General features: G+C 45.9%; 2 protein-coding genes across 14 annotated transcripts; both read left to right on the forward strand.

Moving 5' to 3' along the window:
• Positions 1–500: 500 nt before the first annotated feature.
• On the forward strand, positions 501–93391 carry CEP170B (centrosomal protein 170B). 12 transcript variants are annotated; one of them, XR_014561952.1, is made up of 22 exons: positions 512–988; positions 6770–6906; positions 16295–16384; positions 21319–21397; positions 31061–31119; positions 33825–33963; positions 49597–49713; positions 50722–51198; positions 52723–53489; positions 54371–54550; positions 56195–56330; positions 60758–62530; positions 68559–68805; positions 73749–73908; positions 76550–76573; positions 79008–79046; positions 81780–81926; positions 83277–83365; positions 84624–84717; positions 86063–86114; positions 87313–90406; positions 90451–93391. XR_014561952.1 is itself a non-coding variant. In XM_083730918.1 (21 exons), the coding sequence occupies exons 2-21, from the start codon at positions 6802–6804 to the stop codon at positions 87549–87551; spliced, it is 5013 nt and encodes a 1670-aa protein (XP_083587044.1). In that variant the 5' UTR covers positions 512–988; positions 6770–6801; the 3' UTR covers positions 87552–93391. The 12 variants fall into 12 exon arrangements, 10 of the variants coding, with proteins under 10 accessions (XP_083587045.1, XP_083587044.1, XP_083587053.1 ...); XM_083730918.1 differs by having other exon boundaries at positions 87313–93391; XM_083730927.1 differs by having other exon boundaries at positions 68664–68805; positions 87313–93391.
• Positions 93392–94747: 1356 nt separating this feature from the next.
• Positions 94748–110425, forward strand: PLD4 (phospholipase D family member 4). 2 transcript variants are annotated; one of them, XM_083735150.1, is made up of 11 exons: positions 94748–95109; positions 95593–95682; positions 98262–98449; positions 101052–101235; positions 101917–102037; positions 103521–103648; positions 105776–105976; positions 106158–106297; positions 106848–107013; positions 107579–107675; positions 108758–110425. In XM_083735150.1, the coding sequence occupies exons 1-11, from the start codon at positions 95062–95064 to the stop codon at positions 108982–108984; spliced, it is 1590 nt and encodes a 529-aa protein (XP_083591276.1). In that variant the 5' UTR covers positions 94748–95061; the 3' UTR covers positions 108985–110425. The 2 variants fall into 2 exon arrangements, with proteins under 2 accessions (XP_083591276.1, XP_083591277.1); XM_083735151.1 differs by having other exon boundaries at positions 94748–95047.
• Positions 110426–111419: the final 994 nt, after the last annotated feature.

Here is a 111419-nt window from a genome sequence, read left to right on the forward strand (position 1 = left end):
CGATAGAATGCCAACTTGACCCAATGATCGTGGGTACCCAGCCCCTTCATGGGGAATTTTGTGGGTACCCAGAGCACTGGCACCTATGATAGAAGATAGATAGATAGATAGATAGATAGATAGATAGATAGATAGATAGATAAATAGATAGAAGCCAACGACTAGGGGCTGAGGTCACCCCACCCAATAAAATATTTGGGGGGCTGGGCTCCCTCAAAGTTAATGGCCAGGCCTATTGCCATTCAAATAGTGTGGGAGTGCGGTGACATGTGGTTGATTATGCGCGGGAGGGGGGACAGAATAATATTTTATTCAAGTTGGCGCTCCTGGAAAGCAAGAAATGGCACCTCTCCGCCCCCCCCCCCCAGCTTCCCGTCTCGCCGCTTAGGGCTCAAAGCAAAAGCAAGGCGGCCGCGTGCTCCTCCTCGCCGAGCCCGCCCCCGGGGTGCTCGGCTCCGCTCCGCCCGCCCTGCCGTCGCAACCAAACTCCTCACCAGCCAAGGGAGGGAGAGGGAGAGACGGGGAAGCCGCCGCCGCCGCCACCCGCGCCAAGCCGCCGAGGGCGCACGGGCGCGCACGACGCTTGTGCCACGGAGAAGCCTCGACGGCGTCACCTGATCTAACCTGGCGGCTTGGCTGTCGGAGGAGGCAGCCCGAGAGGGAAGGGCAGGGCTGGGCTGGGAGTACCGGGAGGGGTGGAGGGAAGGGAGAGAGAGGAGGAGGAGGAGGGCGAGGGAAGCGAAGAGCCGCCTCCTGACGTCTGGAACCTGCTGTGCAAGTGAGCGCAGGCGGCGGCGGCGGCGCTCCTTGTGTCCTCCTCCCCGGGGCGAGAGAAAGGACGATCCCTCGGTGCGCGGCCATGGCAGAAGCCCAGCAGCGCCGGATCCGGAGAGGCTAGGGGAGGCTGACGGTGCGCCCTGGAGCTTGGATCGGGCGCCCGCACCTGGCGCAGCGCTGGAGGGCGGAGAGCCGGGGGCCGCCACGCCGGGTAAGGCTGCGCCGAGTCAGGGGTGGCGGTGGTGGTCGGGGCAGGCGGAGCCCACCCTCGGGGAAGGCGGGCAGGCCGGCGCGCAGGTCCGCCCCGCAGACAGGAAACAGCTGATCGCGTCTGCTGGGCTTTGGCCTGCGGCCTCCGGAGGCGCAGGGAGCACCTGGCCGCGTTGCGATGCGCCGTGCCAGCCCGGCCGGGTCAAGGGCCTGCCTGTCTGCGGGGTTGGAGAGCCGGGCATGCGGGGACTGCACAGGAGGAGGAGGAGGGAAAGGCGCGCTTCCCTCTGCTGCAGGATCGGGGCTGGGGAGAGAAGGTGGGGATGGAGAGCAGACCTCTTGGAAGGTGGTTATTATTATTATTATTATTATTATTTTGAGGGGGGTGTATAGAATTGGTGGAGCTTGGCCAGGCCCTCCCTCCCTATCTTTCTCAGACACAAAAGGAGGTGGGCTTGCTGCTGCTACTGCTGCTGCTAAGGCCAGATTTTGAATGGGAGCGGGTGCATCTATGGGGACAGAGGAGGGGGAGCATCTCAGATGGGGGAGGTGTCATTGAGAGATGGCCGCTGGTGCCGCAAGTACAGAGCCCAGCCCAGGTAAGAGAAGGGGAGGCCAAGCGAGGAGCTTGTGGGTGGATTGTGACCAAGTCCTCTCCCAAATGGGGTCCCCGGAGCCTTGGGGTGGGGTGGGGATGTCAGTGCATCCAGCGTGGCAGGTAGGAGGTTCCCTTTATCTCTCAACAGCGAGAGAGGTATATAAAAGAGCAGAAGGCCACATTGGGTAGGGACTGGCGGCGAGGGATCAATAGAGCTGGAGGTTTCCTCTTCCTCCTCCCGGATTCTGCTGCTCCCTGCTAGTTTCCTACCAAAATAAGACCCCCCCTTCCCAGGGATTCACACCGCTCGCCAGCTTGGATTCCTGCTGCAGCCCCAGACTTCTTCCTAAACAAAGAGACGAAGGGTCCCTCCAGTCGACTTATCTATCCCCAACCCCCTGGAGGTTTGAATGTTCCCCCAACCCCTCGAAATAGAGACAGATTTATCCGGCTGGCTGGCTGGCTGGCGGCTTTATTGTTGCACCTTCGGATTCTCTCCCCCCCCCCCCCGCCCCCCAATCCTTTCCTTGGGTGTGGATAGCTGCCGGCAGTCGCTTTGTAATGGTGGCGAGATCTGGGAGAAATCGCCTGGCTCAGCCAGTTGAACTGGCATCTGATGGCACCAGGCAACCAAATGCTAACCATCTTTTGGAGCTGGTTTTTCTCCCTCTTGCTTGTTATGTGTGCTGGCTTCTCTCATTCTCCTTGTAATGCTTCCCCCCCCCCACCCCAATCATGTGCTTCATTTAACCCCTTTCCTCTTCTTACCCCTTCCTCTTCCTCCTCTTCTTTTTTTAAAGCCTGCAACAAAAAGAAAACGAAAAAAAAAATCAGGTGGCTTATGGTGGGCCTGGCTTGTGTGTTTTCCTTTAAATCTTCCCCTCCTGCTGGCAAAATGTCCATAATAAGCATTAGTTGTGGCAGAATCTGCTGCTAAGGGTTAGGGCGAGCTGATTAAAGCTACAGCCGCCGAGCAAAAGAAAAATGAAAAACGTTGGGGGGGGGGGGAAGAGAGAATAGAGTTGCAGGCTTCAGTCGCTGCTCTGACTTGTGTCTGCTTTTGTGGGCCAATGGGGGCTCTTGCCCAGAGTGTTTATTCCCTTCCTCCTAGCAACAGATGCCAACATGCCCCTGCAGCTCCTAGCATGCACTGGAAGAGGGAGTGGGAAAATGCAACAGCCTCGAAAGGAGGAAAGTGTGAGGCCTGGGTTTCAGCAGTTTCCCAGGAAAGGGCTATATAGCTCAGGGGCAGTGCACCTGAAAGGGCATGCAGGAGGACCCAGGACCCACCCCTGGCATCTTCAGGTGAGGCTAGGAGAGACCCTGCCAGTCAATTTAGGCAGTGAGTTAGATGGACCAGTGGCATAAGGCAGCTTCTTAGCTTCATACTTAGCTTTCGCATAGTGCTTTGTGAATGTTCAAAGCACTTACAGTTGCATGAAAAATCCAGCATTGCAGGGGGTTGGGCTAGGTGTCCCTTCCAACTCTACATTTCTGTGAAAATGTAGTGCTAAGGCTAACCTTGCATCAGTGCAAGCATTTGTCCTTGTGCAACAGGATGGCCCCCTTCTCTCTCTCTCTCCTTTGTGCACCATAAATTTGCTCTGGTGTTTCCCTGTGATTTTGCAACAGTCTGGGGTGTGAAAGTCCTGTTCTGCAGGTGCAATAATTTAGTTCACTTCAGCCCTTGATAGGTAAAAAGGTAAAGGTAAAGGTACCCCTGCCCGTACGGGCCAGTCTTGACAGACTCTGGGGTTGTGCGCCCATCTCACTTAAGAGGCCAGGGGCCAGCGCTGTCCGGAGACACTTCCGGGTCACGTGGCCAGCGTGACATCGCTGCTCTGGCGAGCCAGAGCCGCACACGGAAACGCCGTTTACCTTCCCGCTGGTAAGCGGTCCCTATTTATCTACTTGCACCTGGGGGTGCTTTCGAACTGCTAGGTTGGCAGGCGCTGGGACCGAGCAGCGGGAGCGCACCCCGCCGCAGGGATTCGAACCGCCGACCTTTCGATCGGCAAGTCCTAGGCGCTGAGGCTTTAACCCACAGCGCCACCTGCGTCCCCCCCTTGATAGGTAGTGTCTTGTAAATCCACCTAACAGGAGGGGACGTTAGCAGATAGATCTCCTTAAGACAGCAATAGCTGGATAGCCTATGAACAAGAGTACTTATTCAAAAGTGTACTTATTTCAGTCATCAGACATTGCATGGTATGCGGATGGAGGCATGGGAGGGGAGCTGCTTTGAATTAAGTGAGGCGCAAAGGGAGCAAATTTACAAGTGAAATCTTCCATGCTGGAGAACCTTCCTTCCTCTATCAGCTCAGTGGTGAGGCAGCCTTTTCCCTTGATATGTTAAATTTCCTGCCCCAACTCTTACAGGGGGGATTTATAAAAACTAGGAAGTTGGAACATAATAGCCTTGACACTTATTTCCCCGCCCCCCACTTTCACAGCAGCCTAACACACAGAAACATCTATTTATTACCTTTTGAAATAAGCATCACCCGTCAATTGCTTTGGACGTCTTGCACATAAAATATATGTTTGCTTTTCCCTGACCCATAAGATTGGACCAGATGTCTGTCTTTCATCTCTGTTTTTATGACGCTTTAGAAATTGATTTTGTATGTTTGGCGTTTTGTGTGTACTTAGAGGTTTTGAATATTCCGCAGTTTGTAAGTGCTTTGAAATAAACAAATGGGGTTTATTTTAAGCCTTGAACTCTGCACCCCAAGTGCAGTACATAGGGTCTCTCTTCCCCCAGTCATAGAATCTGAAGGGACCACGGGGATCATCTAGTCCAACCCTCTGCAATGCAGGAATCTTTTGCCCAACATGGAGATTAAGAGGAGTCTCATGCTCTACCAGCTGAGCCATCATTTATAAGCTGGAACATTGGAAGCTGATTTATAGTGAGTCAGAACACTGGTCCACACTGGTCCCACACTGTCACCAGCTCTCTGGGGTTTCCTACCTGGAGATGCCAGGGTTTGAACCTTCAACCTTCCGGATGCAAAGCAGATGCTCAACCACTGAGCCACGGCCTTTCCCCAGGCCATAGGTTAGGCTAAGAGCTAGTGACAACTCCAGGTCACCTAATGAGCTCCATGACTGAGTGGGGGTTTGAGCCCAGCTCCCTCCAGTCAGTCCAACAGTCTTCACCAAGAATGAGATGGGTTGGCCCTCCAGAGATCAGACTACAGCTCCCATAACCCCTACCTGTTGGCTGTGCTGGCTGGGGCTGGTAGGACTTGCAGCCCAACAACAGCACCTGGAGATTACAGGTGCTCCATCCTTGCTCTAACCACAGGTGTAGAGATAAGGAGTGGGAAGAGTGCTGAATTCCTGTGTGTCAGTCTGCTGTTAAAGGTGTAGGATCAGGTTATAGGTCAAAACTTGAAACGCCTCTCTGTACTTTGGTCTTCCCTAGAGCATCAGGTGGGCCTTCCAGGTGAGGCACAGGTGGTAACCAGGAAGGAAGGCACTCAACTCTAATCTATCCCAGACATAGACTGGCTTGTTCCGTATGACCTGCTCTGCCTGTTTCCGTGTGTGGATGTTGTGCGTGGAATTCTGTGAGCATTCTGTGTTTTCCTGCCTCTCTCCTTTTGTGTGGAGCTTCTTGAATGCTTTGCACATGTAAATCCTCCTAGCACTGAAAGTTTGGCGTGACCAAGAGAAAAGCTGCTTTAAAAAAAGTCTATAAGGCAGAGGTTTTCAACCTTTTTGAGTCCATGGCTCCCTTGACTAACTATATTTTTTCTGTGGTACCCCTGCAGGGCTCAGGAGCCCAGTTATGTCGTTCCTTGCCTGTGGAGTCAGCAGCCCCTCGCCCCTTTTTGAACACCCTCACTTGGGGAGTGTTCCCTCGGCCTCCTCTCTTCTCCTTGGGAGTCCTCTGGGCAGCCAGAACTGCTGCCCCTGGTCTCTGACCTGCTCCCCCTGCCCCAAAGAGAGGTGCCTCCTCAAATTCCCCACAGGGGCCTGGGAAGGTACCATTCGCCTGCAGAGCTTGTAGCCAGGGCTGATGCAACAAACAGCTGTGCAAGCCTTTGGGAGGCAGAGACATGAGAGGGCATCAGAGGAGGGAGGGAAGGAAAGAGGACAGAGGCCAGCGTTGCCCGTGGCACCCCTGACCATCATTCAAGGCACACTGGTTGAAAACTACTGCTATAAGGTATTCGAGACCCAAGCTCAAGTGCTTTAAGCATGATTCCAGGCTTGGGCTCATACCGAATCTCCTGGGCTTTTGAGATTGTCATCAGAAGCCCTTTTTCATGTGTCACCTCTGAGGATGGTGATGAAAGAAGGCGCCATTTCTGCCCACCCCTGATACTCTCCTTGGAGAGGCCCTCCTGGTGCCAACCTTGCCATGTTTCAACGCCAGGCAAAGTCTGTTTTTGTTTTCCTCAGCAATTGGACATCACCAGTGAGTGGATCTTTTTGTTCTGTGTTTTTCCAGGAGTTTTTGTTGTGGGAAGTGGTTTATAAATTCAGCAAACCTTTGCTTGTCTTCCTGGTTGGCTTTGGGTCGATATTTTCTCCATTTCCCTTTTATAATAACTCTGTGAACTACCAGCTGGGAGGCTCCCTGGCTCAGTGGTAGAACATTTGCTTTGCCCACAGAAAGTCCCAGGTTCCTTCTCGAGCATTTCCAGGTTGGGAAACTCCCTGGTCTGAAACCCTGGAGAGCTGGTTTTGGTCAGCAAAGAATGGGGCTGGGGAACATCTGGACCTCCAAACGACAGCTCTGCACACCTGCACCTGGGGGACCAGAAGTGGGCAAAGGGTGCATTAGGATCTGTACTGTTGGTGCATCTCTGGGTGATTTTGAAGTAGATCCGCAGGGATTTCTGACTCCCAGTTATTTAACAATGGCAATATCAAAATATCTAACCAGGAGCGGGTTTTTGTGACTGTGAGCTCGGTTCAGTTTTGGTACCCAGAACAAATTCCTGGGCTCAGGATGCTTTAATCCTAAATGCATGCTGTTAGCTCCGACTCCAGTTGATAGATATTTGCGTATTAGTAAAAAGCAAAGTAGATCTTGAAATCTGCCCTCATATGCTGTGGTAAAGGAATTAGTGGTCATGCTTGTTGTGCTCCTAACAGTTGACATGGTTTGTTTGCCTTTGTTGGTCCACATTTTTTTTTCTGGAACTTTTTTTTCTCTCTCTCATCTAGGATGGTGAAAAGTTGAAGTGCCAAACACCAAAATGAGTGTGACGTCATGGTTTCTGGTGAGCAGTGCAGGCATTCGCCACCGGCTCCCTCGGGAGATGATCTTTGTTGGCAGAGAAGACTGTGAGCTGATGCTCCAGGTAAGTGATTATGCCTCCGTTCTCATAATTAGCACAACTTGGGTTTCATCTCTGAAAAAGAGCAAGGACACACCCACACTCACACCCACCCCTTGTACATTTAGAACACTTGTAGTACACAATTTTTAACAGTTGTGGAGATCTCAGGAACTTAGTTTGCTAAGAGTCCTGACTTTACTGTTGAAGTAGTGTGAGTGCTTCAAATACGGATTTTTCTTGAGACATACATACATACATACATACATACATATATGTAATGGTTGTTAGGGGTTACTTGTGCGTAACCTTACTTCAGTTCAGTTAGCTTGCTTGCCCCAACCATGCCCAGGGTTGGAGCTCGCCCTCCGTGACCTGTTACAGATAGGTAGCCGTGTTGGTCTGCCATAGTCAAAACAAAAAAAAATTCCTTCCAGTAGCACCTTAAAGACCAACTAAGTCAGTTCTTGGTATGAGCTTTCGTGTGCATGCACACTTCATGCACACGAAAGCTCATACCAAGAACTGACTTAGTTGGTCTTTAAGGTGCTACTGGAAAGAATTTTTTTTTTTTTTTCCTCCGTGACCTGTTAGTCACTTGCAGAATCCGAGAGTGGGTGTCTCTTGAACCTCTTCCAGCATAAAAGCTGTTTGACCCCGAGTCTCCTCCTATGTTCTCTGCGCGGAACGCGTCTGCGCAAGTAAGGGGAAGGCAGGGGCGTCCCAGCACTCTCTCCACTAGTTTCGGGGGAAGGGTCTTGGAGCCCTGTCACCAATTCTTCCATCTCCCTCTCTTCTCTATGGGTGTTACGTTGAAATCCTTCCCCCCTGCTCGTCCCCTCTCTGGCATCGCTGGGTGGCCCTGCCTCCGTCTCTCGTTCTGATGGCAGTTCCCTGACAATATAGATATGTGTGTGTGTGTGTGTGTGTGTGAGAGAGAGAGAGAGAGAGAGAGAGAGAGAGAGAGAGAGCTGGAGATTTATAAATTTTCTTACAAAATAAATGATTAAACATTATCCCCGTATTTCAGTAAGGGGTAAATAGTAAGACTGATGGACTAGGAATATGCCTGAGGCACCTTAGTAAAACTCATGAGTTAGATTAGCGAAAGGTAGATTAGGATTTATGGGTAGATCTCTGGGCAACCAGAAGTAGATCGGTTCTTCTTATGAATATTTCAGTTCTGTATTTGTTTAAATCACTGGTTCTTTATCCTTTTTCATACCCTGCCCCTGGGCTCTGTTGGAGGAAGGCTGATTCATAAATACAATAATTAATAAATTAGGATAAATAATGCTGAGCACCAGGAAGAACCAACTAGATCAGGCCGATGGCATATCATCCAATTCTCATGTGGCCAACCAGGTGCTATATAAAGGTAAAGGGACCCCTGACCATTAGGTCCAGTCGTGACCGACTCTGGGGTTGCAGTGCTCATCTCGCTCTATAGGCCGAGGGAGCCGGCGTACAGCTTCCGGGTCATGTGGCCAGCATGACTAAGCTGCTTCTGGCAAACCAGAGCAAGGAAACGCTGTTTACCTTCCAGCCGAAGCGGTACCTATTTATCTACTTGCACTTTGACGTGCTTTCGAACTGCTAGGTTGGCAGGAGCAGGGACTGAGCAACGGGAACACACCCCATCGCGGGGATTTGAACCGCCGACCTTCTGATCGGCAAGTCCTAGGCTCTGTGGTTTAACCCAAAGCGCACCTGCGTCCCTAGGTGCCTATATAAGAAGCTCAAAATAAAGGAAGCTGCGGGGAAGGCAGAGAGTGTAACCAGACGGATTTTTGTGCAGCAGGACTGGGGCTGGGCGATAGCTGGTTTTCAGCATCTCGATATATCACCAGCTAAACACAGCTGTATACTGACCCTTGGGGTGCCTTCTAATTATTTTCCCAGTGATCAAAACTGCTAGCAAGAAAACCTTGGGGGAAACCTTGTGTGAATCAGCAGTGAAACAGTACAGAAATCGTGATTTCTGGCGTGATGTGGTGGTTTGAGTGTTGCACTTGGAATGGGGGCAGCCAAGTTCAAATCCCCTCTCAGATGCTCAGCTTATTATGTGATGTTGGGCTGCTTGCTGTCATTCAGCCCAATGTACCCCATAGGTTTGTTAGGATAAATTCTCTCTGTGTGTTGAAGAAGGGCCTTTGATGAGCTCCTTTGGAAGACGGGACAGTATAAGAATGAATGGATTAACACCATTCAGTCGATTCAGCACTTCTTCATTCATCTTTATAGCTGTTCCATTCATCCAAGCAAGCATCCCAACCTGCATATGTAGCTATATAAAAAAAGTATTTGCAAGTGGGTGCTCAGCATCGTTCCTCCGCACACATTCTGTACTTAACCTTTGTTTGCTTTGATTTCACCCATGAATTTAGATAGGTCGCTGGGGGCAATATGGAGCTGGGCGAAGGTGGTAGTCTTGAAGCTTGGGTATTTAAATAAATTTTGCTGTTGGGGGAAAAAAGCTTAATCTTTCAGGAAACCTTCTGTGCCTACTTTACGGCTTGGAAATACTTAAAATATTTGTGAGGATTAAGAAGCATGTATTGCTGAATTTCAGGTTGTGATTAGAATATTTAGAGGAAAACTGAGCATGCATTTACTCTTTTCCTGGGGGAGGGGAGTTAAGTTAGGTGCTTAGCGCCTGTTGCAGGCTGAATTCTGCCACTCTTTGTGTGCCCGAAATGCAGTGGGGTGTCTGCTTTGAGTGTTGTATTTAGATCTGGAAATGCTCCCAGACTTGCAGAGATCGCACATGTCCACTCAGTGTTCCGGGCTTGTGTGCTTGCACCAAAAGATCAAGTCGTGGGTGCCAGAAGTTCTGTGGAGGGGATAGGCAGGTCTCCCTCAAATTGTCTGTAGGTGCAGTAGGCGGCAACCCTAAACAGGCTTACTAGGGAGTAAGCCTCATTGAAACAAATGGAACTGCACAGGACTGGAGCTGCATGTCTTGCATTTATTAGGGATCCAGTTAACAAGAGTATAATGACGGCCAAAATGTGTGTGTGTAAAGTTTGTATGCTACAAGAGGAATTGAAGGTTAGATGCATGTTAGAAGCCGCTTAACAAATGGGTTGTTTTATGTCCTGCGTCTGTTTTTGTGTTTTCATTTTGCAAATTTGTTTTAATGGCTATTTGGATTTTGAAATTGGCGAGGTGCCTTGGAGATTTTGCTGTTGTTCCAAAGGCAGGATAGGAATATTTTGATGTATTCGAGTAAGGACTTTATACTGTGTCCTCATACTTTGTCCATCTAGGTTAGTTTGTCTGCACTGACTGGCAGCGGCTCTCCAGAGTTCCAGGCAAGGAATATTTCCCAGCCCTACCTGGCGAAACTGAACCTGGCACCTTTTGCATAGAATGCTAAGCAGAAGCTCTTCCCCCGGAGATTAAAGATTAAAAGATTCCAAAGATTAAAATTACCCAAATGCACTAGGATGCTTTGATGCCACCTGTGCTGCAGCTGACAGGTGTGGAGCATTCCAAGATCATTGGTTAGGGCAGGGTTTCCCAAACTTGGGTCTTCAGCTGTTTTTGGACTACAACTCCCATCATCCTTAGTTAACAGGACCAGTGATCAGGTATGATAGGAATTGTAGTATGAAAACAGCTGGAGACCCAAGGTTGGGAAACCCTGGGTTAGGGTGTCAGACTGGAAGGTAAAGGTAAAGGGACCCTTGACCATTAGGTCCAGTCGTGACCAACTTTGGGGTTGCGGCACTCATCTCACTTTACTGGCCGAGGGAGCCAGCGTACAGCTTCCGGGTCATGTGGCCAGCATGACTAAGCCGCTTCTGGCGAACCAGAGCAGCGCACGGAAACGCCATTTACATTCCTGCCAGAGCGGTACCTATTTATCTACTTGCACTTTGACGTGCTTTTGAACTGCTAGGTTGGCAGGAGCAGGGACCGAGCAACGGAAGCTCACCCCGTCGCGGGGATTCGAACCGCCGACCTTCTGATCGGCAAGTCCTAGGCTCTGTAGTTTAACCCAAAGCACCACCCGTGTCCCTCGGCCATGGTGCGCGTTGAGTGACCTTGGGGCAGTCACTGCCTCTCAGCCTAACCAACCTCTCAGGGTTGTTGTGGAGGATTAAATGAGGAGGTGGAAGGCAAACCGTGTGAACCACCTTGAACTCCTTGGAGTAAAAGGTGGGATAGAAATGACATGGCATGAAATGAATAAATTAATAAAATTGCCCCCAAAGCCCTTATCCTATCCGTGAGCCATGATTGACGGCACGAAGGGGGGGAAAGGAGTGATATAAGTTGGACTTTTTGCAGTGGGCAACCTGTTGACTGATAGAGAAATATGTCTGCATATATGTATATTTTTTTGAGCATGAGGGAACTGTGTGCCCCCCCACTTTTCATCCAGAAAAATGACCTGTGCCATTGTACGTAAAAAAAATTATTTATTTCAAATTATTACCTGTCATTCTCGCTCTAAAGTTTCAAGGCAGGTTGCAGCAATTTGAGAAGCTACATCCACCTCCTTGCTTTGCTTCCTTGTTTATGTTTGGAATAGCGCATACCATGCAATTAATTGCCCAATGAAATATAGATAACTTACCCTTTAAGCAGTAGATTTGGAGGGGATGCAATTCATCAAATGCCACATCCATTTCTCAATGACTGCAGCGCCTTCTTGAGAAGCGCCAGCTGGCTTGAAATGATAGCTTTGTATTTGCTTTTATATATTTTGTCAAGTGTTAGTGCTCTGACAGCACAGTCCTAACCAGGCCTACTCAGAAGTAAGTCCCCAGTTGAAGGACCGTGGAGCATGTGAAAGACATCTCCCTGTGACCTTTGAGAACCAGGACTCAATACTGAGGGATCCTGGCCTGGAGGACAAATAGTATTTCCTGGTCTAAGGCAGCTCCTTCCGTTTCTATGAATTGCACAAGAAACCAAGGCTACGAGTCAGTGTAAAATCATATTCATTCATGTCAGCACGTTCCCCTCAGCTTCTCCTTCAGGAAACATCGTAGGGTTTTGACACCCACTGTCCATAATGCACACTTTCTGCCTTCAAGGTGTAGTTTTTTCAGCTGATAGTAGCTTTCTTTTGATGGTGAAGATAACTCACGACAATTACAGAAGGGTGTAAAATGTGTGTAGAGAAAGAGGACAGAGGGGCGTTCCTCTCCCTCTCTCGTAATTCTACAGCTCTCAGCCGTCCGGTGAAACTGAATGGCGGGAGGTTCAGAACAACAAACTCCTGTGTTGCAAACTTGACGCAACAAGCAATACAATTAACACGAAGACCAGTATACTAGATACAATGCGTACATTTGTAAATTCTCTAATATATTTGAAATAAATGAACACACGTCTGTCAATCTTTGAAAGTCCATAGAAGTATAAGTAGTCTATGGTTGAAACAAAATAATAGATGCTATCCTGTGGGCTAAACGGTAAAACTTTTTTTAGGCGTTCATGGTGCTGAAGTAGTAAGTGAATAACAACGTAGGACAGTGATCCCGGATAATCTGACTGTTTCGCTGGAACCTTCTTCAGCACAAGCATTAGAAAAATGCACATGGAGCAGTAGTCATGAGGATATTTACAAGTGTACACATTGTGTTTTTGTTGTACTAAATCATGTATATCATGCAATAAGAATTGCAGTGCTATCTAGTATACTGGTCTTCGTGTCGCTCGTATTGTTTGTTGTGGCGGGAGGTTCAGGACAGGTGAGGAACGGCTTCTTCACACAGCGCATAGTTAAACTGTGGAGTTTGCTACCACCATAGGCACCAACTTATAGGTCACCCCTTGCCTGCAGAGCTGGCAGCCCCTCACCCCTTTTCGAACACCCTCCCTTGGGAGTCATCTGAGCTGCACCCCCCTTCCCCCAAAGAGAGGTGCCTTCTCACACTGCCCCACAGGGGCCTGGGAAGCACCCCCCAGCCAGCCCCACAGGACCATTCACCTGGGGAGCTTGTAGCCAGGGCTGCTGCAACAAACAGCTGTGCAAGCCTTTGGGTGGCAGAGATGTGAGAGGGCATCAGAGGAGGGAGGGAAGGAAAGAGGGACAGAGGCCAGCGTTGCCCGCGGTGCCCCTGACCATCATTCAAGGCAGTCCAGGGTGGCACGGCACACTGGTTGAAAACCACTGTCAAAGCGGTTGACAACACATTAAAACATCAAATAGAACAGTCCAGAATAAAACAAATTCAAACTTCAAGGAAAATAATTCAGATCCTCCTCTTGGTGACTTTTGTTTTCCCCAGTTGCCAGCCTGGCATCCAGAGATCTCCACTTGGTCGCAGTTGGACCTGTGCCTGTCACAAAACGTGCCTGGCACCTAGCTAATTTCTAATGCTGGCCAAATCGGGGCCTGGAGGGACACAGTTGGCACCTACACCTGTGCTTCCCTGCCCCATGCCACTGTAGCAGCATGCTGGATGAGACAGATAGCTAGGCTACAGGGCAGACAGTGCCCCATAATGGTCCTGTATCCATGAAGGAGCGTCTCCACCCCCATCGTTCTGCCCGGAACTGAGATCCAGCTCCGAGGGCCTTCTGGCGGTTCCCCCGCTGCGAGAAGTGAGGTTACGGGGAACCAGGCAGAGGGCCTTTTCGGTAGTGGCACCTTCCCTGTGGAACGCCCTCCCAGCAGATGTCAGGGCAATAAACGACTATTTTACTTTTAAAAGACACCTGAAGGTGGCCCTGTTTAGGGAAGTTTTTAATGTCTGGCGCTGTATTGTTTTTGATATTTGGTTGGAAGCCGCCCAGAGTGGCTGGGGAGACCCAGTCAGATGGGCGGGGTATAAATAATAAGCTATTATTATTATTACTATTGAAAGGAGCTCTCCATCACTTAACGACTTCTGTCGGAGGCATTGTGGCTCCAAATACCAGTTTCTGGGAATTGCAAGTGGAGAGAGTGCGGTTGTGTCTACCTTGCAGGCTTTTCACAGGCACCTCCTTGGCTGTTGTGAGAACAGGATCCTGGCAGACCAGATGGGCCATTGGCCTGATCCAGCAGGCACTTCTTATGTTCCTGTATTCAGGGCTCTTGCATTCCTAACAAACCTTCCTTGCATCCTTTTTTCCCCATCCTGCCAGTTTGCAGGGTGGTGGCCTTGGTCCTGCTTCTGGGTCGCGGCAGGGAAATAGAAACACTTGCTCAGCACCTGCGAAGCTTTAATTGCACATTCAAGGAGTGCCCTATTAGAAGAAAACATGCACGGCGGCTTTGACTAACTTCCTGTTTCTGTCCATTTATTTAGAGAGGGTCGGCAGGGTGCAGATTGTGTCAATGTTTACCCTGCGCAAATTAGAAGCTGCAAGTTCTCATGTTAGGAATTTATACAAAGTCCTTTGTGTGCATCGAGGGGGCTGCTATGTGCTGTGAAGTGTGAAGTCCCACTAAAACACACAATTAAGTAACATGGCTCTGCTTTTTGACATTTGTTTTGTTTTGGTGTAGCCTTGTTCTTAGACAGATGCAGATGAGGTGTTAAAACTGTGGACTAGGGATGTTGTCAACGGGAGCAGAAATTACCTGTTCTCTCTTGTTTGCCCTTTGTCCAGAATGGATCCAGCGAATATGATTGGCATTTGCTGCTGTTGTTTTCCAGTCTGAAAATGATATGCAATTGATGATGTACCCCCCTCCGCCCCCTCATTTGTATTGCATCTCCTATGCATTAAAATGAATGGCTTTTGCATTGGAATGAACTGTCTGGAATAATGTAATGATTACATAATCAATTACAGTTCAGGTTTATTTCTTTTAAACTTTATTTACCAAAATTTATATACCACTTGATTGTAAGAAAAACCTGTAAGTGGTTTATAAATATATAAAACAAAACGTTAAAATTATTGATAAACAGTTAAAAACAGGTATTTGGTGATAACATTCCAAAAATGATTAAAATCTATAGTAGGGAAAAAGAAAGAAAACACATACAACTTCTACTTGTTCAGATAGGCTTGCTTAAACGAAAATGTTTGAAGTAGGCATTGAAAAGAGCACAGGGAAGGTTCCTGCCTAGTATCAATTGGCAGGGAGTTCCAAGGTTTTAAGTGCTGCCACATTAAAAGATTGATGTCTTACAAGTGTGGAATAATATTATGCAGCACTTGTAACAGTGCCAGTTCTGCAGATCGAAGCAGTCTAGTGGGCATATATTGGGTAAAGAAATCCAGCCACTAAACTGGCCCCAAACTGTAAACAGCTTTATATCCTGATACACTTTGAACTTGCCTTGGTAGCAAATGGACTACCGGTGCAGATTTCTGCCAGGGTCTCCCTCCTATCAGCAGCATGTAGGGGGAGCCTTAATTGCACTAACTCCAGCCTCTGGGTTGAGCCCAACACAAAGCATATTGCAATAATCTAGCCTTGAAGTCACCAGTCCCTGAACAACTGTTTACTATCTCATCTGCTTTTCTTGGGTTCCCTGGCTGCTGTTGGACTACAACTCCCATCATCTTTAGCTAGCAGGACCAGCGGTCAGGGATGATGGGAGTTGTAGTCCCAACAACAGCCGGGGGAACCCAAGTTTGAGAAACACTGGTAAGACCTATGCCGTCACACTGGAACAGGTGCCAGGGCTAGGCACACATCCAAGCAGGTCATGTTGTATGTTGCCTTGGATGCCCTTGGAACAAAGGGCACTGCTCCTAAATTATGATAAATATAGGTCAGTTTACTGACTCAGTAGGTACATTTCCCTCTTATGTTGAAGAAGTCTCTCCTGCCACATTGCTGCAGCTGTTAGACCAATCTCTTGTCTTGCAGAACTGATATGTATAACTCTGCCTTCTTGGAGGAAATGTGGAGGGATGGGAACGTGCAGTCATATGTGGTGGGATTGTCTGTTAGTTAATGAATTCCAGAAACAGATTGGTATAGAAATACTGGGAATTGTGGGTAGGAAGGTGGAAATATCTAAATTCATGGTTCTTATTAGCCTGAATAGCACCGAGTTAGAAACAAAAGAGGAATGTAAATGGGTAATTGCAGCCAGACAGGTTATAGCGAGTAATTGGAAAACTACAGAAGAGCTAGGGGTGAACCAATGGAGGAAAAAATGGAAAAACATTATAATCTTAAAATATCTAACTGTGAAGATACATAAAATGAAAGGGTTTAAGGTCAGTGAGAAGGAGGAGGATTGGTTTGAGAAGATACTGAATTATTTGGGTAGGTTTGAACAATTTGGGGCAATTAAAATGTTAAAAGTTAAATAAACCTTGTGGAGGGAGGAGTGTTAAAGGTATATAGAATTGTACATATGGTTGATTTGAATATGTTGTTATTGATTATGTATACCCAATGTATCAGACACCTGGGGTGTTTCACTGTTTGTGTTTTGGTTGTTGGTAAAAAATTAAAAAATTAAAAATTAAAACAAAACTCTGCCTTCCTTCCCCCCAGTCTCGCAGTGTGGATAAGCAACATGCCGTCATCAACTACGACAAGGAGAAAGATGAGCACTGGGTGAAGGATTTGGGAAGCTTAAATGGGGTAAGTAAGGAAGTCGGCTGCTGGATGGGACGGCTTCATTCCTGCTGGTGTTTGGCTGTGCGTTTCCATTTTGCTTTGCTAGGAGCGCTCCAAAGATCTATGTGCTGAAGGCGATTGAAGCATCTCAACGCGAAGTCAGTAGGGTTGATGCTAATCATGGAAGGATATTGTTGTTGTTTAGTCGTTTAGTCGTGTCTGACTCTTCGTGACCCCATGGACCAGAGCACGCCAGGCGCTCCTGTCCTCCACTGCCTCCCGCAGCTTGGTCAAACTCATGCTGGTAGCTTTGAGAACACTGTCCAACCATCTCGTCCTCTTCTCCTTGTGCCCTCAATCTTTCCCAACATCAGGGACTTTTCCAGGGAGTCTTGTCTTCTCATGAGGTGGCCAAAGTATGTTGGTGGAACCCCTGGGTATAATGGATAGGCCAGCCCCAGCTGTACCTCCATAGATGCTTCAGAGTGTTTGGCTAGATCTGCCAGACGTTCAGTTTTTCTCCTCCTCTTCCTCCTCCTGTTATGGAAGGTCCGCAAAGGCCTGAAAGACATTTTGACTGGTAGCAATGCTGGCAAGGGTTGTTCTGCTTTCTCGTGGATTGAAACAAGACTTCCGAGTTGCGTCTTCTGCTGTAGAACAGAACTTGCTGGATCAGGTCCAAGGACCATTTGCATGCAGGCTTCTTATAGGCATCTGGTTGACCACAGTGAAAACAGGATACTGCCCTTCAACTGATCCAGCAGAGCTCTTCTTCTTATCTTCCCAATTGACGTATTTCAGATATTTCTGTTGTCCAAATTAAATTCTATCTATCCGTATTACGACTCGCCTTGTATTAAGATATTTGGCCTTACCAGCAGCTTCATTTGTAATTTTAGTAGAAAGTTTTGGGTTGCATTCAATGTGCTGCTAAGGTGAATGTTCTGCTGGCAAAAGGATTTCTCCATGTGCGATGCGATGCCCTCCCTCTGTTCCCCTTGTATGCAGCCTAAATATGTCCTAGGTTTACTCACAATCCTCTGGAGCAAATACCATTGCACAAGCCCTAATAGTAGCAAAATAGGTTTGTTGAATACTGCTTATTCCTTTCTATGTGCATAGTTTTCTATAGAGTATCTGTGCCTGCTGGTAAGCAATAAAACAGGCATAGGCAAACTCCGGCCCTCCAGATGTTTGGGACTACAATTCCCATCATCCCTAGCTAACAGGACCAGTGGTCGGGGATGATGGGAACTGTAGTCCCAAACATCTGGAGGGCCGGAGTTTGCCTGCAAAAAAATAAACAGCTGCATTTAAACATTAAACTTTGGGGCTGTTAGAAAGGGAGTAATTCCATCAGAAAACATTTGGAAGTTTTTATCGCTAAAGAAATAAGACCTGACCTCTGAAATAAAAGAAGACAACTTTTCAGAGAAACCATGGATAAATCAGAGGTATTGTTGGTGGTAAAGTATATAAACTTTTGAAAGCTAAATAAACACATTTTTTAAAAAAAGCTTTTCGGAGAAATGAGCTTTGAAAAGTTTTCAATGGCATGAAATGAAAGAACTGAGGGCTGAGCTTCTTGCTGAGAAGGAATGTGACTTTACAGATCCTGTAAGGAAGAGGAATTCTCAGTCAATGTGACTGTCTACTGGAAATACAAGTATTTCATATAGAGAGATACATGCAGAACCACTGACTCATGCATGACTATCTCCCAGACTGACAATTTCCCAGCTACTCTGCCCCTGTATTCTACTGCATGTACAGATCTGGACATCAACACCATCTCCCATAATCGGTTGGGGTCCAACAACATCTGGAAGGCTAGAAGTTCCCCATCCCTGGGGTAGACCTTGTTGCTGGGGCCAGATGAATATGGCAGCTCTTAAACTTGGGTCTCCAGCTTTTTTTTTTTTTTGGACTACAACTCCCATCATCCCTAGCTGGCAGGACCTGCAGTCAGGAATGATGGGAGTTGTAGTCCAATAACAGCTGGAGCCCCAAGTTTGGGAAACCCTGGCCTAACACTTCTAAAGCAGAAATCCACTTCTGAAGCATTGTTTCAAATTGAGATTGGGAGCACAACTGTGGTTATAGCAAAACCACGCTGCACCATGGTTAGCTTCAAGAATGAAAGGGGATGGGGTAGAAAGTAGAAAAAGAGGAAGGAAGCAGGACAGAGTGTTTGAGCCCATGAGATCTCCTTGCTGTAGGTAAGGGACCCACCCAACAGAGTTACTGATGTCTGCAAGAGGCCTTAGCTTGCATAAAAGATGTACCTTGCACAAGGCGCATAGTGAAATGATTTTAAATGATTTCAGACATGTCCTGGTGCACAGAGCTCTCTCTTTTGGCTCCCCAAACCCCCTTCTTAACCTTGTGTGAGCCCCACTGTTTTACATCTGTGCTGTTGGCTTTTTCAGCGTGACAGCACATGTTTGCAACGTATTTGCATTTTAAGGGTGGAGAGAAGGCATTTGTTTCTTTGCACGTGCACACCCTTGAACGAGCAGAGCGGCTTTGTAGTTTAAGCTCAGGGCAGGCACTGGGATGCTGTCTTTGCAGCAGACCTCCAGTAGTGCCTTGGGTGAAAAACCTCAGGGGTCAAATGTGGCTCCCTAGGCTTCTCTTTCTGGCCCTTGGGATGGGAGACAAAAGCAGAGGAACTCAGACTTGTCTCTGTGCCCTCTTTGCACCCCCAACTAATCCAGCAGCCACAAGCTGCCGCTGCGTGAAAATGGCAAGGGAAAGAAAATCTGAATTCCGCAAGCTTTTACAAGCTATGCAAAGCAGAGGAGGAAGATCTTATCCAGCCCAAGGAACTGCCCAGCTTCCTCTGTGCTTGTCCTTCAAAAGTGCAGGCCATGACTTTCTCTCTACAAGACATTTGCACAACGGAGCTTAGATACCCCTGGGAATTTGGCACCCTCGGCGGTTGCCAGGCTTGCTCCTATTAGTTGGCCTTGGCTAGCGGCAGATCCATTTGGCTGGCCTAATTGGAAAGGGCTGTGTCGAGGATACAAAACAGAGCTGCATGTCTGGTCCCCAGAATTCGGTCTGTGTGGTTTCATTCTGGTCCACACAGCGGGCAGGGACCACGGTTAGACCAGTGCCGATGGTTGAATTTGCACAGTGAGATGGCTTGAGGGCACCTCATTGGATGGGGCTACAGTTGCAAGGGGACCCTCCTCTTTCAATGGCAGGGAAGTCATTGCCCATCCTGACATCCTTGGCTCCTAGATCTCAAGATGCTTGCAGTGCTGCCTGCATTGTTGTACTCTTGTCATTTTAGGAACATAGCAACCTAGCTCAGTGTTGTCCACACTGACTGGCAGCTGCTCTCCAGGCAGGTGACACTCCAGTCGCTACCTGGAGATGGCTGGGATCATAGCTGTCAACTTTTCCCTTTTCTTGCAAGGAATCCTATTTGGAATAAGGGAATTTCCCTTAAAAAAGGGAAACGTTGACAGCTGTGGCTGGGATCGAACCTGAAACCATCTGTATGCAGTGCAGATAGAATCATAGAATTGTAGGATCATCTAGTCCAACCCCCTGAAATCCAGGAATCTTTCACCCAACGTGAGGCTCGAACTCATGACCTGAGATTAAGAGTCTCATGCTCTACCGACTGAGCTATGCTCATAGCTGTCAATTTACAGATTTGAAAATAAGGGACCAGCAGCCTTGAAAATAAGGGATTTTCAGAGCACAGGTAGGTTCAGCTTCTGAGCCCCTCCGAGCCAAAGGCAGAAAGCCCAGCCGGCAGCCAAACGAAGCCTCAAGCAGTGGTTCCCACAGCGCTTTAAGTTCAGAGCAAACACATTTACTAGACGGCGGCTGCTCTCTAGCATCGCCTGCTTATCAAATTTCAGAGTCTCTTCCTTGCTGTGATGCCAAGGAAGGCGAAACCACTTTGAGATTCCATGGGCTGCCTGCAGATGTGTAGAATTCGTACTCTGCTTGGGTGAATAGTCCGAAGGCCTCTCTGCACATGGGTTGTTCAATAAATACGGCAGAAACCAATTGCATCTCTCTGAATCTTTCTCAAGGCGGATAAAGTGTGTGTGTGTGTGTGTGTGTGTGTGTGTGTGTGTCAGTCATTGCAGCAATTGCAGTAAAGGGTGTCTGTCGCATTGCCTGGGCAGGGTTAGTCAGTGTGGTGTTCGGTTAGCTTGGTGTTGTTCAGTTCCAGCCAGCACAACCAGTAGTCAGGGATGATGGGATTTGTAGTCCATAACATCTGAAGGATGCCTCGTTGGCTGCCAGTTAATTTCCAGGCCCAATCCAAAAGGCTGCTGTTGACCTATAAAGTCTTAAATGGCTCAGGACGGCAATACCCAAAGGACCACCTCTCCGCAATTGAACCGACCCAAACCCTGGAGGAGGGCAACATGAGAAAGGGCCTTTTCCTGCAGTGGCCCCCCCCCCCCCCGTTTGTGGAATGATCTCTCCAAAGAGGCTTGCCTGGCACCTTCCTTGCATATATTTAGATGCTAGGTGAAAACATTTGTCTGCCCCCACGCATTCAACTCATTAGCATTCTATGGATTTTTAAATACCGTATTGGCCCGGATATAAGCCACACCTGAATATAAGACTCTCCCTTAAAATTCTGCAGGCACTCACACCCGTTTTGTTTTACCGTAGGTCTGTTTCAGCAGCAATATCGTAAAAGCCATTTTTTGTAAGGTCATGAATTTAAGCCGCACTTTTAACTTTTCATTGTTGGAATTTGGGGGGGGGGGGGAGTGAGACTTATATTCAGGCCCACAAATGGTATGTTTGTGGGAGGGAGGTTATTGTTATTGGTTTTGTTTTATGTATTTTGTATTCTCATTTTGTATTTTTCTGTTGTGAACCGCCCTGTGATGAAGGGTGGCATACAAATTTTAACAACAACAACAACAACAACAACAGTCTTTTAAGTGACTTTTTGCCCTTCTTCTCCACAGACTTTTGTGAATGATGTGCGGATTCCAGACCAGAAGTACATCACGCTAAGACTGAACGATGTGATCCGTTTCGGCTATGATATCCTTTTTGGGCGTGCTCTATGGGCAGAATTTTGTGGGGCCCTTAGCAACATTCTTCCTTCCCACCATGAGCCAATCCTGACTTCATGGAGCACCGTCCACTCCTGAAAGTCCGCCATAATAATAATAATACCATTATTGTCAATGTACAACCTGTGTACAATGAAATTAATGCACTCCTTAATGAAATTTATGGTTATTGCACTCTCTTGCAGCCTCATTTTGGAGAGGCAGTGTGGTATAGTGGTTAAAATGTTGGACTAGGACTGAGAAGACCCAGGTTGGGACTTCCATTCATCTGTGAAACTCAAGGGGTGACCCTGAGGCCTATTGCTAGCACTCAGCCTAACCTACCGTACTTTTCTGTGTATAAGACGCCCCCCATGTATAAGACGCCCCCTATTTTTGGGGACCCAAATGTAGGAAAATGGGGGGAGATGGCACAGAGTTGTTGAACTTTTTTGGGGGAGGATTGCCCAGATTGCTCTTTTTTTTGCGGAGGATTGCTCAGGGGGGATTGCCAAAAATTGCCCGCCCCGACGCGTCGCAACATCCGCCTCTCGTCTGTTCCCTCACCGACAGAAGCTGCCAATCACCTGCTCAATTACCGCAGTGTCAGCCAATCAACACCCCCCATTGACACAGCAACAAATAACACGCCCAATAGCCACTGACAACCGTGGCAGCAACCAATCAAACGTGCACCCTATGCAAAATCCATGTATAAGACCACCCAAACTTCTTAGCATAATTTTTAAAGAAAAAAACCTAGTCTTATACACGGAAAAGTCTGGTACTTCACAGGGTTGCTGTGAGCAACTTGCTCGTTTATTTATTTGCGGCATTTATAACTTGCATATTTATTTGCAGAATTTGTAACTCGGTTCATTTATTAATTTGCAGCATTTGTAGCCAGTAAGTAGTAGTAGTAGCTTGCAAACTTCTGTCCTAAGACGGTCCCTGCCCTCAGCCTCACGATCTAAAACATTGGTTCTCAACCTGTGGGTACCCAGATGATGTTGGACTACAACTCCCATCATCCCTACCTTGCAAGGTCGGAGCTCAGGGATGATGGGAGTTGTAGTCCAACAACATCTAGGGACCCACAGGTTGAGAACTGCTGATCTAAAAGGACACAACACACAAGGAAAAGGAAATGGGAGGGAGGAGGGGATACTAAGGCAGTTTGAATCCTCATGGTGGGGTGTGTGTGTGTGTGTGTGTGTGTGTGTGTGTGTGTGTGTGACTTGAGGGAGTTATCCTGCCCCCTCACCAATGTCTGTGGCGGTTTGTATTTGGACAGTGAGTTAATGTAGGTCACTCTGAGGATATGAAATGCAGGATATGAAAGCAAAGTTCTTTCCCTGAGACTCTCGTGGAAGAGCATGCTTTAGATTTCACCCTCCGTCTCTTGGAGTTTTTTGGACATTTGGCACATGAAAAAATGTTTGCATCCTGGCCTTGAGCAAAGCCAAACAGTGGATTTTGTTGGCTTCAGTGGGGAATTCCCTCTGGATCCCCCTAAATTGGCAACAACAGCACTCTCGCTTTCCATCCCTGCCTCCCAAACCGGGATCAGTTGAAAAAACTTTCACTTGGCATCAGCTCCAGAGGGAAAGAATGCAATTGCTTAACTCTTTTGGAAACATCTGTGAGATGGAGCTGCAGAAGCTTTTGAGGCTGGGCTTTAACCTCTTCATCAGAGTATCGTCTCCCAGTTGTCTGGTATCTTCTGGTATCTTCAGCCAGTTACCAGTGTTGTGATCGCTTTCTGTGTGCGCTCTAAGCCAGGATTTTTAATAAAAATTGACAGGTGGATAGACCATTTCCTCTGTGATAGAACCATAGTTGTCAACTTTCAGATTTGAAAATAAGGGATCAGCAGCCTCACCTGTCCTGAGGACAGTATGCGGGATATCTAACAATCCAGGATAGCAGTGGGAAGCAGTGGGAAACGGCACTGGAATAAGGGAATTTCCCGCAAAAAAAAGGGAAGGTTGACAGCTATGTATAGAACCCATGATTTGCCTGAAGAAGGTTCCAGGTTAAATCCTGCACACCTGAGGTTAGCAGGTGCCAGGAGAGATTTCTTGCCTGATATCCAGGCAGCTGCTGTCAGCTGGACTAGACCAGCCTTGTAAATAAGCCCCCAGAGGTTACTAGCCTGCAGCAATTACCGTATTTTTCGCTCTATTGGACACAGTTTTTCCCCTCCAAAAATTGAGGGGAAATGTGTGTGCCTCCTATGGAGCGAATGCAGGCTTGTGCCATAGCCGCGCGCAACCCCTAAGGCAGGGAGAGGCTGCACGGGGCTATGGCTTCTTTAGCCCTGCACGGTGTCTCCCGGCAAGGAGAGGCTGCATGGGGCTAAAGGGGAAGCCAAAACAGCGAGCGGGATCCATCCCGCTCGATGCCTTGCCTTCTTCCATAGCTGCGCGCAACCCCTCCGGCAGGGAGAGGTTGTGTGCAGCCTGTACGTTGCTCTTTGGGGCTAGGGGGGAAAAATATTTTTTTCCTTGATTTCCCCCCCTAAAAACTGGGTGCGCCCTATGGTCCGGTGCACCCTATGGTGCGAAAAATACGGTACTACTAGTGTGCTAGGCCCCGTGTTAGAAATTAGCCTGGTGTGCTTTGCGACCATCTATGGATGCCAGGTTGGCAACTGGGGAAAGCAAAACGTTACTTGGAAGAGTAGGATCTGAAATATTTTCCTTGAAGCTTGAATTGGTTTAATTCTGGATCGTTTGATGTTTAAAGGTATTGTAACCCGCTTTGAAGGGACACAGGTGGCGCTGTGGGTTAAAGCCTCAGCGCCTAGGACTTGCCGATCGAAAGGTCGGCGGTTCGAATCCCTGCGGCGGGGTGCGCTCCCGCTGCTCGGTCCCAGCGCCTGCCAACCTAGCAGTTTGAAAGCACCTCCGGGTGCAAGTAGATAAATAGGGACCGCTTACCAGCGGGAAGGTAAACGGCGTTTCCGTGTGCGGCTCTGGCTCGCCAGAGCAGCGATGTCACGCTGGCCACGTGACCCGGAAGTGTCTCCGGACAGCGCTGGCCCTTGGCCTCTTGAGTGAGATGGGCGCACAACCCCAGAGTCTGTCAAGACTGGCCCGTACGGGCAGGGGTACCTTTACCTTTACCTTTACCAGCGGGAAGGTAAACGGCGTTTCCGTGTGCGGCTCTGGCTCGCCAGAGCAGCGATGTCACGCTGGCCACGTGACCCGGAAGTGTCTCTGGACAGCGCTGGCCCCTGGCCTCTTGAGTGAGATGGGCGCACAACCCCAGAGTCTGGCAAGACTGGCCCGTACGGGCAGGGGTACCTTTACCTTTACTTTAACCCGCTTTGAGATTTGTTCTTTAAAATATAAAGCGGTATAGACATGAAAGTAATAATAACAATAACAATTCCCATTGTGAAAAAAGCACCTGGATATTCCATGGTGGCAACCGCAATTCAGGTTAAAGTGCCATTTGGCGATTAGATTCTATATCTGAGTTTTTAACTCTAGCTGGGACTGGAGCAAGTTGGTAGGAGAGGGATGGAGAGAGCTAGTAAGGGCATGGCTGAGAGGACCTTTCGCCTCTGGCACATGCTAGGTTTCCGTGCTTGGCACAGTTCACTCACTTTTCTTCTTCCAGCTCTTCATTGCCTGCTTGCGATAGTCTTCTTCTTCTTCTTCTTCTTCTTCTTCTTCTTCTTCTTCTTTAGTGATCACTCGTAGCTGAGTAAGATTGTCTTCCATGAACATGGTCTTAACAGTGAGTCCATAAGTGACTGTGGAGGCCAGTTCTGGATCCACACGTCCTTCCACAGCAGGGACATAGGTTTCCGGGTGGGAGTTGATCACAGTGTGCATTTGCCAAGCGTGACTTCTCAGCACGTTTCTCCCTTTCGTCCTGAGTTTGAGCGTCTTCAAAGTCCATTTGGTAAAGGCTGTTCTCCAACTGGAGCACTCGCAGGCCAGTGTTTCCCAGTTGTCGGTGTTTATACTACTTTTTTTTTTATAGATTTGCCTTTCAAGAGTCTTTGAACCTCTTTTGTTGACCATTAGCATTACGCTTACCATTTTAAAGTTGGGAATAGAGTACAATGGTACCTCGGTTTACAAACTTAATCCATTCCGGAAGTCCGTTCTTAAACCAAAGCTATTGTTAAACTAAGACGTGCTTTCCCTAATGTGGCCTCCCGCTGCCAGTGCCCTTCCACCGTTTGGATTCTGTTCTTAGAGCAAGGTAAAGTTTGCAAACTGGGACACTACGTCCGGTTTTGTGGAGTTCGTAAACCGAATAGTTCGTAAACAGGGCTGTTTTTAAACCGAGGTACCACTGTAGTTGCTTTGGAAGACGATAATCAGGCATCCACACAACATGACCAGTCCAACGATAAAGCAAATAGCCTGACCTAGTTTAAGGTCACGTCTGCTTCATGCATTTAGAGCGCTCATATACCACTTCAAGCATCTGTGGTTACCCCGAACAGAACCCTGGGAGCTGTAGTTTGCTAAGGATGCTGAGAGTTGCTAGAGAACCCTATTCCCTGTGCAGTACGACAATTCCCAGAATCCTTCAACAATCCATCCTCCTTCTGGTGGAATTGTAACTGTGGGGTGGGTGGGCAGAAAAATAAGGGATTGGGCCAGGAAGATGATTTGGTATACGGGAGTTCATGACACCTGAGATTCTTTTGGTTCATGCCCTTTTCCTTTTTTGATTTGTTTGCCATGTTGTGGGTTCGAGGGACGTATGACCACAGGGGAAAAATCATCTGGCCCGTATTGATATAACTAAATGAAATACAAATATATGAATTTATATTATTATAAATTTAATAAAATAGTAAAATAATAATAATATTATGCTGGTACTGAGAGTAAATGGGATGTAAAAGGCGAAGGATTTATACGATCTGAAGAGAAACCAGAGTGTGTGCTAAACTTTGCTTATCCTGTGATCTGTACGATGAATGGTGGTGTTGGAGAACAGCACTCTGGTGTGACATGTGCCTCCAGCCTATTCCCACCCACCCCTATCGACCTCCTTTCATTAAACAGCCTTGATGCTAAAATCAGGTCAATGGGCAAAAAATTCCTGATTAGCAAGGCATTGATTTTTAAGCAGGTTCCTGAATTATCCCATGATCCATACCCACTTCTGGCATTTAAATTTTTTCTTAAATTTGTCTACATTTCAACACTGTGTTTTCTAACGAGTGCAAAAAGGGGCATTTTCTCGCTTTAACGTGCTTTGTGGACAAGCAAGGTTCTCTCTCCCAAATAGTGTGGCGGGGCTGGCATTTCAGTGCATCTTGGCAGCAGACACGGGTCTCTCTGCAGGCCTTGGCATTTGTTCGGATCCTTGTGGTGTGTTTGTGTCGGAGGGAGAGAGACGGAGAAAGGGCAGCGGTGGTTGCAGGGCTAGGGAGAACTGTTTGCTGAAATGGAATGTTTTGCAGATGAAATTGCATGCCGAATTCCTGCGACCTGGTGCAATTTACTCCATCCCCTCCCTACCGTCTGACGGGCATTTTCCAAAAAAGCATTCTGTCTGTCCCCTTCTCGTTCAGCTCTTTATAGCTCGCATTGCCTGAGTCAGCAGTGTTCTCATGCAGAGGGCGACGCATCTGCCGCCGCGACAAAAACTGGCCGGTTTCCCCAACTGTGCCCTTGTCCTTGCTCTGTTCCCCTCTCTCTAAAAGCAACATGCACAATCCTTTCTTGCGGTTCCAAACATTCCCAAACAACCTCCCACCCTCCTCTGTCGGTGAAGTGCAAGCCAGCTGTAATGTGAGCTGTGTCAACGTTGCCCGTTTAAAACGGTGTGTTGTGCTTTCGAAGGGGCAGTCTTTTGTGCTGCGTCTATACTTATTGCTCCGGAGGCAGAGCCTGGTGTCTGGGTGTGGCAGACGCATTTTTGCACAATGCTGCTTTATTTGTGTGCCTGCCTTGCCTCCCCATTTCTCTCCATCCCAGGTGTTCTACCGTATACCTGCACACAAAGCTCCCAGGATACAGTCCTATGTACCATTTTAAGCTGGAGCCTGTCTGGGCAATGGGCACCAAATTCATGGTGGAGCTCTGAACTTTCATTTTGGCCTGCTCTTGATTGTGACAAACAGGGAAGCCTTTCCTTTCTTCCTATAAATAAATAAATAAATAAATAAATAAATAAATACAGATGCTTATAGCATCTGCGCTTTCAGTTCATAGAGCCCTTTCTAAGATCAGTTACATTCAATGGGACTACAGTGGTACCTCAGTTCTCAAATGCCTTGGTTCTCAAACGCCCAAAACCCGGAAGTAAGTGTTCTGGTTTCTGAACATTTTTCGGAAGCCAAACGTCCAATGCGGCTGTCGGCTATTGTTTCTGGGGCGCCTGCACCAATCAGAGGCTGCGCTTTGGTTTTCGAACATTTTGGAAGTCAAACAGACTTCTAGAACGGATTAAGTTTGGTGCTTTTGTTTTTGCTATTTATTTTACATTTTTGAGGCTTTTCCGGTTAATTTGTTTTTGTTACTGTGTGGAACCCAGTTCAGCTACTGATTGATTGATTGATTGTGTGACTGCGGAAATGGATAAAAAAAGCCCCCCCAGCCAAACAATGACTATCATCAGTGCAGGTAAGAATTTTTTTAAATTTTTATTTTTATCATCTACAATACTGTCTTATTTATTTTATAGTACAGTACATTGATTATTGCTTTTATTTCATGGTTCAATGTTCTCATTAGATAGTAAAATCCATGTTAAATTGCTGTTTTAAGGGTTGTTTATAAAAGTCTGGAATGGATTAATCCGTTTTGCATTACTTTCTATGGGAAGATGCCGCTTGGTTTTGGCACGCTTTGGTTTTGGAACGGACTTCCGGAACAGATTAAGTTTGAGAACCAAGGTACCACTGTAAAGTTACAGACAGTATGAGGCTGGAGGAGGAGAGAGAAAGGGGGCAGATAGCAAACTCTGGTATTTTTACATGGTGTGTGCATGAGGTTTTGGTGTCAGCGTCACGTGGGTAGGTTCTTTATCTATTATTAGTTTTTGTTGGCGATGAGAGAGATTGAGGGGCCCAGGACATGGTTGGAAAGCCTTTTTGTCACCTGAGCAAACCTGGACCACCCACAGCTGAGTTTCTCAAATATCCCCCTCTCCCCCTCTCTGCTCTTAAGGGTGTTGCCTTTCACCTGCATGGAGTGGAACAGGCCCAGCCAAAGATTCCTCTGGCAGCGAATCTGCCCTTCCCATGTGATTTTGGAAGCTGGACAGCTCAGCGCCCGTGTGCCACAGTGTCTGTGGTGGTCATGGTGGTCAAGGGGGCAGAAGGGAATGTGCACTTTTTAGCTGCCTCTGCTGAGCAGTGGTCAAAGAGGGATGTATGGCCTGTGCAGCAGCGTTCGAAACTCCCATTGTTCTAGGCCAGGCATCCCCAAACTCATCCCTCCAGCTGTTTTGGGACTACAACTCCCATCATCCCTAGCTAACAGGACCAGTGGTCAGGGATGATGGGAGTTGTAGTTCCAAAACAGCTGGTGGGCTGAGTTTTGGGGATGCCTGTTCTAGACACATTTTGCGATAGGGAGTTTCATTAGTGTGAGCATTTTCTGAGCTCTGGGCGCAGTACTGCGCCTAAGATTTCAAGATAAAAATTGTAGAGTGGAAGGAAAGGAGGACCTTTTTCTGCCTCCCCACTTCCAGTGACTCTCAGAAGACTGGAGAAGAGACCCTCTCAAGAATATTATGGGTGTGGGCAGGGGAAGGACTAGACCATGTGAAAAACGAATGTAATATTTTAGCTGCTGTTCATTCATTTCCAGCTTTGTATTCTTGTTATTTAAAAGGCACGCCTAGACATTCTGTTGTGGCGCCCATAACCTGGGTTTAAGGTGCCGTTTAGCTCCTAACTTTCATATTTTGGTTTCTAACACTGCTGTGCAGGGATGGCCACATTTATGTCTGTGAAGAGGCCTGTGCGATAGTGTTGGTTTTTCGAACTGTGTGCAGTAGTGATGACCATTGACTTGGACTACGTGTGCCTTTGGTCTGATCCAGCAGGGATTTTCCTAGGTGGTTCTCCTCCTCCTCCTCCTCCTCCTCCTCCTCCTTTTAAAAATCTTTTAGTGTGAGCAACCCTTCATAGGAGAACTCATTTGAAATGAATGGAATGCACTCTGTTTGTTGCAAGGGCATGCCCTGGATTGGTGCAGCCATTCAGGGACTCTCAAGTGTCCTCCTTGCCAATTGAAGTATAGCTTAATTTAATTGCAGCTGGATGGATAGGTGTAAGAGAACTTGGCAGGAAGGGTGGGGGTGGGGGAGAAGAGGCAGGCAGGGAGAAAGGAATGATGTCATCGCATAAACTTTCTCCTCTTGTGATTCTGAATCACCTGTTTTTCCTCTCTTGACCACCTGAGGTTTTTGTTTTTTTACTTCCTTGTAGAAATGATGTAAGTTTTGGCTGCAAGGTGATCCTAGCTGGTGTGCTGTGTATTTTTTCTTTTGAAGATGCAGTGACTTCCTTGTCTTTATTGATTTGTAGAATTATATACTGTTTTCTCTCTCTCTCTCTCTTTATGCAAATCATGATCGGCAGATATAATCGGGGGGGGGGGTGTCTAGTGTCGAGAGCCAGTGTGGTGTAGTGGTTAAGAGCGGTAGACTCGTAATCTGGGGAACCGGGTTCGCTTCCCCGCTCCTCCACATGCAGCTGCTGGGTGACCTTGGGCTAGTCACACTTCTCTGAAGTCTCTCAGCCTCACTCACCTCACATAGTGTTTGCTGTGGGGGAGGGAGGAAGGGAAAGGAGATTGTTAGCCGCTTCGGGTAGTAATAAAGCGGTAATAAAGACTCCTTCGGGTAGTAATAAAGCGGGATATCAAATCCAAACTCTTCTTCTTCTATATCCTTTCATGTACATATACAACAATAACAAATGACACTTTCTAAAAACTAAGCAGAAACAGAATAAACCTGTATTATAAGTAAAACTGGGCAGTGTACGATTGAAAGTTGAGAATTGGAGAGCTTGAAATATTGCGTAAGCTTCTTAAAGAGGCATCTAAAGCTGGTGTCTGTCTCTGCCTCTCAAACAACCAGGGGGGCAGCATTCTAAAGATGGGAGCTACAACCCATAAGTCCTGCTTCCTCATCAATAAGTGATAATCTGCTGGTCATGGGATGACTATCAGGATCTCCTCGGAAGATCTTAAAGCTCTGTTGGGCCTGTGCTGAGATGGCCAGGGATCTGCTGGATCCCAAGCTGTTGCATCACCTCATCGGGCCTGATCTGGGGCTGATCTGCCTGCTCTGCAACTTCCACCCCAGCTGTCATGAACAGCAGGCCTGCAGATGTTTTGATAGCTCCCCGCTGGCGGGAGTGGGAAAATTTGGATTGCACCTCAATTATAACAGCAATGTTCAGTTTTGACATATGCACTGCATCGCAAACCAGTCTTGTCACAGATGGTGAATCTGCATCCCTTACACACTTTCCCTTTCCAGCCGCTGTACGATGAATGTTTATTTATGGCTGCTTTGAAATCATCTGACATGACCGTGTTGGGAGAGGAGTTGCCGTTGGCTTCTAATAATGTTACAGTTGGCTTCTAATAATGTTACAGTAGATGAGTCCTGGAAAAAAAACCTCTGCCTCTTTCCTTAACGTGTTCTCTACATGCCAACATGTATGTGCTTGAACACATCCAACACAAGGTCCCAGAAGAAGCACTAAAGGTGAGCATTTGCATTCCTTTTTGTGTTTGTTTGTTGGGGGGGGGGGCGGGCAGGATGAGAATAAGGGGGGCTATTTATGACACGCTTCTTGTGCTAGTGAACTATTCCTACAGCTCAGGGAGATTGCATGAGTGGCTCGACACCATTTTCTTTCTGCTGCTTAGCTTGCAAAATCCCCCCAAACGGGCGTCGGGGAAATGGGATTTCCCAGATTCATAGGAGGCGTGGGATCTGATGCCTCTGATAGCTCTCAGAGGGGCTGTGTGGCTCAGTGGTGGGATGCATGCTCTGCATGTTTCCATGGATAAGCTGATATTGGGAAGGTCATTTCTGTGCCTGTAGAGAGTGTCAGGGAATTCTACTCAATATTGATCCAGAGCAGATTCCAACGTATAGTTAGCAGAGTAAAACACGTTGCAGGATTCCCCAAAAATAGACCAGAGGCAATTAATATTTCATCCAGCAGAGCTTTACTGCTACTGAAGGCAAATGAGCATAATGGTCTCAAATCCAATACAATCAGGATTGGCACTGTCCACAAGAAATCCAGTTGCAGCAGACTTGAACTTAAATTTACAATAACTTATGATAAGACTAAACCTTAACACTAAGCATACTATGTACAGAACACCACACCAGAAGGAAGAGAGATAGAATCAATTAGAATAGGAAAGATCTCTACACATCAAATCAATACTTTCGGCGCTAAGAAATGCAAACGGACTCTCGCCCTGCATCTGGATAGATAATATTGGCTTAAGCTTAGGTGTGGGGAACATTTGGCCTTCCAGATGTTCATATAGGGTTGGGAGGGGCCCCTAAGGGTCATCCGGTCCGACCCCTTCAATTCAGGAATCTCAGTTAGATCATACAGGACTGATGGTGATCGAACCTCTGCTTAGAAACCCCCAGTGGAGGAGAGTGAGTGTGGTGTGCACAATTCATTCTGAGCTTCTCATTCAGCCTTGTTGGAACAGGTGTTGTGCAAAAGTACAGATGCACCTTTGCACCACCACTCCCATTTATTTCAGAGCTTTCCCATGAGAAACACCCAGTGCATTATTCTGAAACAATCTTAGATCAGAGTTAATCCCCACCTGGCAGTTCCGTGTTTTGCCAAGACTGGTACTTCGCTGATTATTATATATCTCCACCTGTTCCATAGGATAGGCTGCCTTCTTCCCCTTGGCAAGGTTTTGGCCCATAGTCATGAGCATTAGCAATTTCACTTACTTATTCTTTTAAAGCCAGCCAATGACAAGGTTCTTGTGAAAGTCCATGGCTCAGGCAAAGTTGTCGGGCAGGATTTGGGCCATGTTTTGGCTGCCCGAGCCTGAGAAAATAATACGCACATCGTAAGAAATAAACACAACAGTGCAGATTGGAGATCTTGTGTGAATTCTGTGGCAGGGCACAAAAGATCTACAAAAGATCGGGGGGGGGTGTATTTGGGAATACTGGCTTGTTTCAGCAATGGGTTATAAGAAATGTCTCCAGCCTTCTTAGAAATCCTGGAAGCTGCCATGGACACACAAACACAGCCCATTTCACAGAAAGAAAAACTAGTGATGATCGCCTTTCCGAACAACAACAGGCAGAACACCTACAACCCCCACAAAAACATAAAACACGCACACACACAAGTAGGCAGGCTCCCCAAGCAGGCAGACCACCTCAAAAGTCCAACCCCATCAGTTTTTAAAAATATTAAAAATAAGGGGTCTGAGGGTGCCATGGTGTCTATATGCACTCCCCGGGACTTTGAAGAAGCCCCTTTTCTCCTCCTCAAGCTTCTTGCCTTTTTGCGCACCCCTGCAAAATACTACCAAAATGTTTTGCGTTTCCCTGTTCCTATTTAATCCTCACACTGTAACAATGACAAATTATTAATTTCAATTACAAGGTTCCTGCATTGCAGGGGGTTGGACTAGATGACTTTGATGTTCCTTTCCAATTCTACAATTCTATGATTCTGGGTGTGTTTCCCCCCCATGGGCCAGGCAGTCCCATCCAAGCACTGACTAGGCCCAGAGATGCTTTGCTTTGCATTCAGACCCATGCCCTGAGCCTTCACATCAACCTGTTTGCAGGTGTTCATGTCAACCGTTCCTCTGTGTCCACACGCACTCCCAAGTCGCACCTCTCGCCATCCCTGACTTGTTTTTGCCTGGCTGGAATGTGTCACTGAACAGTGCCGGATTTACGTATAAGCTAAACAAGCTATAGCTTAGGGCCTCACTCTCTTGGGCCACCCCCCCCCAAAAAAAAAAAAAATTAAAGGGGGAAAAAACCCCTAAATGTACATTTCCAGAATATAAGATAAAAAAACAAATAAAATAAAATCTACATACAGCAACAGTGTTTTGTGTTGTGTAGGCTCCTATGATGCAAGTAATGGGCCCCGCCTGCTAGCCTGCTCCCTGAAATATCACATATAAAGGGCCCCATTACCTTCAGTAGCTTAGGGCCTCATCAAATCTAAATCCGGCCCTGCCCTTGAACTCCGACAATACTTTTTGTTTGCCTGGATAGTGGCTAGAGAGTATGTGAATAAGCTTAACACTTACTTTGCTCTATGCAAAAATTGTCTCGCGGCCCCCGAAGGCTTGCTCAGACAGGGAGTGTTGCCCTTGGGCTGGGAGAGGTTTTTCCCCCACCCCACCCTTGCGCTATAGACATTTGTGTGTCTCTCTTTTGCCCTTCAGCATGAGAAATACACCAGCCAGCTGCAGATGAGCTTCAAAAGTGCAGTCATGAAAAGGGTAGAGCAGCCTTTGGAGCACGGCGGAGAGATCGAGTCGCCCCAAGCGAAGCTGGAGAAAGGCGAGAAGAAAGCAATTACAGGTACCTGTATGGGAAAACCAGTTGGCCGGGCACCGAAACGAAACTCCCTGCCTCTCTCTCTCTGTTGCAAGTCTTGATTTTGCCAGTGATTAGGAGTTAGCCGTTCAGCAGGAGTGTGGGATTGCCATCGTGGATCTGGCGCAGTGTAATCTTGTCTCTCCTTAAAAGGTAAAGGGACCCCTGACTGTTAGGTCCAGTCACAGACAACTTTGGGGTTGCAGTGCTCATCTCACTTTATTGGCCGAGGGAGCCGGCGTTTGTCCGCAGTCAGCTTCCGGGTCACGTGGCCAGCATGGCTAAGCCGCTTCTGGCAAACCAGAGCAGCGCACGGAAATGCCGTTTACCTTCCCGCTGGAGCGGTACCTATTTATCTACTTGCACTTTGACGTTCTTTCGAACTGCTAGGTTGGCAGGAGCTGGGACAGAGCAACGGGAGCTCACCCTGTTGCGGGGATTCGAACCACCAACCTTCTGATCGGCAAGCCGTAGGCTCTGTGGTTTAGACCACAGCGCCACCCGTGTCCCATATTGCCTCCCCTTACGCATGCCAAAATGAGATCTATGTGAGATTTGAACTTGCTCCCACAGGAGGCAGCGATGGGCTTGGGTGGCATTAAAAGAGAACTTTGGCAGATTTGTGGAGGAAAAAGTTATGAGTGGCTACCAGCCAGAATGGCTTTGTTCTGCCTCCATGGATGGAGGTAGCAAAACGTAAACTGTAGGGTTTTAAAAAATTGTTTTAGTTCATTATTATGGTATGTATGTTTGTGTTTTTATATTGTAAACCTCCCTGTGATCTGTGGATGAAGGGCAGTATAATAATAATAATAATAATAATAATAATAATAATAATAATGCTAGTGAATAGCAGTTCCTGGAAGCCGGAGAGGTGATTGCTCTTGTGATAAAATCCTGCTTTCAGCTTTCCCACAGACATCCAATTCCCACAGACATCTCTTCATGTTACTATTCTTAAGAGGGTCCTTCTTTGATTACTTTTTATCTGGTTATACAGGCATGATGTTTAAGGCAGCTTTTTAGCTGTTCTGCGTTGTCTCGCCATTTTGCTTCTTACGTCGACGCTTTTGTCAAACCGACCTATATATATTGCAGTATAAAGAAATAATAAAAGGAATAAATAATAAAGTTGCATTCTTTGCTGGTCACACTGAGAGTCGACCCATAAATGGACTTAGGTTAGTCATATCTGTTCCTTTTCAGTGTGACTAGCACTGACTACAACCCTAAATCTCTGATAAATGGGGGCAACCAGAACTGCATCAAATACAAGGCAGGTTTTTCCTTCCCTTCCCCCTGTTTTCCTCAGGTTTCTCTATTTCAGGGTTAAGCAAAAATCTCACTTTCAAATAAACGTGAGTCCTCTTGATTCCAGGCGTTTCCTCCTCTGGGGATTAGCCCGTAAGCCAAATATTTCACCCAGCTTCATGCGCTGCCGTGGGAAGAAAGGCTTCTCTCTGGCATCGCTCGAGAGGCCGCCATCTTGAATGGCAGGTGCCCTCTAGTTTTTGCTGGACTCCAGCTCCTATTAGTCTTGCTCAGTATGGCCAGTGGTAAAGGGTGGTGGAAATTCCAGTCTAGCACCATGTTTCCTGGCCATCTGCCTGGCCTTAGGTCTGATCCAGCAGCTAGACCCTTCTCACGTTCTTATTGGAGGGCCGCAGTTTGGGGCGAGGCTGGTGTGGAGAACAGAATAAATGTCTGGAAAGGGTCTGAGGAGAACTAGGCTGAGGAGTATAGCTTGGTGTAGTTGTGCTTTAATTGAATTAATTATATTTTAAGAATGCGCACACCTCAGTAAAACTTAAGCGATATTCCAAAAGGTATGGGACAGGGGTGGTGAAAGCTGAAGAGACCGACCGACCCCTTCCTCTCCCCTCAACCATGTATTATTAGCGTTGTCTTGAAGGCCAGTTGTTGCCCTGGCAACCCCTTGTGCGTTAGAAGGAAGGAAGGCAGCCAGGAAGTTTTGATGCTTTATTCTGCTTTATATTTGCTGGAAGCCGCCCCAGAGTGTTTGGGGCAACCCAGTCAGATGGGCAGGGTGCAAATAATGCAATTATTGTTATGATTAGGACTGACAGGAGTCTCCTTTCAGTTCGCCTGTAAAGCCCATCTCAGTTGCAAAGGGAAGGGAAAGGGATCCTTTGCTGGACTTATGGAGCCTGGTCTCAGTGACGGCAGTTTCTCGTGACCTTAATCTTCCATGCGGGCGTATTTGTCCTTGCAAAAATCCTCTCTAAGCTGGGATCAGGTATTAGAGCCATCCTTTCCCTGTCGGTTCTTTATTTGAGCTGAGAGAGAGAGAGAGTTCGCAGGCAGGCGTCTACTTCTTTTTCTTTCATGTGTTGTGTTCAAAAGGCACACCCTCCTCCCTTTCGGGGCTTGTCTCCATTTACCTTTCCTCCGTTCTTTCCAGGCACAGTCTGTGATTTGAAGCTTCAGGTCCGAGAGCCCTTTTTTGCCTTGAGCTTTCCCTGCCAACCCCCCCCCCCAAGCTCTTTTTAAAGCTCGATTGGAGCAAACTGTCAGTCCAGGGAAAACCCAGATTGATGTTTGCTCGGATTCAGCTTAAAAGAGCTGGTTTCTGTGGGGAAAGTTCGGGGCAAAAACAAATATAAACACAAATGCTTGGACATTGAGCTTTAAATGGTGGAAAGAGAGGGGCAAAATATAAGGGTGAGCAAGCCCTGTGTGGCTGGTGGCTGTCAGTTTTACCTGTGACGTCTCCAGCAGACATGACAAGCTCCGTTTTGCATTGCTCGGAGCGAGCCAGGAGTTTACGTTCAGCAGGAGCCGTTTCACGTGATGAGCTGCAACAGCAGACAAAGGTGAAAGGAAGCGACTGTCTTCTCAGCCCTGAAAGAAACTTCCCGGTGCAACAGCTGTCATGCGAGCCAGATCCTTGCCGTGCTGTTGTAAAGCACAACCGCCCTCCCGTGTCAATCCCCAGAGTAATTAATTCGCATCCCTTGCCCGTCTTATCTTGTCGGCTGCTGGAGATTACACAAGTTCGCCTACATCTGGGGCAGCCAGTGTGCCATCATCCAGATTCTGGACTGCAGCTGCCATCATCCCTAACCATTGGCCGTGCTAGCTGGGGGTGATGGAAGTCTCAGCCCAGGACCATGTGGAAAGCTGCCATGTTGACTATGCACCATATGGACCAGCTCCTTGCAAACTAACATTTGCAGTAGGTTGAAAATTGGTGGGAAGTTTGGGCATGCTCAGAGTTCTGTTAGAACCCAGCTTTACAGGTCTGCAGGCCATCCTGCTGCTTTTGAGCCTGTTAGCCGTGCCCGCCCATTGCCTGCACATTTGCAAAGCTAAATAGGGTCTGGTATGGTTTCAGATTGGATGGGGGGCTGCGTGTTGATTTTCCTGCATTGCAGGGGGTTGGACGAGATGACCCTGGGAGTCCCTTCCAGCCCTACAATTCTATGGTTCTATGTTTAGCATTACTAAGAAGAGGATCCAAGTGTGTACAGTTGCATTGCTGCAGCACCTGTGGGTGCCTGGGGTGTGGCCAGTTGGGTGCTAGGTGTTTGAAGCCATGGCCAATAGATGTGGTCTTGGCTTCCCTGCCATGCATTTGGTATATGGGCAGATGTCTGTCCATACCACCTGTCTGGGCAAGTAGTAGTAGTAGTAGTAGTAGTAGTAGTAATAATAATAATAATAATAATAATAATAATAATAATAATATATTTATACCCTGCCCATCTGACCGGGCCTCCCCAGCCACTCTGGGCGGCTTCCAACAAAATATTAAAATACAGTAATGCATCACACATTAAAAGCTTCCCTAAACAAGGCTGCCTTCAGATGTCTTCTAAAAGTCTGGTAGTTATTTTTCTCTTTGACATCTGATGGGAGGGCGTTCCACAGGGCGGGCGCCACTACCGAGAAGGCCCTCTGCCTGGTTCCCTGTAACTTGGCTTCTCACAGTGAGGGAACCGCCAGAAGACCCTCAGTGTCTGGGTAGAACGATGGGGGTGGAGACGCTCCTACAGATATACCGAGGCCGTAGCTGTATCAAAATCCAGATCTGGAAGTCTGTGTTCTAAAAGTCATGTGAAGTACCTTGGGGAATGGCAGTTCGTTAAGGGTGCAGAGCAGGGGTAACCAATGTGGGGCTTCCAGATGTTGTTGATGTTGTTAGACTACAACTCCCATCATCCAGTGCTGGCTGAGGCTGATGGGAGTTGTAGTCCAACTATACCTGATGCTGATTGCCCCTGCTGGAGAGCACTATTGCACCAATTTAACACTCATGGCTCGCGCCAATTTAACACTCATTATCAAAGAATCACTGGAGCTCTGCAAAGAGTGCAGAGAGTTGTCAAGAGATGCCTATTCACTTCACAGAGCTACAATTCCCAGAGTTCCTTGATTGTTAAACCACTCTGGGAATTGTAGCTCTGTGTGGGGAATAGGAGTTGGCTGTCAGCTCTCAGCGCCTTTAACAAACTGCAGGTCCCTGGATTCTTAGGGGAAGCTGTGGCTGTTTAAAGTGGTGTCATGCTGCTTTTAAGTGTATTGTGCGGATGTTGTCCCACCAGAGTAAGGACTTCAATGGGAGCCCTGCAGTGCAGGTGGAACATGGTAGACTGACCGGGCAATGGGAAAAGGTGAGGCCCCTGTTATTTCTGCCATGCCTCGCCATTACAGAGGCTTCATAATATCTGCCAATTACAACACCTGATGTTGCACAGCTCCATTCACTTCTGAGGCGGAACAGGGCTCCAGGGCTTGAGCACTTACTTGTGCCAGATCACTCACAAATTTAGATACCAGACTCAGGCATAGTCTATGTTCTGGAATCCTTTGGTCTAAAATCGCTTGCTTTCCACAAGCAGGGAATCTCTTTTTGAGGAAAGGCGAGAGGAAGGAAGGAAGGAAGGAAGGAAGGAAGGAAGGAAGGATAATCATTTACAGATTTAGTAGTCTGGGAAAATACGAAAAAGGTCTTCAGTGCCAGAAAAGCTCGCAGAATAGTCCCAAGGTGAGCCTCCCCTAGAGAGAGCATTCCATAATTGTGGGGCCACCACTGAGAAGGCACCTGCCTCATTTCTGATGCTCACCTGGAGAAAGGCCTCCTGCAAAGGGGTTTCTTCAGGTGTCATGGTCCTGAATTGTACAGGGCTTTATGTGGCGGATGCACTTGATCATGTTCAGGGCCCTAAGGTATTTGTATGAAGCGTACAAGTTTAAACAATAAATAGTTGATCAGTTTTGCTGGGTTGATTATTCAACTGATTAGTTTTAATGGGGTTTTGAATAAATGTTCAGTTAATTGCCACTGCTATGAATTCCATTGTGTTATTGTGAGACTCTTAATCTCAGGGTTGTGGGTTTGAATCTCATGTTGGGCAAAAGATTCCTGCATTGCAGGGGGTTGGTCTAAATGATCCTTGTGGTCCCTCTCAACTCTGATTCTATGCTTCTATCTTATCCCTTCTTAATTATTCTGAAGGAGTACGACGATCCCACAAGGGCTGTGTTGCACTCTTCTCAACGCATTGATCCGTTAATGAAAGTCTCGTGCAACAGGTGTATAGTTTTGCGTTACACCACCAATCCTGCTCTTGTAGACCCTTTTAGTCGGCCCCCTCCCTAAGTTTGAGGATTGGAAGTGGGTTTAAATCATTAATGGAATAAAGAACATAATACCTTTAGCAGAAAAGTGGGCTTACTCAGTCATGGTGGAAAAGAAGCTTTGGAAGGAAAACTGCTGGGTTAAGCCTATAGGTATTTAGTAATTTGCTTCTAGTAAATTGAAGCAAGCTCTGAGGTGAGCAAATTTCATTTGCTTGTTTTCCTTCTGTTAGAAGTTGAGAGTCCAGGAGAACCGAGCTAGGAATCCAAACAAGTAAAGCCTCTTTCATTCCCTCTCGTTGCCTGCAATACGTTTTTGTAAAATGTTGAAAAAGCAACACAGTGAAAGTTTGTATGAGATGATGATGATTATTTTGCTACCTTTTCTCAATACATCGCAGAAGCCAGCTTCAGCAAGCGTCATTCCACGGCCCTGAGAACTTTTATTGAGACCCAAGTCTGTTTCAGTTGCCTATCGTCAGTTGCCTGTGCTTTGCAATATTTTGTTTTCATTTCATAAAAACAGATTGGAAAAGAGAGCTCTGTCCTCTTGCAATTTAGGAATTAGCTGATCCCCCTGATTAGATTAGGAAGGAGTATAGCACATGATTTGCCCCTGGGCTCATCCTGCAGCTCTGAAGTCATCTTCCTTCTCGCCTTAGCCCCAGGTAGGCTTTACCATTTGTTTTCCTTCATGCATGGAAGCTGGCTGCAAATTTGCGTCTTTTGGAAGTGATTTGTGGAACAGCACAGGACTTTGGCAGTCGGTGTTGTGGATACTTTGCAGGTATGAAGTGATTTAGTTCTCTTGGTCAGCCCAAAATACTGTTTTAAACCCCGGTGCGACCCTACGTATATCTACTGTGAAATAGCCTCACTCTGTTCCATGGGGCTAAATTTGCTTAGCATTAACAATGATCTCCCCCTACTTTTTTTTGAGAAATGAATGTGGTTTTCAAAGAGATGTGCTCTTATTGTGTTATCTATATCATCTATCTATCTATCTATCTATCTATCTATCTATCTATCTATCATCTATCTATCTATCTATCTATCTATCTATCTATCTATCATCTATCTATCTATCTATCTATCATCTATCTATATCTATCATCTATATCTATCTATCTATCTATCATCTATCTATCTATCATCTATCTATCTATATCTATATCTATCTATCTATCTATCATCTATCTATCTATCTATCTATCTATCTATCTATCTATCTATCATCTATCTATCTCTATCTATCTATTATCTATCTATATCTATCTATCTATCTATCTATCTATCTATCATCTATCATCTATCTATATCTATCTATCTATCATCTATCTATCTATCTATCTATCTATCTATCTATCTATCTATCTATCTATCATCTATCATCTATCTATCTCTATATCTATATCTATCTATCTATCTATCTATCTATCTATCTATCATCTATCTATCTATCTATCTATCTATCTATCATCTATCTATCTATCTATCTATCTATCTATATCTATCTATCTATCTATCTATCATCTATCTCTATATCTATCTCTATCTATCTATCTATCTATCTATCTATATCTATCTATCTATCTATCTATCTATCTATCTATCTATCTAATCTATCTATCTATCTATCTATCTATCTATCTATCATCTATCTATCTATCTATCTATCTATCTATCTATATCTCTATCATCTATCATCTATCTATCTATCTATCATCTATCTATCTATCTATCTATCTATCTATCATCATCATCTATCTCTATATCTATCTCTATCTATCTATCTATCATCTATCTATCTATCTATATCTATCTATCTATCTATCTATCTATCTATCTATCTATCTATCTCTATCTATCTCTATCTATCTATCTATCTATCTATCATCTATCTATCATCTATCTATCTATCTATCTATCTATCTATCTATCTATCTATCTATCTCTATCTCTATCTATCTATCATCTATCTATCTCTATCATCTATCTATCTATCTATCTATCTATCTATCTATCTATCTATCTATCTATCTATCTATCATCTATCTATCTATCTATCATCTATATCTATCTATCTATCTATCTATCTATCTATCTATCATCTATCATCTATCATCTATATCTATCTATCATCTCCTGTTCTTCCTTCTGCTAAGAAGGCTTTGGTATTGTTTAAAAAACCCTGCAATACCTGTTTTGCCTGGGCGCAAAGGATGTGTGGCTGGTACATTGTGGCCGGTAGGACAGATCTCTGATTTAATCCCTGAAACAGATAGGTAGCCGTGTTGGTCTGCCATAGTCAAAACAAAAAAAATTCCTTCCAGTAGCACCTTAAAGACCAACTAAGTCAGTTCTTGGTATGAGCTTTCGTGTATCTGAAGAAGTGTGCATGCACACGAAAGCTCATACCAAGAACTAACTTAGTTGGTCTTTAAGGTGCTACTGGAAGGATTTTTTTTTGTTTTAATCCCTGAAGTTCAAGATGCAGTTCCTCTCCTACCAGTGAGAGTGATGTGTGCCTGAAAATATGTGAATGAGCATATCTCTGTGTGTGACCAGGCCCTCGGAGGGGGTGACTGGACGCCTCCTGAGCTGTAAAAGATTAACTGCCCCTCTAATTCTTGAGGGACAGGTGGGGAGGGGGAAGGCTTGAGCATCTCCTTTTCCCCCTCACCATGTTCTGAACCCTGCAGCAGCTGCCATGATGGAAACTGCCAGGCAACCGAGCTTCCTCACCACAGCTTCTGCTCACTCCAGGGGAAGTCTAGAAAGCCATAGAAATAGGCCAGAAAGTGATCCCTTCTCCATGCAGAGCTTCGTCACTCTAGGCATAGCAATAGGAAAATGGGGGCAGTGGTTGGCCGGAAATACATAGCTGCCGAAAAGCCCTGCTCTTTAAGCTGGATAGCTCAGTTGGTTAGAGCGTGGTGCTGGTCATGCCAAGATTGCAGGTTTGATCCCCGTAAGGGACAGCTGCATATTCCTGCATTTCAAGGGGGTTGGACTAGATCAGGCATTGGCAAACTCGGCCCTCCAGATGTTTTGGGACTACAGCTCCCATCATCCCTAGCTAATAGGACCAGTGGTCAGGGATGATGGGAATTGTAGTCCCAAAACATCTGGAGGTCCGAGTTTGCCTAAGCCTGGACTAGACGAACACAAGGTCCTCTTCCAGCTCTACAATTCTATGATACTTCTTCTTCTTTGTTGATCACTCATAGCCGAATAAGATTGTCTTCCATGAACATGGTTTCCACTGTAAGTCCGTAAGTGACTGTGGAGGCCAATTCTGAATCCACATATCCTTCCATGGTGGGGACATAGGTGTTGATCATGGTGAGGGTTTGCCAAGTGTGCCTTCCTCTTAGCGTGTTTCTCCCTTTTGTCCTGAGTTCGAGTGTCTTCAAAGTCCATCCAGTAGCACCCTAAAGACCAACTAAGTTAGTTCTTGGTATGAGCTTTCGTGTGCATGCACACTTCTTCAGATACACGAAAGCTCATACCAAGAACTAACTTAGTTGGTCTTTAAGGTGCTACTGGAAGGAATTTTGTTTTGTTTTGACTATGGCAGACCAACACGGCTACCTATCTGTAATTCAAAGCTCATGACACCTTTGGTAAAGGCTGTTCTCCAACTGGAGCTCTCGCAGGCCAGTGTTTCCCAGTTGTCGGTGTTTATACTACATTTTTTTTAGATTTGCCTTGAGAGAGTCTTTAAACCTCTTTTGTTGACCACCAGCATTACACTTTCCATTTTTAAGTTTGGAATAGAGTAGCTGCTTTGGAAGATGATAATCAGGCATCTGAACAACATGAAGTTGATGTTGAATCATTGCTTCGACACTGGTGATCTTTGCTTCTTCCAGTACACTGACATTAGTTTGCCTGTCTTCCCAATTGATGTGCAAAATTTTTTGGAGACACCGTTGATGGAATCTTTCGAGGAATTGGAGATGGTGTTTATAAGTGGTCCATGTTTCACAAGCACTTGCAGTACACATGGAAACTGAATGAGTGTCTCATCAGAAGAACATGCCCTGGCTAGGACACCATGCGTAGTGCTCCTTTGGTCCAGTTGGCCTTCGCTGGAGTCCAACATGACAGCATCTGCTTGGTGTTGTGACCCCATGATCCACCTTTAGCTCCCGACCCCCTCGTTGAAGACCTTTGATTTAAACCACCAAAGATTCAATCAGATTCCCCACCCTGCTTTTCTGCTATTTTCCCCCCTCACTGCCAGTCCATTCGTTATCTGTGTCTGCTGGAGATGGAAGCTGTTAATAATGAATGGGGAAAAGGCTAGACTGCAGTGGTATGGATTTTCATTTTGAGAGAGATGCCTTTGTTACAATCTGCCACTTTTTCTTTGTCTCTCTGAAGGATGCTTTTCCTTTCTTTGGGGTGTGTGTGTGTGGGGGGGAGAGGGGTCACTTAAAAACTTCCATTGGCAGCCCAGGCACTTGTATGTGTGTGTGTTTGTGTGCTACTTTTGTGTGTGTGTGGGGGGGGAAATGTGCAGAAATATTTTGGTTCCAAAGAAAATAGAGTGAGCCGCTGCCATGATCAAAGCTGCAGGAACCATCAATTAAAAGCCGTCTCTTGGGACAACTGCCCTTATTCCAATGCATGGTTCTCCTTTCTCTGATCTGCCCAGACGGTATTTTTAGATCAGCACTCAAGTTCATTAGCTGGTGCAGTGCCCTCTTTGCAATCGCTCATTTTATTTTTATTGACTTTTTAGTGGGACAGAGAGGGGGGTTGGGTGCCGTGCTGCTTCTCCTAACGCACTGCTGGGTTGATCTAACGTGGCTCCTGGCCTCCCGTCCCAGTTATGGCTAATGGCTCCCTCTTCCCACCTCTCTTTTTCTCTACCACTTTCTGCCACATCTGCTGGGGAATTCCAAACTCTGCAGAACTTGCACGCCATAGATCTAAAGCACATCCAACACGTCGTGCCCTTTCAAGTGTGTGATGCGCCCTCTGGTTGCCGTCACCCACTCAGGTCCCCAAAACCGCAGTTTGCTGCCTTTGTGCATTAACCCTGCTGTCGCCCTCCTGCAATCAGCTCGTCCCATGGATTTGTTAGCACTGTTTTCCCCAGTACTCCCATTGGCCCTCAAATTCCTTCTCCCGTGAGCTTGAACAAAAGAGTTCAATCCAAAGAACCGAACAGGGCACTCCGGAAATTCAGGAGTACAAGGATTGGGAAGGACTCTTCCCCCCACCCCCTTGTGACTCGAGGGAGGTGGGTTCAAGAAATGCTGCCAGTCAGTGCTGGCAGTGATAGGAAGAAACCGTCCGTGGCTTCATTCGTGTTCATTCGTGTTTGTTCAGCCAAAGGCCTGGTTGTAGAGCAACGTTGTTGTCTGGCTCCTAAAGATATGTAGTGAAGGTGCCAGGCAAGCCTCCCCGGGGAGAGCTTTCCACAAACAAGGAGCCATCACAGAAAAGGCCCGTTCTCATATTGCTGCCCTCCTGACCTCTCGTGGGAGAAACATGCAAAGAAGGGCCATGGAAGAGGATCGCAGGGTCCGGGTTGGTTCTTATGGGGAGAGGAAGTCCTTGAGTGTCTTGAGCTGTGAGTGATGGCAAATGGGACCTGCAGCCAAATTTTGCAGGGTGCGAGCTAGTCCTCCTCCCCCCCCCCAGTATATTCCATCTCTCTCTCCGCCACCAGTTTTCCACTGAACACACACACAGTCTTGTGGATTCTCCCATCTCAAGCCTTGCTTCTACCACCCAAATTTTCTTGTTGTATTTCTGCAAATGTTGAGATTCTCCCCCATCATTCTCTTGTCCCTTCTTTGGCTACCTAATAATTGGCTCCTGGAGAATTAAGTTCGTTATTAGTATATATACATGATAGATGACACCTTGTTCTGGAACTCCCATAATGCTTTGCTGGGTTAAATACAGTCCACTGGAACTTGATAATTTTGATTGGCGGTGCTCTGTTGGTCTTCCTTTTCATCTTTTTTTCTTGCCCGTTTTTATCTTGTTAATCCCACTCTCGCTCTCTCCCCACCCCCAAATGTCGGTGGTGTTTGTAGTATCGCTGCCGCCACCCAACAGTTCAATATTTATCTAGACTAGTGACCTCGATCCTATCATTTAAAGGGATGCTGTTCCCCACTTCGCCCTCCCTGGGCTGTCTGGCTGGATTGATGAGCCAAGAAAAGTGCCTCAATGAATTGGAGCCATCTGGACAGGCTGGCATAAAAAGTTGTGGCAGAGGGTTGGGGCGGCGGATGGGTGCTTAATGAGCCAGGCTCAGAGACACTGGCTCTAATACAATTAGGACGACAGAACTGTTTAGTTACTTTTCACTGAAGCTTCAGGCACTGCCGGTTGACTCTTTACGTAGGCTTCTTCTGTGCTGTGGGTTAGGGGGTTTAGGGTGTAACCTTTGGCTCCAGGTCATGGCTTCAGCCTCAGCGGGTCCAGGTGAGATCAGTTCTTGGGATAGGAAACTTCCCGGAAACCCTATTGCAGTGGTACAATTCGGTGGTTTTAGAATCTGGACCTGATGGTCTTATCACAGCAGTGGAGAACCTCTAGCCCATGGGCTCATTCAGTCGTTCAGTTTGTACTCCACCCTTCATTTGAGGATCACAGGGTGGTTTACAATATAAAAGCACAAATTGTTGTGGTTAAAATTTCTATAACACCGTTCACCCAAGGATCACAGTATAAAAACAGCTCCAGCTAACATGGTCACTGGTCAGGGATGATGGGAGTTGGGAGTCCACAAGTGAGAGCCAGTGTGGTGTAGTGGTTAAGAGTGGTGGACTCGTAATCTGGTGAACCGGGTTCGATTCCCTGCTCCTCCACATGCAGCTGCTGGGTGACCTTGGGCCAGTCACACTTCTCTGAAGTCTCTCAGCCCCACTCACCTCACAGAGAGTTTGTTGTGGGGGAGGAAGGGAAAGGAGAATGTTAGCCGCTTTGAGACTCCTTTGGGTAGTGATAAAACGGGATATCAAATCCAAATTCCTCCTCCTCACAAACATCTGGAGCAGGGGTCAGCAATCTTTTTCCACCGTGGGCCGGTCCACCGTCCTTCAGACCATGTGGGGGGGCGGACTATATTTCGAGAAAAAATATATGAACGGATTCCTATGCCCCACAAATAACCCAGAGATGCATTTTAAACAAAAGCACACATTCTACTCATGTCAAAACACCAGGCAGGCCCCACAAATAACCCAGAGATTCATTTTAAATGTAAGGACACATTCTACTCATATAAAACTGGACTGTCCATGGGCAGGATTGAGAAGGCGATTGGGCCGCATCCGGCCCCCGGCGCCTTAGGTTGCCTACCCCTGATCCAGAGGAACCATATTGCCTGTCCCCAGTGTAGAGTAAGTTGTAACCTGACCCTTCCCCCCCCCCCCGCCCCCAGTCTCCATAAGAAGAGCCCTGCTGTATTGGACCAAAAGATTTATCTAGTCCAGCATGGTGTTCTCCTGGTGGCCAACCTCCTGCTTCTGGGAAGCCCACCAGCAGAATATGAGCATAATGGCCCTCTCCCTATCTGTGAAATGGGTATAATAATGACCTACCTCAAAGCAATGGTTTAAGACCACGATGGGGAACCCTGGAGCCCAGCAGATGTTGTCGGACTGCAAGTCTCATCGTCCTTGATCACATCTGGAGGACCAGAGCTTCCCCATCCCTGATTTATGGCAAAACAGTAGAGTACAGCAGTCTTCTGTGAGATAAAAGTGCTACAAAAAGCGTTGCTTTTATTAATACTGATGGAAGAAGGATGGGCAAGTCGGTACACATCATGGAAAGAGATTTCAGGGGAGGCATCCAGAAAGAGAGCAGTAATTATGCGTTTCAAGTTCTTGCTTGCTTTATCCTCGACTCTTGGGGTGTGAATTATAATTTTAAAAGGGTACATAGCATGTCCAGGGCTGGATTTAGGTTTGATGGGGTCCTAAGCTACTGAAGGTAATGGGGCCTTTTATATGTCCTGCTGTCTTTTGTCAACAACAAATTGTCGCTGTTTTTAGTGTTGAATATATGCTGTATGGTAATTTATGGACCTAATAGGTATCTAAAGACATTTGCACATAACAAAATAGGTATTTTATCAAAGTAATTGTTGAACTGAAATATAATTAATAAGTGTATTAATAGTGAAATACAATTAAGAAGTATATTCATAGTGAAATAATTATTAAGTTCTAACTGTATGTAGGTTTTATTTTATTTATTTTTATCTTATATTTTGGAAATGCACATGCAGTTTTTTCCCCTTTAATTTTTTGGGGGGCCCCCAAGAGAGTGGGGCCCTAAGCTATAGCTTGTTTAGCTTATAAGTAAATCCGGCACTGAGCATGTCAGGCTGAAGCAGAACCCATGTACTGAAGATTTCAGCCCCCTTTTAAAGCACTTATGCCAGTCCCCACAAACCAACCTCGGTCTTCTAAAGATGAAGTTCAGGGATTGGTGGGTTACTAAGGAGGCCAGTCACCCAGAGCGAATGTCTTTGTGCAGCCTGAATTTGCTGCACAAAGGAAGCAGTTGTAAGAGTACCTTTTTGCTTGTTGGGATGCGGAGGTGATTCTGCACGGCTCTCCCAATATGACAATAAGTGCTTGTGTGTATTTTTAGTGGGGTGTGTTATGATGACTGAAAGCCCAAGGAACCTGTATTTCCTGTTCCCCTTGCTTATTCCTGCATGGGAAATGGCTCTCAGGTAGCTGGAGCTATTTATTTAAGTGCCCATGTGCCCATTTGCATGCATGGTACTGAGTTTAAGCCACTATCTCCCTGGCTGGTGTGAACTGGCAGGGTTTGGGATGTGATGCTAGATCTACGACGCCATTCCTCTCCTGACCCCACTTAGCATTGCTCTGTCTGTGCTGTAAGAAGTCTGTGGATGGGTAAAAGAATACTTGTAAGCCTTCTGCAGGTTTAAAACTACAGTGGTACCTTGGGTTATAGACGCTTCAGGTTACAGACTCCACTAACCCAAAAATAGTACCTTGGGTTGAGAACATTACCTCAGGATGAGAAGGGAAATTGTTCGGTGGCAGCGTGGTGGCAGTGGGAGGTCCCATTAGCTAAAGTGGTACCTCAGGTTAAGAACAGTTTCAGGTTAAGAATGGACCTCTGGAATGAATTAAGTTCCTGAGGTACCACTGTATATATCTGTCTTGTTTAAATCTCTTACAGTGGTACCTCGGGTTAAGTACTTAATTCATTCCGGAGGTCCATTCTTAACCTGAAACTGTACTTAACCTGAAGCACCACTTTAGCTAATGGGGCCTCCTGCTGCTGCCGCGCCGCTGAAGCACTATTTCTGTTGCGTATAACCTGAAGCGTATGTAACCCGAGGTACCACTGTATTGGTAATACATTGTTAGCATCAGGACTTGTCAACAGCCTGGTTTTAGAAAGACTTGGAAAGGGCGTCCTTATTGAACTGACTTAACAAAGTTTGGCAATTGACCCTGACAGAGAAATTGACCAAACAAAATACCACTAGCTGACGCAGAGACTCATTTAAAACTCACCGGTACTGTTTTAATGAATAATAATAAAGAACTTCTGCAGGCAGTCAAGACTTTTTTGGTTAAATAATAGTCCACGTTTTAGACTTCTGACTGTGTGCTATGCTGTGTTTTCAGTATATGCCTTGCAATGATTTTTTTTAAAAAATAAAAAATAAAAATCAAGTTACATACGTGTCTTCAAGTGAACCATGATTTAGCTTGCCAGGTATTCCAAATAACCAAGATTTGGAAGCAAGGTTTGCATTTGGTAGCACCATTTAAAAGCCAGTCTGACTACTTCAGAAGCCTAAGCGGTGAGCAGTTGGTTTTCATTAAATATTTTCATTAAATATTGTTGCCCTTAGTTTTCTCAAAGGTGTCTTTTGAAGTAGGTGTCCCTTTGCCACCATCTTGAACTTGATAGCAATAGCTGCCAGCAAACTAATGCTGCCTTTTGTGTGTGTGTGTGTGTGTGTGTGTGTGTGTTGTCTATGTCCAGAGACGACAACTACTTACCGCACACCCCTTTACGGTCAGCCATCATGGTGGGGGGAAGATGATGAAAACAATAAGTTGGAGTCAGCAGATGACAGAAGGCAAGACGAGCCGTATCCAGGTAAATATACCTGCTGCTTCTCTTTCCAACAGTTAAGGGTGAATAGTGTGAATAGAAACTTTACATAACTGTGACTTTATTGAATTGCATTAATTCATTTTGAGTAATTTGCTGGTGTTTTGTGCTTTAGCTGTATGCTACTGTGTTTGGTTCATTTTATTTATTTCAAACAATTTACCGTATTTTTTGCCCTATAGGATGCACTTTTTCCCCTCCAAAAATGAAGGGGAAATCTGTGTGCGTCCTATGGGGTGAATGCAGGCTTTCACCGAAGCTTGGAGAGCGAGAGGGGTCGGTGCGCACCGACCCCTCTCGCTCTCCAGGCTTCAGGAAGCTATCAGCAAGCCTGGGGAGCCCGCGGGAATTCCCGCAGGGCTCCCCACGCTGTGGATAGCAGTCTGCCGCCCGGTGCGCGACGCGCCCTGAAGCAGAGCGCCCCTTGTGCCGGGCAGACATCGGCCAGCCCCACAAGCTCGGGGGACAGCAGGGAGGCGGAGCGCCGCCATACCGCTGTTCCCCAACCTGGTTTTTGGGGGGAAATAAAGGAAAAAAAATGTTTCCTTTATTTCCTCCCCCCAAAAAACTAGGTGTGTCCTATGGGACGGAGCGTCCTATGGGACGAAAAATACCGTATATACCGTTTGATTGTAGGAGGGGACTTCAAGGCAGTTTACAAAAAAGATAAAGCAATAAAATGATTACTAAAAGATTTGCAACCATATTTTAAAACCTACAGAAAGTTAAAACTGCAACAGAATAGACTGAAATAGATTCAAACTCGTATAAACCTTCAAAACTTCTACGTAGACTTTGATTTTGATATTGTGATGTTTGCTGTTGGGGTTTTTTTAATGCTTCTGTTGTGATTGTTGTGAGCTGCTTTGTGCTCTGTGTTTGTTGTTGGAAGAGTGGAAGGCAAGTATTAAATAAAATAAAAATAAAAATCTTTGATGTCAAATTAAAAGAATAAAAGCAAAACAATACTTCCCTCCCCCCTTTACCCCGCAGAGAGAACAAAAGACATAGGTCAGCACGGAGAGGAAATCAATGGGAACATCACCGGCTACAGCGATCCTCAAGGCGACACTGTCTACGCCTTCCGAAGGGAGCCTAGTTACTTTGAAATCCCGACGAAAGAATTCCAGCAGCCGGTGAAAACTCCAGAGGCCCAAGTCCACGAAATCCCCACCAAAGACGTTGACGCGGTGGCGCTGCCCGTCGTGCAGAGCCACGCCTCTTTCACCATAGAGTTTGATGACTGCACCCCGGGTAAAATAAAGATAAAAGATCACGTCACCAAATTTTCACTCAGGCAGAGAAGGAATCTCGGCAAAGAAGGCGGCCACGCGGAAATGATCTCGGCAGAGAGCAAAGTGGCCGACTGGCTGGTGCAGAACGACCCGAGTCTCATGAGGAGGCCGTCCCCGGGAGAGGACGTGTACAGTACGAAAAGCGACCTCCCAGTTCATGTCAGGACTCTGAAAGGTAAATGCCAGTGTTGCTAGAGTTGCTATCTGTGGTCCAAGGCAATCGTTGGCTATAGATGCCTTTCTTATTCGTCTTTGAAGGGATGGGGCGCATTTGAAATTACAAACATTTGGAATGTGAACTTGCACAGTTTGGAAATCCCTGCTACATTGTGAACTTGAGTTTCATTCTCTGCATTAGGCCCTTGTTCATCATGGGGTTTGTCCTGCTGCTGGCCATCTTTCTGTTCCTGTTCCATTTCTCCCATCCTTCCAAGGATACGCTTCCCAGAGCGAGGGAGGAGTTTTTTGGAGCCGGGTGGTCTTACTTTTGGGTGCACAAGAAATCTTGCAGGTCGGGAGCATCATCCCGCCAGGGTTCATGGGATTTGTAGTGTCCTGTGCATAGCTGTCAACCGTCCCTTATTTGGCGGGAAACTCGCTTATCCCAGTGCCATGTCCTGCTGCTGTCCCTTATTGATGATATCCCTTATATTTCGCGGGTTTCAAAGGAAGACGCTCCTCTCCCTCCCTCCCTGCCGGCCAGGGAGGAGGGAGGCTCTAACTGTGTTGCTTGGCTGCTTTGCTCACCCAATAAGGAGTCTAAGAATGACTGGGAGATGGAGCTTGCATGCCTTGTGCCGATCAAATCGGCTGCATTGCCTGGGGACTTGCCTTTGCTCAATGCTTCCCAGCGGAGAGGTGAGGTGGTTTTCCTTGCTGCATCCCCTTTGCCGGGATGCTGCACTGTGGGAACCACCGCTTGAGGCTTTGTTTGGCTTCTGGCTGGGCTTTCTGCCTTTCAGAAGTTGAACATACCTGTGCTTGGAAAATCCTTTGTTTTGGCTGCTGATCCCTTATTTTCGAGGCTGCTAGTCCCTTATTTTCAAATCTGTAAGTTGACAGCTATGGTCCTGTGACTCCTCACAAACATGAACTGGGAGGCACAGAAAGCAGTGAACCACAGCAGCAGATGTTGTCTACCTTTAAACAGAAGTCTGCAAGACCATTTGTGGTCTCAACGAGTCCTCTCTGCCAGGAGTTTGCCTGTCCTTTGGAAGCATAAGTCTTCTTAGAAGTGGGGAGACTGTCAAGGAAGGGGAAGGGTTGCTTTCCTTGTATCCCTCCACCCCGAAAAGATTAGAAGCCCTTCTGGGGGACAGTTCACTGAGTAAGCTCAGAAAAAAACAAGTTGTTTCCCAAGGGAAATAAACTGTGTGCATGGTTAAACCGTGGAATTCACATTCTCAAGATGTAGGTATGGCCACCGACTTGGATGGCTTAAAAAGATGAGGGGACAAATTTATGGAAGATAAAGCTGTCATTGGATAATAGCTGCAATGACTATGTTCTGCATCTCCTGTTGCAGGCAGTATTCCTGCAAATCCAAGTTGCTGGGAATTGCAAATGGAGAGAAAGTGCTTTGGCCACCTAGGTCCTGCTTGCAGGATTACATGGGCTCCTCTGTTGATGTTTGGGGCAGTGGCACAGCAGTAAGTACTCTCTGTCCCAGGACAACTCTAATTGCATATCCACTTTGCAGGGAACAGGCATGAAGATGGAACTCAGAGCGACTCTGAAGACCCAGTAGCCCCCACAGAGGATGAGACTCCTAGTAAAGAACATCTGGCTGAGCAAGCCCGTCTCCAGCGCCAGATCCGCCGCGACCCCCAGGAGATGCTCCACAACCAGCAGGCCTTCGTCATCGAGTTCTTCGACGACGACACGCCTCGGAAGAAGAGGTCGCAGTCCTTCACGCACAGTGGCCAGTCCAACCAGAACGACGTGGACCCCGCCTTGAAGACCAAGATTGAGAAGCGCAAGATTACCGTCCCCGCGGAGAAACCGGGGAGCTCTGTGCCCTCATCCCATCTGCCTGCGGCGGGAACCAAGGGTCCAAGCAACTCTTTCACAGCCCCCAGAGCTGGATCCTTTAAGCGGGAGAAGACGGAGGAGCGGATCAGCTCGTCGTCGTCGTCGAGGACCTCTGGAAAGAACCATGGCAGCGTGGGGAGAAAGTCGAAGATCACTCAGGAGTTTGCTGCTGAGTGTTTAAGGGAGAGCTCTCAAGCTGCGAAGGCTAGTGTTGAGAAGCCAGCCCCGACACCGGCACCGCTCACCCCACGGGTTGTAGTGCCGCCGCCGCCACCAGCGCCCGAAATAGTCCCTGAGCCAGTGGCTGCCGATCCTAAGTTGGTCAAAGCGAGGAAGCAAGAGGAAGACGACAGCTTGAGTGAAACGGGCACGTATACCATTGAGACGGAGTCGCAAGATAAAGAAGTTGAAGAGGCTCGGAAAATGATCGATCAGGTGAGTCTGCCGTTCTTCGGAAAATTGAACTTTGTGTTGTTTGGCCCCCTTGATAGTTGCAGCAATTGGTGTAAACAGAGCAAGGCCCAGGGCAAATGTAATCATCCTCATCATAATTTTTATTTATACCCAGCCCTCCCCAGCCGGGCTCAGGGCTGCTAACAAGCTATGATAAAAATAAGTTGAACGAATACAACTTAAAAACAAAATTAAAATACAATATTAAAATATTGAAACATTAAAATATTAAAATGTAGCCTCATCGCAGGAGGAGAAAGGAAAAGAAAAAAGAGAGGGAGGGAATCAAATTGGCTCCAAGCCAAAGGCTAGGTGAAACAACTCTGTCTTACAGGCCCTGTGGAAAGAAATCCTGCAGGGCCCTGGTCTCATGAGGCAGAGCGTTCCACCAGGCTGGAGCCAGAGTTGAAAAGGCCCTGGCTCTGGTTGAAGCTAATCTAACTTCCTTAGGGCCCGGGACCACTAGGGTGTTGCTATTTATGGACCTTGAGGCTCTCCGTGGGGCATACCAGGAGAGGCGGTCCCGGAGGTACGAGGGTCCTAGGTCGTGAAGGGCTTTAAAGGTCAAAACCAGTACCTTGAACCTGACCCTGTACTCCACCGGGAGCCAGTGCAGCTTGAAAAGCACTGGGTGAATATGCTCCCATGGCAGAGACCCCGTGAGGAGCCTCGCTGCAGCATTCTGCACCCGCTGAAGTTTCTGGGACAGCTTCAAGGGCAGCCCCGCGTAATCACAGTAGTCAAGCCTGGAGGTGACCGTCGCATGGATCATGCATCACAAATCTAATGCTTGTTGACCTCGTGGATAGGATATTCACTGTTTTGTTCTATGCTGCCTCTCCCCCATCTCTTGGGTTTATCAGGTGTTTGGCGTTTTGGAGTCTCCGGTATTTTCCAGAATTTCCCCTGCCTTCAGGCCCGTCATAAAAGGTGAGAAGGAGGAGCTGGCTCACTTGATGGGCGAAAATGGCTCAAGTCCCAAGGTTACCATGATGCAGGTCATCGCTTCCAAAGTTGCCAGTGAGCATCACACGGAGATGCAGGTACAGTGAATGTGTGAAGGGCCCAGCTCTCACTTTGACTTTCCTTGCACTTGAGGGCAACTTGCATGCCTATTTCTGGTCCTCATAGCCTGCGAAGGTTTCGTTTTGTTATATACCGAACAAAATTGTAGACCTCACGGACTGGTCCTCAAACGAAAGACCCCTAAGCGATTTAGAAAAAACTTGTTAAAAATACCTATAGAAGCAAACCTTTAAAAAGAAGTTACACGAAAAAAGACTAGCAGTTTTATTAGAGGTGAAAGTAAGTGAGCGAGACTTTGCTAGTAACAATCACTATTTGTTCCCAAGTATTGCGCGGTGAATAATGCGGAAGCCCTGCCTGCAGGCTTGCAACCTAATGGAACTGTAAATCTTGCTATATCGCCCAAGGCAGTTTGGCGATGGTGCAGGCTTTGCAGAAGAGATCAGGGAGCACGACTTCAGTGCCCTTCATAGCTTGTTACTCTTCTCCATACTTTGCAGGAACAGAATAAATTATGTGAAATAAGCAGATATATTTGCATCATTTAAACAGGTAGCAGAATTTAGCGCTTTCATGAGCCTAGGTGGAACAGAGGGCACACACAAGCCCTGCCTGCATGTTGACACCTTAATAATTTGAAATTGCCAAACAACAGTTAATTAGCTAGCTTTCGGCACCTGCTAAAAACTTCTTTGTTCGGCAAGCCTGCCCAGGCATGCAATTTGATTATATATCTGCATTTATGTTCTAAAGCTATTGATTTTGCTTATATTTTGATATGATTTCATGTCAATTTGATTTTATCAGCATTTTCAATAAATATTTTATATTGCTGTGTATCCGGGTTTCCCAAACTTGGTTCCCCAGATGTTTTTAGACCACAACTCCCATCTTCCCTAGCTAGCAGGACCACAATGGTCAGGGATGATGGGAATTGTAGTCCAAAAAAAACAAACAAAAACCAGATGCAGATCTAAGTCTGGGAAACCCTGCTCTACCTAAACCACTAAGAGCCTTTTGTTGAGTTAATCAGTATATAGATCTTTTCCAATAAATGAAATAAATAAATGAATATAATTCTGTTGAATCCAAATTTGGCTTACGTCTGAGTAGCCACGTAGGATTGAATTGAACATTGCACATTAGCATCATTCCATCGGCTCAAGAATTTCTGCATGCCAAATCTCCCCTCCCCTCCCTCTGTTCTGCACATTCTCCCACCCACCCCAAGCCAGTTTGGAGGGGAAGATCGGGGAGGGCTAAAGCCCCATTGCGATAGCAGAACTTCAGCCAGCTCATGCTAGCGCAAATAATTACTTGAGTCTTGCCCCATAATGTATGCTTGTTTTCTGTAGACATCCTCAGGCAATGATGGGTTGTATCCAATTGTACACTGCCCTGGGATCTTTTTTAATGAAGGGTGATTTTGAGTTTTTCAAAATAAACCAAACAGACAAATAGCGCCCCTCTGGTTACAGAAGGCTCATGGATCCAGGTATCAGTTCTCTTCAAGGATTATACAGTATATTGGCATAGCATAGCATTTCCTGCTGGGATTTGAGCCATAGCAAATGTTGCCAAAAACAAAATGGCCAAATACTGCATTATGGTGAAATTTTGTATGAACGGTGTGGGATTTCCCCTCCTCTCTCTATTTGCAGTTACCATTAGCATCTCAAGGTGGTCAGAAATGGGTATCGCGATGGGCAAGCCTTGCAGATAGCTATACAGACTCAGGATCTGCTCCTGGAGTTGGGGATGCTCACCTGCAGGGATCCCTCTCTCAGGCTGGCATAGGTAAGTACAGCACCTGGCGTCATTTTCACATTGCCAAAGGACTTTACCTAAAAAGGGACAGGTGACAAGCGCCCCAGGTTCGTGCTTCCTCTTTCTGCTGCTGCTGCTGCTTAGGCCCAATGTTCTATTCTGAGAGGTCTGGAGGCGGCAACACGAGAACGGGCCTTTTCTGCAGTGGCTCCCTGTTTGTGGAATGCTCTCCCCAGGGAGGTTCAGCTGTTGCCTTCATTATACACCTTTAGGCGCCAGGCGAAAACATTCTTCTTCAACCAGACCTTTGGTTGATTGACATCCAATGCCCTTTGTTGGGCGAGGCAATTATTGGTTTGTTTTTCTTCTTATTTTTATTGTGTACAGTGGTACCTTGGTTTTTGAACAGAATGCGTTCCGGGAGTCCGTTTGACTGCCAGAACCATTTGAAAACCAAAGTGTGGCTTCCAGTTGGCTGCAGGAGCATTCTGCAGCCAATCAGAAGCTGCGCTGGACGTTCGGCTTCTGAAAATTGTTTGAAAACCAGAACACTCACTTCTGGGTTTCGATCGTTCGGGAACCAATTTGTTTGGGAGCCAAGGTGTTCGGCTTCCAAGGTATGACTGTATTTTGTGTTTTTTGTATTGTAATTTTATGTTGTAAACTGCCCTGAGATCTTTTGATGAAAGGTGGTATATCATCATCATCACCACCATCATCATTACTAAATTTTGTTGTATTTTCATTCTCATATATATATATATATATATATATCAAGAAATCACTCAAGGTATCTCTCAAGTAATTAAGGAACAAAAGAAGAAAAGGCACACTAGCCTGGGAACTTCCTCTCTGCCCAGAACATTGGAGGCTAGACACCACACCCCCTCTACAGTATTTATAGGAACTCAAACATTGAGATCCCGCTCTGTTCCAGTAACAAGAAGCCGAAAGCACCAGCCTGAAGATGACGAGTGAGACCTCGTCGAAACGTCGCCTAGACACCCCAACTTTTACACGGGAAGACACCCGAGGACACCAAAACCTGCATTCCTGTACCCGTGAAAATCTACGAAAGCAAATATCTTACCTCTACGGGGAGGAAACCTTCCAGCTGACAAGAACCTACGAGAAACTAGAAGTCCGAAGAGCCACCATCTTATGTGATCTCTTGTTCCTACGCAACTGCCGAGACAACAAATTAATTCCCACATGCTTCCAACTTAAATTCCATTCTAAAACCCCAGCCACCGAAAGGATCCTGAAACGAACTGAACTATCCCTAATCAGAAACGAACTACACAAGAAAAGATACCTACTAGACCAAACCAACAAAGATCTACTCACTCTTCACCTCAAACTCTGTAACAAAATCCACCCTGCACTCTGGGACAAATGCAAACAACTAGCCGTCTGGAGAGCTGAAACGGAGACCTCACATAAGACAGACACACACACCAACAAACTCCACAAACTAGAGAAACGCCAGAAGCCCGGCCACCCTCCACAGCAACCCATGAAACAAACAGTACATAACATATCAGACAGGATCCTCACCACAACTGAAACCAAAGTACTCTCCAAAGGTTTCAACTTTGCAGTCGCCCCGAGACGCATCCCCACGGAAAACATCATATGCGGAGTCGAAGCTAGCCTAACCAAATTCAACCCAGATGAAGCCAATAAAATCAGACTTGAAGTCACCAACATCCTCTGCTCCAGCAAACCACCCAGAAGCAATTTACACAAAGAAGAACAGAAAGCACTCACCAACCTGAGGAAAGACAACAACATAATCATTCTCCCAGCAGACAAAGGTAATGCCACAGTGGTGATGAACACATCGGACTACCAAGCAAAACTATCAAAGCTACTCCAAGATCCTGCCTACAAACCTATAAAAACAGATCCCACCACCTATCTGGAAAAAACCACCAAATCCAAAATAAAAGCCTCTCCTATCAGTGAAGAAATCCAGCTAAGAATCATCCCCAGAGAAAAATCATCCAGATGCCCCAAACTCTACGGCCTCCCCAAGATACACAAAGAAGGAACACCACTCAGACCAATAGTCAGCTCCATAGGCTCACCTCTACAAAATCTCGCTAAATTTCTCGCCAAGCAACTTCAGCCCTATGCAGAATCCATCTCTTCACACGTACCAAACTCCTTCCAGTTCATAGAAACAATAAAGAAGCAAAACCTACATCCTAATGACCTACTTGTGAGCTTCGATGTTGTATCTCTCTTCACACAAGTGCCCATTAATGAAGCCTTGACAGCTATTCAAAACAAATACAATCCCCCCGAATACATCTTGGACCTGACCAACCACTGCCTAACCAACACGTACTTCATCCACAATGGACAAAGATACAAACAGATAGAAGGAGCACCTATGGGATCACCCCTCTCACCGGTCATCGCAAACCTGTACATGGAACACTTTGAAACCAATGCTTTAGACAAGTCAGAACACAAACCCAAACTTTGGCTCAGATATGTTGACGACACCTTTGTAATTTGGCCACACGGGAAGGAAAAACTGGATAGCTTCCTCACACATCTCAACAACTTACACCCCAAAATACAATTCACTATGGAAATAGAAGCCAACAACCAACTTCCCTTCCTTGACGTCCTAATCTACAAAAAACCTGATGGCTCCCTAGGACACACTATCTACCAGAAAAAAACACACACCAACCGCTACTTACATGCACAATCACACCACCACCCTGCACAAATAAACTCCGTAGCCAAGACTCTCATCTCCAGAACCAAACGCCTGGCTGACAAAGACCACTTGACAACTGAGTTACAGAATCTCTCAAATGTGTTAATTGCCAATGGATACCAGCAAAACAGGATTACGAAGCTAATCCAAAAGGAAACACCCCCCAAAAACCAAGACACAGAAGAAAACAATGGCATGGCCCTCCTTCCTTATATCAAGGGCACTACAGATAAAATTAGCAAAATCCTCCATAAACACAATATCAAAACAGCCTTTTGCACCAACCAAAAAATAGCCAATATCCTCAGAAACCCCAAGGATAAAATCCAGTTGGAAAACCAAGGGATCTATGAAATACCCTGCAAAGTCTGCCCAGCCACGTACATTGGACAAACAAACAGACGAATAAATGCACGTATCGCAGAACACAAGAATGCCGTCAAAAAAGAAGAAAAAACTTCCTCTCTTTTCCAACACATGAAAGAAACAGGACACGAAATTAATTTTGCAGATTCCAAATTGCTCTTTAACACGGAACATCACCAAAAGAGAATAATCATGGAAGCCATCGAGATAGAGAAACACCCTCACAACATGAACAAGCGTGACGACACATCCCGCTTGCCAGACATCTGGAAATTAGCCCTCCCCACAAAAACTGACACCAGATCCAGAGGCACACAGAACGCCAACACCAATCAACCACACCAGACCCAAACCCAGACCCTCTCCACAGATGAATTACTGACACCATCCAGTAGCCAATCCATGGTGGCACCTCCGGATGCTGCACCCCCCTGCAATCCCTACACAGATCTGGCTGACACAAGCCACAAAACCACAGCTCGCCCCTATACACGAAGCCAAGCCAAAGCACAACTAAGTGCAATACAGCCATCTTCTCAGGAAAACTCTTCACAAAGTTCAAGAGGTCAAGACACAAAGACTTTAGCAACTAATCCACACCTAATGACCCACCTAAGTGGTACTCAGGATATCACTCAAGAAATCACTCAAGGTATCTCTCAAGTAATTAAGGAACAAAAGAAGAAAAGGCACACTAGCCTGGGAACTTCCTCTCTGCCCAGAACATTGGAGGCTAGACACCACACCCCCTCTACAGTATTTATAGGAACTCAAACATTGAGATCCCGCTCTGTTCCAGTAACAAGAAGCCGAAAGCACCAGCCTGAAGATGACGAGTGAGACCTCGTCGAAACGTCGCCTAGACACCCCAACTTTTACACGGGAAGACACCCGAGGACACCAAAACCTGCATTCCTGTACCCGTGAAAATCTACGAAAGCATATATATATATATATATATATATATATATATATTTATTGGGGCTTTTTTTAACATATCATTTCCAACAATCATATAACATGACTTCTTATCTTATACAATGTTTTAGACTTCTGTCAACACCTCTGATGATTTTTCGTTCTTTATCACTTATTCTGCATTTCTTAATTTCTCTATTACTCTTAATTATTATTAACTAATAATTCTCCTCATAGTCTTTCTTGCAGTATTTCAGATAATCCTCCTTACAAAACTTCTTACAGTCCTACTAGCGTAATCTGTTCATTACTTTTCAAATAGTTCGTATATTTACTCCAGTCTTCTAAGAATCTCTGATCCCACAGGTTTCGAACCCTTCCTGTTAATTTATCTAGTTCTGTATAGTCTCAGTAAATGTATTTTCATTCCCCTTAGAAAAGGACTGCGGTCCCAGAGTGGCAGAGTCTGAGAGCTCCCTGGCGTTACGGACGAGGCGTCTTCTTCCTCAGCTCCCTCCGGGTGACAAGCCGGAAAGCCCAACGCCAACCATTTTGATTTGTCCAGAGGCATATTCCGACGCTTCACCAAGGAACGCTGCTAACAGCCACGTAGCAGAAATGTTTGTGGATCCTGCCAGCCGACTGGTGGTTCAGGAAGATTTGGATCCTGATAGCCTTAGTGATGCCAGCAAATCTGACGACGGATTTGGCTTGGGAAAACGCAGGAAGAGCCACAACAGCACCAAAACACTGGAGCAGAACCAGGGAAAGGCGGAAAACATGAAAGCCAAAAACCACCAGCACACGGTGCCGAAACTGTCGGGTCTGAGAGCTTCCAGCGACCCGCTGTCGACATCTTTCTATATTGGCGACGATGAAGAGGAAGTCGGAGTTCCTTCGAAACTTCCTTCCAGCATTTCTCCTACTCAGGCGGAAAAAGAAGAGGCTCTTTTCAAGTGTGGGAAGCCGGCGGCCAAAGGTGTCAGCAATACCTATGTCAGCTCCAACGGGAAAATGGTGATTTCGTTGCACCAGGGGCTTCCGCTTCCGGAGCAAGAAGTCGTGGCTGCGAAAGAAGCGTCATCCTTCGTCCGCCAGGAAAGCTTTACCAAAGAGAAATCGAGCAGCAACGTTCCTCAAAACCGGCTGCCGCATATCTCAAGCCACCCTCTGCTCAAAGATCTCGATGTCACCCGAGCAAATCGCATGGACTATAACCAAGACACCCACCTCCTCCTTAAAGATACCGAAACTGCCCTGGCAGCCCTGGAAGCCAAAATTCTCTGCCAAACCAACCAGCTTGACACTCTGGAGAATTCCCCAGGGCAGTTGGAAGACTCCTTGTCCGGAGAATCTGACGTGGACACGGCTAGCACCGTCAGCTTGGTGAGTGGCAAAAACCTACCCAGCCACTCGCCAAAGGGCAAACCCGTGACAACCTCTCCAAAAGAGAAGCCTTCTTCCACGCCTTCTGCTCAAGATCAGAGTCTTCAACCGAGCGCAAGGGAGCGGCTTTCAGAGAAGCGGAAAACTCTTCCGCTTGAGGCAGGGAGCAAAGGCGAAAACGCGAGACGCTTCCAAGTTAAGCGTAGCCCAGGGACCGGGGGCTCCCTGGACTATACAGATGACGAACGAAGTAGCAGCCTCCCATATCTGTCGGCGAATGAAATTGCCACATCTGACCATGAGCAATCCACCTCGAGGCCTATCTCCAGGAAGAAGCCCTTCTCGCAGTCCACCAAAGAGGAGCACAACAAAGTGACGCCCACCGTGCAAAAGATCCAGCAGGTTCTCACCAGGTCCAATAGTTTGTCTACCCCGAGGCCCACCAGAGCCTCCAAACTTCGCCGGGCCCGGCTGGGGGACACCTCGGACAACGAGAGCGCCGATACCGAGAAAGCGACGCCTCACCACGAAGGAACGGCGGCGCCTTCCAAGCAGCCGGCGGAGGCCAAGAAGCTGTCGAGGCTCGACATCCTGGCCATGCCCAGGAAACGGGCGGGGTCTTTCACCGTGCCGAGCGACTCGGAGAGCGCGCCAGCCAGGCCGACGTTCTCCGGGCGCAGTGCAGAGTCGTATTATTCTACCCGGAAGCCCCCCGTGTCGGAAGCCAGGAACGCCGCTAGGAAAACGGCGGCGGCAGTCGCTGCTTCGAAGCAGCCTTTCAGCAGGACACGCTCCAGCAGTGTCAAATACTCCTCTTCTTCTAGTGAGTAACTGTGTGTGTGGAGTGCTTGATCCTGCCATTGTTTGGAGGTAGAGCATCTGTTTTGCGTGCAGAAGGTTTGATCCCCAGCATCTCCAGGTATGGCTGGGGAAAAGTCACCTGTCTGAAACGGCGGAGGGCTGCTGCCAGTCAGTGTAGACACCACTAAACTACATGCACCCAAGAGTCTGACTGTGCAGGGGTTCCCAAACTTGGGCTTCCAGCTGATTCTGGACCACAACTCCCAGGGATTGTGGGAACTGGTAGTCCAAAAACAGCTGGAGACCCAAGTTTGGGAAACCCTGGACTATGCTATCAGGCAACTTCCTATGTTTCCACATGTGTTGTTAGGATTTTTAAAAAATTCCAATCCAGAAGAAAACAATTTGGAAATAAATCTGCAGCCCTTTGCAATGGATACAGAGCCCTGTTCTTTTTTTAAATATTAAGCGCTGGGATTTTATAACCCAAAGAGAGTTGCCTTCTCCCTTGGTCTGTATCTGTGGCGAACGTTGGCTGCCATTTCAATGCAGAAGCTCTGATAGCCCAACATCTGGTAATTCTGTAGCATTACCCTGCTTGATAGCTTATTGAATCATCTGGTGGTATAGGCAGAAAACACTGAACTGGGGTGGACTCTTGGCTTGTTGCAATAAGGTAATTATTATATACTCTCAGTGCCCTTGCTATGAATTGTTCTGTGACCTCTGAATACTCACTAGCTGCTTGTTCTTACGTCAGGCTTGCCTCGTCGCCTGCGGTGAGTACAGATCTTCTCCTGGCAACCAGACAGGGGAACTTGCGGAATTGCAGGAAGGTTAGAGTTTGAAACTTTCAGCCAGCAGTGTGCCAATCAGTCACAAGCATTGCTTAGGAACTTTTGCTTAGAAACACTGAAAAAGGGACTAATTTTTCCTCAGTTGTTTTAAAAAAAGGGGGGGGTCACCCCAAAATGAAAAGTTGGGCTCATCATATATGTAACCGTTACTACTCATATTAGTATTAGCACTTTTAAAAAGTGTATGGAACTGTGTAGGATTTTTACAGCTGCCTGGAACTTCCTAAAACTGTGTTGGCGAATCACTGGAAGCAGGAGCCATCCATGCTCCAGATACCAAGAAATAATCAGTGTGCAGAATGTGCAGTCAAAGTGATGTAGGAACTTTATGGTTCTTGCAGTGGAAACAAAGGCAAACTGCAACCTTGACGGATTCTAAGCAATAATGTACATTGTACAAAACATTGTACAAGTATTAAAAAACTTGCAAGCCCTATTTTTCCTGTATACATGCTATGTATATAGCATAATACAGTGTACAGTTACATATACAAAAAATGATTTATTGATTTCAGGGTCACCTTTCTTTTCAAAAGATTTGGAAATGACAGTTCATTCCTTTGTTTTTAGGGGAAAGTTCATCTAACCTAATCTACAGGAACACGAGGTTGTAAAAAAAGGCTATAACCCTAGTAATCATATGTCTTGTCAGACGTTTGCAAGCTGCAGGAGTCGCCCTTCATTAATTCCCCACCCATCTGCATTGAACATGGGGCAAATAGTCCATCTGATGTAGAGCACAGCTGGGGAATGTCTGGCCCTCCAGGTGTTCTCGGGACACAGCTTCAAACAACCCTGGCCATTGGCCATGCTGGCTGAGGCTGTTAGGAATGGGACTCCCAACAGCATCCTGCAAACTGACCTCCCCCTCTTCCTAGGAGTTAATTCCTATTACTTTTCATTCAGCACAAGCACAAACTGAGATTGCGGGAAGTTCCTTTGACCTGATGCACTCCTAGCGGCTGAGCCCTGGGTGATGCAGTTCCTTTTAATTTATGTGTAGCTGCTGCTTGTGGCTGGATAATGCTTAAGCCGTTCACCACTCCAATGATTTAAACTTTGCAGATGACACTGTGATTTAATGGTGCTGTGTGCATAATAGCAAAGCAGGGATCGCGGTGTGCATTGTTGGTACTGCAGAGCTGAAGTGGTTTAATCGCCATGACTTCCTTCGAGGAACCCTGTGACTCACCGCTTGGCGACACCACCGAGTCGCTTTGCCGAGAGATGATGGCCCATCCTAACCGTGCCTAATCTTGTTCCAAATGAATTGGTTTTTGTCTTCCATTTCCTTTGCCCCAACGACTAACCAGGTTTTAGTGCCCAATTAACCTTGGGAGTTACTACGCATCAGTATACGACTAACACGACTAACCTACTAATTCCACTGGGGTTATGGACCCTGTGCAGGCGTTATGCTTTGTTCTTGTGTCATAGATGGTGCCAGGTGTGGGACACATAAGGGCAGGCCCTGGCGGAAAGGCAGTGCCTGCAAAACCCTTTGGGCAGCACATCCCAAGTACCGACAAATAGCTTGTTTTGGGGCAGTGCAGAAGCGCTTTGCAAGCCCTGTGCTTGTCACTTGGGGAGCTCTGAGCATAGGGCTTGCAAAGTGATCCATGCTTGCAAAGCCCCTTTGGGCCAAGCCTCGTCCTTACCTTTCCCATACCTGATGTCATATAAAATATCAGAGGTGGAGCATGTTGGCTGTGGTTCGGCTGAAACAGCCTTTTGGGCCAAATGGGGAGGGCTGGCGGGCCCAATTTGGCTCATGGGCTGGAGGTTCCCCACTGTTTACACACACACTCAGAGTCTGGGAGAGGAGATTGTGGCCGCTTTGCTCCTCGCTGCTGGTCCCATTGTTGAGCTGAGCTATGTCACGCTTTGCCTTAGCATGCCTTCCAAAATCAGGTTTGTGGATTAGCTCTCTCCAGGCTCTCTCAGGGGTAGAACATCTGCTTTGTACATAGGAGATCCTTGGTTCAATCCCAGCGTCGCCAGGAGAGAACCCTTGTCTCAGTTCTTGGAGACTCAGTTGGTGTAGACAATAATGAGCTAGATTGACTCAAATGGTCTGATTCAGTTTAAGGCAGTTTCATATGTTCCTGTGGGCTCTGCGCAGCAGCCGAATGACCAGGGGTGAGCAAAGCGGTCGCAATCTCCTCTACCAGAGCCTGTGCAAGAGCACTAAGCCAAGGTTTGGCGTGGTGTGTTGTGCAAACCGGACGACAGTGTTCCAGCTTCCCAGTTATGTGTCTTTTTTCTCGTGAGCAAATGGATAAGAGAAAAAAGTCAACGTGGAGAAATGTAAACACCACAAAGCAGCTGATAATCACTTATCAGAATTGGTGCGCTCTGATAAAGCACAATAACTTTGAAGCTGAAAAAAGGATCTTTCCATAGCCCGGTAAAAGAATTTCCAGGGAAACAAAATGAGTGGTTTCTCTCCCCTTGACCAGGAACATCTGTTTTGGGTGTAAAAGGGTGTTGCCTGTAAACTGCAGCCAAATGCGGCATGTAAATGCTGCAGGGCAAACCCAGGGATCTCATGGAAATAATTATGACCATGAACATGATGTGAGCAATCTCCAAATGGGGCTGCCCTTCTGGTTGAAGTTTCCTCTTTCACTTGGCTGAGCTTGTTTACACAGTCAGTAATCCCGAGGCAATTAATACTCATGGAGTTGTTAAATGGTGTGCATGAAGCAAGTCAAAAGTAAGGGAAGATCCCTCTGGAACCACCAGGCCTCTGAATTTGCCACTGTTCTATCTCGAAGCAAATAACCGCATATAGTAACTTAGCATGGCTGTTGCATTGGGTGTCAAGAGATGCAGCGGGAGTTCAGGGGGAAGGCCCCTAGCTCAGTGGTAGAGCACCTGCTTGGCATGCAGAATGTCCCAGGTTCTATCCGCAGCAAGAGTGCTAGGAAAGACCCCCGTCTCCTGAAGCCCTGGAGAGCAGCTTCCAGTCAGAGCTGACAATAATAGATGGGCCAGTGATCTGGCTTGCTGGAAGGCAGCTTATGATACTTGGAAAGAACCTTCTCCAACGTGGTGCCTTCCACATATTTTGGGCTACCCCAGCCAGCATTGTGCAAATTTCAATCAGGAGATCTTTTATGGAACAGACTCATAGAATGGTAGAGTTGGAAGTGAACCCTAGGGTGATCGAGTCCAACCCCCGACAATGCAGGAATCTCGGCTAAAGCATCCATGGCAGATGGCCAGCCAACCACGCTTGGGAGGTTGTGGATTCTCCTTCCTTGGAGGTTTCTAAGCAGAGGTTGGATGGCTGCCTGTCATGGATGCTTTAGTTGAGATTCCTGCATTGCAGGGGTTGGACCAGATGATCCTTGTGGTCCCTTCCAACTCTGCCATTCTATGATTTTATGATGCCTTCAGTGCTGATGGGAGTTGTTGTCCAAAACATCTGAAGGGTTCAGGAAGGCTTTTTTGCAATGTAAGTAAGCAGGCCGTGAGTGGTATGATGGTGATCCAGTTTTAGGGACCCTGGCCTAAATCAGGGGTGGGGAACCTGCCGAGAAGGGAAATAGCCCAGTGGCGTAGAACATCTGCATTGCATGCAGAAGGTCCTAGGTTCAATTTCTGTCCTCTTCAGTTAGAGCTAGAAGAAACTCCTTGCCAGGAACCCTGCCAGTCAGTGAAGACAACTGTGAGATAGATGGACCAAATGTACTCACTTGTACACATCTTCATCTGTTTATTGGGAGGAAAGTGTATTTGGGTGTACCTGAAACAAGCACCTCACCCCTTCTACTCCCCACCCTTCATACCATTTGTGCCCATCACTAAATTTGAGAACCACTGGACTAAGGATGACAACACTGGATCTCTGTAAACAGACCAGGGGTTTCCTGAGTGTGTAAACAAGCCAGCTGTTTCTGCTCTCCATCTTGGAAGTCCTTAACCTGTGTGGAAATGAAGTCACCTGAATTGGTGGTTTGCTGAGGGGGGACACCTGGAAGTCTAACCTGCCTGACGGTTCCTCCTGGGGCCTCCTGTGCATGTGGCAATTCAGGACCACACCCCACGCTGGAAAATCCCTCCAGTGGAAGGCGCTTCCGTACAGGGATTCACGCAAGGCGCCTTCCATTTGTAACATGAGCGTATACATTTTGCCACCATAGAATTGCAGCAACCTTCTCTGTTGTGACTGATTAATTTGTGAAAGTGGAGGACGGGTACAAATGGCCATTTTGCCAAAAAAATTATCACACGTCTGCACCTGATCTGTGGTAAAAAAATTCTCCTTACTATTTGACTGGCTGGTGGAAATAGCCCTCCGCTGTTGCTGCAACCACAGGGTAAGCTCTCTCTCCCTGGTTGTTGTGTGGCTGCCTTTATCTTCCTTGCCTTATTCATGTGCCAGAGAAACAAAACTTTAATGTATGAATAAGAGAGTGATGGGGCTTCACCCTAGACACCTCCCTCAGTATCACCTGCCCGCTCGGCTTCACCCCTCCAAACGTCTGCCAGTCAGGCAGAAATCTGAAGGTGGAGCCAGCTGTCCTCATATAGGTTCCTTGACGGGATCCAAATGGGCATGTGGTATCATATTCTCACTCGTCTCCCTGCTAATGCTCTTAAGGCAGCAGGATCTGGCCAATGGGACCAAGTCTGACAGGTTTGTGGGGGAAGCCTGAGAGGCCTAGGTTAGACCCTCAGGTTGCCCCTATGCTACAAATGAGCTCCTGTCAAGGGAGCCACATATTTTATTATTTATCTGTTTAAGCAACTTTTATGCCGCTTAACTGCAGTACTCCCTTAATCAGTTTGCAAAGGGTGAAAGAAATGAAAACCTGTTAAATCTATAAAATTCCAGTGTCAGTTAGAATGCCAGTCAATTAAAGATCAGGTGCGGAAGTGCGATAACGTTATATGGTGGTTGTTGTTTTTTTTTAAAAAGGTGGCATCTGTATTCGCCCACAGTAAAAAATGCAAACAATTCCATCTTTTTATTCCTCCAAAGTTCTCTGCATTTGGTGGGATGCACAGGAGTTTCCTAGTTCACCTTCCTGCTCCTCCTGCTCCTTGGGCTGTTTTTGCATTCACGTTTTTTTGTTTGTTTCTTAACCTTTTGAAGCCCGTCTCAAAAGTCTTTTTCTTTGCCTTCTCTCCTTCCTATTCTTCTTCCCCACCACCACCGCCCGAAACCAATTCATTTCTTATAAGCTTCAAGGCGGCGGCCGCAGGGCTCAGATTACACTTCCACTTCCGAGGAGGAGTATGGCTCAAACCACAGCTCCCCTAAACACAAACGCTCCCATACTTCAACAGCCACCCAGACGCCCAGGACCCGGGGCTCCGGACTGAATAAGCAGAAGCACAGCAACAGCAGGGAGACGGAAGACGAAGACTACGACGATCACGACCCCTACAACTTCATGGCGCAGACGGCGGAGATTGCCGAAATCGCCAGGTGAGGGAAGGGTTGCGGCAGCATGTTGAGCCGTTGGAACCTAAACCATTTGTGGCACGCTGTGGGTCAGGTGAGAAGAGAAGGTAGGAATGAAGGGGGGGGGAATATTGGTTGTGTAGTGTTATGCAAGGTAGAAAGAGCTGGGCCCAGGGGTTGGCAAACTTTTTCAGCAGGGGGCCGGTCCACTGTCCCTCAGACCTTGTGGGGGGCCTATATTTTGAAAATAAAATAAAATAAAAAATGAACGAATTCCTATGCACACTGCACATATTTTATTTTATTATTACGGTCACAGACCAGTTCCGGCTCACTTACAATATCAGGAAAATCATAAAACACAACAGGAATACATTGAATTGCAATTGAATATAACAGAGACAATTCAGATATTTGTTGTTGTTTAGTTGTTGAGTCGTGTCTGACTCTTCATGACCCCATGGACCAGAGCACACCAAGCACTCCTGTCCTCCATTGCCTCCCGCAGTTTGGTCAAACTCATGTTGGTAGCTTCGAGAACACTGTCCAACCATCTCATCCTCTGTTGTCCCCTTCTCCTTGTGCCCTCCATCTTTCCCAACATCAGAGTCTTTTCCAGGGAGTCTTCTCTTCTCATGAGGTGGCCAAAGTATTGGAGCCTCAGCTTCAGGATCTGTCCTTCCAGTAAGCACTCAGGGCTGATTTCCTTAAGAATGGTTAGGTTTGATCTTCTTACAGTCCATGGGACTCTCAAGAGTCTCCTCCAGCACCACAATTCAAAAGCATCAATTCTTCAGCGATCAGCCTTCTTTATGGTCCAGCTCTCACTTCCATATATCACTACTTGGAAAATTCAGATATAGTGGCAGTTAAAATATATATTAAATCTTGATCACTGCACATATTGTATTTGAAGTGCATAAAAAACAGGAAAAACAATACAAATAACCCAGAGATGCATTTTAAATAAAAGGATACAGCATGAAGGAGACCAGGCAGGCCCCATAATTAACCGAGAGATGCATTTTAAATGGACACAGCCACCCCCCCCCCAAATGACTCTCCTCTCCCTTCTCCACAGCACCGGACAAGCCCCAGTGGTTGCTTACCTGTGTCTTGTGAGTGGCAGGGGCTGGCGGCGGCAGAGGGATGATGAGCGGCATGCGAAAGGGCTCCGAAGAGGGGCTGCTTTAAATGGCCGCTCGAGCTCTCATGCTGCTGCTGCTGGCACCGACAAAGCCCTGTCCCTTCCTCTCAGCTCTAGGCAGAGCAAGGAGAAGCCAGGAGGAGGGAGGGAGGCGCCGGCACCACGGTGTGTGTGTGTGTGTGTGGGAGGGGGAATGGCGCAGCCCAAATGATCAGATCCGCACGGCAATTCCCAGACCATCCGCAGGCCGAATCCAGAAGGCAACTGGGCCGGATCCGGCCCCTGGGCCTTAGTTTGCCAACCCAAGAGCTGGGCTCATCTGCACTATGCTGCTCCAAAAGTTGGGTGCCTCCCCCGTTCTTTGCCAAGCTGTGGCAAAAGCCCATGGGGTCCCAGGCTCTGTGGTCCTTTGGAGAACTGAAACACAGCAGAGACTGTTGTAGCTTTAAGAAACATGGTTTATTCACCTATTTACACTTCAGTCTGCATGGAGGAAGTCCAGATCTTACAGCGTGGTCATTTCAAGAGGGATTTATCTCCCACAGCAGTGCAAACCGCCTCCAGACAGCCTGCCCAAGATGGACACACACACACCCTTGTCCTTCTTGCTTCTTCCCAGCAACCCTTGCTCAAAACTCTCTTTTTCTGTCACCTCACACCCAGTTGCCCTGGCCGACTTACAAAGCTCCAGTCTCTGTTCACAACTAACAATATAAAAGGATTCACAATATAAAATTACTGTTCACAATATAAAAGGATGTCACATAGAGGAGGGAGAAAGGTTGTTTTCTGCTGCTCCAGAGAAGCGGACACGGAGCAATGGATCCAAACTACAAGAAAGAAGATTCCACCTAAACATTAGGAAGAACTTCCTGACAGTAAGAGCTGTTCGACAGTGGAATTTGCTGCCAAGGAGTGTGGTGGAGTCTCCTTCTTTGGAGGTCTTTAAGCAGAGGCTTGACAACCATATGTCAGGAGTGCTCTGATGGTGTTTCCTGCTTGGCAGGGGGTTGGACTCAATGGCCCTTGTGGTCTCTTCCAACTCTTTGATTCTAAAGGCAGGACAGTTCTCTTGCATTGCCAATGGCTCTCAACGGCCCTGTATTGCTTCTTAATGGCCTTAGCTTGGCCAGGTCATTTTGCATATTCTAGCCCAGGAATTCCTCTGTAGTTTGTATTTCGCCCTTCACACCCCAAATCATCAAAATCCTACCATATATTTATGTCTTGGCTTTAGCCCTGCCCCCCCAAATCTATAACAATACATTTAAAGCAGTATCCCCCCACTTCTAACAGTTCTCCCCCCCCCCAAGAATTATGGGAGATGTAGTTTGTTAAGGGTGCTGAGTGTTGTTAGGAGACCCCTGTTCCTCTCACAGAGCCACAATTCCCAGTGTTTCCTGGAGAGGAAGTTGTGGACTCTCCTTCCTTGGGGGCTTTTAAGCAGAGGCTGGATGTCCATCTGTCATGGGCGCTTTAGCTGAGATTCCTGCATTGCAGGGGGTTGGACTTGATGACCCTTGAGGTCCCTTCCAAGTCTACAATTCTAGGATTCTGTGATTGATAACCACTCTCGGAATTCCAGTTACAGATAGGTAGCCGTGTTGGTCTGCCATAGTCAAAACAAAATAAAAAAATTCCTTCCAGTAGCACCTTAAAGACCAACTAAGTTAGTTCTTGGTATGAGCTTTCATGTGCATGCACACTTCTTCAGATACACTGAAACAGATAGAAGGGTCTGGTGACTTCTGTTCCAGTGTATCTGAAGAAGTGTGCATGCACACGAAAGCTCATACCAAGAACTAACTTAGTTGGTCTTTAAGGTGCTACTGGAAGGAATTTTTTTATTTTGTTTTCACTCTCGGAATTGTAGGTCTGGGAGGACAATAGGTTTTGACTCAACCCACCGTGGATATGACAGCAACCATGGTTTTGCCATTCCACTGAACTGGGAAACCATGGTTAATTAGAAGCCTGGTTGCTCATGATGCAAAGGGAGGAATGAAGGGTTTTGTGTGCTTGAGCAAAAAAGGGCCTGTTCTCCAAACTCTTACTGTCCAAACTATTCATTTGGCACCTTAAGAACTAGAAGATTTATTGTAGCGTAAGCATCAATCTAGGCTGACTCAGTGTAAGGCAACTTTCTTTACCAATATGAATGGTTGCTGCAAGGCTTACTGAGATAATGATAATCCCCCTCAACACTATAATAAGGTTAAGTATTATATTATTAGCATTCTCCTTTTAAAAAATCATATGCGTCAAAAAAAGCGTAGGAAAAGTTCAGGTTGCACAGCTGTTAACGGGGAAGCCTTGTGGGAAGGTTGCGTCACACAATCTTGCTGTTGTAGTTGCTGAATAAATCTGGCGGTCGGCTCATTCTGGTGCGGTACATTGTCTTCTTGATAATGGCACAGCTGGGTGTTTAAGGGATGGCAGCTCTTCAGGAACTTAAGCATTACACAGCTCTCTGTGTTCTATAAATACTTTCTGCTTAAGAAGCCAGCTCTCACAGATTGCAGAAGCTAAGGCTGCATGCTTGCCTGTGATCCGTCTGGCGTCAGGGGCAGAAAGTGCTCTGCCGGATTTTGCAAGAAGGCTGCCCCGTAATTGCAGTCTTTGCCTCCCGCCTCTGCTGCAGCTTCTGAATCAACAGGGAGGCACAGTCTAGAATAGCAAGTGAGGGTTCAAAGGGAAATTAGTCCCCCTTGTTTACACTGGGCTTAATCACGTAATTGAGGCATCAGAAGAAACTGCTTCGGCCCCAGACAAACCTAGCCACTCAATTAGTCATGCAGTTCTGAATATTACTCCATTTTAGCTCACTTGTGCCTTTTTGTTTCCAAGGAAACAGCTGAAAGGTACCGTATTTCTATAACTTTGCATGTTTCTGTGGAATCTTATTCACTGGATAGAAAACAGGACTGCAGACTTCAATCTCTTTAGCTGGTAAATTAATCAACTAAAGTTTTAGCTGATAAATTTTCAGGAGGCCAGTTTTCATCAGTGAAGCTGAACATTCAGAGCACACTTGCCTAGTTTCTGATATTATCTTTATTCTGCTTTGTTGCACCAATCAGGAATTTTAAAAAGAAAATGTTAACAGTTGACATTTCCATGTAATGATAAGTGATAGTTTTGATCAAATTGTGACTTAACTCAATAGCTTCATTTAGTATCGCAGAAAGGTGTTGGGAAATTCCAATTTATTTACATGTCATTGATTAATCAATCATTTGGTTAGAAACAAACGATGATCAATTAACTCCCCCCCCAAAGACAACAGAAGAGATAATGCAAGAAACAGATTTTAATGTATTGTCCCGAGGTAGCAAAATAGATGTTCTGAGTTTCATAATTTAATAAGTGTAACTGCAAAACTAATTTGGGTTGTGCATTTTTCAAGGGCAAGGATCTTTCCCTTTGTGTGTGAGAGAGAGTGAGTGAGAGAGAGAGAATTATAGTTTCAGTTTTTTCTTGAGTACAGTGGTACCTCGGGTTAAGTACTTCATTCATTCTGGAGGTCCATTCTTAACCTGAAACTGTTCTTAACCTGAAGCACCACTTTAGCTAATGGGGCTTCCCGCTGCTGCCGTGCCACCGGAGCACGATTTCTGTTCTCATCCTGAAGCAAAGTTCTTAACCTGAAGCACTATTTCTGGGTTAGCGGAGTCTGTAACCTGAAGCGTATGTAACCTGAAGCGTATGTAACCCGAGGTACCACTGTATATCCCCTGTCTAGATAAGATGTAGACAAGAGCATGATGGCTTTGTAGCCGAACGTTCCTCAGTCCTTAAGTTCTCCATGCTGTTCCTCCAGATTGAGCCAGACCTTGGTGAAGGACGTAGCGATCCTTGCTCGAGAGATTCATGACGTTGCTGGAGATGGAGATTCCCAGAGCTCATCGGGAACAGGGCCAAGCACCTCCCACAGTTCTGTGCCTAACACCCCTGCCTCTACCATATCAGCAAGGGAAGAGGTAAGACCTATGCGGTACTGAATGCAACCAAAATACAGAGGTTAGAGGAAGCTTCATTAGGTCAGAGCAGCGTTTCCCAAACATGGGTCTCCAGCTGGTTTTGGACTACAATTCCCATCATCCCTGACCACTGGTCCTGCTAGCTAGGGATGATGGGAGTTGTAGTCCAACAACAGCTGGAGACCCAAGTTTGGGAAAAGCTGAGCCAGAGGCTCCCAGTCAACCCCACCCCTGTTTCAGAAATTCTGTACCTGCTAAGGCACATCTACCTTCCCCTTGATTTCCTCTCCTTCTTGGGAGCAGGGGAAGAAAAACACACACCACACTCTCAAGCCCTCTCAATTTAGTAAAATTAACTGTAGAGCACCCCACCTATGCCCTTTTTGCTAGATCTTTCTTTTGCAGCAAAATGAGGTCAAAAGCTGTTGGGACACAAAACCAGTTCTCCCCAAAACGTTTAGTTACAGAGACTCCTGCCGTATTTCCGCAACTCTCTCAGCAGCTTCCAATAATGGGGACCAGGAATAGGGACTGTGATGGGATGCCAGGCATGGGGTGGTGATAACGGCAGCCCCGTGCCCAGTTCTTCCTCTTCTCCAAGTGATACTTGGTTCCTGAAATGTGTGACCTGTCTTCATCACACCCTGTGTTTCTTCTCCCACTCCTTGTGGCTGGTTCTGGTTGCTGTTAGATTGGGCTAGGAACATGCACAATGCCGTGATGTTACGCCTTGTTCCTCCCAATGTTTTGCAATCAGTTTCCCCTTTACAAAGAATTCTGATGCTCGGTATTGGAAATCTGCTGTATTCAAGGTCAGCTCTCCCCACAGAAAGTCAAGCCTTCGTTTTGGGATTTTTGTTAAGTTGTGGGTGAACATATCAGACGACACAGCGATTCTTCAAACAGCTCTTGTTTATTCACAGGCCAGAACAGAACTGAACTGAAGGGTTCAGTCAGCCTGCTTATATAGAGCTCCAGTACAATGTAACTGTAACAATTTTCTAAAACTATCCAATCACTGAACGTCACTTTCGATCCCTTATTTGCATAACTATCTACAGTATCCCCCTGCTGGCCCAGGGTGAGAACTTCAGTACATACAATTTTTATATGACATGGTGCACTCCCCACATACACCCCCCCTTTCTCACTAAGATTCAGTAACCGGGTAGCTTTTCTACATTACATCCAAGTTTTATACTCCACGATCATTCATTTTGCATTCACATTCATATGTAAAGCTGCAACATGTATCTTTTCAGTTAAGGAGGGAGTAAGAGCTACTTCTTTCTGGTTGGACTCTCTGTCATAGTGCCATTATCTTGCATGGCGCTTTACAGAGTTCGAGCGAATCGGTCCCTTCCTCCTGGAGTTTATAACCAGAAATTCAACACAGGAGGAAGTGAGAGAGGAGACAGGGAGGGAAGGGGTAACAGACTCCTGTTCTTGAAAACAAAAGTACTAAAACTCTTGGAGCATGTAACTGTGGTTAATAGGGACTGGGGCGAGATCAAGGCATTACATCAATGTTTCATCACCTTCAATGGCTTCTAGCCAATTCAGAGTACAGGGATTAATGTCTAAAGCCCTAAATGGCTTGAGGTCAGGATACCAGAAGGATCGCCTCCCCTGAACACACCTGCCCGGACTATAAGAGCCTCACTGGAGACCCTTTTTCCAGGTTCCCCACCTAGTGAAGTGAGCTGGATGGATACTAGGGATAGGGCCTTCTCAGTGGTGGTGCCCTGTTCCTGGAATGCTCTCCCCAGAGAGGTTGGCCTGGAGTTTGCATTGGGAATTTTCAGTGATAGCAGGGAGACCATTTCATGTTTTTAGTTCTTGCAACTACTTTGTTTCCCCCCTGGTCGGTTGTTAGTGTTGTTGCATTGACCTTCTGCTGCTTTGTTCGCTGGTTTTTGCTCATTTTATGTAGGTGCTGCTTTTATATTGATTGTTTTTGTGATTGTATTTAAATTCAATGAAATGCAATTTCTGGACTGCCCAGAGGACATGGTTAACCGGGAGGTATTAAACGTGATTGCTTTGCAACTGAAATCTCTTTCGCTTGCACAGCCCTGCATCTCTCTAATTTGAAACCTCCGTCTGGTGGTTGCCCCCTGCAGTTCCTGAGCAGGAGGAGCCTGTTCTGCCAAGGCAGTTTTGAGAAGAGCAATTCCTCTTTTAGCAAAAATAGCTATTCAAGGGTACTGCCAACAAATCCAATTCAGCACCTCTGAAAGCAAAGACAGGAAAAGTTAAGCTAAATAATAATACAGCTGGCACAGTGTAGTGGTTAGAGGGTTGGGCTAGGACCCAGGAGATGAGAGTTCGAATCTCCACTCAGCCATGAAGCCTGCTCAATGACCTTAGGGTAGAAATATAATCATATGTGTGCACATTGTGTCTTGGCCTCCTCACACTGGACTTAGAACCCCTACTGTAAACCATCGGAAAAGCCTTAGTTCTGTTGTTATGTTCTTCTGCTGGTTGTATATTATGATTTACCAAGGCAGAGCCCGGGGCACTCAGTTGGGAGGGCGATATTTTCCCAACAGAGAATGGGTAACATTGGGTTATTAAATTACTTGCAGATCTTGTCGTTTGAAGCTGCCAAATAACCATTCTCCCTCTTATCTCTCAGTTCCATATGGACTTTTTATTGCCTGTAAGTAAAATATTAATAGAAATAGATTAGTATAGTATAGAGAAGTCTTCATGTGTTTGTGTTTGTGTGGTGTTTTGTAGACCTGCTGTACTTCCCCACCTTTAAAATCTGGTTGAAATAGCAGTGATTTGCAGGTGGAACGGAAACCCTGTAGCTCCCACTCTCATACAAGCAAGCTTGGCTTAGATGCATGTGGTGGTCTGTAAACTATGGGACTTGATCTTGTGTATATAAATAAGGATGCCTGCTGGAAAGGCTGGAGAACTAAGGTGTTAAAGTTCAGAGGAAAACGCCATTAAAATATGATAACCCCAACCTGAACGTTTTGTTTGTTTGAGCTATAGGTGCAATCCTAATCCCAACTAATGGAGATGGTGCAGCAATTGGGTCTGGATTGAACCCAATGCCGTCCTGTGATGGTGGGTGGGGCCAGCTCAGCCACTCTCCACCCCCATGTTGGGGCTTTTGGCTGGCAGCCCCTAGCAACAGGGAACCTGCCAACAGCACTGGCCCCCCTTCCTGCACATTTGGTGGGCACAGTGGGGAATTTTATGCCAGCGGAGTGCCTCTGTGCAATCCAGCCTCCCCAACCTGGAACAAAGTGGGTTTGGATTCCACCCTGGCACCTGAAAGGGGGACACCCCCCGCCCAGAATAAAGGCTGCCTCCTTCCCATCACCAACCCGGAGACAAGAGGTCATGGTTGATGCTGTCAGTCTACTTGGATTTGATATCCCGCTTTATCACTACCCTAAGGAGTCTCAAAGCGGCCAACAACCTCCTTTCCCTTCCTCCCCCACAACAAAGACTCTGTGAGGTGAGTGGGGCTGAGAGACTTCTGAGAAGTGTGATTAGCCCAAGGTCACCCAGCAGCTGCATGTGGAGGAGTGGGGAAGCGAACCCGGTTCACCAGATTACGAGTCCATCGCTCTTAACCACTACACCACACTGGCTCTTGGGGAGTTGGGGAGATTTGTTCCTCCCTCCCTTAACGCTAGTTGCTGTCCAGCAGCCTGCAGGCTTGACCCCCCACCCCAAGTCCAAAGATCACCCTACAGTGTCCTTAAAAGATGCTCAGTGTAAGATTTTAGCAGCACTTCAAGGGCTTTTCTCTGTTGCTTTGGGACATCTGCTAGTGCCTCTCTCTGTGCTCCGGTCCAGTTTTGGTGTCTAAACGCAGCTCTTGAAAAGCAACCAAGAGTCCCTGCTCTCTTAAAGCCATATCTTGCACAATTTTCTATTTTCCACAATTTTTCAGAAGGATACCTTAATCTGCATACATTCATGTTGGTTATTTTTTTTCCTGGAGAATAATAATAATAATAATAATAATAATAATAATAATAATAATAATAAATTTTATTTATATCCCGCCCTCCCCAGCCGAAACCGGGCTCAGGGCGGCTAACAACACTGAAGTAGTGCAACATTATAAAAACATTATAAAAATTAATTAAAATCAAAATTGATGGCAACCATAAACTAAAGTTTTGTAAAGATTGCCAAAGGAGGGAGTCAGGCTGCGCCTTGACCAAAGGCCTGGCGGAACAGCTCTGTCTTGAAGGCCCTGCGGAAAGATGTCAAGTCCTGCAGGGCCCTTGTCTCTTGTGACAGAGCATTCCACCAGGTTGGAGCCGCAGCCGAAAAAGCCCTGGCTCTAGTTGAGGCCAGCCTAACCTCTCTGTGGCCTGGGACCTTCAAGATGTTTTTATTTGAAGACCGTAAGTTCCTCTGTGGGGCATACCAGGAGAGGCGGTCCCGTAGGTACGAGGGTCCTAGGCCGTATAGGGCTTTGAAGGTTAAAACCAGCACCTTAAACCTGATCCTGTACTCCACCGGGAGCCAGTGCAGCTGGTATAGCACCGGATGAATGTGATCTCGCAGCGAAGACCCCATAAGGAGTCTCACCGCGGCATTCTGCACCCGCTGGAGTTTTTGGGTCAGTCTCAAGGGCAGCCCCACGTAGAGCGAGTTACAATAATCCAGTCTGGAGGTGACCGTCGCATGGATCACAGTGGCTAGGTCAGGGCGAGAGAGGTAAGGAGCCAACTGCTTAGCTTGGCGGAGAATACCTTGATTAGTAAATCATGACTCACCATAGTGTCATTTCCTGCTAAACGATCTTAGGTACCAGGGCTGGGAAGAAGCCACCATCAGTTCAGGAACCTCTGCCAATCAGAGCAGACAATTCTGGACAACATGGATCCTAACTCAATAGGAGGCTGTTTTGCATGCTTGAATGCTATGTTTGAACTTTCTATGATAACATTGCCGCTTCTTTGATTTGCCTTTTGCTTTCTCAGTTACATTATTCTGTACTTTTGCCTTTTGGCTCACCCTCTCTGTATATGTGTCTGCAGATTCTGTTGCTCTTATGATCAACATTGATCTCTCTCTTTCTATCTCTTCTTTTTCTTTTCTTTTTTTAAATGCAGATTGCTCATTCATCTTTGCGGGCAGCAATTCCATCTCAGGTGCATTTTCCATCCCACTTATTTCTACTTTTTAAAGCGCTCTTAAAGTTGCTTTTAAAAAAAAAAAACACACACCCTCATTTAAATTAATATGTTTTAAGCTAGGGATATAGGGTTTTTTAAAATTTTTTTTTAAAAAACTATTATTATTTGGCTAATCTTTATGGCATCACCGTTCTCTGCCTTTGTTTTCCTTCCCTGAATTTTCTACCATTGCATTAATTGCATTTCTTTGATCTGGTTATGTTATATATTTATTAAAGATGAAGTTCAATTAGGAAAAGATGCAATCGGGAGCCGATTATTCCTCCTCGCTCCTGCCCCAAATTTCCCCACCCGTGACCCAAGTATGTTTGACATAACATCTACATGGCATGTATGCACTTAGAGTTCTGTTCACCTGTGCCAGGCCTGTGACATATTTGCCCTTTGATTTTTGGGCTTTTCAGAACGCTGGTTTGTGGAAGTGAACTTGATAGCCCCATTCCCAAAGAAAACGTGCCACCCCCTGCCCCAATTTCTGCTTGTTTGGTGGAAGTTCCGAACTGAAAGCCTGCATGCATATAACTGTATACCCAGGGCTACTTCAAGCCATTTCACTGCATGAAACAAAGGACAATTTCCATATAGAGAAGCTGCCTGGACTGACAGCTGAATTGTACTGAATTGGCCCGAATATAAGCCGTACCTGCAAATAAGCCACACCTTTACAATTCGGCGGCTTGGGGGAGGCTTGGGAGCAGTAGGCGGGCTAGACGCTGTTGTCCCATGCTCCTGGCTTACTTCCTGGGCGGAGTGGAAGAGAGCTGCACCGCTTTGCCGGTGGCATATGGTTGCGAATATAAGCCGCACTTTAACTTTTCACGATTGGAATTTGGAAAACAAAAGTGCGGCTTATATTCAGGCCAATACGGTACTTCAGCGCTGGGGACTAGATAGTGTCCATCGCTGCACCTAAGCTCTACAGGCCAGATTAGGGGAGACTGTGTGGTCACCGAGCTGTGTCTTTCATCCCCATACCACATACACACACACCGGCCCCAGCATCTGCCACTTGACGCAGCTCTACCTAATGGTAGAGCCGGCTGTTTGTATGCGCATAGTTTCCTCCATACGGCTGGCAACCTTGCACAATACGGATCCCAAACTGCTCTGAGGAACCTAGCACTGCACCCACGTAGCCTCTCGTTCAGACCTCCCACCAAACATGCAGAGATTTGGAGGCAGAGCCTGTGCAGGCCTCCTTCCCTCTTCTGCATGTTCCTGCATCACAAAATGGTATAGTTGGGAGGGGCCCCAAAGGCCATCCAGTCCAACCCCCTGCAATGCAGTGAAAGTGGGAAGGGCATTTTTTAAAAAAATGGTAAGGATTGTATGTTACTTGGGTTTATGCACATGGTAACCTAAGCTGATATGCGCTATTAATACGTGACAGCAAGCATGTGCAGACTGGGAGCATGCTTGCCTGACATATGGCTGGCTTCACCCAGTTCAGCTGTGATGTAGGGATGTGCAGATCAGTTTGTTTTGGTTTCTCTCTGGTTTTCGTTTGTCAATTCACTTATCCCCATTTTCACATCAGTTTACATTTAAGAAAAAAAACACCACATGAAAATTTGTAGGCTTTTTGTGTCCCTTTCACCCCATGTACACATTTTTCCTATGCAATTTTGCCTAATATACACTTTTCTTGTTTGCAAGCACCCCCCCCCCCAATTTGATGCTCTCTTGTGCACTGATAGAACCATTTTGTCACCTTGCTTCCCCCAATGTACACTTCTTTAAGAAAGCATTTTTTGCTGGTGGTAGAGCTGCACCGCAAAATTCGGTGAACGGCTGGTTGTCACGTTTTGTGTATTTGCGTGGAAAGGGCGAGTTGGGTAGCTCCATGTTAAATTGCGAACTGAACACATTTTTTTACTTCCATCCCTGGAGAGATGCAAACAAACGTAAGAGCTGCCTGGAAAATGGGTTAACTGAGCAGTGAGCTGAATAGAAAAAGGTGTGCAGAATGCCTTGTGCTGTTTTGATAGTTTCCCTGTGAAATTTTGACTAAACCTAATGGGGGCGTCAGGAAAAGGCCTCAGGATTTTGGAATGGCTAAGGCTGAAAAGACGCATGACACAGGAATGCTGTTGAAAGTGTCGCTGCATCGATAATCTGTTCTTCCCTACTCAACCTGTGATGGGACACCATCACGTTATGAGTTTTTCTTGCGGTTGTAGCTGGTGTTGTCGAACTGGGGCAGGAAAACAGGCTGTGCGATGTCATCAAGTTACATGGAGGGCACCCGTATGCATTAAAGAGGGAAATAACTAGAGGTGGGGCTGCCATTTTCAGGCATGTCCCTGGGATACATGTAACATGTAGTTCGGCCTAGATGAAGCAGGGCGTAGTGTTCACCTGTGTCAGGCATACCCAAAGTCTGTTCTGGGGGCTTAATCCTGCCCGCTGGATGGTTTAATTCGCCCCCGTGGCAGTTTATTTCCAGGGGGTAAAATCCAAAAAATACCCTCTACAAGTTCAATCCTAAGCTCAACAACTTTGGGGTAAAATCATAAAAAAGGTCAACAACTCATGGGGACCTCATGGCCCTTCACTTCATCAAATCTGGCCCTCTTTGAAAAAAGTTTGGACATCACTGATCTATGTGCTTTACCCTACAGTTTTATTCCTCTGTCCCGAACGGCGATATACAATAAATTCTCTCGTCGTTTGTTATGTATTTCAAAGCTGGTGCAGCACATACCAGAAGCAAGCCTGAACTACCAGAAGGTGCCTCCTGGCTCAATGGGATTCCACGATTATGACCAAAATATGAATGACAGCCGAGAAGAGGATCTCACAAGGAAAACAAGGATGATGAGAAACAGGGAAGAGGTAAGTTCTTGTTAAGTGTGCTCACAAGCCACACAGCAGATAGTTTAACACCAGGTTGTCAAAGTTGGCAGTTACAGGGCCTCCCACCTGTCAGTCACCTGACGTCGCACAGAGCACAACTCTAGGCAAGCTGATCAGCTGATCCCCAGGGCATGTAGGGAAGGTGGGTGTGGCTCAGGCAAATGGGAAGGTCTTTCATTCTAATCAGGCCCATGGACCTGGAGGTTTCCAACTGTTGTTGTAGACAGTCATTTGGGAGCAGCACATTAGTATTAAAAATGATAGCTCTTCAAAAATAAATGAATTGTGCCTCATTTATCAGGAGCTTGCTTTAATTCACGATTGGGGTATCTGTGACTTTCTGGATCCTGGACTCTAATAATAATAATAATAATAATAATAATAATAATAATAATAATAATAATTTATTGTTTATACCCTGCCCATCTGGCTGGGTTTCCCCAGCCACTATGGGTGACTTCCAAAAAAAGATTAAAAATACATTAAAACATTAGTCATTAAAAACTTCCCTAAAGAAGTTGTCTTTTAAAAGTAAAATAGTTGTTTATTGCCTTTACATCTGATGGGAGGGTGTTCCACAGGGCAGGCGCCACTACCAAGCAGGCCCTCTTCCTGGTTCCCTGTAACTTCAGTTCTCACAGTGAGAAAACTGCCAGAAGGCCCTCAGAGCTGGACCTCAGGGTCTGGGCTGAATGATGGGAATGGAGATGCTCCTTCAGGTATACCATCAAGCCCAGTCAACATGATCCAGTGGTCAGGGATCAGGGTAGTTGCAATCTAGCATAATTTAGAAGGCCACAGGTTTCCCATTCCTGTTTCAGTTTAGCTGATCAAGCAGTAGCCTTTTTGTGATTATTTTTTAAAATAGTTTTTAAAATCATGGAAGGACTTCAGGAAGCTTCAGCAGATTAAAACCAGCTTGAGTGAAAAAAGTACATTGTCTAGGATCCTATGAAATTCTAAATGTATACACCAAGCTTCCCATGCAACCATTTGTATTCAGCCTATTGGCACTTATCATATCAGGTTATAATCTGCCAGTGAAGTTCTACAACAGCCTTTCTCAAGATGTTGTTGAACTACAACTCCCATCACCCCTAGCTAGCAAGGCCAGATCTCAGATCTGGGGACCCACAGGTTGAGAACCACAGCTCTCTTCCCTGTTGTCAGTAACACAAAACATTGTTTCCTTTGGGAAAACACCATGAATATATCCTCCCAACGCAGGGGTCTAATCCTGTTGTAGAATCACTTCTGATAAACAATCACTTCTGATAAACACCAGCTTCTGCTGAAAGGAATGTTGCTGTTTGTGGTGTTGCGTTTCAGGTAATCTTTGACAACTTGATGCTGAATCCAGTGTCCCAGTTATCCCACACCATCCGGGAACACACCGAGAACCTGGCGGAGAAAATGAAGTGAGTGGATGCCCTCAGTCTAAACTTCACAGTGGTGAAGCTGTGGAGGAACCCTGTTGCACGCTAACCCAGACTCCTGGGTCCGGAGGAGATGACTGATTCAAATAGGGAGGTTTTTTTCCTGCCAAGATCTGCACATTTCCCAAGGCCTGTTGGAGATAATGTACTGTATATTGACAGGGAAATGTGGACAATTCGAGAGCCAGTGTGGTATGGTGGTTAAGAGCGGTGGACTCGTAATCTGGTGAACCGGGTTCGCTTCCCCGCTCCTCCACATGCAGCTGCTGGGTGACCTTGGGCTAGTCACACTTCTCTGAAGTCTCAGCCTCACCTCACTTCACAGAGGGTTTGTTGTGGGGGAGGAAGAGACAGGAGGTTGTTAGCCGCTTTGAGACTCCTTAAGGGGAGTGAAAGGTGGGATATGAAGTCCAGACTCCTCCTCCTCTTCTTCTTCTTCTTCTTTTTGGAAATATTATGTGCACATTCTCCCCATGAGGCCTTCTGAATGTGCACTGTAGCAGGTCGTTATACATGGTAATCCCTCCCTCTCTTTATAATACAGTTTCTGTGGGCTCATTTAGAAGCCTAAATTGGAACTGCTGCCTCCCTCCCAATGCCCCTGACTTCAGAATGCAGGGGAGCTCAGGGAACGGTCTTTGATAGAATTATAGAATTGGAAGGGACCCCAAGAGTCATCTAGTCCACCCCCCTGCAATGCAGGATTCTCAATAGATCACACATGGCGGATGGCCATCCAACCTCTGATAAAAACTTCCAAGGAAGGAGAGCCCACCACCTCCCGAGGGAGACCATTCCACTGGCGAACAGCTCTTAACCACCAGAAAGTTCTTCGTGATGTTTCATTGAAATCTCCTTTCTCATAACTAAGGATGATCTTAATGCATCGACAGGCAGATGTGGGAAGTATAAAACTATAAGCCAGGGGCGGGGGAATCTGTGGTTGTCCAGTTGTTGTTGGACTACAACTCCCATCACCCCCATCATCAGCTTGGGCCTGATGGGAATTTAATTTAATTTAATTTTTAATTTATTAAATGTGTAGACCATCCTTCCCCCAAAGATCTCAGGGCGATTCACAGCATACAAATAAAAAAGGAAGAAGATAAAATACATAATAAAAAAGAGAGAGAGAGAGTGGAGACCACAAGGGCCACAGGTTCTCCACCCTAGTTTATTACTGTATTCCTGAGCGTGTTTCTTTTTTTTTGACAAAATATTGTCTTATGTTGTGTGTCAGAATTCTGTTCCAGAATACTGAGCGGACATGGGAGGAGATGGAGGCCAAGATAAACTCTGAAAATGAAGTGCCAATTCTAAAGACCTCAAACAAGGTGGGGAATGTTTTGTTACGATATGGATGCAATGCAGCTGCAAACTGCTAGCTTGAAAAGTAAACATGATGGGGATGTTGGGACTGCCCGTGGGAATCAGAGGGACAGTCATTTCACAGTGCGAAGCACCGGAAATAGCTCAGAGTGTAATATGAGCTCTTCCGTTTGTTCCAGTGCAGGAAGTGTTAGTCACTAAACTGCTGGAGCTTGAAAAGAGCAGTCATGTTTTTTGTAACGCTGCAAAGACAGAAATAAAGACATGTAAATACGTTTCTGTCTATCTCTTTCCCCTGCCCGGGGGGGCAGGAAAGAGGGGGGGTGTTCTTCTCACGTTTGAGAAGAATCGCCGATCGAGACCTTGCCTGCGCCTGCTGGGGAATGCAGCCAGGGAGGCCAACAGGGAATCATGCCGGGTGCCTGGGAGAGTTGCCAGTTTCTCCTGATAAGGCCTGATTTCCGACATGTTTGTCCTGAACTGTGTGCTTGGTTTTACAAGAAGTCTTTATCGATCTGCAACCCTTAGACTTACATGCACAAATCTACCTTCCTTCTTTTATTTATTTATGGCACAGTTGAGATGAATGCAGGGCACTAGAATGAGTGCAAGGGGGGGGGCATGATAGAGGTGTATAAAATTATGCGAGAATTCAGGGGCAACCAGCAAAACAAAGCTGAATTTTGGAAAGCTCAGGACAGACAGAATAAAGCAATTTCTTAATGGAGCACATCGTTAAACTATGGAAAGTGCTTCCACTAGATGTAGTAATAACCACCAACTTGAGTGACTTCATAAGAGGATTATGCCTCTGATTATCAGTTACTGGAAATCACAATTGGAGAAAGTGCTGTCACTTTCAAGATCTTCCCCTAAGCATCTTTTCAGCCACTGTGAGAATATGATGTTGGACTAGGCAGCCTCTTCTTCTGTTACATTCATTGAAATGTGCATCTGAAGCAGAAATCTCAAAACCTGGCACGTTACAGATTTTGGTTCTTAATTTTGTCTCCTTTTTTCACACTTCTTTTTTTTCTTTGAAAGGGCACTGGTACATGGCTGCTCTTAAATGTCAGCAGCAATATCTGCACATTTGTAAGGTCAAAATATTGAGTTTTACTACTACTAGAGGGCGGGTGGGGTGAAGCTTTCAAAAACCAAACGTGACTTTTAAAACCTTCAAATAGAAAAAAATAGAGGCAAATTTAGAAACTTTGCCCCAGTTTATGTTTTAATATGGGAAGTTGAACAGATCTGGAGCTAAACAGAAATTGCTTTCACTGATAGAATAAACGCGTTCTTACTCCCTTGAGCGTTTGAATTACTAAACATATCGTTCTTTATTACTAGGAAATCAGCTCTATTTTGAAGGAGCTCCGCAGAGTCCAGAAACAACTAGAAGGTTTGCCTTATTTTGACTTCCCTGTTTGTCTTTGATTTGCGATAAATGCAGTTTATTGTACTAAGAGCTGGGCTGGATCTACACTCACCTTTTTAAACGTCATTAGAGTGATATTGCCTATGCTGTTCTAAAACGTCACAGGGCATACTGCAAAAATTACATTCATTACCTTATTGTTATTCCTCTGTAACAGCAGTTCCCCTTACTGCCCGGTTCCTGGTTGCTCTGCAGCGCCCTCTGGTGTCACATTTACTAACGCTTTATTAACCTTCTTAGCAAAACGTAATGTGACCCTTATGTTTTGGAAATCATCCCTTAACTCTTTCTTAAAGTTATAAACCATGAGTGTAGATCCACCCACAGATAAAAGGGAAAGAAGAACATGTACGTTTCCAAGCACAATTCAAAGTGTTGGTGCTGACCTTTAAAGCCCTAAACGCCTCGGTCCAGTATACCTGAAGGAGCGTCTCCACCCCTATCATTCAACTGGGACACTGAGGTCCAGCTCCGAGGGCCTTCTGGCAGTTCTCTCACTGCGAGAAGCAAAGTTACAGGGAACCAGGCAGAGGGCCTTCTCGGTAGTGGCGCCCGCCCTGTGGAATGCTCTCCCATCAGATCAGAAGGAAATAAACAACTATCTGACTTTTAGAAAACATCTGAAGGCAGCCCTGTTTAGGGAAGTTTTTAATGTTTGCTGTTTTATTGCTTTTTATTTATTATTATCATTAATATTTTGTTGGGAGCCGCCCAGAGCGGCTGGGGAAACCCAGCCAGATAGGTGGGGTATAAATAATAAATTATTATTATATTATTATAGTGCCACCTGCTGCCCAGCTCCCTGCATTCCAGGTTTTATATCACCTGGCATTGTTTTGGAGATGATGATGATGATGGTGATGATGATGATAATGATAATAATAATAATATTTATACCCTGCTCTTCTGGTTGGGCCTCCCCAGCCACTCTGGGCGGCTCCCAACAGAATATTAATAATAATAATAAAGCGATAAAACAGATAATATTTCAGAAACAAAATAAAATAGAAGCCTTTCATCTGCTTAACTGCCAGCCATCAAGTGTGAAGTAATTGAGTGGAGAGAGGGAGGGAGAGAGAGAGAATGAGAATGTGTAGCCAGCCCTGTAGCCCTATAAATCCGTCTTAAGTCTGACTTTGCTTTCTCACCCTCTTTTCTGCAGTTATAAATGCCATCATTGACCCAAGTGGAAACTTGGATGTGCTCGCCAATAACAAAATGTCTTCTGCTACAACACAGTCTGTGGCGGCGAAAATCAGGACTGCTAACAACAGTTCCGGGTCCATGTTGGAGGCGTTGTCTCCTGTCAAGAAGAGAAATTACGTGCAGAAATCAAACTTTGGCTCTGCTAGCCTGCAGGATGCTACGTTTGTTCCGGATGGGGAGAAATACGTGATCTAGCAAGAAAGTTTTCTATCGTTTTTCCTCTTGTATGTAATTTGCCGTGGTGTTAGTATTGTGTATGAGTGGTTGTGGGCAAGTCCGTGTGGAGCAGTTGTTTAGATTGCTAACACATTGCACAAAAGAAAAGAAAACGAAAAGGTACAATCTCTGCTGTGTGAGCATGAGTGGAAGGCCTATGTATACGCCTTTTGGAAGGGGGGAAAATGGACTGTGGAACAGCACATACTCAGCACAGAGGCAGACTCTGATTTTTTTTTTTTTTTAAACAGAAAGCAAGTGATGCATAATTTCTCCAATGTGCCATAGCAAACAGGCTTTGCGTATTCTTCACTCTGTACTGCCGAAGCTCTGATATGTTATTGTATTTAGCCTGTTTATAGCTGTCTGTTTTAGTTGTATAGAGGCTCCGTTTTGAAAATGTACCTTTTGGGGGCACTGGCTGGCTGTTGCTGTATATTTAATTTTAAATACAAATCGTTAAATGGTTCAGCCAAAACTGATTCCCCCCCCCCCTCTCACGCTTGTCAGCTGAGCAATGCACCGTGGAAGTCTTTTTTCCCCCTTTTCCTTTCAGAGATCCAAGAGCAGTTAACTTGCAAACATCTCCAAAAAGGAAACCAAGATGACATTGAATCATTCCGCTTCCAATCACACAGCTTTTACGATTCCACTGGGAATGAGTAATAAAGAGTACAGATGATGGAGAGGCAGTGATTAAATTTGCATTTTTGATTCCCTTATTGTAATCAGTAAAAGAGGGAGGGGGAGAAATTCAGGTGTAGAGGAGGCGGCAAATTAGTCACAAGGTCAGGATTTTGTATAGTGAAGTTGCCAAATTTGTACTATTTCATGGCAGTTGTTTCATAACTAAGTTTCCGGGTGGTCAAAATGTGTTTTTAATGCAGTCCAGAAAGTCTCCTGTTTACTGCATAGAATTCTGAAGGCGCTAAAGTATTCCATGTGTGAGCAATTAAGATTTTGATCATAACTCACCATCCTGTGCTTCTGAATCTCATTGACATGCATAGGAAGTTTAAGAGTGTAAGGGTTGAGCTGCTTTTTGCACTCACAGGAATCCTGTCTTGAGCCTCGCTCCTCACCCTGCGAGGCATACTAAATGGAGGCCTCCTTACTAGAGCTTGAGGGGTGCAAATTAAGAATTGTCTCGTGCTGCCTCCAAGTTCCTTGGGTGCTCTCATGCAGCTCTGTTGAGCCAGCAAGACCCTGGGCTCCTCTTTTGTGCTCTAGCAAATGGCCAGCTTGTCAATCATTTGGCAGCGAGATCACCGATCGCAGGCACGGCACTTTCTGCAATTCCCCTGGTCTCCCCAAAATTCAGGCTGGCAATAATGAAAGTTGCCACAAATCGTGGTGAGATTCCAAGTTTTACTGCCTTACGTTGATCGCATGAATGTGGATTTCGGGAGTCCGTCTTAGAAGCATCCCACCTGGGGTTTCCATAGGTGGGTTCAGAGTTCACCCTCGTGTTGTCTCTGTTACCTTATTTGGTCCCATTTTGTATGTTGTGTCAAGCATTCCTACCAAGATGAATGGGGAATTTGAGCTGGCAAATCCGGGCAAACTGTAATGGTGAATGTATTGCTCTCGTTCTCTCCTTGCAACACGCACAAACAGCTGGAATCTCAGTTTACTTCAAGCACTGTGGCCACCCTGCGACTCTTGAATCCAGATATGTGAGCCCTTCCGGCTAGTAAGAATTAAGTGGGCGGCTTTTAAATACAGTATTATTGAAATGATCTTATACTTCCACCAATACAATCTCAGATAAGGCCAAGGATAGTTTTGCAGCAATTCTGAGGTGTATGCTAATAAAAACACAATTTTTAAAATAATAATAATAATAATAATTTTAAAAATTCATTATTTCCCACTCCCACTTGCCAAATTAGTGCTTGCTGACTGGGAGGGGGCTGCACTTATTGAGATGCCAGTGAATTTTTTCTATTACAAAATTCCTCTTTTGCCTAAGTAGCTAAAAAAAATAAAATAAGGAACGTGCGTCTTTGTTGTGAAAAAGACAGTACTGAACTAGCTTGTCCTTTCCCAACCCAATGCTCTGCAGACATTTTGTGTTACAACTCCTGGGGGTTGATGGGTGTTTTAGACCAAAACATCTGGAAGTCTGGGGAAGGCTAAGCTAGGTGGACTAACGATGCAAACCAGCACCGTCTATGATTTCTGGTGGTAGAAAGATAATTCTTTTTAGAACTGACTTCTGTAGTCTCGGGTTCTCCCCCAGTTATGCATACTTAACCCCCATCTCTTATGGGACTTATGTGGGTAAGGAGAGAAGACAGGAAATCTAAGCAATTACAGTTAGAATATCTTGGGCATTTGCAAAGAGGTAATGCTCTTTATCCTAACGACTATTTGCTAGGTGACTTTGTTGTGGTGCTTGGTTAACAAACAGGTTATCTGCATGGCCCTGGCAGTCGACAAGGAGAATTTCACTACTCTCCGGTCTTGTTGGGTTCCTGACAAGGTGCAAATGTGGAGTCAAATTCCCTTCATCACTTGCCAGAGTGATACTGAGGACTGTACATACAGCCCTGCAATAGCCATTTATGAAGCAGTAGGTTCCATGTATTCATCCTAAGTCTGTGAAATTGTACGCAAAATGTCTTAACACTGCCGGGGTGGATCTCGTGTCCATCTTTTTGAAAATGAATGAAACTGAATGATTTTCTGGGGGAGGGGCGCTGTTAGTCTGATGATCCCCAGTTGCCGTAGATGGGGGTTAGGAAAGGGGGTGGTGGCTGTTGTTGTAGGTGGGAACCTACTGGTAATGTGGGCCTGGGGATAGTGGCTGTATTCAGTAGAGAAGACGGCTAGTCTATTAAATGGAATTTGTTTGAAACAATGCAGGAGATGGCAGGAAGCAAAGTGGTCTGGCAAGTGAACAACATATGCAGCCTCCTTGTGTTTCTCTAACGGCTTGTGGAAGATCCATGATGTCTAACTGGTTTTAGTTTTATAGCATGCGTCTTTCTTGGATAAGTTGGTTGTGTAACTTAGAATGCTGCCATTGCTGTAGAGACACAGCAGTAAAGGTTTCCAAAGCTCTTCCTACTTACAGAAGGACCCAGCAAGTTACACATTCAGTTACTTAGGTCAAATCCACACCATACATTTAAAGGGCAATTCCGCCAAAGAGTCCTGGGAACTGTAGTTTTAGCCTTTCCAGAGGTACGATTCCCATCAAACTGCAGTTCCCAGGATTCTTTGGGAGAAGCCATGTGCTTTGAATATGTGGTGTGGATCGGACCTTCAGTTCCACACGGGGGAGTGGTGGTGTTTGCCAACTCAGCTTAGGGTGCATCCAGCCACGTTGAGGAGATGTCAGCTGTTGATCTTGGCATGTGGTCAGCCGATTTGTTCCCGTCTGTGAAATCAATAAACCACATGGGAATGGTGGAGCACATCAAATTCACCTAAAGACCTACTTCAGACTGGGTTGTCCCACAAGAGACTGAGAAGAGGCTGTAACCTGGGCAATGTTTGCCTGTGTCCACTTGGTTTTTTAGGCTGAGATATTATTATTTTTGCCTCCCCCTTGATCAAGTTATTCAGTAATATATTCCAGGACATTATTCCAGGATTTTGAAATAATGAGCAAACCCAGAGGAGATGGCTGGATCACACCATCGTTTGACTTCCCCAGTTCTTCCCCAGGATCAAACAGAGATGCAACACAACTCTTGTGTTTGCCAACACCAAGTCTAAATTTGATTCTCTTTTAATATAATGCTGTATTTTTTTTAGCACAGGCTTAGTTTGAACAAGCTTAGAACACTCTTAGGGAAGGATAGTATCTGTCAACCTCTTGGATAATCCCACATAGGTTGTAATGCTTTCGTAGGGTCTACAGATGTAGACCCAAACTACACTGTAGTTTACCTTTTTTAAAAAGATAAAATCTGGGCAGTGGTCCTGTCATTCAGGTCTAAATGTGAGTATTTTGTGTGCACACATGCTAGGAAGATACTACATTTACATGTGGATATTCCTTGTACTCTAGCATCTGGGTGGCAAAGGGTGGTCCAGTGTGTTTTCCTACTGCACATTGCATTATAGGTTGATCCAAACAGGGCCTGCAGTCTGGGCTGTATTAAATTGTCACATGTAGTTATGCCAAAGAGGAAACCTTATGACTCTAAACTCTGTCCAGCTTTGGGTCCCTCTGACATATACATATGTAAATCCCCAGCTTTATGCTGCATACTCTTTGTTAAGTCTTCGTCCTGATACTTCTTGAGTAGTCCAGATCCTATTTACTTTAGGGTTTCAACTTTTGTGGTTTCTTTCTTTCCTAGAGTGTCTTGGGGTTAATCCATTGGCTCAATGACCCCTTCCTGTTTTCACGTGTATTGTCATGCTCTGTTTTTTTCTTCTTCAAATGTTTGTGCTAAACATCTATCTTTGTCTCGTAAGTTTTCAGAGAAATAAAAAGCCCATATCCCGTTGAAATTAAGTGGTGAGGTGGGTATCAGTTTGCCTCAGGATTCTTTCTGAAAACTGAGCTTGGTTCTATATGTTGGGGGGGGGGGAGTGAGTTTTATTTGGGGTATGTTAACATGTTACATTCTTCTTGTTCATAATGATGGAATGGATGTATATATCTGAGAGCGAGAGAGTGAGCGCACCTGGTTGCATTGAGCATATAATGTGTCGCCTATCACTCTCATGCTGTTGATGACAACAAAGCTGAATTAAGTGGCAATTCGCAGGACCATTTTTAAGCAGGTCAAAGTCTTTGCAAAAGTTCGAAACACTCTCTTCCAACAATTCGGCATGTGCCTAGATGATGAGCCCAAGATGTTTGAGATTCACTCACCCTGCAGGGTTCCACCCCCAAGATACATTCAGGAACTTTGTTCACAGGTTCAGTGACCAAACATGTCCATTTGGGGGAGGTTGGAAGTGGAATTGGCTTGTGTTGATGAACCTGAGAAAACTTGACCTGCAAATCAGCCGGGGGGTGGGGAATCTTCACACATTACAGGCAAAATAAGGTTTGTCACGGGAGCGTGCACTGATTGTATTAGCGTGGTACACCTATTCTCCTCTTTTCCTCTCGCACACTTTGTTATTTTGGGATGCACTTAACAGGTCTTAGGTGTACACCTAAAACCCATAATGTGTGAATGGCCCCCAACCTCATCCTTCAATGAGTTAAAGAAAACGTTTACAGATGACCTACTTTAAAAATAAAAATAAAAGTGTATGAGTGCAAAGATGCTACTGATATTGGTAAACTGATGCAAGGTCTTTCTCTTTTATTTTGAATCCAGCAAATGTATACATTGCAGCTGTAAAATGTACATTAACTACCTGTTCACTTTCTGATGTGCCCCTTGCTGAATTGTGCCTAACTATATGCTGTTGTTATGCTGCTGAAATCATTTTCTGCTGTTCAGAAACACACACAAACTGTTCATGGAGTCATTCATTCCATCTGCATGCGACACAAATGCAAACTGGGCTGTATAGCAGAAATTCAACTTTGTATAATTCAAAACTGTTTCAGTGACTTGTCTTTTCTTTCGTTTCCACACCCTCTCTTGAAATACTCTGTATAATTTTAATCCGGAATACCCCCGTCAATTCGTACATAGTGGGGCATTTCCCATTCTCCCTTATTTTTTCTTTTTTTAAAAAAAAATATGGTAATTTATTTCATTTGGTTGATAGGCAACTTATCTGTATATTTTTGTTCCAAGGTGATGTTGTGGATGTCTTTAAAAACAAAATAAATTGTTATTTTATATAATTTTATCATAAATTTGCTATAATAAATCATTCTTTTTTGTTTTCCACGAGAGGTTTTCTTTCATCTCCAAAAATATGTTTTCTCAAGTCCTTTCAAGACTTAATTTTAATAAATTGAAATACAGTGGTACCTCAGGTTAAGAACAATTTGTTCCGGAGGTCCGTTCTTAACCTAAAACTGTTCTTAACCTGAAGCACCACTTTAGCTAATGGGGCCTCCTGCTGCCGCCGCGCCGCCGCTGCATGATTTCTGTTCTCATCCTGAAGCAAAGTTCTTAACCCGAGGTACTATTTCTGGGTTAGCGGAGTCTGTAACCTGAAGCGTATGTAACCTGAAGCATTTGTAACCCGAGGTACCACTGTAAACGTCAGGGAAAGGGTGAAAAAGGAAAAAAAATACATACACCTTAGTTTGGGGAGCACAGCCAACCTGGATCAAATGTAAATTTGGGGGAAGGCTTAGATGACTATGATGGCTAGTGGCCTTATCCTTTGATACAAGAGTGGAGAACCTCAGGTCCAGGGAACAAGCACAGAACTCCAGGCCGCCTCCCTAACTGGTCCCCAGGGCTTTCTCTAAGCTTTGCATCTTCTCCCCAAGCCGCCACACTCCTGACTGGCCCTGCTCTACAACCTTGAGGGCTTCCCAAGAGGAAGGTTGCAGAATTATGATGAAGTTGGGGATGAAAGGCAGTGGATGAGGCAGCGAAAAATCAGTTTGAAGAGAACAGAGCATCCTCAGTGTTCACATGTCGATGGGGCGGGGGGGGGGGGAGGCAAGCCGAGGGTGAGGCAGAATGGAATGGAGTATTCTTGAAAGGGGGATGGATGGCTGGGACCCTGAACAGAAGAAGTATTCCACACTGCAACATTTTGTTGCAGGTCCTACTTGCTGAACTCTTCCCCCTGACTACTGCAATCTCCTTTCTAGCCTTCTATTGTGTCATTTCTATTCATCACCCTGCTGCCCGATTCCTTCTCCACTCCTTAAACTCCTACACTGGCTTTATGCTCTCTTCCAGATCGAGCACAGATTTGGGATCTTGCTTAAAACCTGCTTTTGCTAGACGGCATCAAACGTGGGCATTGCAAAGGGGTGCCTCAAGAGGCAAATTATGTCCTCCCGACCAGCCCCTGTTTGTGCAAAGTGCTATGCTTTGCTTGTGGTGTTAATTCTCATCCCAAAAGTACTCTGGCAAGCAGGTTTTTGCAGCCTTTCAGAAACCTGCTGAAAATAATATACTGTATTTTAATATTTTGTTGGAAGCCACCCAGAGTGGCTGGGGAATCCCAGGCAGATGGGCGGGGTATAATAATAATAATAATAATAATAATAATAATAATAATAATAATATTTTATTATAACCTGTTTGACCAGAGATGACAATAGTATATACACTTAAGGGCAGTGATCCCTCTACAATGGTCCTGACATTTTTGGAGAAATTTAATGCGAAACTATTCACTTCTTGAGGCAGTGTGTGTAGCACAGATAGCCTTTACCAGACAGTCTCTATTATTCAAATCTAGCAGCTGTGAAATTCTGGTTTGAAAGGGGAAGTTCCGCTTGTGGCACTGTGGGGGAGGAAAAGCAACACGCACAGCTTGTGGCTAGTTGATGAAACCCCGCTCAAGCAGTAGCAGAGTGTTACTTGCTCCTCTGAAGGAGGTAGAAAGACTTCTAGCTGGAACGACCTAAGACGGTGAGCATTTTTGAATGATTCGGAGACAATTGGTCACTGATTACTTAAATGCACTAGTGAAGGTAAGAGATGGTTTGGGTTGGGATGCTCAGTAACAGAGGGCATGTCTTTGTGTGCAGAAAATCAGTCCCTAGTCTCTTAATGAAGGGGGTCTTAGATAGGAGGTCCAGGGAAAGACCCCTAGCATGAGACCTTGGAGAACTGTTGACAGCTGAGGTAGATCTGGTGGAGAACAAGTGGTGTGTTGAACCTTGCAGAGGTTGCTGGATTCCAGCTGCCATTGTCCCTGAACATTGGTCATATTGTCCTGGGACAATTCCCTGGGACATTCCCATTGTCCTTGAACATTGGTCATATTGTCTGTGGGCTGATGGGTGTTGGGGTCCAACAACACCTGGACGACCACAGATCCCCCATCCCTGGGCTAAATGGAGCAACTATCTGACTCTGCATAAGGCAATTTCATCTGTAGTAGACTTTCTGGGAGCACTGAAGCCATTCACTCTATTTCTTCCAGTTCCTTGCCATGCATTTCTGTGTTATAGATCATGAAACACGCCCCAATGAACCCACTGAGGACAAACAGGCCCTTTTATTTGAAATTGCACCCAAGCGGGCAAACGTGCATTAATGTGGTAAGTACCAGAATAAAACCAAGTTGCACCTACTGGGCGGTGAATAAATGTCTCTCTGAATTAGCTTGACTAAGACAGAATCTTAGTCCTGTGGTAGAAGAATAGAACCCTCCGTGTCAAGTCTTTAGGAAGGTTGTACTTCAAAACTGGTTCCTTCACTCCAGTCACCAGCCAGCAGAGAAGGGTGGTCAGAGAGGGGTGGAAATAGGTTGGTGAATGTCCCCTCCAGTCTTTCAGTGTCAGGTTCCTCTTGGACTCTTGACCATCATTCAAGGACAATCCTGTTACTGAGTTGTCATAGAACAGAATGAAGCAACCTTCAGGCTACACAGTGAAGGGTGTCAAGAATGGTTCAGCAATAAAATAAAATACACGGAGTGAGTGAAGTCAACGCTTTACTAGAAGAAACAAGGTTGCTCAGGAGTGCCCACTCTAATGAGCACAGCAACTCTTCCTCGTAAGTCTTGCCCCTATGAAGCAGTTATGGAGACTGAAGGTCCTCACCTTTCCATAGCTGCCTAAGCCGCCGCCTCTCCTGGGTCCTTCCCAAGCAATCTGAGACTCCGCCGGCACGTCTGCCTCTGTTCCTCCCTCTTCATACCTTTTCTGGTTCTGGGAGACCCAAGAGGAGGGGAGCTTGTCACAGCAGGAGGGGGACAACACCTTGGCTTCATCACTGGCCTGACTCATCTCTGCCTTTTGACCTACCTCCTCTCCTGCTTCTGATTCTGGACTTTGATCTGACACAGACTCTCCCTGCTCACTACGCCCCGTGACCTCTTCAGCTTCTGACACCTCTTCCTCCAGCTCTTCTCCCTCTGCACACCCATCGTCCCACCACCAACCCCTGGGCTCTGAGTCTTCTTCCCTTGGGGGTGCCCCAGCTGGTGCCTCATTCCTCTGCGTCCAGCCAGTGCATGACAAAGGGGGTATATATTATCTGATGTCAGGAATTGATGTCTGAATAGTACAGCAAATGTTAGCCCAAACAGGGCCCATGATGAAATGTTGAAGAAATTAAGGATGTTTAACCTGGGGTTAAAATGTTGCCTCATGGAGATCAGTAATGGTTGATGACCTCCCCAAAAGAGATTACTTCTATTGCTACTACTCGGAAGGGCTGCAGGTCAATGGAGAAGGGCCATACCCCAGTGCTGGAGTCTGTGTCTGAAAGCTGCTGCCAGTCAGTGTAGACAATACTGACCAGTGGTATAAGGCAGCTTCCTATGTACTACTACTATGTATCAAGCATTTAACATTTTTTAAAAGACAGTCCCTGCCCACAGGCTCCCAGTCTAGCTAGCATAATACAAAAGGGAAAGGAATGGAGGTGCAAGCAAATTTAGAGACCAAGCAGAATCATCTGATCTGGGTGGCAGGGCCGCCTCTGCCATTGGTCGCTGTGAAGTGGCCTGGCTGCCTCAGGTTGCCTATTCTGGTTGTTTAATGAAAGCCCAGCAATTGTTAGTTATTTAATTTATTTTTTACTTCCCGGGAGAGGTGCTTGTGGAGTTTTCTGCCTCAGGTGCCAAAATAACCCACCTAATCTTGAGTACCATACACTTTGGTTTGCGGGGAGAGGGGGCACCGTTTGCTGGTCCTCCTCAGGCAGCAAAATGTTTTGCTTCCAGCCCTGCAGGTGGGCTACACTGACATTTCCCTGTACTTTATTATAACCGCACTGTGATGAAAATATAAAGAGGAAGTCTCATCCACCTGCTATATGACACAGGCGGATGGTTAGCAGAGTTTCACTCTGTTTAATAAATGAAACTGGTTTTGAGCTTGAGAACTGAAATGAGACTTAAATCCATTCCCCCCCTCCCCAAATTGCAAATGTGGTAAAAGGATGGATTATGTGTGTACCAAAGGAATAGAAACAAAATCCTGAATTTGATATACTTAACTATATAAAACCTATGAAGGAACAGATTCACACTCTAACCTTCTTATGGGCTAACAGACATTGCCAAAATGCTACTCAATCTCAGGAGCTGGTGTGGTTAAGAGCAGGAGTTACAAGATCCCTGATTTAAATCTCAGCAGTACCAGAATGTTATTGGGCTGTTCAAGGCAAGGCTCTTTTGTCCCTCCTCCATCTTTCATTTGTTGTTGTCGTTGTTTAGTCGTGTCCAACTCTTCGTGACCCTATGGACCAGAGCACGCCAGGCACTCCTGTCTTCCACTGCCTCCTGCAGTTTGGTCAAACTCATGCTGGTAGCTTCGAGAACACTGTTCAACCATCTCGTCCTCTGTCGTCCCCTTCTCCTTGTGCCCTCCATCTTTCCCAACATCAGGGTCTTTTCCAGGGAGTCTTCTCTTCTCATGAGGTGGCCAAAGTATTGGAGCCTCAGCTTCAGGATCTGTCCTTCCAGTGAGCACTCAGGGCTGATTTCCTTAAGAATGGAGAGGTTTGATCCATGGGACTCTCAAGAGTCTCCTCCAGCATCATAATTCAAAAGCATCAATTCTTCGGCGATCAGCCTTCTTTATGGTCCAGCTCTCACTTCCATACATCACTACTGGCTCGGAGGAGTGCTGCCAGACAACATTTCATGCACGTTCTTTCCATGTTCCAGGTGTTTGGACTGCTTGCAGTGGCTGGGCTTCTGTTTGTGATAAGAATTCATGTCATGAAACCCTCCACTGCAGTTTCTCTGGGAGAGGAAGACAGGGTTCTCAACACCCACAATAATGACGACCGAAACACAGAAAGAGACAGAGTGATTGAGATGGACAGCAGCCCTAGATGCAATGATTCATGCAAGTAAGACAAGCAAAGAGGGGTTTTTTCTGGGGTGTGTGTGTGTGTGTTTCCAGTGCCTTTTTTGGTCCCAGCATAAGAAGTGCCCCTGCAGGATGAGGCCAGTGGCCTATTTAGTCCAACCAGATGCCTATGGGAAGCTCACAAAAAGGAACAGCACGCTCCCTATTTGCAGTTCCCACCCACTGGCAATCAGAGCCACACTGCCTTTGAGCATGGAATAATAATAATAATAATAATAATAATAATAATAATAATAATGTATTATTTATACCCCGCCCATCTGGCTGAGTTTCCCCAGCCACTCTGGGCGGCTTCCAATCGAGTGTTAAAAACAGTACAGCATTAAATATTAAAAACTTCCCTAAATAGGGCTGCCTTCAGATATGTCTTTTAAAGATAAGATAGCTGCTTATTTCCTTCACCTCTGAAGGGAGGATGTTCCACAGGGCGGGTGCCACTACCAAGAAGGCCCTTGGTAGTAACTTGTAACCTCACTTCTCTCAATGAGGGAACTGCCAGAAGGCCCTTGGCGCTGGATCTCAGAGTCTGGGCTGAACGATGGGGGTGGAGACGCTCCTTCAGATATACTGGGCCAAGGCCGTTTAGGGCTTTAAAGGTCATCACCAAAACTTTGAATTGTGCTTGGAAACGTACTGGGAGGCAATGCAGATCTCTCAGGACTGGTGTTATGTGGTCCCGGCGGCAACTCCCACACTTGCCTTGACTAGTAGCCGCCATCTTTCTCTTTTTAAAATGTAAGTGTTGTGAATGTCCCTGATACAGCATGTAATATTACTTCATTTTATTTTTTTAATTGGCGCGTTTATTTACGTATTTGCATATTGACTTTCATAGAACATCCCAAGGTGGTGCACAAAAGAAAATACACAATCGTTCATTAAACACATTAAAGCAGTGTTAAAATCTTTGACAACTAAGATACAACAGTGATCCATAGTTCAAAAAGTAAAAAACAGGACACCCCAAAACTTGTTGAACTTTTAAAAAATAAAAACACCCCAAAAAATCCCATGAACTTTCGATTGACTTGCCTGAGATTCAGGACAAAGCGCCACCTTTTGGATATTCCCTTTGCCTTTGAAATACCGGTAATGTCTGAAAAAAACGAGACGTATGGCTGTCCTAACTCACAGGAATGACGTGGGAACAGAAATACGTCTTCAAAAGCCACTGGAGCATCCAAAAGTGTTGGGACTTTACAAGTTCAAGGCAGAAGTAATTCCACAGAAAGGGGGCCACCACAGAGAAGGTCCTCTTCTCCTAGTCAATACAAAATCAATACCAATCTATAATAGAGATACTGCCCTAAACACACACACACAGAGACTCATTATAGAGAAAAGTGTATGTGATTGAATAAAGGAACTGATCAAAATTACAGCTGTCACCTATATTGGAATGAATTTGTTTTACATACTCCTTCCGTCTCTAATTTGGATGTGATAGGTTAATTTTGGCATAATTGCAAAGCCTGGAACATAGGAAGCTACCCTATACGGAGTCAGATCATCGGTTCATCTAGCTCAGTCTACACTGACAATGGAAGTGGCTCTCCAGGGTTTTAGATGAGAACATTCCTAGCCCTACCTGGAGGTACTAGTGGTTGAGTCTGGAATCTTCTATGCGCCAAGCAGATCCTCTGCCACTGGGCCTCAGCCCTTGTCCTGTGTGTGAGCAGCCAGAAACTGTCTGACACAAGCGGAACAACACATTTCTTTCAATCTGAGGCAGCAGACAGCATGTCTGTTACTAAGCCAAAGGGCATCTTTTCTATATTATCCCGTTCATTTGTAAATTACCCTGGAATAAATGTTTACGGAGGGTGGTATGCAAATTCCTTCAGTCAAGGGTGGCCAAGCCTTTTCAGCCTGAGGGATGTTTTGAGGGTTGGCCACCCCTCTGATGGCTGTGTGCCAAAGATGGCCGCCGCCAACCCACTGATGAGCACACCAACTCTTGCTATGCTTATGACACACGAAAATTGGCAGGCAGGCACACAAACATCCAGGCAGGCAGAAAGCCGGGAAACACACACACACACACACACACACACACACACACACACACACACACACAGCAGAGGGATGGCTGGACAAGGGTGGAGAACCTCAGCTCAGGGGCAGAATGTGGCCCTCCAAGCCTGCCTATCTGGCCCTTGAGACACTCCCCAGGCCACCACCCCTTTCTGCAGCCCTTTGACCTTGTTCTGCTCCCTCCCTGAGTGGCTGGAATGCATCACTGAACTCCTGAACTGGCTCTTTAGCACACCAAGCATGCACATGCTAGAAGACTGATTCTAACTTCCACTACTGCTTTTTTTTTTGTTTTAAGGCAGCTAAAAGTAAAATATAATCTGGCAAGGGGACTCGATATCTTGCCTTTTACACAAGCCAGTTTGAAAACAATCCGGAAGGCTGGTTGGTCTGACATTATTATGGAGATGTGGCTAATTCAGGAAAAAATGTTACTAAGCTTTTCTCTCACCCTGAAGTCTACCCTGTGAACTGGGGACTTAGGTCAGGTTGTCTTGGCGGCAACTGTTTTGACTGCGAAGTATTCTGCTACCCCTTCCCTCTTGCAGTTTCCAGCTAGTGGAAAGCCTTCCTTGGGACATGCCTTATGGACCAAACAGCAGTGCTGCAAAGCCTTTATACCAAGCATGGATGGAGTTGTTAAATATAACCCAGGAAAGCATTCACGTGGCTTCTTATTATTGGAGCTTGACTGGAGAAGACCTTGGAGTAAATGACACATCGTCTAAGCAGGTGAGATAAGAAAGGGTTGTTTTTTAATAATACTGTATTTTTCGCCCCATAGGGCGCACCCGCCCATAGGGAGCACCTAGTTTTTTTGGGGGGGAAATAAAGGGGGGGGAATTATTTCCCCCCCCCCAGGCGCGGGGCTGCCCCCCCCCAGCAGAACAGGCTGCTATCCGCAAGCCTAGGGAGCCCGGCAGGAAGTTGCGCCGGTCTCCCCAGGCTTGCGGATATCTGCCTGAAGCCCGGGGTGCGCTACTCAGCGTGCCCCAGGCTTTGGGATGCAGGCAGCTCTCCACAAGCCTTGGGAGACTGGCGGGAATTCCCGCGGGCTCCCAAGGCTTGCGGATAGCTTCCTGAAGCCTGGAGAGCGAGAGGGGTCGGTGCGCACTGACCCTTCTCGCTCTCCAGGCTTCAGCGAAAGCCTGCATTCGCCCCATAGGACACACACACATTTCCCCTTCATTTTGGGAGGGGAAAAAGTGCGTCCTATAGGGCAAAAAATACGGTAATAATAATAAAATCAGCAGCTGTGTGTAGGCAGCATTTTAAAGGATGGGAAGACTTTACCACCATGTTGTTGACAAACCAACCAGTCTCGCATCCCCTGATCTGGAGGGATATTTCCCATGCAGAATTTGGCATGTGCCGCCCCTCGTTCGATACAAGTAAGTGATTTGCTTTCTGTAGGGTGAAGATGTTCTCAAGAAATTCGAAAGCCTGCTTCTGAAGAATGTGTCTGTGTTTATTGCAACAAGTGTGCCATCTAAGGCTAAACATTCAACAGATCTTGAAGCCCTGGAGAAAAGAGGTAACTGTTTATTAAAATACTTCTATTCTGCCTTTTGGCAGAGCAGCCCCCCCCCACAGCAAACAACATGAAAACAGTCATAAAATGCTTATGACCCCGCCCCCACTCCCACTGAAACAACATAAAATCCAGCAACTAAAAATCTTACACAAGAATTAATACACAAGTGTTAAACTGCAGGGCCTCTTAAAACTGCCATATCTTTGTTGCACACCAAAAGGTGAGCAAAGAGGGAACTAAATGAAGCCTCCTAGTCATGATGACTCTGAATGCTAGTTGCTGTTTTGTTATTATATTTCATAGAATCGTGGAAACATATAATTGTAGAGTTGGAAGGGACCACGAGGGTCATCTAGTTCAACCCTCTGCAGGAATCTCAACTAGATCATACATGGCAGATGGCCATCCAACATCTGCTTAAAAACCTCCAAGGAAGGAGAGACTCCCAGCAAGGGGGTCCATTCCTCTGTCCAACCGCTCTTACTATCAGATAGTTCTTCGTGATGTTTAGTCAGAATCTCTCTTGAATCCATTGGTTCAAGTTCTAACATCTGGAGCAGGAGAAAACAAGCTTGCTCCATCCTGGTTATCTCCCGCTTGGACTACTGCAATGCGCTCTACGTGGGGCTACCTTTGAAGGTGACCCGGAAACTACAACACGCGGCAGCCAGACTGGTGAATGGGAGCAGCCGCCGAGAACATATAACACCGGTCTTGAAAGACCTACATTGGCTCCCAGTACGTTTCCGAGCACAATTCAAAGTGTTGGTGCTGTCCTTTAAAGCCCTAAACGGCCTCGGTCCAGTATATCTGAAGGAGTGTCTCCACCCCCATCGTTCTACCCGGACACTGAGGTCCAGCACCGAGGGCCTTCTGGCAGTTCCCTCACTGTGAGAAGCCAAGTTACAGGGAACCAGGCAGAGGGCCTTCTCGGAACGTCCTCCCACCAGATGTCAAAGAGAACAACAACTACCAGACTTTTAGAAGACATCTGAAGGCAGCCCTGTTTAGGGAAGCTTTTAATGTTTGATGTATCACAGTATTTTAATATTCTTTTGGAAGCCGCCCAGAGTGGCTGGGGAAGCCCAGCCAGATGGGCGGGGTATAAATAATAATAAATAAATAAATAAATAAATAAATAAATAAATAAATATAATAATAATAATAATAATAATAATTATTATTATTATCATCCTCCATGTGGTTGCCCTTGAGATATTTGAAGATCACCATCATAGCTCCTCTCTGTGTCTTCTTCTCCAGGCTAAACATACCCAACTCCCTCAACTGTTCCTCATAAGGCTTGGTTTCCAGATCCTTCTGAGATCAACAGTCTTACTAAGTGCCTCAGTCCCACAACTCTGTAGGGGGTATTTAGTGAATTTGCATAAGGACTTCCAGTGAAGTAAATGTGTGTTACTGCTTGAGAGCATCTCAAGAAACCGTTCTTTGATCTCTTAAAAAACAACATTTTTTTCCATAGGAGCCCACATAAAAAGGATTAATTTTGGACAGCTCACCCAAGGTGTCATGCACACCAAATTCTGGATTGTAGACATGAAACATGTATTTCTTGGTAGTGCCAACATAGACTGGAGAGCCCTGACTCAGGTGAGAGATTTAAGGCTATTAAGCTGAAGCGGCACAGGGGTGGGAGTGGGAGACTGAGTTCACAATACTTAACAAGAAGACAAAATTTGCGCGGAAACATCCCGAGAACCAGTTCTGTTAAGACAGGTGATTTTATTTGGGGAGAACATAAAAACTTATTACCTGGCCAAGCTCAGTTGTCTTCTTTCCTTCCAGCTGTCGGAACATTTCGTTAGTCTTATACTATCTATCTAAAGATGCAAACGAGCTTGTCCTACATTTGTGTTTCTAACCATAGCCACTCAAGTTGTTACGCTACATCAGTAGTTTTCAGATTTTTCTGCCTTGAGGGGACTCTTTCCATGTTGCCTGCCAAGGCACTGCTCCAGCTTGGCTGTGTGTTGAACAGGATTCTGGGTACACACTCCATTCACACATGGTATTGCTATGGTTCTTGGGCCACTGTCATCCTGTGCCAACTAAGGGCCAAACTTGACATGATGTGGTAGATCTGCAAATTGAATTTTTAAAGCACTACTAGTTGCAGGGCAGTTTGGATTGGGAGTATGGCATTGAGGGAAAACTGTCGGGAAATCAAGCCCATATCAGGAGAAGCTGGCAGCAATCCCAGGCACCCTGCTTGATTCCCTGTTGACCTCCCTGGCAGCATTCCCCAGCAAGATCCAGGTGAGGTCTTGATAGGCGATTCTTCTCAAACATGAGAAGAACACCCCCCTCTTCCCTGCCCCCTGGCAGGGGAAAGAGATAGAAACGTATTTACATGCCTTTATTTCTGTCTTTGCAGCATTACAAAAAACATGACTGCTCTCTTCAAACTCCAGCAGTGTAGAGACCAACACTTCCTGTACTTCCTAGACAGGAACAAACAGAAGAGCTCATATTACACTCTGAGCTAATTCCAGTGCTTCGCACTGTGAGTTGACTGTCCCTCTGTTTCCCACAGGCAGTCCCAACATTCCCATCATGTTTACTTTTCAAGCTAGCACTTTGCAGCTGCATTGCATCCATATCATAACAAAAACTGCCTAATCCCTTCTCCTGCACTATTTTCCCACACCATATGGTTAACTCTCCTTTCCCAAATGCTCTAGTCCACCCAGATCTCCAATGTCACACCCACTTGGGACGTCAGATTGCACCTTTGCAGCAGAGGCGCTTGGTGCAGTTGCACTGGGCGCTGCCCTGCAGACGGGCACCAAAACAATGCTGTAGAACAGAGTACGAGAGGTGGGGTGGTGGGTGGAGACTGAATTATAGTGTCGAACAGGGCACTGCTGAAATCTGAGAGCCCAATTCTGCCGCTGTTTGGAGACACCCAACATCCCTCTATGGTTGCATGTTATGGAGAAAGGTCAGTTTTAGTGGGCAGGTTTATCCTTCAGGAAAGCTAGTCCATTGTTACTGCTCTTTCCGTGAAGATGGAGTGATTAGGTAAAGAGAGAGAGCGAGCACAGGTGTTCTTTAATAGTTTTATAGAAGAAGGAATTTCAACAGGCCTAGCTTCTCATGCAACTATCAAGTGTACAAGAGAGCTCTTTGGTATTTGGGGTTACCCTACTTGGATGACTCCTGACAAGTTCCTCAGAACTCAAGAGTTCTAATATTCCACACACATTATCATAGGAAGCTGCCTTGTGGTCAGGCTGGTTGCCCGTATAGCACAGTATTGCCTACTCAGACTGGCAGCAGCTCTCCAAGTTACGATCCCCAGAACCCAGGTTGTGCTATGTGACTGCAGAGGTGTTGAACTGCTGAGCTCCGAAGCACTTGTAAAAGGGCATTTCCGCTTTCTGTATTTTGCTGTATGATTTCATTCAAACCTATGCTCTTGCTAGATATATTACCACACCAGTACAAAGAAAGAGTGAAAGCAACAATTTCCGCCCCCCTTCCCAACAGGTGGGTGGGGTTTGCGACACCCGAGGAGGTTTACCTGGTCTGGTGCCTCCCAGCTGGGTCAGGCTGGCTATCGTCCCATCTCCGGCCTGGGAGAACAATGGACGGCCAGCTGGGGGTGGGGCGAAGGCCAAGGAAAAGAGGCCGACCCCTTTGGCCAAACCCCACTTTGTTTCTTCCTCTTCCAGGTTTGGTTTGGAATATTGGTCTCCAGTTTCTCTCTTTCTGCAGGTGAAAGAAGTGGGGGTTTTGATCAGCAACTGCAGCTGCTTAGCTAAGGATCTCTGGAAAACCTTCAAAACCTACTGGGATCTTGGGGAAGCAAACGCCACCATCCCATCTCCATGGCCAAGCAATTATTCTACCAATATCAACAGCTACAGTCCTTTGGAAGTGCAGTTAAATGGAACAAGCACTGAAGCTTATTTTTCTGTAAGCAGACAGTTCCTAAGCATGTTTTCCTCAGATTAACCCTACTGAATTCAGTGGGATTTACTCTCCAGTAAGTGTGCATAGGATTACAATGAAACCTTCTGTAGGAAATGTTTATTCTTACTGAAAAAACATGGGGATCAATAGATGATGTAGTAATTAAAGTTCTCCTTTGCTCTAGGCTTCTCCTGCTTCCTTTTGTCCAGGGGGTCGCACCTTTGATCTCGTGGCAGTTCTCGATGTTATCTACGATGCAGAAAAATTTGTCTATGTCTCCATGATGGATTATTTTCCTACGAGCCGCTTCAGACACCCACCAAGGTATGAAGTGAAACCTGAATATATGTGACCTTTTTATATTCTTAGCTAAATGCTAATTAGTTGTTTGACTGCTCCCTGCACCATCAGCTCTAAATTACACAGTTTTTGGGGTGTCACACTGTAAAAGCAATGCAGGTCAGCCTGGGCTTCATGGGACAATAATGTAGTGAAAGACAGCTAGCTAGCACCAGAAGCTGTTACTTCTCTGCTTTAGTAGGAAGCCCAAAACTGAATAGTTCTTGTGTCTATAAAGCTCCCCATTGATTGTTTTACAAGCCTTTGTGGCTGCTGTTCACTTGGACTGGTGAGGTGTAAGGCAGGAGGCCAACAGTAGGTGGAGCCAGAGCCAATGAATTATAGTTTCCTTCCCATCCTCCTCCCAAGTTCTACAAGGGCAACCGAGACGGAGGAAGCTAACAGCTAGTACCACCCTCTGGTTTGGTTGTAAGCAAGAAGGCAGGCAGGTGGAGGGCTGAAACTGAGCTTAATGGGGCAGTACCCATTTGCCCTTATGGTCCAACCTTCACTAATTACAATGTTGTTTTTGTAGATACTGGCCACCCATCGACAATGCTCTGAGAAGTGTGGCGTTACACCAAAATATACACATACAGCTTTTAATCAACTGCTGGGTCCATACTGATTCTTCCATGTTTCGTTTCTTGGAGTCACTGAGTGTCCTTAGTGATCAACATGCCAACATCACAATCGAAGTGGTAAAACAAGCATGCGTTTGGGCCATGGGCTCCTTACAGATGCACATGTGTCATGTTCCTGGTATTGACAGTGACTTATGTAGTTTGTACACCAAGTTTTAAGGGTCTTTTCTGGGTCATATATCATAGTGTCAAATGTGAACATGACAACCCTCAGACTCTGTTGCTTTTTCTGCACCTATAATGCCACCTTTTTAAAAATCTACACTGGCTAGAGCTGGACTGCAGTTTTAAAATGCAACAAAGTCTTCCAAACTTTCCTCATAGGTCTTCTTTCCCATACAGTTGACCATCTTCGTTGTCCTCCTCATCTGTGCCAATTGAGATGATGTGCACCCAAAAGGCACTATTAAATGCAAAGCTCTCTTATAATTTTTAGCAGTGGGTTTTTCCTTTTCCTTTTACTGGCGAATGGAAGTGGAAAGTCTACTCTAGCTTAGCCAAAAGCTATTCCTATTTTATTTCCATTACTTGGAAAAGGCAGGCAATTGTTGGAAACTCATAAAGTCATCTGTGTTTAATTCCCACTCATTGTAGACATGTTTTTATATTTACATCTTACCAGAAAATCTTCACTGTTCCAGTTGGAAATCACACAAACATCCCCTTTGCAAGGCTGAATCACAGCAAATATATGGTGACTGACAAGGCAGTCTATATTGGTAAGTGTTGTGGCCTGGTAGAGATTGTGGTCCATGTAGAAGTCAGCTATACAGCTGCAAACATAACATTTCAAGTGCATTATACAGTGCTTTAAAAAAATACGTTTAGGGGTACTGTCATTTTCCTACTCATATTGAAATACTGCCCCTCAATGAGGCCACACTTAGATTCACAAATGTTTAGGGGTATGTGTACCCCTTGTTAGTTTCTGTTTGCCACTGAGCAGCTGCTTTTGGAGTCACAGGACTCTGTTTACATTCCAGGGATTCCAGGCTATTGGAAGTCTCATGGGAGAAGGGAGACGCATCTGACGTACTGGTTTCTCTGTTCTTTTGTTCCTTTGTTCAGTTGCTCTCTGTCTTTCATAGAGAGAGGATGTATATTTCTTTGCTGTCTGCGTAGTAAGAAATAAAGCATAGTGATGTAGCCATAAATCTCATCACTTCTGCTGCTTTGAAGCTCTGCTGAATGGGGGAGCGTGCCTGAGGCCTTATCAAAGGCTCAGGTCGTTAATTATTCGTCGGAGGGCGATTCTGAAGGACTCGGAGGAAAATGAGCTTTATCAGTTTGGCCGAGAGGAGATTCCGACATCCCTGTGTACCCCCAGAAAAAAAGCACTGTACAAATGTGACACTAGATGGTAATGGTGAGCTCATGGCAAATTCAATATATTTTTCAAAATGTTTTTTTTTAAAAAAACATTTTCACAGCATTTTAAAATATGTGTTTAGATTCCACCCTAGAGCACATTGCAATAATCAAGTCTTGAGGTTACTAGGGCATGAATCACCACGTCCAAGAATAGCCATAAGCTGATAAAAAGCACTCCTAGTGATTCACATTAGTTTTGGGTTTTTCTTGACATTGGATCCTGCCTGTTTCAATCTCTTTCCTCCCCCTCTTCCTTGAACTCTGCAGCTTTTGCTTCAAGTGAATATTCTAGCAATAGTGCTTTCAATTGTTTGAAACCAGAAATCTTATATGTTTGCCATAACAGGGAAATTTGAGCTTTTTTTGGGGGGGGGTGACAAGATAAATTAAAATTGCACCCTTATATACACTGCATTTTATACATCTCTAGGAACTTCTAACTGGTCAGAAGAGTACTTCAGCATCACTGCAGGTGTGGGACTGGTTGCCAAGCAGTCTTCAACAGACGCCACAAAGAAAAACCCTACAATACAGGAGCAACTGAGGGCTCTCTTTGAACGAGACTGGAATTCCAAATATTCGGTAAAAATGGAAGACCTGCCTGGGCAGAAAGACTGTGCTTGGGAAGATGGATTTAAAAGTTCTTTTAAAAGCTAAATTATTCTTATTTTTTATTGCTAATGGGAATTCAGTTACGAGCTTTCTGCGTGTGAAATCTAGGATTGTTGTGGATTTGCCAGATAATGAATGTTTTAGTTCAGGATGTCTCAAACCTTGATCACGGAGTAGTCCTGTTCACAAATTTCATTTTTATGGAATCGTATAGCTGCAAGGGAACCTGGATGTCATTTAATTCAATACACTGCTCAGTGAAGGATCTACAATGCAAAATGCAACCGCAGTGTCCCTGGAAGGTGGCCACTTAAATGCACTCAGTGAATGATAGCCTATTGCCTCCCAAGAAAGTCTGTTCCTAACAGTAAGAGCTATTTGACATGGAAGTTTTGCCTAATGTTTAGCTGAAACATGCTTCTCTGCAATTTCTATTCACTGGTTATATGGTGGTACCTCTGGTTACGAACTTAATTTGTTCTGGAGGTCCGTTCTTAAGCTGAAACCGTTTTTATCCTGAGGCATGTTTTCGCTAATGGGGCCTCCTGCTGCACGTGCGCCTCTGGGGCGCGATTGCCATTCACATCCTGGGGCAAAGTTCACAACCAGGAGCAGCTACTTCTGGGTTAGCGGAGCTCATAACCTGAAGCGTTCGTAACCAGAGGTACCACTGTAGTCATGTTGTATACTATAAAGCAAAAGAGAACCTGTCTGCTCCATCTTCTGCATGGCAGTCCTTCAGCTATTTGAAGACCACTATAATGACTCCTCTTAAATCTTATCCTCTCCAGGCTATGCATATCTGCAGCTTTGATCCAATATTGTGTATCGTGGAATGGCTAGGTTAGAAAATGTATTATAAGAGGGTACATGAGAATTGGCCATCACTTGTCAACACTTGATCCTTATCCTTATTAATACCTTGACAACTAATGCTATTCTATGGTGTGGTGTGCCTTTTAGTCTGCACCCTTTGAAAATCGATTTCAAGCCAACACACTCAAAAAAATAAACCCCAAGAAGGGAAAGTTAATTCTTTAGTTGTACTGCGCTGAAATTGTGCAAATACTCATTGGTTGTACAATTTCAAAGTGCAGCCCAGAGATCAAAATAGAGTTATGCAACCGGGCAATTGTTGCACTTGCAAAATTCCACAAGGTGGCAATGTTTGAGAAAATTATGGCCTGCTTTACTCTGCTCCCCCACCCCGCACCCATTAAAAGCTGTGCTTCACAAACCACTAATGTTCTGTTTCTCAGTTCAGAACTGACTTCATCAGCACTGCTCCAGAAAGGTTTGAAGACTGTACCCTCAATTCTGCCTGAAAAAGGCAGCTGCAGAATAGCAGTTTTAAAAAGCTTTGTCTGCTGTTGCCAGCAAGAGTTGCTTATTAAATTAGATTTCTATGGCCTTCTGTATTACTGTTCCTTGAATTTCAAGGTGGCTAGTAACATTAATTGTTATATCTGCCTTGTATTGGAAGTCATTTCTACAGTGGTGCCCCGCAAGACGAACGCCTCGCAAGACGGAAAACCCGCTAGACGAAAGGGTTTTCCGTTTTGGAGGCGCTTCGCAAAACGAATTTCCCTATGGGCTTGCTTCGCAAGACGAAATGTCTTGCGAGTTCCTGCGGTTTTTCCCCCCTTTCCCCCCCTTTTCCTAAGCCGCTAAGCCACTTATCAGCTGATCCGCTAAAAGCCGCTAAACTGCTAATAGCGCTAATCTGCTAAGCTATCAATGGGCTTGCTTCGCAAGACGAAAAAACCGCTATACGAAGTGCCTCACGGAACGGATTAATTTCGTCTTGCGAGGCACCACTGTATTTTGCTTTTAAAAATAGGGAACTGAGGCTACCAAGTGAATTGACCCAGGCCTGCCTAGTAAATCTGTGTCCAAGCTGGTTATGGGCTTGAATATGGAAATTTTATTATGTTTTCTGTATACATTACTATGGGATATAATTATGTAAATATAGCTATATAAACATTTTGGTGTGGGTGATGTGCATATTTATATTGTCATCAACTACTTAATAAGGCCGCTTTACACCTATTTTCTCCACATGGAAAAATAGGACATATATACCTGTTACAGATAGGTAGCCGTGTTGGTCTGCCATAGTCAAAACAAAAAAAATTCCTTCCAGTAGCACCTTAAAGACCAACTAAGTCAGTTCTTGGTATGAGCTTTCGTGTGCATGCACACTTCTTCAGATACTGAAGAAGTGTGCATGCACACGAAAGCTCATACCAAGAACTGACTTAGTTGGTCTTTAAGGTGCTACTGGAAGGAATTTTTTTTTATATATATATATACCTGTGTTCAGCTTTCTGTGTTGAAATCATATGAATATATATTTTGCTTTGATGATTGGTGTTTGGGAGGAGCAGTACAGAATGAGCCTCAATTAAACAGACGTGTTTTCGATCACATGATCCATCTTCCTATTGCTCCAGATCTATAAACTATGGCCAGAGTGA

Source organism: Podarcis gaigeae, assembly GCF_964106915.1.
Source record: "Podarcis gaigeae genome assembly, chromosome: 1".
Classification (NCBI taxonomy): Eukaryota; Metazoa; Chordata; class Lepidosauria; order Squamata; family Lacertidae; genus Podarcis; species Podarcis gaigeae.

What these genes read in the sequence shown, in the direction of transcription:
- PLD4 (XM_083735150.1), top strand. Translation starts at nt 95,062, where the DNA reads ATGATTCGGAGACAATTGGTCACTGATTACTTAAATGCACTAGTGAAG. An exon ending in GGCAAACGTGCATTAATGTG is followed by an intron (nt 95,683 to 98,261) that starts GTAAGTACCAGA and finishes TCCATGTTCCAG; the next exon opens with GTGTTTGGACTGCTTGCAGT. An exon ending in TGAAGCCCTGGAGAAAAGAG is followed by an intron (nt 102,038 to 103,520) that starts GTAACTGTTTAT and finishes TTTTTTCCATAG; the next exon opens with GAGCCCACATAAAAAGGATT.
- CEP170B (XM_083730918.1), top strand. Translation starts at nt 6,802, where the DNA reads ATGAGTGTGACGTCATGGTTTCTGGTGAGCAGTGCAGGCATTCGCCAC. An exon ending in ATTTGGGAAGCTTAAATGGG is followed by an intron (nt 16,385 to 21,318) that starts GTAAGTAAGGAA and finishes TCTTCTCCACAG; the next exon opens with ACTTTTGTGAATGATGTGCG. An exon ending in TGTGATCCGTTTCGGCTATG is followed by an intron (nt 21,398 to 31,060) that starts ATATCCTTTTTG and finishes CGTGTTCTCTAC; the next exon opens with ATGCCAACATGTATGTGCTT.